At 33.5% G+C, this 144,179-nt stretch overlaps 1 protein-coding gene across 1 annotated transcript; it reads left to right on the top strand.

Annotated features, from left to right (window-relative positions):
* Positions 1 to 27,514: 27,514 nt before the first annotated feature.
* On the top strand, positions 27,515 to 138,848 carry BMP5 (bone morphogenetic protein 5). Its single transcript, XM_033103610.1, has 7 exons — positions 27,515 to 28,731; positions 83,424 to 83,616; positions 101,027 to 101,175; positions 122,579 to 122,773; positions 133,584 to 133,660; positions 134,953 to 135,063; positions 138,610 to 138,848. Exons 1-7 carry the CDS (start codon positions 28,242 to 28,244, stop codon positions 138,757 to 138,759), a joined length of 1,365 nt encoding a protein of 454 aa, XP_032959501.1. The 5' UTR covers positions 27,515 to 28,241; the 3' UTR covers positions 138,760 to 138,848.
* The last annotated feature ends 5,331 nt before the right edge of the window (positions 138,849 to 144,179 follow it).

Below are 144,179 nucleotides of genomic sequence, written 5' to 3'. Positions count from 1 at the left end.
ATAGCTATGGTATGTAACCTAGCTATAGGGAAAATTCTTTCTGTCCACCTTTATGGCATGTACACTGATAGTATTCAGAATTTTAGTGAAACAGTCATTTACTTTTGCTTGCCAGTAGTTCCCTCTCTCCCCTCCCTGGGATTAAGAGAGAAATTTGTAGGGATAGAGAAGGGAAGCTTTATCCAAATCACTCAATCTTCTAATAATGAAGATGTTGTTATTGGGCCAATCTTGTATGCCTGCCCTTGTTTCCCTTTGATTAAAGTCTTTCCCACAGTTTATTGTCTTCATGCAAATACATTACTTGTGCCTACGTCACCTGCCCTGGACTTGTCTAAATCCTAAAACAAGAACAATTTATACATAGCTGGACTTCCTGCAACATAAGAATGAACAGGCAAGGAGTCATAGGACTTCAGAGAAGAAAAAAGGAAACCTTTGTCTAAGAAGATTTTTATAAATTAATGTTTGAGCTGATATTTGGAGAATTGAGGAGAAGATATGGCCAGATATGCAGAGTTAAGAAATTTCAAGTTGTAAACAAACAAACAAAAAATCCAGTTTACAAGGCAAATTTTAAACATAAAGGATTTAACATGGGGAACTAACGCTTACAAAATGTATGGAAGGGGTAGAGGAGAGGGCCCTTAGCTGGTCCTCCAGGGAAATCTCTCGGAGCATCATAGAACTGACTCACCAGCGTCTTCTTATGCTTCAGTGATGATTGCTGTGGGCACCACGAAGCAAGCATCCAGGGATGAGAAAGCTGTAACTGCTGCTGCCAGAGTAGACTCGGGGCACTCAGATGCCTGGACCGGGAACAGTGAAATGATTTGCAAGAATATCTCCCATCCTTACAACTTTGCTTTCCAGGAGAGAAATTGGCCTCTGGTTCAGTTTTCCCATTCTAAATATTGTGCAAGTACATGTAATTGGTGCTGTCAAATTTGTATTCAGGTGAACCGTAGGTGAGATATTTCAGAAAAATTTACATCACAAAACTTGGACAACAAAAACACATCAGAGCTCCTTCTCTCCCACCCCGGAGAACTGGTTTTTAAACATTAGCACGTAACTGGTACGTTGACTCAATCCACAGTCCTGCCATTGTTTGCACAGCTTAGGTAACATGTAAATAAGAATACAAATAAGATTAGAGTTATATAAGATAACATTAGAATTAATATGAAAGATTTGATGTTGACCAATACAAAGCTATTTCTTTTGTTATTATTATTTTTTTGTAAATGTCCTCACAAATGAACGCACAGGACTTTGTAACACCACTCTGACATCACATACTGATAAACTAGAGTGAAAAATTAAAGTAATAGCTGGTACTGTGAGCCTACTTATATCAATAAACTTATTTATATATCCCTGTTCAAGAATACCACAATTGTTAAAATACCGTCGATATTATCTGTGTCCAGACTCAGTTTTATAGTTTGAAACTGTCTATAAAATAAAGATATTGTGTAGATGTAGTATGATATAAAGACTAATTGTTTCCTACCATTCAAACATCATAGATATTATCATGCTCAATTGGAATTAAAAATACAACTAATGGCTGAGGCAGTTCTTTTGCATAAGTATAAACATTTTCAGTTTATATCACAATGAAAATTATTCTAATATTAGTCTTTTAAAAAGATGTATGTAGGTTAGGAGAAAAGATTTCAATAAGCCCTTAACTTTTTCTTTATAACAAGTTAATAGTACTTAGATCCATTTTGATTCAAACCAAATTAATCTTTTTTTTTTCTTTTAAATTTCAAAATGTCCCTATGTGCTATATGGGTATAAATAGAAGAAAAATCAAACTGCTTACTTTTTGTAAAATCAAAGTTAGACCTTGTGTGGGAAGACATTCTACCCTCTCTTAAACTGCATTTGAGGACATTAAGGAGATAGAAATGTTAAGAAGAGTGGAATTAACTATGTCTTATGTAGCGGTAATTACAGAAGCAGTTCTGATTATGTGGGCTTTAGATATTTATTGAGCACTCCAAAGGAGTCTGACATTATACTAGATTCTAGAACTACACAGATGAAAATATCACACAATTTTGAGGCAATTACAGTTGCCCTTTTGTATTCTTTGGGTCTGAAGATGACTGACAAAACTGCTGAAAACCGAGGTTCCCTCAGGAAGGGACAGCTTCTATGGATTATGTTGGGAGATGATTGAATAAAAGGAAAAATGGCTAACTAATCAAATAAAGATCTGAGGCTTTCTTAAGTCTAAAGGAGAGAACTATAGATGTCCGTTGTCAACTATAGAATCAGCCTAAATGACAGGAGTGTACGCAGCCTGTGTATATGGTCTTCCTGCTGGATACAGAGTGGTAGGGAGACCCTGTGAGAAGGGACTTACCCCTGGAAGACTTTATAACAGAAAATAGAATGAGCCCTATGAGAGAGGATTCTGTAGCCTAAGACTATATTTGGCTTCGGGGAGTTACTTCCCTTGTCACCAGTGAAGGCAGGGAGACTTGCCTGTCAACTATTAATATATATTTGCTTGGCTCCCTTTTGTTATCATCATGCCAAATGGGAGAGATCAAGCTTGTTTAGATGGGCTGATTTCCCAAATTTTCTGACTAAGAACTGTAGCCAAGAGAGGACTGATACCCCTAAAAATAACAAATTCTTGGTGACATTGGCCTTTTTTGATGATAGAATTACAAGAATAAGCAAAATAGACCATTGTCAGTGACATGAAATCCCTGTAAAGTTAATTTTACTTTTCCCTGCTTTTAAAACATTTCATTAAAAATCTATTTGAAGGACTTTCAGAGAAAATGATTACCTGAACACTAACTTTTAGCTTCCCCGTTTACATTCTAATTGAAATGACAAAATAACTAGTGGCAAATTTACAGCAATATTTTCCTAGTTGCCAGCATTAGTTCTGGGTTTTGTCCACATTATCACTAGTAGGTTTTGTCTATTATTTTGTCCACATTACCACTACAGATAATTGATTATGTAAAGTCTGTGCTTAAAAAAAAAATCGTCATTTTCTACTCCTGACATATTAAACATTCTTGTTTTTTTAATTAAAATGTATTGGTGTGACAATGGTCAACAAAACTACATAGGTTTCAAGTATACAATCCTATAATACATCGTCTCTATATATTGCATTATGTGTTCACCACTCAGAGTCAGTTCTCCTTCCACCACCATATATTGGACCCCCTTTACCCTCTTCTACCATCCTCCTTTTCCCCTCCCCCTGTGGTAACTACTCAACTGTTGTCTGTGTCTATGAGATTGTGTTTCTTTATTTGTTTGTCTTGTTCCTTTGTTGCCTTCATTTTTATATCCCACATATGACTGTATGGACCTTAAGATCATCTGCATTTTGGCTCCACCCCAATTTCCTGGCTTTCTTTTCCTTTGCACTTAAAAACACACCCAGTAATTTAGCTTCTCCAAGTGCCTAGGGCCAAAAAAGTGAATTCTCTTGTCATCTACTTTTGTGCAAGTGCCGGGAACTCCTTCCCATATGTTCTTTACCTTCTCAAATTCTTATTGATAACTTTGTGATAGGCAGGAAAACTAGTCTGCAAATTCTGTTGTGGCAATTCATTTATCTAATGCCTAAGTAGATATCCTGGTTCTCTTCCCTGTCCCAATTCTAGCTCAAGCACAAGGTTGAAATGAGTGACCTTTTCAGCTAAAAGAAGACTATTCTGTAATAAAGGATAAGGTCTTTCTTGAGGACTCAGATCAAGTATTTCCATGTCTGAAATAGTTACAAGTTCACCATTCCATCCCTTGGCCCCATGTGCATTTCTGCCCTGACCCATGTATTTTCCGCCCACTTGTGTCAATGCTAATAATGAACAGGTAACATCATTTGATTGTATGGCTCATAGATTCCATCCCTACATTTTGGTCTGGTGAGGATTCCTTCTGTGCATTTTAGGGACAATTAAAATGAGGGAAATAATTTTCAAAGTGTAATTAATGGCAAAGAAATAGACAAGTTCCTGGAGGAGGCAGAGACAAAGATTTTAAGTAAAGAAACAGAAGTAGCATCATCCCACTCTCTCTCTCTTTTTATTCTTCTGGTAATCAGACACTAAGAAGATTATTAATACTATATTAGTGTTTTAACAATTATTGGTGTGGTATTGGCCTCATTTTTCACACATGAATAAAATACCACTCAGAAAGTGTTCTCCTGAAAATTCCACCTCCCTTCTCCCCTGCAAAAAAAAAAAAAAGAAAGAAAAAAAGGCAGAACAGAAAAATTTAGAGTATCTAGATGTACCTGCTTCCGCATATTGGCCATTACCTTTCAAGCCTGGGTTGTACCCAGGGTCATTGCCCTTCATTACATTAGTCCATGAAGACTAACTGAGCCCATGCCTGGAAGTTTTCTAAGTGAGAAAAAAATAAATAGCTGTTTTGCATTTGTAAAATGATTAATTTTTTAAAGAAATTATTTCTAAATAATTTGTGGGAAATAATCTATTTTCAAATTTCATTTGGCGTAAGATTAACTAAATAAGAGCTCCTCTTCCTTGAGTTTCTTAATAAATTACTTTAAAAATTAGCTCTCTTTAGATACTTTGCTATAATAGTTCCTTATTACTTCGTCCTTTCAGCAGTAATAATTTTCTTCTGGGTAAAATGTTTCAATTTTATTTTATTTATCATGATTCCTTTTAAATTAGACTTAATTTTTCCTAAAGTCATTAATTTTTTTCTTTCTCCCTCTCTTTTGCTGGCTTTTCTGCCAATAGATACTTTGAGAGTAGTGTCAAGATATGGTTCTTTTGCTTTTGTCTTTTGGTTTTCCTTTTCTTTAAACATCACTTAATAAGACCATAAAGATTTTTATCTTAAATACTGTTTATTTTGGTTTATGCGCTTTTAAAAGCTTAATCTTTTTTTTTTTGCAGTTTTAATTTTTACCTTTTTTAAAATTTAAATGTATTGGGGTGACAGTGGTTAGTAAAATTCCACAGGTTTCAAGTGTATAATACACCACCTATATATTGCATTGTGTGCTCACCTTCCAGAGTCAGTTCTTCCATCATTATATATTTGACTCACTTTACCTTCATCTGCCATCCATCCTCCCCCGCCTTACCCTCTGGGAACAACTGAACTGTTTTCTGTGTCTATGAGTTTTTGTTTGTTTGTCTTGTTCATTTGTTGCTTTCAGTTTTATATCCCACATATGAGTGAAGTCATATGGTTCTCTATTTTTTCTGTCTGACTTATTTTGCTTAGCATGATAATCTCAAGATCTCAAGATCCATGTTGTCACAAAAATGGCACTATTTCATCTTTTCTTATGGCTAAGTAATATTCCATTGTGTATATATACCACATCTTCTTTATCCAATCATCTATCAAATGACATTTGTTTGTTTCCACGTATTCCACCATAAATAATGCTGCAGTGAACATTGGGGTACATATGTCTTTACAAATAAGAGTTTTCAGATTCTTGGGATAATACCCAGCAGAGGGATTGCTTGGATGTATGGTAATTCTATTCCTAATTTTTTGAGGAGCCTCCATACTGTTTCCCATAGTGGCTGCACCAATTTACAATCCCATCAACAGTGTATGAGGGTTCCTTTTTCTCCACAACCTCTCCAACACTTGTTATTACTTGTCTTGTTGATAATAGCCATTCTAATACATGAGAGGTGGTATCTCATTGTGGTGGGATAAGTCCCATGCAAAAGAATGAAACTAAACTGTTGTTACCATATACCAAAATCAACTGAAAATGGATCAAAGACCTAAACGAAAGACCTGAAATAATAAATTGCATAGAAGAAAGCATAGGTACTAAACTTATGGACCTTGGGGTCAAGAAGGATTTTATGAATTTTACCTCAAAGGCAAGGGAAGTGAAAGCAAAAATAAATGAATGGAACTATATCGACTAAAATCTTCCACACAGAAAAAGAAACCATCAACAAAACAAAAAGGCAACCCACCTAATGGGAGAAGGTATTCGCAAACAACACTTTCAATAAAGGGCTAATATCCACAATATATAAAGAACTCATACAACTAACAACAACAAAAAAAACAATCCAATTAAAAAAATGGGCGGAGAATCTGAACAGACACTTCTCCCAAGAAGACATAAAAATGGCCAACAGATGCATGAAAAGATGCTCAACTTCACTAGCTATTAGGGAAATGCAAAGAAATAAAAGTAGAATCTTAATATCTTTTGACAGAACATTAAATACAAGTTAGGCTGCTATCTAGTTGGGAAATGAGACTGTATCATTCTCTGCTGTCATGGGCTTCCTGACAAATTCTGAATTATTACTTGGTTTATAAGCTCTCTCTGCCATCAAAATCTCTATTTGGCTTTTCTGATCTAATAGACACTTGTTTCTAAGTCTCTTCACAAACCCGACCCAGCCTGGGCCCCTTCTCCAACTGCCCTCCTCCTCATTATCTCTTTGGAACTTGACCTCTTTCTCTGAATAAATGAGTCACGTTTATTTAAACCTTACCTTTCAACTCTTTTCTTTTTCTTTTCTTTTTTCTTTTGCCTATGTTTGGGGCCTCTAGAAATCTGAGCCTGGGGAAAAGAAAAACAAATACTCTGAACTTTCCTTCCTCGGAGGGCCTTGGCTCTTACCCTTTCTGCATCTCTGCAGCAGACAAAAAGCCTCCATATCCATTTCACATAGATCCTTCTCCCTAGAGCTCTTTTATTCCCAAGTAAAGCGAAGAATTTATAGTCATCTGGTGAATTCCAACATAGTAATTCAATTTTTTAAATAGAAATGGTACTGCTTAGTATTTTGGCTAGGCTTATCTTATTCATCAATAATATAAATTATATTAATAAAAATGACCAGTATCAACTGATTGTTTTTTATGTGCCTAGCGCTGAGTTAAAGAGTTTACAGACATACTTATATAAGAGATCTAGATTTATCCAATAACAACCTCCCCTTCATTTTAGTCAATATTGTATTTTATGAACCATACAAACAGTCAATAAAGCATGTTTGGGATTGTGGTCCTTGGATCAGAGATCTGGGTTCAATTTTGTGTCTGCCAAGTAGTACATGTATGATCTTGTATAAGTTATTAAACATAGTTTTATACCACAGATTTTTTTTGAAAATGTACATGTCATTAATTTTAAAATTAATTTTAAAATTTAAAATTGTTGAATGTATAAATTTCAAAACCAAAACCATATCTGTCATTAATATCTGACAAACCATATTTGTCATTAATCTAAAAAATGATAAAATCTAATGCATAGAGTTATTGTGAGGCACAAATAAGAATTATATATGCAAAAAACTTAGCTTAGTGCTTAATACATGCCCCGAGTTAATAAAGTGTAGCCGTCTCTGCCTACTCCTGCAGTTATGAAGCTGCTAGCTTCCTGGGGCCAGGGATCTGCCATGATTTCATTCTTATGGATCACAATATTTTATAACAATTTCTAGAATTCAACTAGCTAGGATAGAAATAATATAAATTCATAATAAAATGAAAAATGATAATTTAGATATATAGTGAATTTTAAAATAACTCTTAAATTTTTATACTTTATGACTTTATTTCCCAAATAAAACCACTATTTGTCCAGATAAAATCCTGTTCTCTAGGAAATAAGTGGATAATCATGGCCCTGATTCTCTCCTTTCACATTAAATTTAAATAGCAAAAGCACTCAGGATGGGATGTAACTATTGGCTAGTCCCACTGCTTACATTGTCAGAACACAATAGAAGAAGGGAGTTACCAGCTTAGAAAGTTTTGAGAAAAATAGCCTAGAAGAGTACAATGTGTGATGATTTATAGTGATATTAGGCAACCCTAATCTGCCAAAAAACAGATAACGAAGCAGTTCTATTTCTTTTTGTCTTTCTATATCTAATTATCAATGGCAGGTCCAAACACCTAAGCACTGAATTTGAATTTGCAGCCTGCTTTACATCTTTTTCTATATTTTTCCATGCAGCACACCCAAGCTGGATCCCTTGTTCCTCTATAAAGATAGTATACAGGTTGATGCTTTTGAAACTTTGTTCCATGATGCACTGTGTTAGGATTTACTCCTCTCCTGCCCTACCTCAGTTCTCCTCTATGAACGTTCTACCCATCTTTCAAAATTTTGATCAGGGTTTACAATCTTTTCTTTTCCATTCTCCTGAGAAGTCTTGAGTTTTATAGTTCTGTAGTAGTTAGAACTGCAACTCTAATATGGCATTTATTTGAGTCTGCCTTTTCTTATGATTTTTTTTAAACAGAAAATCTGAGTGGTGTATAACTTTTAAAGACACTGAATCATTCATTATTTTTTCCACAAAGAAAACAATTGCATGTGTTGAATATATTTTCCTACCTCAGTCTTCCTATGGATATCAAATGCTATCCATAGTGGTAATGATGATAGTGGTAATAGTAATAGAGGTATTTGAGCGCCTTAGTTGCTGACTAGTAAATGATTTTTGTCTCAGTCTTTTGCACCTGCACTTTTTTTGACTCTTTCTGCACTAACACTGCTGAAATCACATATTTATTGCTGTTATTGAACATCTACTATATAAGGCTCTGTGAGAGCTAAGCGATACACAAGAATATTCTCTATCTACAAGCTGTTTACTGTTTCACAAGGGAGTTAAACATTCAACTACAGCACACAGTGTGTAAAAAGTGTGACAGGAGCTGTCAAAACCAAGACTGTCAGATTCCCCAGGAAAAGAGTGATATCTTATACTTGAGGAGATGTAAGCAAATATCATTGTTCAGATGACATCCAAACTGAGTCTGAGATGGAGAGTGGAATTTGGTTAAGTGGAGAAAGTGGAGAGGATATCTGCAGGCAGAGAGAATGACATGAAAAATGGTATAGTTCAGAGAAAATGGAGTTTAACTGTTTGAGCTGAGTAACAATTGTGAGATTTTCTTCCCTTTGTAAACAAAAAGTAATCTTTGCTTTACTTGATAAGTGATAAAAAAAAAGTACTGAAAAATGTTGTGAAAGGGTGTGATATGATCAAAGCAATACTTTCATAAGATAATGTAAAACTGGTGTATGAGGTGCCTTAAGGAAGATTTAAAAAGATACCATATTTCAAGGGAGTGGTGATAGGAGTATGAAAGTATGAAATAAACAATCGAGGCAAATGTGAAAACTGCTACCCAGAGAGAACTCATAGCATTTAGCAAATGATTTTGCTGTTGGTAATGTAGAGAATGAAGAGAAGATTATAACTAGAGATCTGAGACTAATAAAAGTTGATTTTCAATTCTAAATGCAACCGACTCTCTAAACATTTTTTAATCCTAATTTTACATTTAGTAGCAACTTCTCTCTCCTCTTCCTTTTACTTTTCAGACTTTTTGTACAATTGTTGTCTTCATTTATAATTTCCATTATTTTACTTTCTATAGACTTCAAAATTTATGGAATCTTCATTTATTGTTTCCCTCAAGACCACCTCACCAAAATTTTTTAGGTGAAGGTCTTTTATAATCTCTCTGTGGCTTAATACTTGTATGAGAGATAATTTCTATTTCTTATCTTCCTTGACTTCACTGAATTATTTGAGAACGGCGTTTAATCCACCCTTTTGAACTCTCTACTAAGTTGGCTTCTGTGACACTACTATCTCTTCATTTCTTTTCCTACACATATGGATCTTTAAAGAGCAATACTTTCTTGTTTCATATATATTCACGTTTCCTAACCTTGTATTTTCAGCCAATATATTATTATTATTCTATAGTTGTAGTCGCATGGTTTCAACCATCATTTCTAATTTTTTTGGACAAGTTTTTATTGAGCATCTATCTTTGCCAAGCATTGTGTTGATGCCCCAAATCTTTATCTCTAGCTCAGCTCTTTCTCCTGAGCTCCACATCCCAGAAGTCCATCTGCCTGCTTGTGTTAATCTCCTGATCATCTCCCAACCCCTGGAAAGATAGCATGCTCCATTTTGACCCCTGCTTTTCTTTCTCTATCTTTTTTTCTTAGTGAATGGTGATATCACTCATCCAGTTGACCAAATTACAATCTCAGGAGCCCTGCCTGGCTCTGCAATTAAATAGATGACAGCATGGACAGATACCACTGGTCATAGACCAGATGCCGGCCTTTCAGAATTAAATAACCCATAAAGAGAAAGGGGAGCAGAAAGAAGGAAATTTTTAAGTAGACAAATTTTAAATTAGAAGTAACCATTTTTGCATAAAATTGACTAAAGTGCAATAATAGAGATTACAATTTAATATGAAATGAATTACAGAAAAAGAATGTTAACTTTTGCCCACTTGAGTTTATGGCTCAAAGTCATAACTTAAATTTGTTCAATTCCAATAAACTTCTAAACATTTTTCAGAGTTTCCTCATAACGTTTAGGATAAGTTTCCGAAACTATATTACATGAGATCCAAAACGCTTTACAATCTGGGTTGCTTCCCTAGCCAGCCTTCTTCCTGGACACAACCATCCTTGCATCCTGCTGTTGAATACACATACTTTTCCTGACCTCTAGGACTCTATATTTGCCTAGAATATACCTTCACCAGTGTTCATTTGGTTAATTTCCATTAATTAACTCATAAACAAGTTGCAGAATATCTAACTATGTGGCTAGCATTATCTAGAACTAAAGTCCCAGATATGAAAAAGCAAAAATCCCTGCTTTCAAGAAACTCGTTAGCTTTTGAATTACAGCACAAGAAAAAGTATTTATAGAGAGGGCATTGATAGAGATATATAAGTGTTGTCCCTGGAATTGAGAGGAAGATCTTGGGAGCCTTATTTGAAGAGGAAAACATATGAGAGCAGCCCATGGTATTTTTCCAAGTTTCAATAATTAAGAAGTGTTTTCTACATATACAAAGGGAAGGAGAATCAGTGCCATATAATTTAAGAGAATAAAAAGTTTCACAGTGAAATGATAGGTCAACATTTTAAAATATTGTACCTGCACTGTTAAATACTGGTAGACTAGATCAGAAATGTCAAGAATGGAGAAAATTCATTTTATAGTAAAATTAGGATGTCAGAGTTAATATGTAAGAAAACAGTTTCAGCTAAGTGGTGAGGACAAAATTATGACTAATAGCTGCGAAATGCATAATAATAAAATGGGGGAAGCTTGGATAGGTGAGAGATTGAATAATAATGATTATTTGCCAATAATGATTGCCAGGTAAAACAAAGTTTGTATTATATTCAGACAAATGTATCGTCAGATGACTGACAATGGCAGATGATAGAAAATGTTAAAAAGGGGTGAGTGGTAGTGGGTAATCTTGGGCAAAGTAGGATGGTATGGAATAACTGCAATGTAAGGGATTGGAGAGATTGAAAAAGAAAATAGATGGGGATACAGAATCATTTTGAGGTAGAAAGGGAATTAAGTTAAGTTTGTTAAAAGACCTCAATAAATTATGGCATCAGCTGAAGATGAGTAAAGTCAGTACAGAATGAGGGTAGGAGGTTGATGACTAGACTTGCTTGGAGGAGTCACTGTGAAGATATTAAGTCCAGAGCCACCAATGTAGTAACAGTAACAAATGACTTGTGGTGCAGTGATGAGGGCCCGGCTGATACAGCACGACTCTGTGGATAGCAGTAGAGAAGGCAGTCAGTGGACATAACTTGAGGAAATAGATTCGTTATAGGAGAATGTTACACATTTAAGGAGATGTGAAATTCAGAGGCCTCCTTATCAAGCGATCATTGGGACTATGTTGAGTAAGTCAACAGTGAGTGAATAGATTTTGAAATAGGGTGTCGAGATCAAAGGTAGATAAAGGAATAAAAACAAGTTAGTAGCTATGAGAGTAACAGTAAAAAACACATCATAACAGGCAATTGTTAGTGAAAAGAGAGTACCTTTCTTATTTGGTGAGTATTTGTCCACATTTTCACTCCCCAGTTGGCCCATATAAAACTCTGATCATTATTCTCTTTGATTCCCAGACTTTTAGAGTTTATAAGCCAATCAAATTTCAAACTTTACTGATATAAATTTGTCAGCTTTAAATTTTTTTATGTATTTTTGACAATTAAGGACAATAAAAGAAAGAATTGCCACCTGCTATAACTATAAAACACTAACATAAAATATATTTTAATATAAAAAAGCAGAAAAGGCAGTCTCAGAATAAAAATTCTTTCCCAAGAAAGCACAGCCTGCAATTATATTAATGGCTGAGCTTAAATTTATATAAATATGCATGTGCATTGATCTATCCATCTATTGATCTATCAATCTTTACTGGGCTATCATTATTACTCTAACTTAGTTTTTGCTAATTCTGTCATGAAAGCTTTGTCATGGACTAGTAAAGACTGATAACTAGCACTTGAGTCCTGAGGAAGTGAGATTTCATCTGAAATCTGAATAAATAGGCATAGCTTAGGTGTGTAGGTATAGTCCAGAAGAGTATTCCAGGTAGAAGGAACAGCAATATACAAGCTCAAGAGCAAGAGTGAGTGTGTTAAGTTTGAGAAACTGAAAGAAGGTGAGAGTGACTGAAAGGTGGAAGCTGGCATAAGATGAAGATGCAGAAACAAGGTGGAAAGGGTTTGGGGGGAGTCAGAGGTGGAAGGCAAAATGGTCAATTGTTTCCTCTCATTGACCCCTCATTTCCGCCAACACTAGCTACCTTTTCTGACCACTCTGGAATTTGAATGGTGAGAAGGTAGGTTGTACTTGGTTGAATACTGTCCTCAAAAATTAATGTCTACCCAGAACCTCAGAATGCCTCTTTATTAGGAAATAGGGTCCTTGTAGATGGAGTTATAGTTAAGGTGAGGTCATACTGGCTTAGGGTGGGCTCTATGTCCAATAAAATTGGTGTCCTTATTAGAAAAGGAGATGCAGACAGACAAACACACAGGAGAAGGCCCTGAGAAGAAGGAGGGCCAATATTAACGTGAAACATTTATAGCCAAGGCATACCAAGGATTGCTGGCAAACACCAGAAAATAGAAAAGACAAAGAAGAATCCTGACCCTAGAGCCTTCAGAGAGAGCAGGGCCCTGCTGACAGCTTCATTTCAGACGTCTAGCCTCCAGAACTGTGTTCTGTGTGCTGTTAGAAACCACCCAGTTAATGGTGATTTGTTATGGCAGCCTTAGGGGACTAATACAGGGAGGTAAAAGCAGACGATTATTTATTTGCATGTTTTCATGTGCTTGCTTCGTATTTTCCAGGCCTGCAGATATCCAACATGGACCCTTTTCTTTTGTAAACTACTTATGTGGATTACTCAGATTCACTGCTGCCCTCTATCACCAGTGACCTCTCATCTATTATTTTGTTGTAGGTGATGCTTTCATTTGTAGTTTATAGCTTACGTTGGCTCTAGAAATCCGGGGTGGGGGTCGAAGGGCTTTTAACTTCTCTCTGTTGTAGCCAGTTCATTCTTTAGGTAGTCTTCATGGACTAAGCCCTAACATATCTAACTCACCAAACTGACACTCCCCCATCTGTGGCCTGAACCAGGTCTATGGGAAACTCTCAAGTATCTTTTGCTTTATTGAATTCCGGAAATACAGGCCCATCTCAACTCAGCTATAACCCCTTGCCTCATCATCAGAGCCATTAGCCCAAGGTTTCCTGGTTTCTTTAATATTTTCTAGGGGGGAGTAAAACAGCATCCATTGCAGCTCCCAGCTTTAAGGTGCACATGTCAAGTTCTCTAAGGGGACTCACTGAAACCTTTGTCATTAAGTTTGATGTTAGAGGCAAAGCCTCCCCAAACTCCTTCCCCTGAAAACAAGGAGGGACTCACAGCACATCAGCAGTATTCTCTACTTTTGACTTCTTTTTACTCTTGAGGTAAAGGACTTATAGTTTGTATAACTGCTTTTTTTTTTTTATACATCTCCTTTGAACATTTTTATGTTTGTCTAGCACTTCTCTTTGATGTCCGATATCTGCCATTTTAGGGTGTTGGTTAAAGCTTTCTTTCACCTTATCATCTTTCTACCTGGAATCAGTCATTTAATATTTGCTTCTTCCTTAAATGATTACTTCTGTGAGAACAGAGACACTTTTTTTTTCTTGAACAAATGTATTTCCAGTACCAATCCAAATGCCTAATTTATGGTAAGCCAATAAATAAAATATTTATTGAATGAATGAAATTACAGAAGAAACATATTTCCCTGGTACTAAATTTTAAATTTCACATGATGCTTTAAAAGGGATATATTTAAAAATGGATAATGTTCTCAACATCAATAACATAGAAGATCTAAGGTAATATAGCTTATTTTACACCTTACCCTTAGATCAAATTTTCTCAAGGAAAGTCTGGATGACATGTCCATTAGGTTGTCTTTTCTTCATAGTTTGTTTCCTAGCCAAGTTTTTTAAAAGAAGAAATGGATTTTTATATTTATTTTCTTTAATGACTAAAAAATTTTGATATCTGTAAAGTTGGTTGGTGGCAGATCCATAATATTTAACAACTAGACTATCTGGTGATATTCTTGAACATTTCATTATAATGTAAGATGCTGATACCAATAATTATCCTAGATTAAAGAATGTCTTACTCACGTAGGAAACTCTTCATTGATCCATAACAAATAACCCCTAAACTTAGAAGCTTAAAACAAGAAACATTTATTATTTCATATTTTCTGTGGGTCAAGAATTTGACCCACAGAAAATAGACGCTTGTGACTCAAGATCGCCCAGGCGACTGCAGTTAAGCTATTGGTTGTGGTTGTGGTTTCATCTGATGGTTTGATGGGGTGGATGGTGGGAGAGATTTGCTTGCAAGTTCACCCATGCGGCTGTGGACAGAACTCAGAAGATCTGCTTCCAAGTTCACTTATGTGGTTGCTCATTGGCCTCAGGTCCTCACCGTGTGGGCCTCTCCAGAGGCTGTCTGAATGTCCTGACAGCAGGACAGCTGGTGATTGAAAAGAGAGAGCCAGAGAGTGAAAAAGTGAGAGTAGCTGAGAGGGAAGCTAGAGTCTTTTAATGCCCTAAATTGAAATTAACATCCCATTACTTCTGTATTCTGTTGGAATACTGACCCTAGCTTGTTGAAGTGATGCTATGTTTGTTGAATGGGTTTATGACTAGATTTCTTCATTTCTAGGCTTGGAGTTCCCACTGGTATCCTGAATGGCAGTATAGTACCATGCAGGCTTTCTTTTTAATTTTTAAAAGAGAATTTTACATTTTCCACTTAGATTCTCAGGCCACATCAAATATCCTTGTTACTCCCCCAGACTTTCCCAGGTATGGTGATTTTATCCCTCTCCTCTGTCACTCAGGAGTCACGTCTTCATTTTCCTAGCTTTCTACAGGAATCTCAGGTTTACATAGAACCTCATATGTGTCCAAGGTCATGTTCATATTACAAATGGACATTTAATCTGCAGCCCCTAGAAATGAGACTTTACCTGAGTCTGATAACCCCTTGAACACCTACAGTGTCACCTTACAGATTTCTGGTTTTACATTTCTTCTTTGTTGCTGGCACCCAGGAATTTCTCTTTCTTTCCTTTAAGTTCATTTATATATTTTTCTTATTTAATTTTGATTATGTATTATTTACTGTCTCTCTACTTTTATAGCTAGAGGAGCTCTTCATCAGTACAGGTGGCCAGGTTGCGGGATCTGGACTGAAAATAAAAATATATATAATTGAATGTTCAATTAGTTCCTGTACTTACCTTGGTTATTAATGCTTATCTACTCTCCCAGATTTGCTTTTCCTTATTTTGATTTCTCCCTTAGACAACCTCATAGTTTCAGATTCTGCTCTAACTGAAATCTCTGTCTGCATTGAGTCCTTCAGTTACCCTCACACACCAATTAGTCTCTATATGTGCCTAGGTACCTACTGTATCATTTCTTTTGCCCTACAATTTAAAACTGTATACGTAAAACACGTATGAGGTGAGAAGGCATAAATCCTTCTAGCTGAAAGAAATGCAATTAGTGCTTTGGGGAATTTGAATGTGTCATTGCAAAATCCTGTTCTGGAGGGTAGTGGTGTGGTTTGGTATGAAGAGAAGGAATAGAAATGCTTATGACAGAGCTGAAGGATATAAAAGTCCCTTTGTGTTTTTCATTACTAGGTCATTACTTGCCATTCTTTACAAAATAAACAGGAAGAATTGTTTCCAGGTTCTAAAGTTCAGAGTTTTAGGACAAACTTGCAAAATGGTTACTAAAATACTTAAATAAAGGACTACAACTGAGAAACAAAAATTTAAAAATAGGTATTTTTGTACCAACAGAGATAGGGTTCCTGTTTCTAAAAACTGAAAGTATGTTTAAACATTTTCATTCAAAAAGGCTACAGTTAACTTCTGCAGCTTTGTAATTTATATAACCAAAAGGTGGCAGTGTTCCATTTGGTTTCCTTTGGAACCTCATTTTCTAGAAGTACATTTTCAGATGTATTCTGCCTCTAATTTACTTTTAAAACAAATATTAAGCAATATTACTATTATCACATGTGCCAAGAGATAATTATGATTGGAAAAAAAATTGACAATAGGAGCTTTTATATAGAATGCTTTGATCTGATCAGCCAAAAAAATAGACATTTTCAAAATCAGCATATCGGTGTTTCACATCTGAGATACTTTATTTGTTATTAGATGATCTCTTTGGTATTCTACTCTGTCTTGAATATTGATTGAGTCATTTTATAACACTATGCAAGCAGTGATTTATTTTCAGGTCTAACTAGTTAAATGAGGAAAACAATTTGGCTTTTGTGTTCATAGCAGACAATATATTTTCATCAGCATGATTAAAGGTTTTCTTCAAGAAGCAAATAATAAATATTTAGGTTCATTGATGAGTAGGTTGAAAATATACGCAAATATAATAAGCTATTAGTATTATAATGAAAGCAACTAAAATAAATAATTGAAAAGGATTTCAATCTCAAATCTTAAATCTGTTCCAAAATCCTAAACGAAAGCTTACTTGAGGCAAAAAAATGTCTTTTACAAGTATATCCTGGCAAGAATTGGCCTAACAGTCAATTATTATAAACAAAGTCCAGGTTTCTTAATTAAAATACAAAATACTGGCTCTCCTACTTAGCCTGAAATAAGTTATGTCTTAAGGAGACTGCAATTATGGTGGCGCCTTCTAATACCACTGATGGTCAGAGCCTGTCAGTGTTTGTATAAAACCCTATTTTTTTTTTTTTTTCTAGAGCTTTGCAACAGTGCTGTGGATTGTTTCTTCGTTAGCTAAGGCTTGGCATCAAAATTCTAAAACAGAAGTTTAGGAATTTTGTTTTGAGTTTGGTCTGAACACCAAAAGACTTTCATTTTTATTCTCATAAATGTGGAAAAAAGTAAACTCTTCCATTTATTATGGTTACATATTTGGACTTGGGAATTTTATCTCTGTCCACCTACTATATATAAATGTTATAATTGGCTATATTTGGCAAAAAATACCAAATACAAATTAATGAACCATTCATAGCATGGGGGAGAAAAAAAAACCTCTAAAGAAAGCCTTTATATATTTGAACGACAGTTATTTATAGTTGGTGAACCAAAATTAGTTTTTATAACTGATTTTATCAAAATGAATAAAACTTATTTTTCAGTTATCTCTGTTAGTGGCAAAGTCTTTTTAAATGCCTTTACTCATTCTTTCAAGATCCTTTACCACCTAACCTAAGAAAAATTGATAGCACAGAACAGGTTTGATGAGATTTAATTTCATCTTTCTAATTTTTTGCCTCCCAGTTGAAAACACGCAAATGACAGTGAAATGACCTATACTTGGTCAATGACAGGAAGAGAAAGAGTAAAAGACATAAACTGATTTTTACATTTTGGGCTCAGACTATGATTGTTTACTTCTGTGTGGTATTTCTCAAGGTATTTATATAATTTGAAAAAGTGAAACTGAGTCTTTTCAGTTCAAGAAAACTGTTGAAAGCACATATTTCTATATTCCGTTTTATTGTAGTTCATCTAGTGTACTTGGCTAGGTCACCTTGGCATAAGAAAATGTCCTTCAGGAGACAAGCATTTCGACTTTTTGTGTGTTAAATTGCAAGATGCATTTTGTTGAGCTGTGTTATCGATGTCATAGCAGTTTATGTGGACCAGTCACAATCATGACGTACATATCTTAGATTAAGATGCTATATTAGTAAAGTAATAAGATGTGTCAATACTTATTAATGTTTGTTTGATAGTTGCTATTGTTTAGCTACAGGTAGCTGCTTAGTAGATATTTTGAAACAAATGAACAAGCATTCATTCTATTGGGCATCTGTGTGCCAAACACCATGCTAGGCATGAGGATATAGTGATATATAAGAAGAAGGTCCTGTCCTCTAGGAGTTGGTCATCAACGAGTGAATGCTAATGTCCCTGACATTTATTATTTATTATATGCCAGTCACTGTGCTAAGTCTTTTTACATTTATTAGCTCATTTAATTCTCATAAAACCTTATGTGGTAGGAACTGTTATTGTACCCATTTTACTGATCAGGAAACTAAGGCCAAGCATGTTTACACAGCTATGAAATAGTGGAGCCAGGATTCAAATGCAGTCTGCTTCCTGGGTCTAGATCTTAACCACTGTTTTATCTTGCCTTTCCCATTATAACAAGACACAAATTCTTTCCCAAAATGTGCTGGTTAAAGACCAGTCCTAGGATGTGTTTTGCAAAACAGCTATCAGCTCCTTAAAGAAATGACTTGATGGTAAAATTTGTTTGAAGAATGCTGTACTATCCCCTTCATTACCACCACCATTAAAATATATTTGTTTATTCTAAATGTACACTCATATGCTAAATGCTTGGGGCCCTCTCTCTGGAAAAGCATGAAAATTGTTTGGTACAACTCTCAATGAAAGTATTCTGAATAATAAATGTGACAAATGCTGTTATAATGATTGCTTTGCACTTATAAAAGAATATTCACATACTGTGTTACTTAAGGATCATAGTAATCCTCTAAAATAAATATTGTTAATATCCCATTTTTTTAATGTGAAGAAACTGAGGAAAAGGTGTTAAGTGACCTTTGTTGTGTGTAACAAAGTAGGCAGTATCAGAACTGCTATTTTAATTCTTCTAATACAAAAACCAACGCTGGAAATTGTGTAGTGTAAATGGCTCAGTTTTGGAAACCCACATTTTGCAGGCTTGCTTCTGTTTTGGACAATGCTTGTTCTCAGCTCTTGGTCATGTTTCTTCCTTGAGTCAAAGCTGAGCCAGCTGTCTCTTCTTCCTCTCTATTCACTCACCAAGTTTAGAAGTGACTACTTCCTTAATACTAATGGAAAACCGTGGAGTAGATGTGCATTTTACATTTCACCCTTGTGCAATAGAGGAGCAGTTCCTTAATCAAAACTTCTTTCTCCTTCTCCTTCTCCTCCTTCTCCTTCTCCTCCTTCTCCTCCTCGTTCTCCTCCTCCTCCTCCTCCTCCTCCTCCTCCTCCTCTTCCTCCTCCTCCTCCTTCTCCTTCTCTTTCTTCCTCTTCCTCTTCTTCTTTTTGCCCACAGCACTGGGATAACATAGGAACAGATTTGAGATGGACTGATAAAAGAAGGAGGGGGATATTATCTACCAAGGAGAGTTGCTTTATGTCCTTCAGGATGTTAAGAGATTGTGCATAAAGATAATAATATAAAGTCCCAGGGTTTGTCTAACTTTGTCTATCTGTAGACATAACAATCTTTTGGGGAACAATCTTTTCATAGTAATACTTAAGTGTTATTTTCTCCATCAAATGATTAAACAGGAATACAAATATTGCATCTCAGTTTATGAGTGTGCACCAACCAATGGAAAAGCTTACAAGAATCTAAATTCTACTGGGCCACATGCCCATGACAATGAATTGTGAAACACATTGACTATTATGGAGTGTTTTCTCAAGCACTCTCTCTTTAATGTGTTCAACAATCCATGGTGAAGTTTTCTTTTTTTCCCATGTCACTTATGAAGAAACTTGGAATCAGAAGAGTGACTCCTTCCTTTTACTCTCTAGATGTATGATTTCAAAGTGACTTTGCCAAGGTCATTCAGACAGTAAGCGGCCAAAACAAGATAGAAATCTAGCTTCCTGGCTGACGTTCTCTGAACACTGGTTAAGTGGTAAGATGTAGTCAGTGGCTATTGGAAAATTTAAGCATCCAGATAGCATTTGGATATTTGCAAAGAAAATACTACATGTATTCTAGGGCAATGAGTGTTAAGCTCATGCCCTGTAGTTATTAATTTTATCCTTCTAAATAATTCTTATCCCAGTGTATATGATGATTCAGTACTTCAGTTTGGAAGAGAGATCATGCCAGCATATTCTTTGGCTTATAATTATAGAACCAAGCACCCATTAGCATCTGTAGATTTCGAATAGAGAAAGCTCAGATTGTTGAACTGCTCCAGAATTTCATGGAAATAACTTTTGCCACCCAGAGTGTGCTTGAAAGCTTGACTAGTTGTGAATGTTGGCATTTAAGCCACTCTGTTTAAGAGACATTATCCGATTTTCTTTGTCTAATGATAATTAATGAGTCTTTCTCATGGATTTAAGAAGCATGTTTGAAAATATATGTGAGTTGTATATCTACATTTGATGAATTTCTGGATTACATTAGAAATTATGGACATTTTGGCTTCATTTTTCTCCTTAAAAATGGTTGGAAAGTAACATACAATTGATAAGCATTATATCTAGAGAAATTTCCAGGACAAGTCTTAAAAGACATTTAAAAGACAGGATTGAATGATATTGTATATTGGACTAGAGTCTCCTCTTAAGAGAAATGTGTCTGATGTCAGAATATAAAGCTATTGAGAGTAAGAAGTTAATGCTTTGGACTCAAACATAATGATTTTTTATGCTAGGTTTGGCATGACATCAGGATTTAATTTCAGTAGCTATTCAGATTATTTTATTGTATTTTCACTGTAAGGCTTTACATCTCTTTAAGAACTTATTTTAAGAACTTATTTTAAGAAGTTGTGAATATTTCAAAAGGATTTATATCTGCATCTGAAAATACTGGCCTAGAGTTGGGTTGATAGGCTACAATATTTGCATTCTTTTCTACAGAAGCAGCTTAAGAGTACAATGCACTTATCAGATGGGAAGAATATTATTATACTGCAATTTGATGTTATCATTGCCTTGCTAAGGAACATGCAGTTATAAAAAATACACTTCTGGAAAGAAAACGAAAGGACCTCAGATTAGGAAGGAGGAGGGTAGGATTACCCCGCAGGAGGAGAGGGGTGGTGAAAGGTGAGAGATAAAGAAAACAGTTACACACTTGAAAGAGAATTCTAGATAAGAAAACTAGAAGGGATAAGGCTTTTAAAACTGGAGACACCTAGATAAAGAGTTTATTGTAAAATGGAGGAATAGGAGATACCAAAAGAGTGCAAGGTATAGGAAGAGAAAATCAATAGCTTTTAAATATAGTAAGTAACTGAGAAATGAAGATGAAAAGGACATCCAGTGCAAGATGGAACTTCAAAAATACACATGCACATTTGAGGAATGTGTGCGTGCACGCACACGTGTCTAAAAACCAGGAAGCTAGGAAAATTTCAGAGCTGAACATATCGAGTAAAGGCATGAAGGGTACCTGTTATGTGAGTTTAGATGACTATTTTTTAAAGTGAATTTTAAAGATTCATGTAACAGAGCAAGCCTTGTGATTCACATTATATTATAATCCAAGAAAGAATTGCAAATGAGAGCAAAGAGGCCTGTTGAATAAACAGATGCCGTTTTGAGTGATATATTCTTATTCATTCTCTGTGATACGAAAGCATTTTGTTTATTTAAAAAACTGCATTCAAATAATATCTTAAAAAATCGTTCTAGAAACAACTGTCCTCTAAATTTGGGATGAGTGGGTATTGCCTGTTTTATTTCTTGCTATAGTAGGTGCTGAATAAGCTGTAGTTAGTATACAAGTGGGTGCGAAAGTTTTCTGGGTGCAAGCATTGCATATTTGTTTAAATAACAATTTACTACATAGTATGAATCTTAGCAGCAATCAAGGGAAAAATATCAAAGGTCTTGTTCTAATTTAGAAACTATGATACTGAAATATACTCTTATAACATGTATGTGGTTTAGATGTTGTCAAGACGATTTGTGAGGTGTTCTTTGGCTACATAGTGTCAGTATTTAGAAATACTGATGCCTGGGCTCTTTACCAACAGTTATGATTTAATTGGTCTTTGGTGTGGCCTAGTTATTAGTATTTCTTAAAAGTGCTCTTTGTTCCCCATCTGTGATTATAATGTGCAACCTGGTTTGAGAAGCTTTGTGTTAGTGGGATATTCCATGCTGGTAATTCGAATACACCAAAGAAAAGCTGGAAGTGCTTCCTTTAAGTGTAAAGGTGAGTACAAGAAGATATTTTGAGAGAAACCACATTCACATAACTTTTATTGCTGTTTATTGTTATAATTATTCTATGTTATTATTAGTTATTATCTTACTGTGCCTAATTTATAAATTAAACTTTATAATAGGTACGTATGCATAGGAAAAAAACATAGCATCTACAGGGTTGGGACTATGGTGGTTTCAGGAACCTACTGGGGGTCTTGGAATGTATCCCTGTAGAGAAGAGGGGACTAGTGTATACTTGCTTGAGTCTTAGCTGATGTGGTGCTAATTGCTGATATTTGTTAAACAAAGAGTGGTCCCTTTCAGGACTTCTTGCATTGCAATGGGGGCCATAACAACAGCACCAACAACACAAAATAAAAACAAATAAACCATTACAACTCAAAGAACTGAAGTATTAATTGACAGGAACAGAAGTGGCTCTTTTAGGTCAAAGGCCACTTGAATTCAGTAGGCAATCAATTAATCAGTTCTCCCTGTAATGACAGACCAAGGTATTTTACAAGTGCTAATATGATTCATTACCAACGCTTTTCCTTCTGCTTCATTACAATTATCTAGTATTGACCAAAGTTAGCACTTTGATTCATAATTGTGGGATGCAGTATGTGAGAGGCAAGTTTACTTACGAAAGGCAAGTGGAGTAATGAGCCAACCCATTAAGAGAAACAGCAATTTGTCCATTAGTGTGCCTAATGAATACTTATAGCTATGTTTCCAGAGAGTACTTCCCTTAAAAAAGGAATCTCTCGAATATTGTTCATCTTTGTCAAGAAAATAGGTGGCTCAACAAGTATTAATTGAGTTGCTAATATGTACTGTTGGACACTAGTGAACAAAATAAACTCAGCCCCTACTTTCATGCAGCTTGCCTACGTGATAACCTCTCAAGGATATAAAAGTAGAAATGTCTCAATCATAATCACACTTAAATAATTTGATCCCCTTAAATCAATTCAAATGATAATACCATATGATTATAAACTCTGTAATGATAAGAACATCGTTTGAATGTTTTTGTTGTTGTATTTAAAGCATATAGAACACAGTAGGCAGGCATTCAGTAAATATTTGTTAAATGAATATATCCAAATGCTGGGTTGTTGTGAATGAGCTTTTGAAATTAAAAATTACTGTACAGTTGAAAGTATTTTTTCATAGTTAACTACATAATGACCAACTACTTATTTAAAATATTCTGTCAATTTGGATGATGCATAAAACATCTGCCCTAATAATTTGATTGACCAAATGTTCTGGGGTCAGTTAACTGGAGTCTATTTGTCAAATACAATCTTTAGGCCAATATTTTATTAACAGGGTTTGATTTTTAATGATGACACATTCATTTATTCTCCCTTTAGTATTAGGAGTTAGTACCTAGGAGAATACCGACTCTCTTGAAATAATATAAAACAATCTTAGTAACATACAGTAATACAAAACATATTGAAAAATTCTTTGTTCACTTAAAAATATTCAATAATGTCATCATCTATTAAAAACAATACGAAACATTTTCAAAAGTTTTTGGTGACTGTATTTTATCATTCATTTCCAAGTTTTCCTTAACTATTAATCGGATAGACAAAGAGTGCAGACTGTCCCTGATTACAATCCTTTTCACGTTACAGCAGGCAAATCTAAGTCAGATGGTGGTGGTGTAGCACCACTCTGCTTCCCTTTGGACCACTGCTATGCAAACCATATTCTCTGTTTACATGTGCTATGTTTGGGGCTCATTAAAAAAAGAGTGAAGTAAAGGCAATTTAATATCATAGACGCTGCTCTGTTCTGCACTTGTGCATGTATTCAGCAAAAAGATTCTAGAAGGGGATTTTCCCCTTACTGCCAGCCTCTTCACTCTCCTAAGTGGCCTCCTTCCCACCCTTTTCCCTTACTCCTCCAACATAATCTAAGATGGCTTTTGCTTAAGAATTTTATGATCATATTCAAACAATTTTGGGTTGTTTTCCAAACTTGAGAGATAATTTAGGATTACAGATACCATTTATATTGGATATTTTGTCTTTTATATGACTGCAGTCATATCGTTCAATTAGAAACTTTTGTTTCGTGGAGAAACCAACACAACAGAAGACAAAGAATGAAAGAAAGAAAGAAATGCAAAGAAAGAGAGAGAGAGAGAGAGAGAGAGAGAGAGAGAGAGAGAGAGAGAGAGAGAGAGAGAGAAAGAAAAGACAGTTCTAGAATAAAACAGATTTACAAATGCTGAAACTTTATATTGAGCAAGTTTCAAAAGAAACATTTGCAACCTTGTAAGGCTGGGGAAAAACGAAATCAATCTATTGGACATAGTCAGTTTACACACTCAAGGACTAAAATGTGTCAGATTTTGGTGAGGGAAAGAAACTGAAGAGAAAGAATGACAGTGGAGAAATACTTCTTAAGTGGATTCAGTTGTCTCTGTTCCCCACCAGAAGGTCACTTATATTAGTATATACCTCAGGCAAATAGTACATTATGAGAGGTGGATTTTATAAAGCTCCCGCTTCTTGAAATGTACTTCCATTTAGAAACAATTCTTGATGCCTTGGATGTTTCTCCTGTCCTAAGTTTTTCTTTCTCAGCATGTATTTATTCAGTATGTTTCATGACTTATATAGCTTTTAAGTACATGCTCAGAAGTTTGGAAGGTTTATACAGTGCAGTTGCAAAATACTTTATCTTTCAAATTACTCTCACGTACTTAGATACAGATCTATCTGGGAATCCAAACGATGTGGTAAAACACATTTACTTTTAATTGAATATGAATCTGACTTCGTTTGGTGGTTAGCATTTCCTCTTTATTCCTGGCAGGTTTTTGTCTTCTTTATTTTCTTTCTCTCGTTGCACATGTTGATCCTTTTGAAAAATTAATGTTTGCCAAATCTAGTCTGAGTTGGAAGGAAAGATAGGGGGCGGGTGGGTGGATACTAAAAATTCTGACCTAGAATATTAACAACTGATTCGCAGTATAGATGTATGCTATGTGCCTGGTTAAGCAATTAAGTTACAATTACACTGATTGATATTATAAATCACGATTTAAGAAAATGAGTTTTTGAGACTTGTGACACCTAGACTCATTTTTATTTTTTTCTTGTATCTTAAGGAAAAATAAAAAACAGCACACGTAGAAAGTAATAAGAGTTGTTGCTTCTTCTAGGGTGGCCAGTTTTTACTTGTATCTCTATGCTGTGCTCTAGAGACATAAAGCAAATTTATAACCTTGATAATTTATTTTAAAATATAGAGGAAAACTGTCGCATACTTTATCTGGGTATGTTTTATAAAGGCAGAGGAGAAGTTTTGCCTCAAAGTGCTTGATTTGCACCAATGACCAAAACAAAAAGAAAATATTCAATTGGTTTAGATATAAACAGTTTCAAGAATTTAGTGTTTTACAAATGAGAAACAAAAACTCATAGACACAGACAATAGTTTAGTGGTTACCAGAGGGTAAAGGGGGTGGGGGGGTGGTAGATGAGGGTAAAGGGGATCAAATATATGGTGAAGGAAGGAGAACTGACTCTGGGTGGTGAACACACAATGGGATTAATAGATGATGTAATACAGAATTGTACACCTGAAATCTATGTAATTTTACTAACAATTTGTCACCCCAATAAATTAAAAAATGTATATATATAAATATATATAAAGAAAAAAAAGAATAATGCAAAAAAGAATTTAGTGCTTTAAACCATTTTTTTTGAAACCGTATTATTTTACTTACTTCCAACCTATACTTCTCCTATTCATATGATATCAATTTTATAGAGGTAATCCATGTATGTCAGTATTTGGGTCTGCTACTGTGGCATTTTACATGACTATTAGTAAAGAATTTTTAGTAAGGCAAATATTTTACAGCATCATCATATTTTAGTGCTGTGAGTTTGTGTAAGAAAAAATGACACATAGAGTAAGTTTCCGCAAGCTCTTATACTGAAGACTTGTGAGAAATATGGCTTTGCTTTAGACACTCACAAGAAATATTTTAAAAGAAATTTAACAAGAAACCAGGCACTTTCTAGGCAGGGTAAAGGAAAAACATTAAAATTTCATAATAGTTCTAGAATTTGCTTGATAAATCTACACTGGTATCAGAACACCATTCCAGACAATGAGAGTACTGTGAGTCCTAAGGTTAAGTGAGAGCTTGTAAGAAAATTATAGCTGCACAAAAACATTGTAGACTTCCAAATTTTAAAGGCATTAAATATTAAGGATAAACACGTACTTTGCTCATTTCCTCGGATTAAGTATGGTATTTTAGAAAGGTGTGCACTTTCCCCATTATACCCATCAAATTTTAAAAAGGCAAGTTTCAATCTGCATGTAGTCAGAAGAATATTTGACTTATGTTTATTTGCATGTGTAATACAAATCAAAGGACTGAGTACAATTGATGGGAAGTATCTAATTTGTAACTCTGCATTTCAACTAAAACGACTTGAAAGTTAAGAATCATTAGAATATATCTTAGGGTGTTTGTACTGACTTGCATTTCAACTGTACTGACTTAATAAGAGAAATATGAATATATTTCTCTGCTTAAAACTTTTATATTTAAAGACCATTAAAGCCGGGCTATCTAATCACCATAACTGAATTATTATAACTACTGCTTTGAGAGCTAGAGTGTATTTACTGGTGATTAATTCTCTGGTGTGTTTTATTCTAAAAAGATCTGGCTGTTATTAAGAAATAACAAATTAATCACAATTTACAACTCTTTCATTTTTTAAGAAGTAAACTTTAATAACTTATAAAAATCAGAAATAACCTCAAATATAGAACTGAGACATATCATGCTAATTTATCCACAGCCTGAGATTTAATATAGAAGTGTATTAAATATGTATTATTAAAAGAAAGATCTAAAAGAGACTATATAAAATTGATGGCAAATTTTTCAGTCTGCTTGAAAACTAGCTTTCCGCCCCCCCTAGAATTTATATGCCCCATTCATCACTGTGCTATGTGAGATGCATGACTATAAAATTGCGAAAATGGAGGCTTTTCTGGTAGCAAAAGGGTTAAGTTCTTTTTGCTTTACCAGTTTCAAATTACAATGAGAAGCCTCTTCTTTCCCAGCAGGGTTGTGCTTACATTACTCTTTAGATCTCCCTTGAAGAGGGCTGGTATATTTGTGCCTGCTGGAGGTGGAATTAACAGTAAGAAGGAGAAAGGGATTGAATGGACTTACAGGAAGGTTTTCAAGTAAATACAGGGAAACACATTTACTTGAATAGTACAACCTTGAGTCTTATTTTACACTAAGACGACACAAAAGATGTTAAAGTTATCACCAAGCTGCCGGACAAATATATATTCCAACACCAAGGTGCAGATCAGCATAGATCTGTGATTCAGAAATCAGGATTTGTCTTGGAAAGAGCTCAAGGGTTGAGAAGAACTCAAGAGCAAATGAAGATAACTTTGGGACTTACAGTTTATCAGAAGATCAACTTTCGTTAATTCAAATACCAAAGGCCTGATTGTCATAAATTCATATAGGAATGCCTAGGTCATCTGATCAAATAATATTAGCCGTCTTCTGCTACATCAATGCAGCAAAAACTCTTGACAACTGTGGATAATTGGAAATCTGAGTTTCAGCTTTCTTAGAAATAACTACTCTTGACATATTCCAAATATTTAAAATAGTGCAGGAAAATCAGTGAGGATGTTGTGTTCAGAAATGTCACTGTCATGAAGAATAGGTAAATTTGTTTTTTTCCGCTACTGGGAAATTGTACCTCCTAGAAACTTTTTTTTTTTTTTTTTTTTTTAAGAGGACAAGAAGGACTAAAAATACCAACTTTGCTTTTGGACAAAAATGCATCTGACTGTATTTTTACTTAGGGGTATTGTGGGTTTCCTCTGGAGCTGCTTGGTTCTACTGGGTTATGCAAAAGGAGGTTTGGGAGACAATCATGTTCACTCCAGTTTTATTTATAGAAGACTACGGAACCACGAAAGACGGGAAATACAGAGGGAAATTCTCTCTATCTTGGGTTTGCCTCACAGACCCAGACCCTTTTCACCTGGAAAGCAAGCTTCCTCTGCACCTCTCTTTATGCTGGACCTGTACAATGCTATGGCCAATGAAGAAAACCCTGAAGAGTCTGAGTACTCAGTGAGGGCATCCCTGGCAGGAGAGACCAGAGGAGCAAGAAAGGGATACCCAGCCTCTCCCAATGGGTATCCTCGTCGCATACAGTTATCTCGAACGACTCCCCTGACCACCCAGAGTCCTCCTCTAGCCAGCCTACATGATACCAACTTTCTGAATGATGCTGACATGGTCATGAGCTTTGTCAATTTAGGTATGTTGTTCGTTTATTTGTTAATCTATGTTATTTCAAAGTGGAAGTTTTACTAATGGTAAAGTAGCTGCCTGGTAGGTGGTCATGTTTATATAAAGTCATTTTCTATGACTCTCCTCTCCAGCTTCTGTTTCCTTTCTTTCATTGAGGCAATATAAGATTTTGCCTTAGGCAACAAACTCATATATATATATGAGGTTAATATATATATATGTATTTATTTCTTTAGTTTTAATATACAAAGCTAAAATTAAACATTTAGAGTTAGGGTAGAGTTGGGACTTTTCAGATCTTTTTAAAGTTTCAGACTTGCTTAATATATAAATGTGTGAATAAACAGGCAATAATCTAAAAAAAAAAGGAGACTTTCTGAGGATAGCCATGCTCTGGGCAAAATAATACTAATACTAATACTAATAAAAAGCATTTACAGATGGAAAAGTAAAAGTGACATTCTGAACCATTTTTGGATTAGTAATTTAGAAAACATGTAAGTATATATTTGTAGGCTACTTAAAAGCTCTCATTCAGGGGAGGTAACTACTGTGAAAATATTGATGTGAAATTAACTAAGATCAAATAGTAGTGTAAAAGATCATTATCAAATAGCTTCAGGGAGAGATTCTGAAATTGTCTGAAAAATATTTTAGAAAAGAGGTTTCAATCTAACATTTTTTAACTCTAATGATAAAATAAACCTATTTGATTTTTTTCAGAAGCAAGAGAAATGTAAATCGGTAGCCTTTACCTATACACAACTTTTCTTTTTATTTAAGATAAAAAATTAATTGAAATTCTTGAATTAGAAACAGTATTACAGAATATTTTTTAAAAATTTGGTTTTAGTTAGTGCTTGTACTTTCATGGTAGTTTTAAAATATTGAAAATATCAAATGGTATATTAAGGCCTTATACTCGTATTTCATCTTGTAGTAATCTTAAAGAGTTTACCAATTTAAAATAGTTATTCTAAACAAGTGCTGTAACTTTCTTTAAATGTTTTAATGGAGACCAAAGGTGAAAATTTACTCTCTTCAGACATTCAAAATAATAAAATAGAATATATTTATTTTTAAAGACTATAAATGTTATCAACAAATTTAATCAACTTTAAAGAATTGAGAGCTTTTTAATGTAAGAACTTTTAAAACTTTGCCTTATCCATGTAATCTGCTTTGACTTAAAATTGACATATTTGATTATACACTTGATTAAAAACTTCCTCATATAATATTTCAAAAATACTCTTTGAGAAGTCAGATAGCAGCAAATTCTAATAACACATGATGCTTGTATGATATATGTTGCTTAATGTGCTCTGCTCACTTGCTCTCAGCAGTCATAGCATGAAGGATAAGGTGCTTAATAAATCATATGTTTCATGTTACTAGAGACAAAGCTCTCATTATTAAGTTTTAGTAAGTCATCATGGGTTGCCTTAATCAGGTGTTGTGGATACTTTTTCTTCGACTTATAATTAACAGATTTCATTTGGAACCTTCAAGCATTAAAATATAGCTTAATTCTAAATTAGTTTGATTGCTTATTTTTACTTTGTAGTTATTTCTAAAGCATTATTCAATAATTTAAATTAATTTCAATGTTTTAATAGAAAGTTTCAATCTAATATGACTTGCATATTCACAAAATAAATCACTGAAAAAATCAGTTCAGGTCATCTCAAATCTGACACGGAAGAATGTGTTATATTAAGTATTTTTAAACACAATAGATCAGCTATGAACCTGTCCTAATAGTAAATTTTAATATATCTGAATATTGTGATTACTCACAAGTGTACTTGTTTTTTTAGAAAGGAATTAAGTATGATTTTGAACCATCTGAATGTATACCATCACATTTTATAAATCTACATAGAATAACAAAACCAAAAACAATAATAAACAGTTTTATTCAGTGACTTCTACAACCATTTTTATCATTTAAAAATGCTTGTGTTTTTAAATCAATGAAATTTTGGTTATATTGTTTGGATTATAATAATAAACTAGTTTATTAACTACACCATAAAATGCAATTATTCATTTTAATCCAGAGAAACAATATTGGATTTAAACTTCAGAACATTTTTATTTATTTATTTTTATCATGCTTGAACTGCTGAGCAGTGATTTATCTTCAACAATAAGCCATATTGTTTTTTTTTAATTTAATAATTCCAAACTAATGTCTCACATGAAATTACTGATAAACTGATTCTGATACTAAGTGAGTTTCTCCTAGTAGTCTCTGTGGAAAACTGAACCACAATTTTATTTTATTATGCTTAGCCCATGCCTTCTAATATGTCCCAAACTTGCAACCTGTCATTACTTAGTAAAAAGCTTTAACTTTGTATTTCTTCTATAATAAAATTGGTCAAAGCATACTTAGAAGAGGAAATAGAATAACACCATTATTAGTTACACTAAGAATATCAGAGTGTCTTAATGTAACATTTATTAACAAATATTATTTGGAACTTGTTTCATGGTCTTAGACTCAATAATTTTATTTTATTTTTTTAGTATTATATATACACGTATCATTTTGTGTATATATATATATATACGTGTATATATATATATATATATATATATATATATATATATATATATATAGTGGGAACTAAGGGCAAATGATCAAATTAGCAATAGGTAAGGGATTTGTATTGAGGAAGTCACCTGGATATTTAAATATGTTGAAAGAATCAGTTGACCTTTCCCATAATTAGATGAATTATATAAAAAGGATCTAGTAGCATCCTTTTTATTAATGCTTGTATATGTCATTTTCAAGTCAAATAATGAATTTTCTACAATTATCTTGTCATTCAGAAAGATTTTTTTTCAACATAAGTTTTGCTCATCGAAAGCAATTAAACTTAAATCAAACTCTGAATCATATTTAACAAAGTATCCATTTTTGAAAATTTAGATGAGATTAATTTTGTGTTCATAAATGAGAAATAGATTAGAATTTAGTAAAAGAAAAAATAAAATGTAAATCAATTTTGTTAAGGTCAATATAAACAACTAACTATTATTTGACCTTAATTTATTTTAGTGATTTGTTCACTTTAAAGAAACAAATATCAATTATTAATTGTGTGAAGAGAAACTTTCCACTCTACTGTATTTATTATTCTTAGGCCAACTTTTGTCAGTCTCATAGTATTTAGCTTTTACAGGTTGACTTCTCTGTTTTGTCTCAAAAACTTGAATATCAGTGGAATTTTTCTTAGTCAATACCACATTATTTTGTTAGTAACAAAAGTGTCTTTCTGGTAAATTTTTTTTTTTTATCATCTCTTCTTTAAAAACAGTAAGTGTTAGTTTATATATCAAATAAATATGAAAATGAAAGGACTGGGTAATTTACTTGTAATATTTAAGTACATCGCCTGTTTACATAATAATAAACATGTACATTTCTAAGATCTTTTAGTTAAAAACCAATATTGGATTACTTAGTGATAGGCTAATTAAAATGACATATTGTAGATATTTTAGAGGAACTTGCAAAAAAAAAAACAGTAAACATAGGAAATTTACTTTTATATTATTCTTAGTCTACATATATTTCTCTGTTAAAGGCAAACTTTGGGTTTATTAATGGATTTTGACTCACTGGTCAGTTGGCTTGGATTAAATACTTCTTAGATATATTTCAAGAATATATATTAATTCTCAAGCATAAAAGTAGATAAATGTTGAATTTTTTCATTTTGTAACAACATTTAACATGTTAAGATATGAAACAGAAAAACATGCTTTCAAAACTTTAAATTAAACCCTTCTCCTTTTACTTCCTCAAATCATTAAACTCTCTTGGAACTGAAAGAATAAAAATGCTTATGTACTCAGTTGAAAGATTTGAAAGACATCATTGATATTTATTGTTGTTTTTGGCTGACTCAAGTGCCCAATGGAGAGGAATTTATATACAGATCTACCTAAAGATGCCTATCTATGTAGTCTCTCTAACAGGGTTATTAACACTTGTGTAACATAAACACATCTGTAAACACATGCAAGATTTTTTTTTTTGACAAATGAGGAATGGGATGAGAGGAAAGATGATGTAAAGCCATTATAGTACATATTCATAGACTATGTCTGAAATCACAAACACTAAAATGAATTTTTAAAAAATTCTCTAAAACTCTTAATATTTGAAGAGAAAATAAGTTTCTGTGGGTAGAGAATTTTTTCTCTCTTCTACAACCCTTTGCATTCATAAATGTGACCACAGGGATTCTTATTTTCCTTTAAAGCTATTTTATTGTCCAATGATAGGCACAGCTGCAGAGACAGTTATCATCATAGTCTAATTAAAAGATTTTTGCATTTTTCAATGGTCACTCACAAATAACCAGTTTTAAAAGTTCAATAAGAAGTAACAGCTGGAAATAAGAAGGTAGGATAACATCCTCTGGAAAGGCCTGGGACTGTCTCACAGACCACCTCCTGTTCCTTGCCTTTCATTCTTCCATTTTTTAAAAAATATCACCTCCCTCTTTCTTCCCCCTCCTTTCTCTTCCCCTCCCTCTTCCCCGCCCTTTTTTTTTTTTTTTTTTTTTTTTTTTTTGCCTTTCCTCTTTAGTTCTGTGGTCTCTCTAGCCCCAGGCTTTCTTGGCACCCTTCTTCTTACTGCCCCCACCCTTCCTGGAGTCTGCCTTTGGTCCTAGTTTCTTCATAGCTGGAGGCTTAGATTAGCTGAAAATCAATTAGTTACAGCTTGATCATTTAGGTACAGTCTCCTGTTTTCTCTTTAGCTGAGAAGGAAAAGGTTATGATGTGCCAATTACAGCCTCAGCCCATCAGGAGAAAAGCTCCCCAGGGCATCAGAACTGCTCTGGCTGTCGCCAACCCCTGTAATTGTTACTCCACCATCCCATTCTTCTTTGCCTCCTCACCTCTCCCTTAGGATCCCACTGACAGAATTTAATTGTCTTTGCCTTTAGAATTTTATGACATAATTAAAATTTAAAAGGGAGACATTTAAGGGAAAGTAAAAAACAAGAAAAGGAAAAAAAAATGCAACATGAACAAAAATAACGCTCATCAAAAATTGAATTCTCTTTTACTTTATAAAACTTTTTTTAGATTATTTTTATTTAATACTCATGTCACTCATGTTCTGTGAAGAAATTTCCTTTTTTAAGTTGAGAAAACATGATGAGAGAGGATAAAGAGATCAACAGCAACAACTGGAGGCATGGAACAATGAGGACGAGACAGAGAAAGAAATAAAATCTTTTTAAAAACCCCTTGAAAGGAAGAAAATGAACGCGATGAGTCATAAGAGGCTAGTGTTTGGGTGTGCAGGTGGACGATGTGTTGGGAAATCCTCAGTCTACCTCATACTGACACAGCAGCTAATTCAACTCCCCAACCACATCAGCTCCAGGGGAAAACCCTTTCATCCTTCCACACTAAAATACCAAAGTGGGGAAAAGGGAGGGGGGCCCTCAGTGTGTGTGTGTGTGTGTACAAGGAGCGTACAGATGGGCTCCTCACATTTACAGTCATAAATAATGTAGTAGCTCAGCTTGAAAAAAAACCACAGGTTAAAGGAAGAGGCTTCCCTGACGCACAGACAGGGGCTGAGATCAGAGAAGCCACTGGAAGGGTTGGCTTGAAACAATGAATCCCTTGTTCTAAGTAATGTTTATGAGAGCTTCTTTGCACCTTAAGTTCATTTTTTATTGGCTAGGTTGTGGGGTTTCCCCATTTGCTCATCTCTTAAAATAATACCCTTGGCTGAGATGTCCTTTAAAACATACCAGTCAGCCTTGACAACAGGCTTATGTATTTGGGGGGGAAAGGAGATCTGTTGTGATTTTGATGTCAGATTGGAATGCTTAAGATTCCGTTATGATCGTAACGTTATGACCGTAAGATAAAAATAATAGTGGGAGTATTCACCTGCCCTTTTTGGAGATGTTTACAAGAATCCACATAACCAAATAGTAACCCCTGATTTGTATGTCTTGTCTAAACGGTTGTGGTAAATCATAATCTAAAAAGGTAGAAACATAATCTACTAAAGTGTAGCATATTTAAAACGAGGGAAAAAATCATTTGTAGATTACTAGGAAAGATCTTCAGTGATTTGGGGAGAAAAAACAACCAACGTTAATAACCAAAGAAAGTGCATATCCTCTACTTGGAAGGCAGTGAAATAAATAAATATTACATAAAATTTAGAAAGCAAGACTTGTCTGATGTTGAATACTTTGGTATAGAACTTAAATTAGGGTAGTTGCTATTTTATAATTTCAAATACGATGAAGATTCCTGTCTTATAAAGATCCCTGTTTTTATAATGTGTATCCTTTCATTTTTCTTTTCATAAACAGTGGAGTATTAATAATGCTTGCATTAGAAGAAACAGCTGTGTAGTTTAAAAACGAATGCATCTCATTAGATTATCTCTTAGGTATTGTTTATTTACCTTCTTTCTGGAAGTAAATAACAGCTTTTTTTTCTTCTTATTGTTTAACAACTTTCTTGGAGTTGTTAGGAATACAGAAAATAGTTTTATAATGTCAGGGTTAATAGATATAAATCTCATTTATATTTTACTCAAGACCATGAAACATGTCAAAATGAAAAGATTTATTAACATGTACAAACCCCTTCAGCTATTCTTATGCTATCATGATATGAGGAATTCAATATTATTCGTTGTGCACAGATTTTTCTGTCCCTATTGTATCTGTGATTCGCATTCCTATGTAGGAGCCAGATTATTTTCAGAATCTTACGTTAATGTCATAGTACTGTTCCAATGGCTCTAAGTTTAATTGTAAATTAAACCTAATTGCTTTCTTTTCTGTGCTTCCAGCTCAGAAACAGAGTAGTGTAGAAGAAGCGAGAATGCCTGAATCGGAATCCCATATTCTATACTTTCTAGCAGTGTGAATTCTGGCAAGTTACTTAACATTCTCTCTGTGACTCTGGTTCCTTATCTAAAAAGTGCCCATGATAGTAACACCTTTCTCATCACAAGGATTAAATAAGTTAATATGCATACAATTTTAAGAACAATACTGGCACAGAGTGAGACCTCAATAAATGACTGTGATTGTTATTAGAGTTGCATTTGTGTCCAACATCTGTACCATATTTGCAGGAGTGGCTAAATAATTTTTGAAGCACCATATGAAATGAAAGTGTGGGGCCCCTGTTCAGAACTTATCAAGAATTCTAAGATGATGGCCGCAGAGTATTAGACCAAGTATGGGGCTGTTCTGAATGCACAGGTCACAGGCCAGTGAAGCCAGCTCTGTAGAGTTGATTACGTGTTGTGACGGCAGGAACCATACCCTATTCATTCATTTTTATCCCCAGTGGTGTATTAGGGTCCCAGGAGGAAAGCTAGCATGTGTACAATGTATCATTTGAAGAGGGTTTAACTAATGTTGTCATATGTAAAAGGTTGTGGGCAGGGCTTTTGGGCAAAATGGGATAGTGTCACGCCTGGAATAGCAGGAGGAGCCCTCCCTGACTGCTCATGGGAAAGGGGCAGACAAAGGTACCATAAAAGTCAGGGGACAGCTTTATGACAAAGGTACCCTGACAGGAACTGTGGCCTTTCTAAGATGCCATGCAGCCAACCCCTAGATACTCAAAAGGGAGGGAGACTGAGGAATAAACACCTACACCATATTTTTTCTGCCATGTTTCCCATTGGCTGATCATCACTGAAAGCGAAGTGAATGTTGGGTGTTATGTCAACAAGAGTGCTAGAATCACTTCAATATCAGTACAAGTTTCTCATGTATATCTTAACCTTTGTTCTCTTTAATTTAGAAAATTTAAGAGCTAATCAGGTTAGTGTGAGAGTTAATTACTTCACAAGTAGGGGAAATAAAGTAGGAAAAACAGGCATGACATGCTTAAAAAATTCTTAAATTGTACGGGATATATTAAATTTCATGGGATATATTAAAATTATTTTAGAGCACACTGAACTTTAAAAAGAGAACAAAACAAAACAAAACAAAAACAACAGGGGACCTTTAAAAAAAAGAAAACGAAAAAAAATCCCAGGGAGAAGTAGCACTCTCAGGTTATAATACAAACAATAGAGGGCAATTGCTAATCCAAAAACTCAATATAGAAAGCACGAGAATATATGCAAATATGTAGAAGAAATATGAAAAGCAATATATATATATACTATATATACTCTATATAGTATGCATATTTACATTTATGTATAATAGATATATATTTATATTATATACATGAATATATATGTATATATATATATAAAGATTATATATATATATTTTAATCTTTAGGCCTGTTTATTCTCAATCCTTGTCATTCCTCCTGAAATGACCCAAGACTGTGTGTTAAAGCTCTTGGAACTCTGAGTGGAATCATATGCTATTCTCCACAGTTAATGTTGCAGGCAGAAATAATGTTAGGATGAGGTAAATTAAGATTATTATCTTTGTTCTTGCTACCTTTCCTGTCCTCTGGCAGAGTTCCTGTGACTCACAGAGGCAGAATTTAGTGGACGGGCAGGTATGTCTGCTATTTAGTTCTCATAAATAACCGAACACTAAGCCTTCAGGCCAGAGCCATACCCCTGCCCTTTAATCACAGAAAAGCTTTGAATAGAACAGCTCCTTTCCAGGATACTCTATGTTCCCTTTCAAAGCCACTAAGGATGGTAGTTTTAACCTGATTTTCCTTCTATAATTATCAAAAGCAGAGGAAGAGAGAGTTCAGCTTGGAAATTGTATAGACTTTTCTACAAATAACCTTGATGCAAACAATGAAGATTTGTTTAGTGGGGAAGTGAAGGTCATCTATTAAATAAGCTTTATGTTTTCTTTGCTCAGAGTGAGGAGGAACTTTTTTTTTTATTGTAATTGACATACAACATTATCTTAATTTTAGGTATACAACATAGTGATTCAATATTTTTGTACATTTCAAAGTAATCACCACAATATGCCTAGTTACCATTTGTCACTAAACAAAGTTATTACAATATTATTGACTATATTCCCTATTCTGTACACTATATCTCTGTGACTTATTTATTTTATAAACGGAAGTTTGTACCTCTTAATCCTCTTTATCTATCTCGCCTGTCTCCCACTCTCCTTCCTTCTGGCAACCATAAGTTTGTTCTTTGTATCTATGAGTCTGTTTTTGTATTGTATGTTTATTTTGTGTTTTAGACTCCACATATAAGTGAAATCATGCTGTATTTATCTTTCTCTGTCTGAGTTATTTTACTTATTTCACTTAGCATAATACCCTCTAGGTTCTTCCATGTTGTTGTAAATGGCAAGATTTCATTCTTTTTTATGGCTGAATAATATTTCATTACATCAAAACACTACAAAATGATATCTGCACCATTATGTTCACTGCAGAATTATTTACAATGGCCAGTTATGGAAGTAACCTAAGTGTCCATCGATGGATGACCATATTTCCTTTATCCATCCATTTATCGATGGACACTTAGGTTGCTTGCATATCATGGCCATTGTAAATAATACAGCAATGAACATAGTGGTGTAGATATCATTTTGAACTAAGTTTTTATTTTTTTTTCTGATAAATACCCAGAAGTGCAATTTCTGTTTTTAAGTTTTTGAGGGATTTTTATACTGTTTCCTATACCATGTTTCCCCAAAAATAAGACCTAGCCGGACCGTCAGCTCTAATGCGTCTTTTGGAACACAAATTAATGTAAGCCCCAGTCTTATTTTAATATAAGACTGGGTCTTTAATATAATATAATATAATATAATGTAATATAATATAATATAATATAATATAATATAATATAATATAATATAATATAATACTGGGTCTTATATTAATTTTTGCTCCAAAAGACGCATTAGAGCTGACGGTCCGGCCAGGTCTTATTTTCGGGGAAATATGGCAGTGACTGCACTAACTTACACTTCAACCAACAGTGCAGTTGGGTTCCCTTTCTCCACATTCTAACCAGCACTTGCTATTTGTTGTCTTTTTGATAGTAGCCATTCTGACAGGTGGGAGGTGGTATCTCCTTGAGGTTTTGATTTGCATTTTCTTGATGATTACTGCTGTAGAGCATCTTTTTCCAGTGCCTACTGATCAGCTGTATGTCTTTTTTAAAAACAAATGTCTATTCAGGTCTGCTCCCCATTTTTCAATCAGATATTTTTTTGATATTGAGTTACTTGAGTTCTTTATATATTTTGGATAGCTACTCGTTATCGGATATATCATTTGCAAATATCTTCTCCCATTTAGTAGGTTGCCTTTTCATTTTGTTGATGATTTCCTGCACTGTGCAAAAGCTTTTTAATTTGATGTAGCCTCATTTGTTTGTTTTTGTTTTTGTTGCCCTTGCCTTGGGAGCTATATCAAAAAAAAAATAAAAAATGATTGCTGAGACTGATGACCAAGAGTTTACTGCAAATGTTTTTTCCTAGGAGATTTATGATTTTGGGTCTTGTATTTAAGTCTTTGATCCATTAAGAGTTTATTTTTGTATATGGTATAGGAAAGTTGTTCAGTTTTATTCTTTTGCATGTAGCTGTCCAGTGTTCCCAGCACCATTTAATCAAGAGACTGTCTTTTCCTCATTGTATAATTTTGCTTCCTGTGTCATAGATTTATTGACCATATAAGCACAGGTTTATTTCTGGTCTTTTTATCCTGTTCATTGATCTATGTGTTTTGTGCCAGTACCATACTGTTTGGATTACTAGGACTTTGTAGTATATTTTGAAATCAGGTAATATGATACCTTGAGCTTTGTTCTTCTTTATCAAAATTGCTTTGGCTATAAATGGTCTTTTGGATTCTGTACATATTTTAGGATTATTTGTTCTAGTTCTGTGAAAAATACCATTGGGAATTTGATAGGGATTGCGTTGAATTTGTAGATTGCTTTGAGTAGTATGGACAGGCTACCATAATCAACAATGAAAAGCTGAAAGCTTTTTCCCTAAGATCAGGAATATGATAAGGATGCATATTCTTGCCACTTTTATTCAACATAGCATTGGAAGTCCTAGCCAGAGCAATTATGCAACAAAACAAATTGACTAGACATAAGTAAAACTGTCACTATTTTCAGATGACATGACACTGTATATAGCAAACCCTAAAGATTTGACCAAAAAAAAATTATTAGAACTAATAAAGGAATTCAATAAAGTTGCAGGATACATACAATTAATATACAAAAATCTGTTGCTTTATGTATACTATTAATGAACCATCAGAAAGAGAAATTAAGAAAACAATTACATTTACGATTGCATCAACAATAAAAACAATAAAATATTTAGGAATAAGTTTAACCAAGGAGGTAAAAGATCTGTACATTGAAAACTATAAGAGGGGGAATTATTGGTTCTTTAACTACCTCAGTAAGGTTTAAGTGTAAGGGCTTTGGTGTCATACTGGTTTGAATACCAGCTTTGAATTAATAGCTGCATAGTCTACAGAAAATTATTTCACTTCTTTGACACTATTTCCTTATCTGTAGTGGAGATCATAATACAGGTTGTAGTTAAGACTTAATAAAGTAAGGTTATAAGCCTTTGAGTCTACAAGAGAAATGTACTCACTTACTGTATTCCTGTGCTTCTATAACTACTTCTACCAGAGTAGAATCTATGAAGTTCTAATTTTAGAGGAGATCTACACTCAGTCCACCAGACTTTATAAAATAAATGCCTTGCTGAGATTGTGTGACATTACACATATGACTTTTTCTTTATCTAAAAGAAACGAACCCTTGAATTTCATTGACTCTGTCTTCCAGTTGGATTGTTGATAGACTATATTTCCTCCTTAGGGTGTCCTGGAATAGGTCATTCTATAACAGAACTTTCAGGCAACTGTGGGGCTTCTCTTTGAACACCCAAAGGCAACATTTTCTGTGATGTGCTGCTGAAAGGTGCTTTTCATATTACCTTTGGTCAGATTCCTAGAACTAACCCATGGTTTTACTTTAGTTCCAGATATTACCAATTTCATTTCCTTGCTTGTTATGGAGAAGGGAAACTGATTGCAGGCCAAAGTAATAATATACAATTAGAAAATATTTGGTCATGAAGACATGGGCACTCTCTAAAAGATCCTTTGAATGAAGGGGAAAAAAACGTTGAAGAGTTTTCATGCTTATTTTCTTAAGGCAACTTGTTTTTTTAGTTTTAATTTTTTTAAAAAGTTGATTCATGATGAAAATGGTGGAAAAAAACTCCTGAACTCTAAATAGGAAAGCCACTTTGCTCAAATAATCATTCAATTAGGGAGATTTTTTTATTGTACGTAACTCAAATCATGTTTAAATTTATGATTTTCTAATTTGTTGCTATTCTCATTACTATTTGTATTATTATCATAATTTTGTTTCTATTTAATAACATTCAACCTTAAGTATTTTGACTTTCCTAGACTATTTTCTTGAGTTAGGAATTTTTTTCTTTTTTTCGGATGACAGATCTTTTAGTTAATTTACTTGAATTGCTTCCTCTTGTAATATTATGAAACAGGATGAGAATTATAGGTTTGATCCAAAAAGTCACACAAAAGGCTATACATGCATTGTGGATATCTTCTGTTTACAGTATCCATATTGTAAGGTAATTACATTGACTTTTTTTTTTTTTTTTTAATTTATTGGGGTGACAATTGTTGACTTTTGATATTTTATAATATATTGAGTAGGAAAATATGGATTTATTTGTATTTAAAAATTTTATAACATGCTTAAAGCTAAGTCATTAAGATGTTCTTTGCTAAATTTTAATTGTGGTAAAGTTCTTAAAATATGGATTCTAACTACCTATATTGATAGATTCAAATCAGCATCTAAGATTTTTCTCTTTCATACTGCCATGTCAAAACAGTTATTTTTCTACAGTTACTTACTTAGAGGGAGATTTGTCAGAATTAAGTAGAACAGCTATTTTTGTGTGTGTATGTGATACATTTAAAGTATATGACATTGTCAGGTATTTATAATTTTAAATTATAGTGTAATTGTAGCTGTAGTAATCAAAGCAGCAATAAACCTATAAATATAATTCCTGTGCCAGGAACTGGACTAAATGATTTGCATGCGTTATTTCAATTAATTTGCATTTCAGTTGTATTTTCCGATTCCCATTTTATTGATGTAAAGATTGAGGCTTATCAGACGTTAAGTAACTTACCAAAGTCACCCAACTGGTAAATGGCAGAATCAATGCTGAAAACATGATCTCTCTAGCTATAGATTTTTTTTTTTTTTTTTTTGTTTCTTTGTCACACTACTTTTTAGCTTGGTAACCCACTTTTGAAAAATATAAAGTGCAACTTTTAACAACTTTAATAATATTAATTAATTCTATTTGAGAGTATCTTTATGTACATTATGTGTTTTCATCTACATTACCGCAGTGTATAGCATTCAAGGAAGTAGTTATAATTCCACAATATACATCTGTGGAACCTGGAAGTCTGAAAGGTTATTCATTCACTCACTTGACAAATATAAGCTGATTACCTACTATTGGGTCAGGCACTGTGAGAAAGACTGTGTCTATTTTACTGCCAACATTATAGGGTAAGAAGAGCCAGGTGTAGGCCCAGAATCCCTGATTCTTATGCCAGGGTTTTTGTGTCCAATATCACATACTTTACAGAAATCACACAAAAATTCCAGTACTAAGTAAAATTAAAAGTATTAACAAACATTATATAAAAGAATTTGTTCTTTTGTTGTTTACATAACCAAGAAGAATTAACTTCCTGTGTATAGAGAAAATATTGTTCAAACTCAATTCCTTTAAAAAAAAAAAAAAAAAAAGCCTGTAACCAGTAAACAGAATCTAAGGAAGACTTTTAGTCCAAAAGACGTAGAGCAAAGTTAGTACCAAGCTTCAGCAAAGCTTAGGGGCTCTGTTGGAAACCTGCTTGAGTACCTGTAAGATCTCACTAATAGGGAGGCTCCAGTGGTTTTTAAAGGAAATATCTTAAAAAGTTTACATTGTACACTGGATGCTTCCTGCACATTCCAGAGCATAAGTGTGGCTGAAACACTCATTATTTATTTGTGTTGTACTCAGGAAATAAGGGTAGAAGTTCATACAATTTTTCAAAATGAAGTTGTTTGATCTGTCTAAATCTTGACCCCTGACCCTATCTTACTTCTTCTATTGTGTGCTAACAAGGTTGTGTTCAGTATTTACTTTGTTACTGTACACACTGAATGTGATATGTGGATCCAAGTTGTAATAAGAGTCAGTGGAGACACATTTTATAACGTGGAAAATAACAGAGAATTCCAAGACTTTGTATAAAGACCTCTTTGATACATTGCTTTGAATCTACTCAGGATATTAGGCATTAGGCAATTATTACTTCAAGTTGAGTTTTGAGAAAAATTGACCAGTATTTTACAACTGCTTTACTTTTTACCAATAACCTGCTGTGATTGTGAAATGAATATTGCAGCAAAATGTGGACCCTAACTCTCCTGGTCCACCATCACAGTTATTGGTGTTAACCTATCAGTTCATAGAGGCAAAACACCAGATCATCAAAGTAAAATAATCAAAGTAGAAAAAGAATTTAAGACTTGTAAAGATTTCTGTACCGGAAATTCACTATCTTCCATAGCTAGTATGTATTCAGTGTTCATGAAGGGCAAAAGAGTGTACTAATAGCATTTCAAGCCCTTAATTAAGAATTAATTAACTTAATTAATTCTCACAAAGTGACCCTACTTTGCAGATGAGGAAAGTGAGACCCAGAGATGTTAGGTCATTTGTTCCAAGTCCTACATTTTGTAAGAGGAGGAACTGGATTCAGAGTCCAGGCTATTTACTGCTGTGCTGTGATGTCTTTGTAAATGCTATGGAAGGGCTTATTGTTGGGATATTCATTGTTTGGACTCTATAAAATTCTGTATATTCTTCTAACATTTCATGTATTGGATTTGGAATAGTTTCACTTCTTTAGTGATGCTTTATAGTTTAGGGGAAAATCTCTACTAATCAGTTGACAAAGGGTTTTATCGCTGGAATTAGGCTTTACAGGCCTTCTTCTGAACTGAGATGCTGTGGCTTTTTAAACGAGGCAAATACAATACTCACAAGGGAAAGAAGCACTTTGCAGACACCACAGTTCCAGACCTTCGTGCCGTGCAACCTGACTGGTCAGTAATGAGGAATGGGACCGTGATCTGTGTTGATTCTGCCTTAAAAGTCTTGGCATGAACAGGAGTCACATTTGGCAAAACAGAAAAGAGGCAGAATATCAAAGATGCAAACAGTAAAAGGCATCAAAAGCAGTGGCTGGAGATTGGAACAAACTAATAGTGATTTTGTTTGGATATGGGAAAACTACCAGCTTGCTGGCCATTACAGAAAGCCACACAAGCAGGGCTGCCCTGCAGTTAAATATGAGTGCTTTGCCCCAGCTTTTCTGACCCAGGTCTGGATTCCTCAGGAGATCTCATGAGAAACCTACTAAAGTGGAAGTTTGGGCTACAGGACCATCTACAACCTACAAGTTTGGAAATTCCTGCTGCTGCACATAGAGATTCTGGCAGATAGCCTCTGCTTCATCCTGCTAGTGATGGTTGAAATCTCCTCTGTGTCCTATATAACATTGAACACTCCACGTTTAATACACATCTCTTGATTTGTAGCAGCTACGGCCCTAATCTCTTGCATGTGTAAAGTGAGTTCTTTCCACATAGCTCACTCATTGCCCCTATACCACACAAAAACTAAACATATTATTTCTGCTCCTCAGGTATCTTATAAATGAAAGGCTAAGGCCTTGGGATAATTACTTTTCTTTTCCCTGAAAAGAAAACATTTCCGGGACTACAACACTTCTCAAAGCAAAATGCTAAAGTACATGAGGACAATTCAGTCTCAACTCCCCTCTGCTATCTAAACCAAGCAAGGGGAATCAAAGAGGTGTTGTAAAATTAGGTATTGTTGTTGATATATTAACGTTTATCTAACCGCCTGAGGACTAATCTCTGCTTTGCAAAGCAAGCCAAGATGTAGCTGCAGAGTAAAGATGAGCACTTAGGATGTCACCTGCTGCTTTTAAAAAATTCTATTTTCTTTCTCTCTCCTCTTCCCTTTAGATAACCACTCCTACACCGTCTACCTAAAGGTCAAGTGTAAAGTAAAGAGAAGTATAAACAATCTCAATACCTGATTCCTAACTATTTAGATGGAGATGTATTTAGGAAGTCAGATGATAAAATTATTGTTTATGGGTAGGTCAAAAATCATATTTAATTTTAATTCAACTAACTTCATTGACCTATACTAACTAAAGCTCTTGCTAAATCATAATTATTTAAATCTCTCAGGCACAGTCAATCATTTACTCTTTTTAATAATAATTCTTTGTCAGTGTTTCCCTAAGTATATTTAATTGAAAGCATTTCTACGTCATTTTAAGAGGTGTTATCTGAAATTTTGTAGTCAAATAAATTTGAACTCTGCAGAGGAAAATAATTAAATAGGTTTCAATATTTCCAAGACAAGACTTCTCAATGTCTTTATTATGCAGATGGGCATTGTGAATCTCTGCAAGGAGGAATGGATTACACAGTTTCACATGCACGTTGGTCTCTGGAACTCTCCTAACAGAGCACCACGGGTGCCTTGTGTTACAGGGAACTCACTCTGAGAATCACTCTTCCATGTGGACATACTGTTTTGTAAAAGCCATTTCAGAAATATGGCAAGCAGAGCATAATCTAATAAGCAGAACGTGACCTAATTTGTTGACACTGTGGTCATTTTATATCCAAATTTAAAGAAACGCAGGAAAAAAAGTTTTAATTCCACTATCTAGAACCAACCATTGTTGATATTCATATATATCATATATTTATATATACGCTATATGTATTATATATCTGTTTTCTTCCATACTTTTTAAGTGTATCTTTTTCATAGAGTTTAGCAATGTTTATGCGATGTTATATACTCAGATTATTCTTGACTTTTTGGTATATTATTTTTCTCATTTATTCATTTGCTTATGAGAACTTTTTTTTTGAATTTAGAATACACTTTTTATTATTAACTTTATTGGAGTGACATTGGTTAGTAAAATTATATAGGTTTCAAGTGTACAATTCTATAATACATCATTTATATATTGTATTGTGTATTTACCGCTCAGAATCAGTTCTCCTCCAATCATCACATATTTGATCCTGTTTTCCCTCTTCTTCCCCCACCCCCCACTTACCCTCTGGTAACCAGCACATTTTTAATGAAAATAATATTTCAGCCATATAATTCTTTGTTTACATAAACATTCTTTTAATGTTAGGCGTGCAGTTTTTCCAGTTTTTACTATCATATACTCTGTTGCAATGGATATCTTCATACATAAGTGTTTGTAAACATTTCTGACAATTTCTGTAATTTCCTTAGAATCTGTTCTTAGAAAAAGAATTATTACAACAAAAGTTATGATTGTTTTTCAAAACTCCTGAAAAATATTGCTAAACTGTTTTTCAGTAAATTTGTTTTAATTTCTACTTGCACCAACAGTAAATGCTAGTGTTATTTTTTTCAGAATGAAATATAAATTAAATATGAATATTTATATTTTTGCAAATCTAAAATGTATCTATTTTAACATTTGTGTTTCTTCTGAGATTGACATGTTATACATCTACTGGCCACTTATATTATGCTCTTTGGGAAGTTCTATGTTGATATTTTTGTTCATTTTTCTATTTGCTTATAAATTCCTCCTTGACTACATATTTAATAATTACTCACTTTTATCTTTTTCCATTTTGATTCTTAGATTTCTTATTTTTTTAACAGTCATGAGAAAACACTTCCAGATATTCAAGAGTTTGGAAAATATACTACTCACTTTCCATTTTAGCAATAAATTCTCAAAGATGTACTATAACTGATTGCTGGGATAGAAATTAAGAATGGGGAATTTGTAGTCTTCAAGAGGGCAGTTTGGGAATAAAACCAGCTGACCAAATGGATTTGGTCTAAATAACCTTATGCCCAGATAATCTTCCATAATTTGATTATAAAGCATTCATTTACACATAACCTAAGAACAATTGGGATATCAGAGATGTAAAAGTATCTCAAATACTATACTAGTTAGGTGGCATTTTGGGATTGGAGGGAGGGAATACTAAGTAAATGCACGTATTATTTTTAGTTGACTAGCAATTGCCAACCTTTACCCATGAATTACATACTTTCTAGCTTAGTGTCACATTTGGTATTTTGAGTCTAAGCCTTTCTTCACAGAATTCCAAGATGTTTTGGAATCACTTTTTGTCATCAGCTGTTACTTAAAAGACCATTGTGATGTGGAGTATTAACAACTCACTTTTATCACATTGATCTCTTTAGCATCTTCTAAGTTAATAGCTACATCTGAGGTTATAAAAGTGTGCCAAGGTATGACTGTATTTTTGTTTTGGCTAAATCTGGTCTCTAAATCTTGATTTTTCCTCATGTATGTTCATCATCGTATCAACCCCTCTTACCTTGGAAATGTTTTCAATCCTACATAATAATTTTTTGAGTGTCAATACTATGTCATAGGGTAGTTTTATAAAAAGACACTTAAGTAAAAGTTAGAAGTCCATATTTGAATACAATAGTGTGTGCTAACTGCACAATTAGCTCAACTGAAGTAACAATCAAAACATTAGATTGATTCTGAATCAAGACATAAGGTATATTAGGACAATACAGACTAGGGTGTAATAGGACAAGCAGAAGAACGCAGGGGTCAGCATTTTACATTAGTAAGTCTAAGATTCGAAGGAAAATGAATGACATGGAACAGAACAAGTCACAATTATCATGAACTACATAAAACTTGAAAAAGTCCAGCATTGCCAACTCTTTATATGGAAAGTAATACATCAAAATTGAAAACAATAATTGTTACAAATGTAAGTAAAAATTGTTAAAAATAAAATTGTAGTATGAAACCTTATCATTCATTAAAACTGCATAATAGAACACACACACACAAATGTGAAGTGATGTTCTTGAGTAATACAATTAATACAGTTGAACTAAATGATAGATCTCAAGGATCAACTTTTAATTATATTGACATGTATCAAAATCATGCATAGAATATGCTTTTCCTGAGGTTCCATGAAATGTTTAAATACTAATCAGATGATATATAAATTTTAAAATCTATAAAAGTTATGGATAGTCAATAACACATAAAACCATGTTCAGCATCATCAGTCATTAGGGTAATGCTACCACTATACCACATAAAAATGGCTAAAATGGAAAAAGAAAAAAAACACAGAAACTAATAATACCATTGCTAACACGGATTTGGAGCTCTTATAAATTGCTGATTGGAATGCAAAATGATACAGCCACTTTGAAAAAATCTTGGCAATTTCTTATAATATTACACATATACTTGCCATCGTGACCCAGAAATCTCACTTCTAGGTATTTAGGGAAATGAAATCTTATGTTCACACAAAAACCTGCATGTGAATGTTTATAGAAGCTCTACTAATAATTGCCCCAAAGTAGAAAGAACTAAATGTCCTTTAGTGGATGAATGGTTAAACAAAGTAGTACATCTATTCAGTGAAATTCCCAATAATAAAAAGGAGAGACCTACTGATACCTACTGATAGGTAGATAAATAGATAGACCTACTGATAGGTAGATAAACCTAAAAATACATTTTTCTAAAGAAAATATTAAAATCAAAAGGCTACATATTGTATGATTTCATTTCTATGAATTTCTGTGGAAAGCAAAACTGTAGAGATTGGAACAGATGAGTGTTTGCCAGGGATTAAAGATAGGGAAGGGACTGATGACAAAGGAGCTGCAGGACAGTGATGGGACTATTCTGTATCTTGACTGAGGTGGTGAACTCTTCATTTGTCGGAAGCCATGAAACTAATCGCAGGTTTTATTGGTAAACGTATATCAGAAAGAGGCAGACCTTTTATATGCCACATTTTTAATTAAATATTTAGAAAATAAAGAATAATTATCATTTCTCAAATAAACCTCTTGACCTAAGGGAGAAATTAAATGGTTAAGAAATAAGATTTAGAAAATACCAGAGATGAAAATTTATCAAAACACAAGAGGAGTTGCCAAAGCAATTTCTATGTGAAATTTAAGAAAAGTGAAATAGCACTTTTCTTAAAAGAAAAAAAATGGAAATGTGTGCAGAGTAATAAAATAGGCATTTTATTCATTATGCCCTATTAAATCCTGAAAAGACGACATACAGAAATAAAAACAAAATTTACAGAATTAGAAAACAAACTGTACAATTAATTCATCTAAGAGCTATTAATTTGGAAGTGCAAGTAATCAACAAGCTTCTGGCAAACATTATCAAAATAGAAAGAAAATAAATAAATAAAAAGAGAAATGATACATAATTATAAATATAGACTTAATACTTTACAGATTTCATAACTATATGCTAATATGTTAAGAATATTAATGAATGGGCTTAGAAATGAGAAACATAAGTAAACAAATGTTATTAAAAATTTGATCAAAACATTGTTTCAGAGATTTGGAGATTTGTCATTTTTGGGTAGGAGTGAAAAAAATTTCAAAAATAGAAAAGCAAACTGGTCCAGAATTTTAGCAAACTGGTCCAGAATGCTGAAAAATGGTTACATAGTAATTTTTAATAAATTAGCAAGCTTGGATAGGAAAATATGAAAGAGGGAGAGATCTTCTTTAAGTGGCAGAAATCTTAATTAAAATTACTTTCAAATAAAAATGAAGAATTCTGTGGCAAAATCTTAATTAAACTACTTGCAAATTATAATTGAGTAATTTTAAATAGTCAGTCAGTCATCTTTACCATTGAGTTTCAATCTAGAAATAAAAGGATAATTTAGAATCGGGGAATCTATTAATATCAATTAAATAATCTATATATTCTTAATTGATATCTTACCTAGAATACTAGACACTCAGAGTAGATCACTTTAACACCTCGCTCCTCTGTGACACGTCGTTTTCAATAATAATCATAAAATGAATTTAATAAGTCCACAAAGAAAACAGAGCAAAATGTTCTATGGAAATATATATATATGTATGTGTGTATATGGCGCCAAAAATACACAGTTTAAGAAAGGAAAAATGTATTAAAATTGTAATGCTTAATATATACCGATAAAAAACGATGAATACAAGTCACATTTGACTTCTACAATTACAAGAGGTGCTCAAAGTGGTTACCATCAGCGCCCAGACAATTCTGATTATGGCAAGCTACTGCTTGAGCAGCTTTGACCAAAGTGTCTACTTATATACATTTTTTTGGCACCCCCTGTATTATGGCACACACATATATATGTGTGTATGTCAATAAAATAAAAACTACAGTATAATAAGAAAGGTACTGGATCAACACTTATAAGTTGCATAATGCAACTTTGAAATAAAGGAAAATAAAACTACTGACCAATATCAGCATATTGTTCAAATATATAAGAAATAATATTAGAATTTCTGTTTTCAACACTTCTGCAAATTTGTCAATGATTTTACTATATATTTATGTTCAGTAGCAGTATAGCTATGTTTGTCAATCTGTCTTCACTCCTACTTGATCAAAGACTAATTTTTATAAGATTTAAAATTTTTGTAAGTTTATAAGTCCATGAAAGAAGTTCCTTTCATGTACAGTGATAGATATACAAGTAGTTAAGGAAAGTGTTAAATATAATGATTTTTTTTGAAATTCATAAAAATCTCTTTTCACCATTCCAGAAATTGCAATACTGTCTGCCTATGTTTCTTCGGATGGCTTCTAATGGCTTTCAGTAGTTTTCATATTTGAAAATTTTCTGCTAAAATATCCTCACCTGAAAATTTATAACAAAATTCTGTTACATTTAGTAAAAATTTCTGAAGTTCATAATTGGTTTAGAATTGTTCAAACTTGCTTTGGGTGCTAATTGTGTCTCCAAGTCATATGGTACAGCATATTCCTGCATTAAAGTAGATTTGGTATAAATAATGATAGCACAGTGATGGTAAAGAAAAAATACAGCTGTACTTAAAGTTTTTACTCACCCATGTGCATTGGGATTGACTATGTAACCAGCAGTTGTCTATATTAACTTCCCTGTAATACAATGTTTGGTAAAGAATAAATAATAAAAATGTGCTAATTTGAAGCTTACATACATAATATGAAAATACAACAGTAACAAAAGCAATTTTTTGAGCTTTGATCAACACAAAATTTTTTCCCAGAAGGAGTACTTTATCACTGACACTGTTCTGAATTGTTGAGGGATGGTGATAATAAAAAGCAGAATGACTTTATAGTTGGTGTTATAATTGTCCTTAATGAATCCCTTTCTTTCCTGGACCTGACGTGAATTGCCCAAACTGCCTGCTCTTGGTACACCAATAATCTTGATAGAAAATTAACGGCATATGGTAAAATTTAGTTCCGGACCTTGTTAGAGAGAGAAGGAGAGGGAGGAGGAAGAGAGAGAGGGAGAAGGGGAGAGGGAGAGTGTGGGAAAGAGAGAGAGGCCTGGAGAGGCACAATAAAATGTGCAAAGTCACATCATTAATGAGTGAAGATGATGAGATTAGAACTGATTCTATTAACCACCATGCCAAACGTCCTCCAGATATATGTTTAGTAGATGCTTAATAAATATTTGAAGACAGAATTTAAGACAACAAATATATAACTTATATGGCAGTGATCCTGTCAAATAAGCATTACTGTGAGTGGTTTTATTTGAAACGAGCATGATCTGATCACTGTGTGTAGAAAAGAGGGGTGGTGGAAAGTATGTGCACAGGATAAGGCTTAGGCTGGATAAGGTTTACACTGGATAGAGTTTGGGACAGTGGAGCTCTGTGGGGTAGTATAATGGCTTGAGTAGTGTGGGGATAAAGGGCATGTACGTGTAATAGAGGCCAAGCACACCTGGTTAAGGATTTACAAGGAACAATGAATGTTAAACATGCACATAAAATCAATACTATATATATATATATATATATATATACACACACACACACACACACACATATATATGTGTATATATATACATATATATGTAAATATATATGTATATATATATGTAAAATATATGTAAAAATACATATTCATGTCAGGTGAAAATAACTTTTATATACTGCTTTCCATTTACCAGGCACATTGTAAGCAATTTATGTCTATTATCTCTTTTAATCCTCAACAACAAAGTTCTTATGTTAATAGTATTATTAATCCCCATTTACAGATAAATAAAGTAAAATATAGAAAAATTAAGTAATTGGTCAAGGTTGTACAACTAGTAAATGGCAACTGGGATTTGAATTGAGGTCGTCCAAGAAAAAGTGATATGTTAGAGATAAACTTGAAGTTTTGCTCTAAGTCAGAAACAAGAAGAAAAATACAGCACGGACATGACAGATTTTGACAGTAACCATGTGTGTTGTGAAAGACTCCAAAATGTTATTTGACCCTAAGTTGAAGAGAAAACAAATTGATAGGCCCACCAATAAATGTAATGCAAATTTGGACTTTGTTAATAGAGTAGATCATCAAGAGTAGAGTGAAGATGTCTTATTGTAATTGTTGGTCAGATAAATCTAGGATTGTTTTCATTAATTTCTGGTCCCACGACTTAAAAGACATGTAGACAAAAATTCAGTAAGTACGTGGGAGGTAAATATAGGTTGTGAAGGTGTTCTAAATCATTTAATTAGTTCAGGAGCACTTGAAGAAAATCTAAAATCTTCCATCACACAAGGTAAAATCCAAATTCCTTATTCTGTCCTACAAGGCCCTAAGTAATCTAGTTTCTGGCTAGCTCTTCTACATTTTTTTCTTAACTCTTCCTGCAGCTGACTCTATCTGCTCATCTTCTTGTTGTTGAAACAAGATCAAACACCATCCTGCCCCAGGGCCTTTGCCCCTGCCATCCATATTTCCTAAATGTTCTTCCCAATATATGTATGTGACTCACTCTCACTTTTTAAAAAAATTAGTCTATTGGGGTGATATTGGTTAGTAAAATTGTATAGGTTTCAAGTGTACAATTCTGTAATACTTCATCTATATATTACATTGTGTTTTCACCACCCAGAATAACTTCTCCTTCCATCACCATATATTTGACCCCCTTTACCATCTTCTACCACTCCTCTCACCTTTACTCTCTGGTAACAACTAAACTGTTGTCTGTGTCTGTGAGTTTTTGTTTGTCTTGTTCATTTGTTATTTTCAGTTTTATATCCCACATATGAGTGAAGTCTTATGGTTCTCGACTTTTTCTGACTTATTTCACTTAGTATGATAATCTCAAGATCCATCCATGTTGTCACTTTCTTAGCCCTTCCTCAACTGTCTTTTCTAAAATAGCAACCATGTTACTCTCTGTCTTTTTAGCCTGATATGAATGTATGAATACACATATGAATGTGTATGTATGTACATACATAAGATGCTTCTTATTGCCACCTGACATTATCTGTTTATCATTTCTTAGTCGTGGTCATTGTAGTTTTCACCAGTAGAATATAAATTCCATGAGTACAGGGACATTGTTAGTTTTGTTCTTTGTTCTACACCCAAACCCCAGAACTGTGTCTGGCACGTAGTTCACTCACAATAAATATTAGGTTGGTGCAAAAGTAATTGAGGTTTTTGCAATTATTTTTAACTCTTTTTAAACCACAATTATTTTGCACCAGCCTAATATTTACTGAAGGACTAAAATGGCTGACCCTTGAGCCTGGAGAAGGGAAAAACGCAGTCAGGCTAATCATTATCCTCAAATACTGAATTGCTTTTGCTTAGTGTTTAGACGTAATCTGAAATAACGCTAAATTATTGGTAATCACATTTGAGCTCAGGATGCGGAAGGATTTTGTAACAGTCCCAGCTGTCCAAAGATGAAGTGCACTGTTACAGGTAGTGTTTATTCCCTGTTATCAAAGATATTCAAGCAGCGTTCACATCATTATTCAGTTAAGATTAGAGGGGATCACACTCAGACTAGATATACTTTAGAGCTGATTTACCCATGCACTCTTTTAAGGCTAAAAAGAAGAGAAAAGTAACTTCTGCAGCATGTTTTGTCCCATTTGAAGCCTGGCTCAGATTTAGGATCATAACATGAACTGACAGACATTAGAGATTTTACGGAAAATCAGGTTGAAAACTAGGAAATGATGTCCCCTCACCCCCCATGCAGAGAAGCCATCCATTTACTCTGTAGCCATCCACAGACCACAGAGTAAAGTCCCAGCTCCTCAGTTATCAAAAATATTTATGAAGCTCCAACTACGTACCAGGCACTATTTCCAACCCTGGGGTTACAGCAGAAAATGAGATAAACAGGGTCTTTGTTCTCATTGTGATGCTATCCATCATCTGGGAGCTAGACTTTCATATATGTGTAGAGCTGTACATATGTATGGATTGATTTATAAATAGTGTGAATATGTTGAATTATGAGCAGTGAACCAATCAGCTAAGCTCTGTGTGTTATTGCTAAATGACAAAGATAGAGAATAAAATGTAGTGACAGGGATGCAGTGTTTTCTTTATTTACAAAGTTGCATTCTTTTGGCCTTTGAATGATTATACCAAAGTGATGGCAATTAGTCAGCCAGAAACCAGGAGTCAGCTGATTTTTTGCAGGATTATTTATTCCTACATTAGGGTGGTCTTCCAGGAAACGGAACAACAAACAGAACATTTTACAAGCAGTGTTAGAGAAATATACACACAGAAGCATTCTGGTTGAAAGAAGAAACTTTTGGCCTCACATGGGGAAGTGTACATATAACAGGCTACACCAGCAGTTTTGACTAAGAAAAGTAAATAGCAGTTTTTAAAAATTTGTTTTTAAAAACAACGACTTAAGAGTCAAACTCCATGTGTTAGTATCATTTATCCTTCTAAGATAAATTAACTGCAATAGAATTAAAAGCACGCTTTACAGAGACTGTAAATGATTTTATGAAAACGATAGGAGTAAAAGTCCTCCTTGAAAGTTTGGAGTGCAGTTTTTGTTTTTCACAATACTGAGGTATAACACTGATATTTTGTAAGTGGGATGCTAGACACCATATAGTAATGGGCATTCTACACAATGAAGAATTTTCTGCTTGTACAAATTTCCAATATCCTGTTGAACTTTCACGTAAGTGAAAAATCAAAACTTAAATTCTAAAGTATTTAATGTAAAAATAGAAAATATTTTTATCGACATCGATTTCTCCATTAATGTATCTATCTTGCAAGTCAAAGTATGATTATAGTTTTTTTATTTTGTCTGGGATTTTAAGAAACACCATTTTTCCATTTTTGTAAATAATCTAACTGATGGCTATGCAACTGTATCAGCCTACATTTGAGGCTATTACATTCCTGGTGATGTAAAATTCTGACTATTTCTACTGTACCTATGAATTACTTTACAATATTGATTTTATATTGATGTTTTGGAAATTATGAGAGTAGGTAGGATACATTATCTAAGAATTTTATTTCATGATAGAAAAGGACGCATTATAAAGCATTTAGCATGAAAGAAAGCATTGGGTCTACCTGGGCTGAGAATGAAAGGAAAGATGAGAAGAGCATTCATAGATTTATCTTGTGTCTGGTATAGATGACTAAAGGATCTCTGGTGTATTTTTAAAATGCATTGACTTTACTTTGAATCCCAGTTCCACTGCATTCTAGCTATGCAAACTTATGTGAGTAAATCTCTTGGAACCTCAGATTCCACATCTATAAAATAGGAACTGTAATTCCCACTGTATGAGATAATGGAATTATGAGTATACAATTCTTGGGACAGGTCTGATCCACAGTTAGCCTTTGGTGGTTACTTCTCTCTTTCTGCCTTACAACAGCGATTTCGTCTTGATATTACCTTTTAACTCTAAATATTTACTGTTCTGAAATGAAAATCATGAAAAATATAATCTACCTATACATAATTGTGAAATATGAGCTAATGCTTAATGTAATATAAAGGAAGAATAAAAGGAAGGTTTTTTTTAAATATTATGTATTTAAAGATATAAAGACTTGGATCTTACTTCAGTAGGTGAAACAAAAAAATAGTTGCTCATACGTACTAGGAATGAAAACATTTAAATTTAAGAGATGTGAGGTCAGAAGTCATTCCATAAAAAAACACACCAAAAAAAAAAAAAAACCACATTGAAATGAAAGAGCAGACATTCAGGGAAATAGAAACAGGTAAAATTAGTGTTAAGATAAGTTAGAAGGAACTGGGCCATTTACACATGTTAAGAGAAGGAAGATAGCAATAAGTGTGTGGATAAAATGCAAGTTTAATTGAGGACAGGATATACGTCCTCCCATCCCCCCAAATGATCAACTATTGAAGTGGAGAAACTGAGGGACTATTATAGTTTCTCAAATGAAGGTGTAAATGATGCTATCACGAGCCCTAAATGTTGCCATCTTTTCTAAACTACTTTGGGCAGAATTTCTCTCTAATATGTAACGAGGACCATCGCAAAAAACTACCATATGTTTTCAGTAACAGTAAGTAAAATATTAACAAAAGGACAGTTATCCAATTAGTACTGGTATATTCCTTTCCATTTTATTTACTGTTAGCAGATGGAATTTAAAATATACATTGATTAGAGCATAGAGTAGAAAGTCTATAGGTCCATAATTTCAAGACAATACCTTTATTCCACTTAAACTTCCCTCTCCATGTTGAATTTTACTTTTATTACTGGTATTTTGGAGTAAATTCTTGTAAAAACCCTTTAGTATTATTATGTGCTGAAGAATGTCCAATTTATATTTATGTAGGTTTAGTCTGGTGGCCATTTAGTCTGGTACCGTGGGGTCCAAGACAATTCTTTCCTGTGAGGGATTCTCTCTTCCTGTTAAATATCAACACTCTGTAAATTCCCAAACACTCTCTCAGGACAGCATTGTTTCCTTTGGGTTTTTCTGTACCTTTGAACATCGGGGGGTGGGGAATAGGGTCAGGATAAAGAGGACATTGGATTTGGTGTCTTTCTTCTCTAAATACTTTGTTCTATAAAAATATGAGAATGAGGAGTTAAAATAGCTGCCGAATGGTGCAGTAGATGTCTTCCAAGAAGACTGACATGGGGAAATTTCATAAATTTGATAAAGCCACAGGGTTCATAGCATAATTGCCAAATCACTGAGAGACAGAGCACCCGAGCTTTTCTCCCTATATGACGAAACCAATACTAATTTCTCTGTGTTTCTCTGAAAGAATTCTTGCTGTGGTTTTATGGTAGTTCAACATCACATTTTAATCCAGATAAGTCTATTGCCTATTTAAGTAATGTTAAAGTAACAGTACAGTCATCCTCTGTATTAGGGGATGAGAGCATTAGTTCCAGGACCCCTCACCCCCGTAATACCAAAATCCACAGATTCAGATGTTCAGGTCCCTTAGTAGTATTTGCATATAATCTACACACATCCTTCTTTATACTTTAAATCATCTCTAGATTACTTATAAAACCGAATATAATGCAAATGCTATGTGAATAGTGCTTATCCTGTATTGTTTAGGGAATAATGGCAAGGAAAAAAAAGTCTCTACCTGTTCAGTACAGACACAATCATCCTAGGCCTAACTCCGTAATACGTGTCAGCAACAAAGGAACATTTTCTCAGAATATTTTCCATCCCTGGTTTGTTGAATGTGTGACTAGGAGGGCCCACTATACATTATTGCTATCACCCATAGACCTGTATAGTAAATAAAAAACATCTTAAAGCTGGTAGGAGACACTCATCTTTATGGTAAATGAAGTGTTACACATTCACACATTCCATGGAAATCCCTCTACCTTCTGATTGTATCACTACAGCAAATCATTCAGACGGTAATATTGTTTCAAGAGTTGCTCCACAGTTCTATTTTAGGTTTCAGGTGAATTTGCCACAGTGATTTTAGTTACTTGCAGATGTCAAGTAATTTGTATGGTAAAATCATACCTTGGAATAATTCATAAAGTTCCATGTTTATTTTTTATTGTCTCAACATATCTGATTTGTTGTGAAAGTCGAGTTTCTGGGCAAAATATAAATCTCCTTATAAATGTCCATTGAAGTAAATATGACAGTTCTGTTTCCTATTATGTGCATGTGCAGTGTAAAGACATTAGCCATGAAATTTGGTGAATGTCCTCTAGGGATTTTGCATTTTAGTATGTTTCAAATAACTCGTAGAATAGCATTTGTTTATGATTTTTCATGTGTATAGGAAATAATAAATACAACTGACCATCATGTACATGGTGAAGTAAACTGAAGCTATATGATATATGCAAGGTGTCATTTTTTTTGCTTTTGAAAAGAACTTAAAATGAATCGAATGTGTCAAAGTCAATATTTCAAAGTGTAGATTTTTAGCTAAACATCTAAAAATATTTAGATGTTTTTTAGAAAATATTTTGGTAGGTGTTAAACAGCATTATTACTTTTTCCTTGAATAAGTTTTATGTCTTGAATATTTCAGTTGGTATGAAAACATAAGTATTTCTCTGTGTAGTTTCAAAATTACTTATATCAAGAGTTAAACTGTACATTTACTAATTTTAAGGGCAAGAAAACAAATTTTCAATAGATTATGTAATTTATAAAATTATGAATAAAAAGTGTTGGTATCCCATTTATTGAATACCCATTGAATTTTAAAGATCTTCTATAAGTCTGAAGTTTGGGAAACAATGTAATCTGCTAATTTTTAAAACTCAAAAGATAACTCTCTAAGAAAAGTACATTATAAAAAGAAAATTCCTTCTAGTTTAAATACATAACATTAAAAATGAGTTCACAAATATGCATAATCTGTTATAACTATAAAACTATAAGTTGAATAAGTTTATGATACTGTATTTTCCCTCTTCTGATAGTTTTTAATTTTTTAAAAAAGTTTGCAGCCTTTAGATTGATGTCACAAGAAAGATAACCTGACAATATTATTATTCAGTTATCTAAATCAAAATTAGAGTAATGAAGCATGATGACATGATGACAGCAGCAGTTAAAATAATTGAAAAATTACAAGTGGACCATCTCCAAACTCTGCTTTCTATCCCTTTACTGAATACAATATTTTAGTGGGGGAATGGCTTAATTGAGAATATAGAATAATCAACTCCTAGGCTCTTGCAGTGTTCTTATACATAATTTGCTGCTTTATCCAAAGGGTGGTGGGTCAAAACTCATAATCTGAATTTTAAAGTAATACAGAGAATTTGTTTCTTTGCAGGATGTTAAGGATATTATTCAGGGCAGGATATTAAGAGTAGCAATTTTAGAGTCAGGCACACCTCCATTTGAATCTTGGCTCAGGCAGTACTGGAAAGCTTGTTAATTTATTCCACATCCATTTATTAAGTGAATTATATGTGTCAAAGATTGCATTGGTTTTGATAGTTTTTCATATTAGTTATTTTTCTCTCTGAATAGCAGATTAATTTACTGTACAGTGTGAAAAATCCTCCATTTTATTAAATAAAATAATTATATAAATCCTCACCTCAAAACTAATGCTTAATTTTTCTTATTAATACAAATAAAAAATTCCACCCAAGTAGAAACTAAACTATTATTTATTTTTGTTTTACAGTTATTAAAATTAAAATAATAAAACCTGAAAAAGAAATGTTATATAACAAATTTGTCAGTTACATATCCAAATATCTTTAGATAGCAACTTGACTTATTATAAACCCTTTTATCAAAACAGTTGATTAGGTTTTCACTATATCTAAATGATTGTGCTTGTAGAAGAAACTTCTAGTTCTTTAAAAGATAGAGGAAGTCTAATCAATGTGGAATCCAGGGCCATTATGTTAGAGTAATGCAGAAAAAAATGTAACTGAATTTGGGGGAAAAAAAACAAAAACAAACTACATCGAGCATGATCAAATGGTTAAGGCAGTATGCAAGGTTTTCAAGTTTTTGCTCCAAATATCAATTATAGAGATGTACACTTATGCTTTAGTTGGCTATATTTCTCGACCTCAGAAATATATTAATTTATATAATTTATAAAATGCTTAAATATTTAAAGGAAATATTTTTTAAATATTATACTTTTACCAAGCAATCTAATAAACGAGCCAGTCTGTTTTAAAAGCTAATCAGATATCAGTAAGTCTAAAATTATATTTCCTAACTGGGGAGACTTAGAAAATAAAAAAGTGTTTTTGCATGGTGGAATGTAGCCATGCAAATTACATTTTTTATTTGATCAGCCTATGGGAAAAAAAATTCAGAAAAGTATTACTTTATTTTTTTTTTTTGGCTTTACAGTTTTTATAAGAATCGGTATCAATGGCCAAGGAATAGATTTAATGATGTTTACTTTTAGGAGACCATATGTGGCACAGGCAAAGAATTAGCTTCTTTGCAGTCTCATAGCAAATAAGTAGGCAGATGGATGAGGGAAAATAATTCTTTAAAGTTGATCTACATTATTTTAGCTCAAATATTTAAAAAAATATATAAATAATATTTTTTCTTCTGACCATGGCAGACTAACTGACCTTAGACTTGTATATTTAATGTTAAAAAACCAAAATAAAACCAAACAAAATAGCCTATGAAACTGGGGAAAATATATGAGGCAACGTTTTTAGGCATTGAAGAGTAGCGGAGGTTTATAATCTTCAGTGGGAGGTGAGACCCATAATTGCCCAGATTTTCTTTGTGGAGGCATTTTTTAAGGCCATGATGCAAGAAGGTAGAGCCTGAGCTGAGAACAGCAGCCACTCAGCTGAAGATGTAGTGATTAAAGTCTGGGGCTGGTGAAGCAGTTGGTATTTTCATGGAAGGGTACTGCAGATGAAGGAGCTATGTGGAGGCACTAAGCTCCCCTTCAAAACTTGGTCACGGGTTGGGGTCTGCATGTGCAGGTTGGGATTGAGAGGACTAGCAAAGAGCAGGTGCTATATAAGAATGACTATTGAACCAAGGACCAAGTCATGGGGAACATGGGAGATATGGCTCCCACCCGAATGGAGAGACCTAGATGACTGAGAGGATGATTAGGTCCTCAGAAGGCCATACCTTTGGTGTAAGGATACCTAGGGTAGGGATGATAATCTAGAATAGAAGACAAAGTAAAATAGATCTACTCTAAGATTTTAATTATATTATAATGAAGCCTAACAGCATTACGAGAACTCATCAGAAATTTAATTGTCTATCAACAAAACTCAACAGCTTTGAAAGAACAAAAATATACAGACTCTCTGCAATATATGATCCACAATGATGGCTAAAATAATGATGCAGTTTAGATGAAAAAAAGTGGAGATGTTTCAAAGAAAGTCAACCTGCATTCTAAGAAATGCCAGAAAAAAATCTTTAGGATCAGACAAATGATATCAGTATTGTAGAGAACATCTACCCAAACTCTACAGTTAATATTATACTGGGAGGTGAAATGTTGAGTAGTTTCTCTCTCAGATAAGAAATAAGGTAAACATATATATGCTTACCATGTCTTTTTAACACCATATTGGAGTTCTTAGCCAGTAAAATAAGCTAGGAGAAATAAAATGCATAAAGATCAAGAGAAGTAAGACATCCTTTATTTGAAGACAACATGTACATGTACACAATCCTTTTAAAAGTTCTACATAATCACTAACAGAAAAATGAGTGGATTTAGCAAAGTCACTGTTACAAAGGCAATGTAAATTAGTAATAATATTTTTACATCCTGGCATCAAACAAATGGAAAATAAAATTTTAAAACACTATTTACTATAGCATCAAAAGTAAATTTAATAAAATATATTTAATACCTCTGTACTAAAAGCTATAAAACATAGCTGGAATAAATTAAAGAGATTTAAACAAATGGAGGGATAGATTGACTTCATGGATTAAAAAGCTCAACGTTGTTAAGATGACAATCTTCCCTAACTTGATTTATGCATTCAATGCCATGACAATTGATATACCAGTGTTTTTTTGTTTGTTTGTTTGTTTTTAATCTAAATTGACAACCTGCTTTTAAAATGTGTTTGGAGATGCAAGAGACCTAGAATAGCCAAAATAATCTTGGAAAAGGAAGAACAAAAATGGAAGATTTGTACTATTAATGTCAGGATTTAGTACAAAGTTACAATGGTCAAGACAATGTGTTGTTGGAGTACAGATAGAGCAATGGAACAGTATAGAAAGTGCTGAAATAAACCCACAAAATTACACTCAAATAATTTTTGACAAAGTTGCCAAGAAGAACAGAAAATTCAACGGAAAAAGATAATCTTCTCAACAAATGGTGCTGAAGCAACTGAATAAACATGTAGAAAAAAATGAACCTCAACTTCTACATCACACTATACACATATTAATTGATCATTAGAGATGGATTATAGAATTAAATGAAAAATTTTAAATTATAATGCTAAAAGCCAAAAATAGGACAATATCTTCATGACTGAAAGGTCTAAGTAACTTCCCCCCTGATAGTTGGATTTCATCAAATGAAAAAGTTCTGTTCATAACACACCATTAAGAACATGCAAAGTTATTTACAGTAGTCAAGACATAGAAACAACCTAAGTGTCTTTTGACGGATGACAAGATAAAGAAGATGTGGTACATACATGCAATGGAATACTATTCAGCCATGAAAAAGATGAAATACTGCCATTTACGACAACAAAGATGGATCTTGAGAATATTATGCTAAGTGCAATAAATCAGACAGAAAATGAAAAGAACTAGATGATATCACTCAAAAGTGGGATATGAAACAACAACAAACAAGCAAAACAAACAAGCAAACAAAACTCACAGACACAGACAACAGAATGGTGGTTACCAGAGGGGAAGAAGGGCTGGGGGAGGATGGAAAGGGCAAAAAGGGCTCAAATATATGATAACAGAAGGAGACTAGGCTTCAGGTGGTGGGCATACAATAGATATACAGATGTGATGTCATGTTATATAAAGATGTACCCTTGAAATATACATAAGGTTATTGTTAACCAATGTCACACCAATAAATTTAATAAAAATAAAATGCAAAGGAGAGTTATACCCTAGATCAAACATTATCAGTATACATATTCAACCAGAGACTTACATCTGAAATGCATATAGCATTCCTATAAGCAATTAATAATAAGACAAACAATTCAATAGTATATGGACAAAAAGATTGAACAGGTACTTCACAAAGAAATAATGGCAAAAAACATATGAAAATATTTGTGAAGACAGTATATATTAAACATTATAAAAATGTATGTGAGAGGCAAAAATATGACAAGGTATTTAATATCATTAGTCATTAAGGAAATGTAAATTAAAGTTATGCTGACTAGAATAGCAAAATTTACAAAGGAGGGTAGTATTCAGTGCTGCTGAAGATGCAGAACATCCAGAACTCTCATCCATTGGTAGTGGGAGTGCAAAATGGTACATCTACTTTGGAACACTTTGGGGCAGTTTTTCAGAAAACTAAAAATAAATGTACTCTATAACCCAGCAATTGTGCTCCTAGGTATTTACTCAAAAGATTTAAAAAATCTATGTTCACAAAAATATTTTTGCTGGAATATTTATATGAGCTTTATTCACTATATCCCCAAATTTGAAATGACCCAAATGTCCATCAATAGATTTATCTACTCTAGATATATTATGGTTTATTTACAAAATAGAATAAGCATTTAGCATATTTAGAGAATGAACATCAATAGATACAAAAACATAAATTAATCTCCAAACTATTTTTTTGAGTCAAAGAAGCCAGAAATTCAAGAGCAAGAAAAATTAAGCTTTTAAGATACAAATAAGAATAGTTGTTTATGGTGTTTGGGATTGACTAGAAAGAGACATGATGGGACTTTCTGAGGTGACGCAAATTATATCTTGATTTGGATTTTGGTTATATGAGTATATTCATTTGTACAAATTAATCAAATTTTGTGTTGTACATTTAAGATCTCTGCGTATCACTGTATATCAATTTTATCTCATTTAAGAAAAAGTTTCATTAAAATCAGAATAAGTGAATTTCAGCAATTAACTCCACATTTTTTACATGAATGTGAAACTAACCCACTAATAAAATGCTTTGATACAGACAAAGTATAGAAGAACATATTTCCTTTCTGTGGCAACTGAGACTGTACAAGAGCATAGTACAAAGTGAGGACACAGTTCCAATATGTACAAATTTCAGTTAACGTAGTACCGTGCCAAGTGAGCCTGTGTGTGTGTGTGTGTGAGAGAGAGAGAGAGAGAGAGAGAGAGAGAGAGAGAGAGAGAGAGAGAGAGAGAGAGAGAGAGAGAGAGGATTTTGGGGATGTGGATAGTCTATATTAGCTTCTAGTAGGTTGTTGTATTACTATATTCTGAGTTGGCTGGAATATCAGCAACCTTTACCCAATATGCCTTCTAGACCCCTGCCTGTTTCTTGGCCCCTGACAACATCTCAATGGATTATGAAGCTTTTGGAAGCTACTTAGGAAACTGCCACAACAAAGAAAAAAGTAAAGGCACCTCTTACACAGCATGTGATACTCAAGGTGTCCTAAAAGTCATTTAGGAGCTAGAATAGACAGGAAACTGAACATGTGTCAGTGACCACGTATCAAAATGAAATAGTCTCTCCATGGTTAATATTTTTGTTTTAGAAACATTTAAAACAGTCTAATTTAGAAAATAAGTTAAAAAATAAAATGAAATAATAATTATTAAAGGATCCCTAATGAACAGATTGCATTGGGAAAATTAGTCAAATTTCATTCCCATAAATACCATGGTATTAATATCTACTAGAAAAGAATCCTAACACTTCATCTATTAATGATTTTTTTCAACATAGTTCAATAAAATAGCACTCTGAGATTCGCTCTTTCTGTTTGTATACTCATATATGTACCTGTTTGTTAAAACTTTTTTTGAGTTGTGTTAGATTACAAAATGCTATTAAAGAAGAGATGCAGAACATACTTCTCTTTATAAAGTTCCACAGCAAGAGCACCATGAAAATACGTGATTCTACAGGTGTTTCTGTGGGGTAATAATAACAGAGAAGTATTTTTTTAGAAGATATAAATAACCTGGAGAAGGTATAGATCTGGAGTGGTATATAATGAGACAGCTTGAAAAGACTGGATTAATTTAGCCCAAAGTAAACTATCTCTCATCTGTCTGTCTATGTATGTATGTATGTATGTATGTATGTATGTATGTATGTATCTATCTATCTATCTATCTAAGTTATTTATATTTTCTAAGATAAAAGGATTCTATTAAAACTTGTTTTAGTTATACAATTTTCAGCAGTTCTACCCATACTTTCAATACCAAATCAAACACAGTGAATAGCATTATGTCTTACTAATTTGAAGAACTTTGCTTATAATTAATTTATTATTTTATTAATTTATTATCCACAATATTTCTTCCGAGTTTAATTTTTATATCCTTCAAGTTCAATAATAGAAATGTTTTTAAATATAGTATTTAATAAAAATGCATCTTAATTCTTTGTGTGGTATGCTTTAAATGCTCAATAAACACCACCTTTAATTATAAAAATTGTTCATTCTCTGAGTTTTAGATATTTTAATTAAGTTCACAAGTGTGTTAATTTGTTGTGTTTTTTTTTTGGAGGGAATTGAGCAGTCTACACTTAAATAAATATTGAGATAGTGTTATGATTCCTTTTAATATTTAAGAAAGTACAAATTTAGTACTTGTTAAATCGGGTTTTTTAGAAGAATTTTTTTAATCATCATTAAATTTACTGGGGTGACATGGTTTGTAAAATCATATAGGTTTCAAATGTACAATTTTATAATATATCATCTACTGCATTGTATTGCATTATATGTTCACTACCTAGAGTCAGTTCGTCTATCACCATATATTTGCATTCTACCATGCCCTCCCCTCTTACTCTCTGGTAAGGACTAAACTGTTGTCTGTTTCTATGAGTTTCTGTTTGTTTGTTTGGTTGGTTGATTGTCTTGTTCATTTGTCTCTTTCAGTTTTGTATGCCACTTAAAAAACATTAAAAACAACAGTGGTGTATAATATATGCATATTCTTTAGTTCTAGACTAATGTTGTTTAACTTTAAATTCATCTCTCGTTTTGATTTTAAATATGAATTGAAAACTGTAACATTTTCCCCCAAATACAGAGGGTGTCAAAAAATGTATACACATTTTAAGAAAAGCAAAAACTGTATTAAAATTGTAATACTCAATATATACCGATAGCAAAAGATGAATGCAAGTTATGTGTATGCATTTTGTTGGCACCCCTGGTAGTTTTTGACAGAAAATTCCTTTCTTAGTCCCTTGCCACTGAAGTGTTTTTTAAGTGTTGCAGATCTGCTCTGTCTGTTGATTTTTCTCTTGAACACAATAAGCACAATAATTGGCATCCTAGGAAAAAAAAAATGGGTTACTGGAAATTGGACAGAATCCAAGATTGGACAGAGGGAGAAGGAAAACTATATACCCATAAGCCTCGAGCAATGTAATTTAGTCGTAAGCACGAAAGTAATGTCTATGGTATGTTTTTTGCTCCCTTTTCCCCGACAACTTTAAACTACGCATCTTGTACAGATAAATGCTGTAAATACAAATTAAATTAGATTTGCAAGTTGAGTTTATTTTCACGACTGTATGTAGTGCAAAAGGTAAAACATCATTGCTTAATCAAGTCAAAATTTTTCTGCACATGTACATTTTAAATCAAACAGATGATCCCTGCTCAGTTAGGAAATTTTATCTCATCCATGTGATGGCACTTACTTTTGTAAGCTTTTTATGGAATCTGGGGTTTTCTTATCTTTTCATTTTGGTGTGTGTGTGTGGGGGCATTTGGGACAGGGTCTTGGTTCTCATACAATTATTTTTTTTAGATTGTATATTAAATATAAAGTGAATGTTTTCCTGTAAATGAGGTTGTGTCAAAAGACTAAATAGGACTTCTACTCACAAGAAAGTCTTCTCAAACTAACCACACTCAGAATTTTATCCCATTTGTTTGGTATATTCTAAGTACATATGGGATCTCCTTCTGAAATCTCATCTGTGCTGTCAACTTAAATGTGTTCTTCTATTTAAAAAAAAAAATCAATGCGGCTATATAAGCTATGAGTTTCACTATTTTTTGGAGGGGTGTATTCCCCATGCCTCCTAATCTGGTATCTGCCACATGCAAAAATTCAATAAAATGATAGTTGATTGAATTTTTATAGCTATAATCGAAATGAATGGATATAAACCTGAATAAAGAGACATGGACCAGCCTAGAGCAACTTTTCTTTTGAGACAATTCAGAATCCTAAAAAAAATAAAGACACCCTTCTATGTCATAGATAAGAGGAAAGTGATGTTAAACACATAAGTATGTAGTTTGACTTTCAATCTAATGCAGATAAAAATAACATTTATTGACTTCTCAGAATATAGCTAGGAGTGAATGAAAAGTAGGATTCAAGGACCGGAGATCAAATATATGGTGATTAAAAGAGAACTGACTCTGGGTGGTGAACACACAATGTGAGATATAGAGGATGTATTACAGAATTGTACACCTGAAACCTATGTAACTTTACTAACCACCGTCCCTCCAATAAACTTTACTATTAAAAAAAGCACAGAAGAAAGAAAGTGCATTTTCTTGAAATCTAAATTAAAGTGGCTTTAAGTGAACAGAGAATTTCATATTTCAATAAGCAAGATATTAATCACAGAGGGAAAACGTGTTCTGTTTTAATTAAGAGTGATTTCATGCTGCTTTCCATGATCTTTATTTCTTCCAGAATCAAACGATGTCAGATCGTAACTAGACAGTTGCCTGCAGGAAGATAACATTTGGTTCTCTACCTCTCCTCTTCCTTCTGTTCTCCAATCTTTTTTGCCTAAAATGGTGGCTGAATAATACACATTCAATAAATCTTGCTAAATATGTCTCTCTTCTCTCACTAAATACATATTGTATTAAATGAGATTATGTGCATTTAGCATAGGCTTATTAATGTTAGTAGTTACAATTTTTGTAATAATAATCATTATTACTATCATTACTGGCACTCTGACTATTAGAAGGCTTGTAACTATCTATCTAAAGTTCATAAATTCATTAGGATTCCATGATTTAATATGGACTATCCTGTATGATTTTGAGTAAAAAGGGAGACACTAAGGCTTCTAATTTCTATTCCATCATTAATATACTTAATGACAGGAATTTTGCTATATCCTTCTGAGGTTGCTGTCCTGTCTACATGTTCTTCATCATCCCTAGCTTGAATTTATCAGATAATGGATATTAATAAGCTTTACCAACCCTTACTCACTCAGATGCATTTAGTTTCTCTTCCAAAGGCATTCCCTTATCCACTTCCATCAACACTACCTGCTCTGTTTTATTTAATGATTATTTGCATGGCTATTTTCAGCTTAAACTGGTTTCCTTCAAAAGCATAAAGAAGAAAACTAGTTATAAGTGGAAATACGCTTTGAGATGACTTTTGTTTTCACTGTGTGTTAAGTGCAATGTAGAGCAGACTGCTTAGCGATGTTCTCAAGCTTTCAGGGTTACCCTTGTTGCCTTTGTGATCGCACATTAAAGGGTGAGAAAATAAAACAGAGCTTCAAGTGTATTTCCTGTTTCTATACAAGATGAAGTCTTGGTGTACTTCGGTGTGATTGTAGGGATAATAGTTGCATTTTGCAGCATCTGAACAATCCTGTACTGTGATCAGTGCCTCAGGATTATTGAAAATGCTCCCTAGTGTTAGATATCCCAAACCACTATATAATTTTTTTTTTTTAATGAAGGAAAGGTGTACAAAGAAAAAGTGAGAAACTTTTCTCTTTTTGGAATAAGAATGAATACGGAGGCAGAGCATAAAGATTACAGTTCAGAAAGAAATTCAGTAGGCATATGGCAAGTTTCCTAAGAGGCACTGATGTGGTCAGAACTAGATTTAAAACCATGCTCCATGGATTTCTATATAAATCAGGTTGTCTAAGTTATTTTTTCTCTACCTTAATTACGTACTTTATATTTAATCGGATGTATTTCATATATGAGTAAACATAAAACCAATTATTATTAAAACCAATAGGAAGCACAAAGCTGGATATTCAAGTCAAAGTTTTTAGGTGCATGCTTCCAGATGATGAGCTGACCATACCTACTGAATACAATACTTATTTGACAGTTTTTAAAGGCTCCTTTCTAGAGTGTCCTGGGGGACTTGGCAGGGCTGTAGTGAAACAGGGTAAGATAGCTTTTCTTTAATCTGAGCTTCTAGGCTCTTCATGGTCAACAGCAAGCTCTGAGGAGTATGTCAAAACTGTTGGAAGCAATGAGTATTTTCAGATGACTCAAGTGCAGGGCTTTGAGGAAAGAGCAGGAACTTCATAAACATGTCAGGTTCAAATGATGACAGAGGGAAAGAGATCTTTGTGATATTAGCTTTAACAAGTCTTTCTATTGAGTCAGACTGCGCCAGTAATGGACTGTCTGCCTTTTATGCCTGGAGTGCAGCTGTCATCCTGAGATTTCCCGTCATAATCATTCTGGGAATTATTTTTGTTTCTCTTGTGTCAAACATTCTCTTTCTTATAGCCCTGGTTTCACCTTCTTTCTGACTTGCTTGTTTTGGTGGAGCAAATTCTTCAGGAAATTCCTAAGAAATGTTTTTTGGGGATCAAATTTTTGACACCATCCATTTGGCCGTATCCTTACTATACCTTCATAGTTGGTGGATAATTCCATTACATATGGAATTCTAGGATGGAAATAACTTTTCATCATGATTTTGAAGGCACTGTCACCTTGTCTTCTGGATTGCAGTATTGTTTAAGTCTAAATCCATTTTGATTCCTGATTTGTATTTGATTTGTATTTTTTCCCTGGAAGCTTGTAGAATATTCTCTTTGTCCACAAAGCAGACACTATCAAACATGAAACCTTGACACTTAGGATCGGTGAACTGAATTATTTCTTTGGTGACTCCCCTCCCCCTTTCATTTTTCTGCTCTCTCTTTATGGAAACGTTATTATTAGGGCTAATTCGGAACTAATCCTTTTTCTTCCCTTTTCTCTTTCTGTCTCCCTTCCTTCTTTCCGTCCTTCCTTTTCTCCTTCCTCCCTTTCTTCCCCTCTCTCTTTCTTTCTCATTCTTTATCTCCTATTTTCCAAAGTAGAGTAATTTCCTTTGACTAATTACTCTCATTTTTGAAAATTTGTTCAATTTAATCTTTCAAATTAACATTGATTTTAAGTTTTGTTTCCCAGAGATATTTTAACATTGAATATTGTTTTTTATAGCATCTTTTTCTTGTTTCATATGTGCAAAAGCTTTTTTTAGCTTTCAAAGGACATTGTAGTAGTTTTTTATTTATTTTTAATTTTTTGAGTTCCTTCAAGTTTCTTTTCTAAAAAGCACTTTTATCTCTATTTTTCAAGGTAGAGAATTTTCTTAGATATCTGCTAATCTTTGCTTATCTGCTTTTATTTAACAGTGAAAGATTAAAAAGCTAATTAAAAGCCTTTAGCATATGAGTGGAACTTGTCAGTATCATTTTCTCTATAAGATATTCTTGCTTTACCATTTAATCTTTCTATTTGGAATAGTCAGATTTCAATGGGAGGACACTTGCATTCTCTTGTCTGGAAGGTATGGGCCTGGTTCTCAATATCCTGGGAACCAAGTGGGGAATGAGGCCTGGGAACTCAGCATTTAGTATGTATAAGTTTGTCTAGTTCCTCTGATTTTAGAATATTACCACACTCTCAATGGTGCCTGGTGATGCCACCATTTTCCCTCTCCAGAAAACTTCAAACTTCTGCTCATGTGGGGCGGAAGTCACTTAGCAGCACAGATGTGGAGGGTAATCTAAGAATTCATCTGCTTCTTAAAAATCTAATACTCAAACATCCTTACTTTAACTGTACATTCATACCTGCTCTTTATACTCACTTCTAGACGTACTGGACATCCTGACCATTTTGAGGTGGTCTACATAAGTTTTGTACTCAGCTTTTCCTATTGCTGTATTCAGGCTCTTTATGTAATAGTACATATGGGTTAGTTGGATGTATAGTTAAATATCATTAAGAACAACTCCATCTTTTAGCAGCAAAAGCATTAGAAGACAGTCTATCTGATAATTAATATAAAATTGCATTGGCTACTCAGGAAGTGAATAAATTGGCATCTAAAATGAGATTGTTTTATCTGGATCTCAGAAGACTTATTATTATTACAGGTATGTATCTTAAGAAACTTGGAGGATTTGTGTAGTTTGAACTCAAAACTAGATACTGCTCAATGATTCTTAGCTAAATTTTACTCTGAATTTTGTGGTTGACCTAAAATCCCAATACAAAGGAAAAGCCCAGGAGTGTGAAACCAGATCAACCAAAATATGAGACTGTTCATATGAATACTCTGTGTCCTGAAACCACGGAGGATCCCTTGACTGTAATTACAATGTGGTCTCAGTCACTAAATGTGGGTGATCTTATGATTTCTTAATTGATTCTGGCACCTGTTACATCTTTTTAAAATCTAGCACATGTTCTGAAGTCAGTCTCCAATTATAGAAAACATCCTTTTATACAATGTATTGATTCATCTAGCTCACAATTTTAATAATGTGGAATAAAATAATGTTAAGCAAGTCGTGTATTACGTATTCCAGTTTCTATCTATAAACATACAGACTAATGAAACATACTTTGGCTTTCAAGGATGATGTTAGAAAAACATACCAAATAAAAATAGTTATAATAATTTTTTTCAAACTGAAAAGAAACTAACAAAAACAAAACATTTATGAAGAGAGCAACTATTTTCAATATTTTAGGTAGATTAAAAAATTATGGACAGGTTACCAAAGATTCTGTTATCCTATTACATATACGTTTTGTAGAGGAATAAAATTCTCAAGCGTTTTATATAAACAGAGAAAAATCAATGAGAATATAGAAATTATTATGTTGTATTCTAAAAATGCAAAATATTATCTTCTGCAACACATGAGTCATTCTGCAAATTATTTTAAGTACAATTCTATCAATAACCATAAAACGAGAGCTATGTTTTTTATTTTTTATTAACTTTTTCTTCGTCATCAAGAGTAATATATCCATTTAAGAGTAATAAAGATTCTATTAGTCTAGCATGTGTTTTTAAGTACGAGTATAGCTAGCACAAACTGAAAATAAATATATGACATTACAATTCTGTCCAAGTTATCGCATTACCCGTATTTATTGAATTCCTTTCAAAGAAGAAAGGAAAAAATTATATATATGTCCTTAAGAATACTACTATTTTGTCATGTGGGCAGGATTCATTTAAGAATAAATTGTTGATGAGTTCTGCTTTTGGCTAAGTTGGATTAACAAGCTCTGCGTTTATTCTCCCTTCTAAAAAAAAAACAAACAAAAAAAAAACCCAAACCAATCCAAAACAAAACGAAAAAGAACCAAGAACCAACACCAGACTTCTATTCTTTCATTCATTCATTCCACATATATATTAAACATCTATTGTAATCAGAGATTGAGTTAGGAGCTGTGTACAGTTATGAGACAAGTAAAAGTGCTACTGTTGTCAAGGTTAAACTCTAGTGGGGGAGGCAGACAGCAAATAAGCACATTTTACAAAACAAACTTAGCCCACCCGTGGCCACTTGCACGTTGCACGTTTGTTTGCCTAAGCAAAACAGATAAATCAGCTGCCCTAATATTGTTATAGAATACATATGAAATGTATTCTTATATGTCGTTTTATTCCTGTTTTTAAAAATCTATACAACCAAGGAATTGTGTCTCTAATAACGTTACACATCTTTAAGTATAATCACATTTCTCTGTGACCTCCTTGCATGTACCAAACTTCACGGATGCAACCCATTTGGTGGAAAAAAAAAATTGTAGTTTGCTTTTGTTTCAAAATGACAGCTTGAACCATAGATTGAACTTGAGTGAACTCTGTAAAAGTTACACTAATTTAAAATTGAAAGCAGTAAATTTGAGAAGGACATTTTATTTGTTCAGCTAGAAAAATCCTCATATCTTTTATATTACGCAAACGCTGCCTTAAACCCCCTTCATGTTTTTCCTCCATAGAGACATTCTGAACAAATTTAACATAATGTCAAGTTTTCTAGTTGTTCTTTCTTTCCATTACATATAATTATTATTCTTTTTCTGGATAAAATGTCCCTAAATTCTGCACAGTGAGCATTGACTACATTAAAAACGTACTATGAAAAACCAAATCTTTCTTTAGTACATAAGTAAAAATATGCAAACCCTAAATACTTAGGGTGAGTGGCTTTGACAAAGAGATTATCTCTAAATTATAACCAAAGGAAGTGAGAATGGATTTCAGGCTTGGGGAACAGCTATTAAGGGGATAATAATAGACTTTTGATGTCTGTCTTTTCACAGTAGCACAATAGCTAATTCCTGTGACTCCTGACCTTTTAGTGTCTCCCAACCAAGTATTGGCATTAATCTTCTGCTTATCTGTCACCCACCACATTTGATAGTCCCAGGCTCTGTTTTCAATTATCAGTCATTAGAGAAGTCAGGGAGCAATTTCAGAAGAAAACTCACAAAACCTTTGACCTGTTTTTGTCAGAGAACCACAAATATTCACTGTGGATAAACTATATTTTCATTGTACTCTTGATGTAAGGGAAGGTTCTTTGCTGTGTATCGATTTACTGTAACCTCTGTCACCTTCATGTGGTTAAGATGGGTGTTTTTGTTGTTGTTGTTCATTTGTTTTAACTTATCGAGCAGAAGAATTCACAAGGTCATTCAGTGAAATCTGGTGAGATTAGTGGACCTCTAGCTGCCAACATCTATAAAACCCAGAGATATTTCCACTAAAGGAAACCTGAGAAATAAATATTTACCAAAAGGTCATTATCAGACAGTTCTGTTTTTACACTGACTTCTTTTGGGCAAACAAACTTTCACAAATATTTGTACAAAATATGATTAATATCCATTATTTATATACTAATTATATTTACTCGTTAAATAATCATTTATATTATAGAAAATTAATTAATCACATATCTTTTGTATTTATTCTGAGCTAATTTTTAAAGTTTAATATTCAACACACAAAAGTTGAATATTTGTTTTAAATTTCAGTTAATAATTTCCTACATAAAATGCCTATAATGAAACGATAATAAAATGTTTTCTATACGTCAGGATGCATTGTGACCTTCGGGGATAAATATACCTAAGTGACTTCAGACTCATTTAAAGAGGAGTTGTGTCAGAGCCAGCAAATCTGACTGGAGTGATGGACAATATATAAATGTCAAAATATGTGTTCCTGTGTTCTCCACCGTACACAAGTGAAATATCTAAACAAGGCATCGAGTAAATACAATTGTTATCTATTTATCCACTATTGTAGGAGAAAAAAACTGAAGTTTTTAAAACTTCATTATAACAATTTTTTTAAAAAGCAACAAGATTAATCTCCTTTATCAACAATCCCAAATTTCAGATAAAGATATTGACATTTTGATAATCAAAATGTCTGTGATTTAGGCCAGAGTAGCAATTTTGTAGAATTAAACTTTTATTGACCATTTACCATACAAAAAGTGCTGCATGGGGGTATGTGCTGAAAGGAAAGATGAGAAACAAAACAAAAAGAAAACATGCGTATTTCTCTGTAAGGTATCTTACTTATGGAGGAAATATAAGGTGACATAATAATTATAATGCAAGTGGAAAGTGATTAATATGACAGCTACTGTTTTTGGAGAACTTGCTATGTTCCAGGCACTATGCTAATATTCTCTCTCATACATATCATTTAATCTTTACAATGCACTATTGAGTAGGCCTTATTATCTACCTCCACTTTAGAGATGGATAAATGACAGCGATAATGGGTAAATTTCATAATTTCACACTCTTTGATAAGTTAGGAAACTAAGATTAGATCCAAGTTTTTCTCATTTCAAATCTGGGACTCTTAACTATGGTATATATCATCTCTATTATTAAAAGGGAGGCACAGAAAAAGTGCTATTGGGTTCCCAGCTGGAGAAATTAATTTGGATACAAATTTTCAGAGTTGTCTTTGTAGGATCAGAACTGGAAATTTTAAAATTTCTTTTTATTAAATTTATTGGGGTGATGTTTATTAGTGAAATTATATAGGTTTCAAGTGTACAGTTCTATAATATATCATCCATATATTGCATTGTGTGTTCACCACCCAGAGTCAGGAAATTTTAACTGGAGGTAAGGTTTGGATCTCTGAAAAGGGGAAAAACATTTTAGTTAGAGGGAAGGGTGAACAAAACTATAAAGTTAGGAAAGGAAGATGATTATTGAGGAATCATTAATTCATTCAACTTTCTTTCAAAAATAAGTGTTTACTATGTGCTTGCCTGTGGTAGGTGATGCTGATTAAAAAAAAAAAAAATCCTGTCATTAATTACTAGGATGTAGAATGCATCGATGGGATGACAATACTAGAAAATATTGATCAAGTCCCAGGAAACTCATACTATTTCTCATATCCCACCACTGACCCCCTAGATCCCATAATGTGCAATTACAATAAACTATTATTCACTACTTTGGCCATAAGCTTTCACATTTCTTTCCATCCAAACGAATGCTTTTCTCTACCTGGAAGCTCAAAATGATCTTCTCTTAAAGCCTTCTGCACAATGTTTTGTTTTTCCTTTGTTATTTTGCCTTACATTAAACATATCCTCCATAAGCCTCACCACACTTACACATACCTGTACTTTTCCATGTGTGTTTCTTATCATGAGCCACTGTTGCTTTGCTTCTTATATCTCCTTAACTATTAGGGTTTAGACCAGAGTAGTTAACCTATAAATATTTCAGGGTGGAATAAATGTAGAAGTATAACAGTGGCTAGTTTTAAGGTGATCAAGATTAATATATAAGTAAAGTGATAAAGAGAAAAGCAGTCCCCTGACAGCCTGGAGATGGACTAGACCAGTCAATTAGACCTTGGAGTTGCTAGGAGGTGGCCCAGCACTCACAGTTCTCCTGTGGAATATAAATAATTACACAGAACACAGGCATTGGACAAGACTACTCGGTGACCATCAGGGAGGAAGTTAAAAATAGGTCCACTTCACAAACATACCTGAGCACAGATTAAAAACAGGAACATTCTTCAAATCTCGTTCAAATGATCATTTCCTGGGTAATATTAGTGACTTTTCCTTCTTTGCCAATTACCAGCTTTATTCTACTTCTCTTCTTCCCACTTTCTGGAAAAAGTTATTAAAATACCAATTGATAAAATTACCTCTGCTTCCTGAGGGCACCCGGTTCCAGAGCAAAACCCTGCCACTGAATCTTTGCCTAAATCACTTTATATAATCCCAGTGAATCCCTTCTAACACGGTTTTACCCAGGCTCCCTATGGCATCTGTCCAACGACATGTGTTGAAACAAGTCAATAAATTAATCTGTGTTCATCTATAGGTGTGTTTCCGGTGCTCTATTGTCCAGGGCATTGACACAAGGTAGATAGAGAAATTGAACACTAAGGAAGAGAAAAGTTGCTAAGCATGATCACAGGAAATTGGGAGCAAGGCTCAAGTGGAAACATTGGCTTTGGAATGAGAAAGGAAAACTTTTGCCCTGAGACAGAAGTAGCAGTGATTACTAGTTGAAATTCTGGTGCGCTGAACATTAAATTTGGAGTCATAAGACCTAGATACTATTCCTGGCCTTGTAGTTAACTCACTTTGTGACACTGAGAAAGTTATGTTTTTTACCTGTACTGTGGAGAAGATAGTAGAGGCTCTATCTTATTGTATCAGATAAGGGAGAAGAAACAAAAAATTGAAATATATTAATTTTATGAAATGAATTAATTTATTGTTATTGCTTTTTAACTTAATTGTTGAATATGTCAATTTGCATATTAATGGTCGATATGTATAGCTGTTATCATTGTATTATTCTAAGTAACCACTGAGGGCTAAGTGCTGGGTCCATCCAATCTAAGAAGGCCAGGTAGACCATAAGGCATCTACATCCCAATTCCAAAGCTTTTTATACAAGATTTAATTTTTGTGTGTGTGTCCCTAAATTGCTTATATTTTTAAAAGCAAAAAAAAAAAAAAAGGATCATTAAATTTTGTAAATTTCAAATTATAGTCACTATATTCTACATTGATTCAGGAAATTAATTTGTTTACAATATTTAAGTAATTTAACCATCTCACCTTCTTTTTGAGATTTCCTTCTTTATAAAACTGTATTCATGAAGTATTTTTAAGTAAGACTGTTTTAACTACACAACATTTTAAATTCAATTGAAATTGTTCTTTGAAACAAAACATTCAGGGGGACAAGTTTCTCTCCTCCAGATCACACATTGCTGTGGTGTTAAGAGGCTCTTAGGGTTTCTGGAATCTGAAGTTTACCACACTCTCTGGGATGGTTATCCATTCAAAGAAACATGTATGTGCATTCACTTACCAATGAATAGGACTTTATAGGACCAAGTTTACGTTTCTCAGTGGACTAGTAGGTGAAGGATGTCTTGTGAAGTGACACATATTAGTTGTCACATGATATCTTTGCTTTTTTTTCTTTTACTTTAAAATGCTACAAAGATAAGTAATAATTCTATGAGTAATCCCTTAATGATTTTTTGCACTCAGCAACAAACAATAATGTGCATTCTTTCAACAGCTGGCTAGGCTCCTGGGAGAATGCTATCTTTGCCTTGCAGCTACTGATTCTATTTGTGTCTTCCAAATTACAGCCCTTGTGTGGGAGGTTAAGACTGATTGCCCATGAATGCATCTCCTTAAAAATGCAGATAAATCACTAAATAGATAAAGCTGCAATGGTCTGTTAATTACTTCCACTCTTCAGATGTTGTGGACATGAAAATATTTAGACGTGATATTTCTATCCAATTTCTATTAATGGTAAAGTCATTCACAGAGGTGTTTGTTTGGAAAAAAGAGAGACCGCAATCAGTCATTAACTTATGTTAAGTTATATCTCAACAATAAAAGGTTTCAGAGTATGTCTTTAACCACAAGAAGCTTAATCTTTGTAGAACTTTGGCAATTTAGAGCACTTAGAATGCAGTCCAATGCTTATATAAACGCAATCCTGTTTCTTTTCACTATCAGCCCATTAATCATGGAATGTGAATCTTTTGATTCATATTTTATCTCTTGTATGCTTTGATGTTGCCACTTTTTGAAACCAAAATGTAATAATAAATTAATGCTCTGGTTCTGTCCGTGTAGGTGAGCTTTCAGTTTTTGTAGGTAGTTTACACAGATGGAAAATTTTAGAATACATAAAAACCTGCTGCCTAGAAGAAGAAGGAAGTATATTCACCATAATCATTATGATTGTGTTTTGAGTAGTGAGCTGTATAAATATTGTTGAATATTGGATGGTTTATTTTCAGCAAGATTGGGTGTATATATGTGGAGTAAAGCAACTCTTTTTAATTTTTGTAGAGAGCTCTGTTGACAACCATCAGCTCAAATAAATAAGCAAACAAAAGTTGATGGACTTATTTCATTTTAATGGTGATATTCATTAGCTTACATTAAACAATCTTCAAAACAAGCACGCATTATAAATTGCAATGGGAGAAGAGCGTGTGGCATTAATTAGAATGTATGTGTGACTGTTTGGCAAAATATAGCCTGTCGATCTTCTCAATTATATAAGCAGATATGAAAATAGTCTAGGCAAGTCATTGTGTTCTGTTTTAACATATAATTTTCATAGGTGAATTGATACAGGATATGTATTGTAAATCGAGTTTTATTTGTTCCTAAACTCTCTTTTCCACTTCACATGAGGGAAATTGTATCTTATGGTATGGGATTAAAGAATTGGTCTCCCCACTAGAGAAAAGTTTTAACCTCCTGATCTTAGTATGTTTTAACACTTTGTCATTCTATCTCCTTGACAAGTCTGGGTGTACTTGAATGAGCTAACCCTCCATTTTTTTGTTTTGTTTTATTTTATTTGTTTTTCTTTGTTTTGTTCAGTAATTAAGAGTCTTTTCTACCACCAAATAGGAATGTAATTATGGTTTTTGTGGAGTCTTGCATATTTTAATCTAGCAATTTCATTAGGAATAATAAAGTTTTTCTTTTTTTAGGAAACTCATGGTATTTAGTTGATGTAACATGTAAATTAAAGTGAATTGAAAGGAACAAGTATTTAATATAATACAAATTTTAAAAACCCAAGAATAGTATACTTTAAAATTTTTTTGTCTTCTTGTTTACTTGTTTGTCTTTTAATCTTCCCAAGCCATTTACAATTGCAATGGGTTATAGTGCACTGCAATATATGGAGAAAAGGAATGTTTAATATTGACCAAAATTATCACAGTGTAAACAAGGCATGGATATCTCCTATGAAAAGCTTACATTTAGGGAATGTAAAATGTGTGTGTATATTCTTTTTCATCTGTTTCAAGAATGTTGATTCTGGTAGTGGATCTGATGGGTAAAAGTTTGGAATATGAAGGGATCCAGCTGGTGAGTTACAATTATTTTAAAATATGGTTGTAGTAAAAGGATGGCTTGCATACTAGTATAGATATTATATAATAATTCAAGTTATGGATATAGTCACTTATTTATTCATGAGAAATTTTCTTAGATAAGAAATGGAATCAATATTAAATAAATGAATATAATACAACACTTGCTAAGGTAAAGACTGGAAGGAATGAGTTTTAGAAGAATGAACAGAGTCCAGAAAGTATGGCGTCCTCTATAGAGTAGCAGCATCATAAAGGAGAATGAAAGTATTCAAAGAAGATAAAGTTTCCTCAGTGATAATTAGATTTTAAAAAAAACACTGAATCCAGGAAAAACAAACCACAGTGTTGTGAAGTCGAGGGCTTGGAAATTGAAATCTTGATCCTGGGATGAAATCAGTTCTCTCCTAATTATACATTGTGGTTTCTTGGGTAAGTTATAGAAATATATGGGCATAAGTAAAGTTGTGTAGATTAAACCAAGTATGTGCCAAGTAAATGAGAGTTAAATAAATTATCAAATCTTCAGTTAATGGGAATGCAGCAAGATGATGCTGAGTAAAAGAATGGAACCTGATTTTGATCCATTTATACAGTTCTTCATTCAGCAAATATTTGTTAGAAGACATCTTCGGATTAGGCCTTGTGTTAGATGCGAATTATATATTGTTGTTCAAACCCTTGATTCTCCAGCCTGTTCACCTCTTTGTTTGTGTATTGCTGAGAGACATTGTTTAAATATACGAACAATGAACCAGTCTCTATATACAGAACAGTAGGATGCCATTATGTAGGTGATATGGGCATTGGACAAAGATTTATAATGAGCTTTAGAAGACAGGCATCTGTTACTTCCTAGCTGTCATCACCCAATTTCTCATTCTTAAGCCAGGGATATTAATATTTGATCCTCTGTAGCATGACTCTTTGTGGTAACTGAGATTACCTTGTGAATATTTGTAAGCACCATTAGAAGTGCAAGGCTATATAAATATAAGTTTTATTCCATTATTCCAACATGTCCCATGTAATTCACTAGTGAGATTATAATTCAAAGCAGGAGGATATAGGATTTTGACTTACTGGACAAATCTGCACTGCAACCTTATTCTGTGTGGTATATTTAATATAAATTTTTATTAAACTTTTAAAAATTTGCCCCCTTTAGGGGTTAGGTTAAATAGCCTGGATTAGAAAACTGAAATTCTATAATAACAGCTGAAATTCTAGCTTTCCACTTTATTACACTAACATCTCACAGGGGATTCTGGAACAGTAGATGACTTTACATAATATGAATTCAAAACTCATCTGCATTATCCAGGTGCATGCTTTAGATTGGCTCTTAACACACTCATGACTCATCCCTTATTTCTAGGACTAGAGTTTTTTATGGTCTAAGTTTCAAATATAAAATTGATTGTTCATGAAAAATTGAATGATGATTGTTGTCACTTCAAATTTTGAATGTTGACTTTCAGAATAGAGAAAATATACTTCTGAATGGCTGGTTGGTGTATATATCATAAAGTATGGAAGTCCTTAAGCAGAGTCTGGGACAGTGCCATCTAGTCAAACATACAGACATTTCTGCAGCAAAGCAATAAATATTCATAAAATGTGGAATAAATAGAGACTTTAAATAACCTCAAATCAGTTAATTTCCAGGTTTTCTGCCAAATGAACTTGAAGCCAAACTTTTAGTTTTCAGAGCTTTTTGGAATTTGAACTTGTGAATATGAGATTTTCGGTCTTTATTAAAGCATAAATACTTCATAAATTACGACAAAGTAATAGTTCATAAGCAGAAGCAGCATATTTGGCACTTTAGAACCGTGCTTGGTGGCATCAAATACTTGGGTTCAAACTTTTTGGCAGGGTATTTATTCTCTATGCTGTCTCAGTTTCTTCATCTTAAAAATGAACATAATAATAGAGCCTACCTCATAGGTTGTTATGAAGTGTAATATGTTAATATTAATAAAATGCTTAGAACAGTGCTTGGCATGTAATAAGTGCTATTTAAAGCTGTTTCATAATGCTTCATATGAAACATGATTGTTTCATAATGTCATCTACTTTATTTAAATTAAGATCAGAAAAGAACAAGCTTACATAGAATTAAATTTAGTTCTCTGTAAACAAAAGTTATGGCTAGTTTTAATATTCATACATGCACTTTCAGTTATGAGATACCCAGTTTCTAGGTATTTTCTAACGATATACTTTCCCTCTCCTATGGTTCAGTCAAGAGAAAGAAAAATGCACAGGAAGGAGACATGTTCACAGCAGCGTCCACTATTATCAGCAGAAGTTTACACAGAGAAGAGGTTTAAATTATGGACCAAAATAGGATCCTAAAAATGAGGTTATGTTTCTTATTGAGGGAAAAGTGGATTAATGATCTCCTTGGGAATGGACCTCACTTAGGACCAAGATAATGGTATTTTAAGAAAACAGAACTTCATGAGTTATGGGAGGTGATGTTTGTCTGAGCCAGACAGCCCGAGAGCGCCATCCTTGCCCAGTTCCACAGAACAAAATGCCTGCAGGTGTAGGTTACATTTTTCTCTTTGCCGGCTTAGGTATCTGAGGTAGAGGGTGAGGATGAGCTCTTTGCTCTCTAAAACCTCCTACTCCTCTGGGGAAAGTAAACCAGAGATTGTTTGGAATGATGAAGACAAAGAATTGTGGGTTCCTTTGTCAAGAGCTTTCTCTTAGACGTGGAACCCATCTGTCGCTGGAACAGCCTTGGCTCTCACAGTCACTCCTGGAAGGTCATGACCCTCTTCTCTCTTCCTGAATCTTAACCCTTTCTCTAGTTTAAGATCCCAAGTTTCATATATTTATGGCAGTGTTGACGTAATTTCAATTAAGAGGTATTTTGTATCTTAACCCAATTTTTGAACCTGGTGAATACAACTTTATACATTTTTTTTATCCTTTTGTAACAAAATTTTATCAGTGAAATGTGTCACTGGGAACATTTAAAATTATTATAGACTATTGTTTGAGATATCACTGTATGAGATATTTGCATACAGTGTTTTGCAGTGGACTGTCCTATATTATCCCAGATATCTGAGATTTTAAGAAACACAATGATACTGAGAAAGTTAACTCCAAATAATATTACATTACTAAAAATGAGCCCTTTGAATAGATTGTTCTTTAAGAAAGTTTTTGGCACCCAATAGATACAGACAGTATCAAATAACAAGCTATATTACAAAGCCAGATTCATAATATGCTGGACACCTACTGCCCTGAATTCTTCAACATTCCTTAATATTCCCAAGAGGAAAAGTTCTCTGACTTTATTTGATAAGAAGGTTCCTGAAGAGTGTAAATGTGTTCCCCTTTAAATTCTGAGTAAGAACAGACAGAAGTCTTTGGGAGGCTTTATGCTGTACCACAAACAAAGAGTTTGCACTAAACAATCCATAAGTATTAATGAAAGTGCATTAAAAAAAATCATTTGCTGAAAGGAGAAGAAAAACTCTTCTGGGGAAGACATTATAGAAATGATCTCTATTCTGAAAATGAACTTGTTTTATTTACTTGACTTCTAAAATGTCGTAAACACAGTCCTTATGTGCCTGCAATTCCTGAGTCTTCCTTCCTATTTTCCTCCCTTGGCTGTGCTAAATCTCACCACTGACTTCATCTGGAGCTCTGGAGGTTTCTGTAACATATTCCTAATTTCTGTATGAACCCTTCCGTGTTTTGGTACTTGATACATACTGGTAATCACTTTACAACCTTCACTTTGAAAAAAAAAAAAGCATTTTGGATAGCCTTTCCATTTAGCCTGCAGGAATTTATATAAAACCACACGTTATATTGCTTTTGAACTAACGGCAGTTGGTTTGTGGGATTTCCTTCAACTAGATACAGGTATGGGTGAGTCTGTGGTTTTAGTGTTTTCCCAGTTTTATAATCTGCTTGTTTGTTTTAACCTTCAAAGCTGGATAATTTATCATCAATTTCCATATTTTATAAAGAAGTAACTTTTTTATCTCTTTTTTTCAGTTGAAAGGGACAAGGATTTTTCTCATCAGCGAAGGCATTACAAAGAATTCCGGTTTGATCTTACTCAAATTCCTCATGGAGAAGCAGTGACAGCAGCTGAATTCCGGATATACAAGGACCGGAGCAACAATCGATTTGAAAATGAAACGATTAAGATTAGCATATATCAGATCATCAAGGAATACACAAATAGGTATGGACTTTATATCTAACTGATTCTAGCAAACAAATGATAATTGTAGTAAAATCCATTGATAGCCCATGTGATCTGTCAAATCATGTTTTCTTTGGGTGCAATGAAAGTCAAGGCCAGGTACAGACACATTAATGGTAACTCATCTGAAAAGTGCGTTCTACATTCCACAGCTTTTCCCTACTCCTGACACCAATCTGTGTGCTACATTGATTGATGCTTCCCCATATGTGTTTTCCAGGCATCTTGTCTCATTTTATAAATGAGAAAACTTCCATTTTATTCTGCACACACGAAATTTGTAATTAAGATGATTTAAATCACTTGATGTTTTGTTGGAGAAGAGCGGCTTTGTTTTTCACTGGTATAAGTGTAAATTGTATGTGTTAGGTGTATTTTGATGTAAGAAGTATTTGCAACAGGTTCTACAGTTAATCTGTGCATCTTCTGCTTCTAAGATGCTTAATTCAAAATGGTCCAAAAGTGGACAATCTGAAATACTAAATGTATGAAAACCTCACCTGATAATTACTGCAAATGAACTATCAAATAAAAGAGTAAAAAAGGAAGCTTAGCAGTGTTTTATTATCTTTCACCCAATAAATATATCATTTGTGTAACACCTTTTACAGGTGATTTTGACTTTCTTTGGAGAGCTCTTAACATTTTTTTTTTTAACTCTTATTGAAATGTTACATTGAGATGAAATCCATTTCTGGTAGCTTCCATTCATTAGATCAAGGTCTTCCCTCTGGTGAAATACTATGTCTTACTTTGATGAGACAAATATATAAAGACAACTATCCTGTCTCCTCTAAGGGCCCTCCCTTTCTCTTCTTGTTGAATATTTCTAGTTCTTGATGTTTAGATTTGTCTTGGTTCTAGAGTGCCAGAGTTTCCCAGTGAATGTTCCATGGATCACTAGTCCCTCACAATATTCAGTGAAGCAAAAAAATAAATAAGTGAAATGTCTGAGGTCAAATGCGTTTGAAAAGGCTACCTGTTGGACTCTAGGAAATTCATAAAGCATATCAGAATATTAGAGACTTGGAAAGGCTGGTCTTTCTCGAAATTATTCGACCACACAATCTTTCCTTTGGGTGTGTAATACTTAATATCCTATGAAACACTAGTTTAACAGGACATAATTTAATAAATACTGGTCTATATACATTGTTATTTTAAGAAAGTAATCCCAAGGCAGAAAGTTCTGTGTTACTTTCTCAGCTCTAACCCTTACTAGCTATTTGTCTGTGGGTGAGTTTTTGTTTTGTTTTGTTTTGTTTTGTTTTGTTTTTTTAAATCTCAATTCAGTGGTTCCATTTATAAAATGGGGGTACTACCTTGTTCTTCTCAGAGACAAGGCCTGGCATATTACAGTTCACTGCTTTTAATACTGAATAATATCTTAAACGATATCTTTCAGAATTAAATGACTAGAACTGAAAATACTACTTTTAAATATTTTTCTATGTCTGTTCTCACATGTGGATTGTGAGATTCTTTAAAAAAGGATAACGTCTTAAGTAATTTTATTTATTTTTTTATCCCCAGCACTAAGAATTTGTTTGGTATGATTGAAAGTTTTGAAACCGTCATTACCTATGACTAGTGTACTACTTCCATTAATATATTCTAAAATGCTTGAATTATCTTTATTTTTTGTCATTTCCATTATATTTTTATCCATGTTGAATTTGTACATGGTTATATAATATCACAAGTACTTTTTTTTTACAAAAACTGTTGATATACTATGTCTCTATCCTCTGCAATATATTTATTGATTTTTTTTAATGTATAGACTTTTGTGTTGATCACAATTAAAGGTCCTAACTTTTATTTAGGTCCCTTTTTCTATCTTCTCAGGATATTTTTTAAAATTCATTGAACTAGCTACCCTTTTGAGCTTTCTTTCACCTCTATTTTCTAAGTGTGTGAATTGTATAATTTAAGACATGATAACAACGATGAAAATAAAGGACTAATAGAAGAGTCTATGCATGATAATTTGTACATTTATGTCTGAATGAATCCATGCTGATTTTTATTAATAATGCATTATGGACTATTTATGGGTATTGATGCTTAGCTTATCATATTTCATAATTTTGGAAAATTTCATTTCTCTTAAAAATAGAACATCTATCTTGAAAATTTGGTATTTCTCTAAATATACTGATTTTAAAAATATTACTCTCAATATTTCTGTAACTATATCTATATGCTCTTTTAATATTCTTGTATATAATCTGGCTAAGCCTTTACTTATTTTAACACAGTTTAAGTCTACTCTAAGATCTAGGATTTCACTGGTATGTTCTCTAAATCTTTGAAAAATGATTTGTAAAATCTAAAGTACACATATATCTTTGATTAATATTATCTTGCTTTGCCATTCCAAACTCTAGGATGGCATAGATTGGATACTTTCCTATCCAATTTACTGAATATTATTTTGAAAAATTCAATTCAGTAAATTCAGTACAGTATTAATTCAAGTCTACCAAGTTCACATTTTTGAACATTTGCTGTTAAGTACTGTGACTAAATTATTATTTTCTTCCTGTAGGGCTATGCTATACCTATTGTCATCTGTGGTATTTGTTTTTGCTAATGTTCATGGGCTTTTTCCTTCAATTATATTTTCAATCTCTGAAACATACAAACTCACATTTGAACTTCACATTTGAATTTTACATATCACTGATCTGGTGAGAGATCTCTGGAAAAATGCCTTTCTTGTCTTTGAAATAGGCATTAATTCATTGCCAGGCATTCACTAATCTGCAGTGTAAGCAAATGCAAGCCTGTGCCCTATCATTGTCTACAGGTCTAGGATTCACTTTTTCAACTCCACATTCTACTTCAAAGACAGATATTTAAGGGACAGAAACTATAGCAACAGCATATAGGCCTCAGAATATTTCAAGTTTCTACATAGAATTCAAATGTCACCATAGAATATAGTGATGTATAACTATAAAAGCACGGACTTCGGAATTCCCACATGGGGAAATTTATGTACATCTTGGAGTCTCAGTTTATAATTCTGAAAAGTATAAAAACAAAACTAAGTATTTCAGAACAATAAACAATATTTCGGATCATTTGGGTGACACTAGGGCTTATCACAGTGCAAAGACGATAGCTGATACTTAAACACATTGGTCAATATATATTCATATAGCTTAACAGGAGCATCTATTCCACTAGGGTTTAGAGGATTGTATACATAGGGTAACCATAAGTAGGTGGTTATTAAAATAACAGTAGCTACCGTTTGATGACATCTACTTTTATGTAAATATGAAGTAAGCAAAATGATGCTAGATGCTTTTACTTAATAAAAAATTATCTGGTCCTCAATTCATACAAAAGGAATTGGTATGTTTTTAAGGCTAATAATGAGATGAACACCACCCAACTTACAGCAAAACCATTGGAGCTATCTGTGAACTCCTTGAAAACATAAGTTTTGGATAAGGAGTCGAACTCTTCTTTAAAATACAGTTGAAGAGGTGTGGGATTGGAGTTGCTTATTTACTATTTAGTTTACAGAAATACCAGAGATGTAGAAATATTAGATAAAGTTTCATGTATAAATAATAATCACAATATTTCTGTTTATAATTGCATAAATGAGAACATTTGAATTTCAAATAGAAAAGTTACACCCCGTTTCCTGGAAACTGGAAATGCTATATTTTATATAGCAAATAGAAGTTGTGTTTTAAAAATATTTAGGTACCTTGGAAAGTGCAAATATTATAATGTTAATTGACAAAAAGCAGGAAACCTAATTATATACATTATTGTATTAATTTTAAATAATTTCATGGTGACAATAGATTGGAAGGAAACATCAAATGCTTATTATAGGCTTGTGGGTAATTTTGAGTTTTAATTCTTCCCCCTTTCTGTACTTTCTAAATTTTTATAATGAACATTATTTTTATAATCAGAAACAAGCATAATTGTAATTGAAAGAGAGAAAAGATAATGAAACAACTTTATGTTGCACATTTCTTTACAAAATAACATTTCTACTTCTCTAGGTAGAGAGGGGCAAAAATCAAAAGAAAGAAAAACAAACCCCAGGATATAAAAATAAATTGTTCTTGTTTTTTCTTAAGATATGGAAAACATTTTTTCCCCACAGAAAATGAAGATAAAAAATATTTTTTTTTAATTTTCTTTATTCTATAGAAAAATTTCCTGCCAGTTGGAAATCTTGACTTTAATTCTTGAAAGTGAGGAGAAATAGATAAAAAATTCTTCAGTTCTATATCATGTGATCGCAGTTAAAACTAAAAGAATTTTAATTTGAAAAAGTAATTTTAAAATCCAATTATTATTATTTATTTAGTGCTGATTATCTGTGGTTTTATATATTTCTTAAATCAAGAATTAAAATGGAAGAAGAAGAAGAAATTGTAACTCTGGCCGTTTTGAAAGCAAGAGTCACCTTTTTAAAATGTCTATCTTTAAACTTATGGATTTTATCTACTTAGTATTTTGAATTAAACTCTGAAACAATTGAAATTTCAGTGCAGACTATACTCTTTAATGCAGTACATTTCACAATGCATACGTGTGTGTGTATTTTTTCCTTGCAGTCATTTAGACTGTTGGTTTAGATATGTTTTATATTTAAGACATTGTCTGATCTATTAACCATCTAGTCTATGAATTCTTTGATAGTGTTATGTAATCAAATAAGAAAAAGAGAGACCCATTATGTCATCTCTTTTCACATTTATTTATCTTAGTGAGGCTGAAAACTCTTAAAATTATATATTTTATTCCTACCATCTCCCACCTCCCCCATTTATCCCTACTCATATTTAAATGTGTGCAATTTAAAGGACTGGTCTGATATTTATCCAAATCTTTATTTTTCTTGGTCAAAAGTTAACACACTTTGCATCATTTCACTTATTTAATCTTTTCATAAAGGCTGACAGCCCCAAATTCTGTATAGAAGGCATTGCTCTTCAGTCACACCTCATATATCTGGCGTTATTGGGAAATGAGGTTTCCACATGATTGAATTTTCCAGATAATTCAGCTGAGTTCGGCATGCTTTTGCTGCACGCCTACCATGTGGCAAGCACAGGGGACATAGGCCTAGTAAATAAGATCTCAAAAGCTCATAGCCTGAGGGCTGGGGGCTACGGTGGACCTGCCTCTCACAGACTTTCATAACTATAATACAATGTGCTAAGCACTATGATGTAAGTCTGCACTAAGTGTTGTGGAAACACAAATGAAGGGAAAATTAATTCTTCATGTGGGAGGGTGAGGCACCTTAGGGGAAGCCACTGAGATGGATTCACTCTTAAGTTGGGTCTTTCAAGATGAGTAAGAGAGAGAGGCATATCCTAGTAGAAATATTCCTAAGCGGTAAAATGTTTAAACGTATAAAAAAATTAAACAATGCAAATAAAATTATCGATGCCAGTAATACTACTACTAAGAATAGCAGCCAGCATTTATCCATTTAACGGGCACTCACCATGTGTCTGGCACTGTGCTAAGTGCTTTACTTGAATTAATTTTTTCACAAATATATGTATTTATATATTCCCCAAAGAAAATCTGCTATGTATAATTCAACCTTTTCCTAATGTTCTGCTATGAATATAAATTTCTGTACTCCATTGTAAAAACATTTTAAGCTAGCCTGCTCGATGTCATTAGCCACCTTCACTACTTGGATATATTTAGTTAAGCTGTCATCATTCCAGTTCACAGTCAGCTTCATATTTACATCATCTCCCGCCTCCTGCTTCCCTAAGATTTGTGATTCTTCTGTGGACATACTTCAGAATGTACATTGACAATTTCTACTCAGGAAGATTTCATGGGTTCTTGAGAGCAGTGTAGCAGAGCGAGACCCTCGGAGGGTCGATGACGTTTTCTCTAAGTATACAGGACAGCACACAAGCACAGCTTGTGCTGGGGACAGGCTGTATTTCAGTGGTTTTCAACTGGGGTGATTTGGCCCCCAGGAGACACTTAGCAACGTCTGCAGACATTTTCGGTTGTCACAATTGGTGAGGTTTAGGGAGTGCTATTGGCATCCAGCTGGTAGAAATGTTTAAGGAATGGAGGATGCTACTCAGTCTTCTGCTATGGACAGGACAGGTCCTCCATCCAATAACAATAAAGTATGATCTGATCTAAGATGGTCTTAATGCTGAGGTAGACAAGTCCTGTTCTTTTAAAATTATAAACCTAAAAGATGGGAATGATTTGTGCCATAAGTTAAGTTTTCTTTGACTATTTTATATAGTCATAAAAGGGTTGCATGGAGGAGCTGTTAGGAACTTGCATAGGCTACATTGCTCATTCATTAGGGGGCCTTAAATGTGGCTGGACTATCTATATAATAGTCTCCCTTCTTTGTTTCTTGTTGAATGAAGAAACCTCCTGTGTGTATCTGTATATATATCCAGTAGACATGTGTCGTTCTCTTTGCAGGGGAAAAATATGGGATGATGTAATGCCAGGAAACCTGTTAAACATTAACAATATCTTGGCAATTAAAAAAAAAATCTGCTCAGAAAAAAGTGATTGAATTTTCATAGTGGGAATTCAACTTGTTTTTCCATTTTCGTCATGCCTTGTCATTCAATTCTATCTAACATTACCATTTTACCAATTTGCATCTGTACCTTTTAAATATAAATACAGCATTGACTCAGATATTTTGAATATTGATGCTCTGTGAGATTTATGTAATTTTGTTTTTTCACATTTGTTTTGGGAGAAAAAATAATTACTGTTTCAAAATATCAATCAGCTTAACAGAGTCATATCCTAATACTTTTAAGTAAAACTGCTCATGAGAGAAAATTTGACATTATAATCTCCATATAATATCATTTATTAATTTGTGGTTCCTTGTTAATGTGTTCTATGCTAGAGCTATAATCAGGTGAGTTAAATGGCTTGGTGGTATTTATGTCAAATACCCGGAGAGAGATGTATGCATTCTCTTTGGGTGGCCATCATTACATTTTACTAGATTTAATGAGCTGTTCAAAGACATAAGTAGAAATATTGGGAATAGTGGAGATGTCAGTGTGGACTGTACAGCTCATTCCTAATGGAAATGGAGGAGTATTGCAACTTTTTCTCTAAAATGTATCTGTATTATATTCCACATAATTTCCCAAAGTTTTTCTGGGCCAGGCTTATAGAATGGTTTTTCTCTGGTTAACTGTTTCTTCTCTCTCTCTCTCCCTGTCTCTCTCTCTCCATATATATACAGATATGAATGCATGCATATAATTGAAACTATGTGAAGAATATTTCTGTTTCATTATCTTTTACTGTTTATTATATAAATAATTTTACTTCCATTTGATAAATTTTCAACTTAATATTTTTTTTTGTCTAATCAAATTTAGAGACAAAGTTTCATTATGGATCATATATATTAATAAAAGTTACTAAAGTTAAGGAAAATGAATGAATTCCAATATCAAAAATTTATAAGTATAGATTATTAAAGACCTTTAGCAGTAATAATTGCCTGAATCAGTTCTGACCCTAATTAAGCCATCAAGCATAATGTATAAAACTTAGTATATACACACTCCCATGCCATAAGTGCATTTTGGTAAGAAAATTGCAATGATAGTAATTTACAGAGCATTTTAATTTGTGTATCTGCTTATCCCTGCAATAGATTTATGAGGTAGATATTATTTTAATCTTCATTTAAAGAAGAACCAGATGCTCAGAAAGGTGACTTGAAGGGTATAATTATTTTTCCTAATACCAAGGAAAGGCTAAGTACAGCAAGTCATTGCTGAAACTAAACAGATACCAATTCCAACTATAACTATGATTCTTTGCTTTATAAAGATACACTTAGAATGAGGCTCTTCTAGAATCCATAAATCCTATACCTTCTGCTCAAGCAATATGATTCCAATGAGAAGTGTTTAGAAACAAGCAAGAGAATTTATTTGCCACAAGTTTGTGATACAGTATCCTTGATAAAACAGATTTCAGCAAAAGATGAATGGGGATTCCGTTGAAGTACTCATCAATACATGTTAGTTCACCCAATTCCCCTTGCTAAGAAGAGATTTCATTTATAAAGACGTTTAATATGTTAACTCCAAGGATAGTGTGATAGAGAGGTAAATACGCATATGTTTATTTTGGAAGATTTTCAGTGTTGACAATACACATTTCCTCTGTATTGAAACAGTGTAAGATGTTCTGTCTTCTAAATATGAATTGAAGTGTGTCCTATAAATATCCTCATGTTTTTTTGCACTAACTAAAAATCCTTCAACTTGATTCTGTTTTTTCCTACTGCCCCAAATTCATAGTATTTCTCTTCTCTTTGCTTTAAATCCTTCACTTTCTTCTTTGCATTCACCCCACAATCCATTGCAATTTGATTTCCGTAACTCCACGCTACTGATCATCCACCAACACCCTCCCTGCTACAGAATTTTACGGACAATTTTAGTTTTCCTTATTATTTTCAATATTTGATATTGCTGGCCACATTCTGTTTAATGTGTGAAATATCCCAACTAGAGCAGTGTATTAGTTTCCTAGGGCTGCTGTAACGAGTTACCAAACACTTGGATGGCTTAATACAACAGAAATGTATTCTGTTGCAGTTCTGGAGGCTCAAAGTCCAAATCAAGGTGTTGGTTAGAACATACACCCTCCAACCCTCTGGGAGAGAATCCTTTCTTGCATCTTTCATCTTCTGGTAGCCACAGATGTTCCCTGGCTTGTGTCAACATAATTCCCATCTTGGCTTTTTCTTCAGATGGCTGTCTTTCCCCTGTATTTCTATCTCTGTGTCTCTTCTCCTTATAAGGATAGCAGTCCTGTTGGATTAGAGCTCACCCTAAAGACCTTGTCTTAACTTGATTACATCTGCATAGAGTCTATTTCCAAATAAGGTGACATTCACAGGTGATGTGGATTAGGACTTCAACATATCTCATTTGGGGGACACAATTCAGTGCATACCTAGGAGTCTGTCAGTTTGTGTTTGATAAGAAAAATAGAGCCAGGATGAGTGAAAAGGAATAAGGGATTTATTACAATGATTTGACTTTCGGCAATTGTGGGATCCAGTTAAACAGTTTAAGTAAGGCTGCTGCTTTTGCATCTAGCGATGGTGTTGAACTTTGCAGCATAGGCTGCTGAGGAAAATAAAAAAATGGATGTGGAGTAAGAGAGAACAAGGAGAACTAAAACCCGTGAGGATAAGCTGGAACCCCAAGGACAAATTGGAACCCAGGTCCATCTCTCAGAGCTTCCAACTTCAGCGATGCGGGTGACCTGCAGGGTAAGCTGGTGCAGTGCACTGTGTGCTCCGTATACTCCTTGCTCAGCATGTGGGGAAGCTGAAGGAGATGATCTGACAGGAGGAATCTTGTGCCAGGGTTTGGACAAGGTGATGGAATTGAGATCAGTGGAAGCTGGAAGAGCTGCAGGCCAAGCTGTTCCCCAGAACAAAGTAAACCAGCAGATCAGCAACAGTGGATAGGAACAGAAGGATAGGAACCTGGCACTTCAGCAATCTTGCAAGCATAAACTTGGCCGCTGCTTCACTTCTCCTGCACACATTTCTTGTGCAGCTAACCTTAACACAGAACTAAACAGAAAAGAGAACTATTGCATTTTTGGTGTCAGTTTAGCTAATTTGACAAAGCATAAAGCTACAGCAGTCCACCTTTGTCAACTTGGTACAAACATATACCTTTTATAACTGTTCAATACATTCCAAAAAATATAATAGTAAAATAATGATTCTGCCCTTTTATCTATTTCAGGATGTTGCTCATTCCTTTTCTAAGTCATATTCTTCTTTAATATCCTGTAACTTCAATACTGAAATATGAGGTTAGCTACTATCAAAACTACTTATATTAGATGGTAGGCAGATGGGAAAAGGAAGGAAAAAAATTGTGTGTGTGTGTGTGTGTATGTGTGTGTGTGTGTGTGTGTATACATACATTAATATCAAAATAAGGAAAAAATACTCATAACTATTTCTATCCTCATTTCTGTAACTGGTCACATGGTTGTAGCTGGTATTTATAACTTCCTTATTACACTATGCAATGCATATTCTCTTTGTTTTCTGCAAGGACCATGGCTGGTCATTGTCCCTAGTGAGGTAAACCGAACATTCATTCTTGACATATCTGGGCTATTATCAGCATGCCTGTATTGAGCTTAGTTTTTCATTAACTTTTTTTTTTAATTAAAGTTTATTGGGGTGACAATTGTTAGTAAAGTTACATAGTTTCAGGTATACAATTCTGTAATACATCATCTATTCATTGACTTCTATCATATGACATGACAGTGGTAAGAGGTGTTCCAGGTGATCTCTTATATTTCACACATACTCCTCTTTTCCCATATTGTGGTAGTACCAACCTAGTTTCATCTTGATATTTATAATCAATTGTCACACATGGTGTAGTAGTCCTTTATTAGTTTGTTGATTCACTGACACATGAAGAGCTCAAAGTGACCACAGGGATGTCTCCATCTTGAATTAGTGAAACCATTTTTAAGGCCACTAGGGGCAGCATTCCACTACTGGGAACTCACAGCGCTGGACCAACAGAGTCCCATAGCTTGGGGCCCAGAAGCAAAATTTTGCTATAATTGGATCAAGTAGAGTGAGTTAGAGGAGCCATTCCTGTTTCCACCCCTTGATTTCCAGACCCATGAGAGATATGACTATGAAAGTAACAGCCCTATATTGGTTGCAGAGTTATCCCATAAAGCTTCCTTATGGGAAGCACATTAATCCATTTGTACAAGATTTTGACAACTAAGTGTTGGCATAACTGAGTCTAGCAAAGGTCATTCCACTGTCCTATCAAACTAGCAGCTGCAAAGTGATGGGAAACGTGGTAAGACCGGTGAAATTCCATGAGCATGAGCCCATTCTACAATTTGTTGTTATGTGAGTTCCTTTATCAGAAGTAATATAGTGTGGAATTCCATGACAGTGCATCACAAATTTTGTAAGTTCATGGATAGTGATTTTGGCAGAAATTTCATGAGCACAGAAGGAAAACTCATATCTAGAGCACCTATTCCAGTGAGAACAAAGTACTGCCCTTCCATGATGTAAGTGGTTCAATATAATCAATCAAACAAAAGGGAGCTGTCTAATTCTTCTGGGGAAAATGCTTTACGGAATTGGAGGGATTTGACTGTATGCAATTATGGAAAGTAGTTAAATAGTCTTTGTAAGGTTGTTGCTTTGATGCTGGGCCTAAGGTACTCAGGGCATACAGTCAGGAAGGAAAGGTGAATGTGTTTGGGAAAACAAGGACAAAGCAGAACCTGTTAAGGGTAATCTGGAACCCATGGAGACAAAGTGAAACCTATCTCCAAGTCTCCAACATCAATGATGCACTGATTTCCTAGCTACCAAATCCTTGCTCATAGATGTGCCCACATGCCTGGTCCCGGATAAGCAGATTCCATGAGATCTGCAGGAGCTGCAGGCCCAGCTGCTACCCACCATCAGTAAGGTGAACTAGCAGATCTTGATGGTACACCCAAACTGCAATAACACTTGGACATATAGAAGTCTTCCAAGCATAAATATGGCCACTGCTTTACTTCCACTTTCCAAATTTTATCCAAATTTCATTGTGTCCAACCCTAATCCAAAAACATAAACAGTAGTTGCAGCTTTGTTAAATTGATATAGTGTAAAAAACTATCACAAGAGTCAAGAAATGTTAAGTTTAATGAGTAAATAAATGAATGGATGGATGGATAGATTTGTGAAATGTCCTGGGTCACTTCTTGGCTCAGTTTTTACCCATCTCATTTGAGGCTAGTGGCTCAGCTCAACTTTTTAGTATTCTAATCCAAAAACCAATGATCTCTCATGATAAGGAGAGCAGTTAAAGTATAGTTTGGGACTAAAGGGAGCTGCCATGGTATAAGAGAAAGTGTTCTGAAAATGGAATATGGAAACCTGGGTTCTGGTCCTCCAACTGGCTAGGTGACCATGGGAAATAATTTGATTTCTCTTTAAATTTTCTCATCAGTAAAATAACAATTTGGCAAAGTGATTTATATCCCCCTGAGTTCTAGTATTCTTTGATTTATTTTGATCATTTTCAGAGGAAGAATCCCAGACTAGCTGATTTCACATCAGATATTATTGGTTAATTTTTTTATTTTAGTCTTGTAATGAGAGCATTTCTTTTATTTGTTAGTTCAGCTATATATACAGAAGAGAAAGTTCACATTTCAAACACCCAAAACTACATACATACTGTGCTACTAGGTATGCTTGCATACCATATATGCCTTAGTATAAGGAGAACACATAATCTTGATATGATCATATAAAAATGATATCTGCTTTACCCAAGTAAAAGATAAATGAAATTAAAGGAGGAAATTGAATATAAATATATGTATATATACTTGGATTCATTTATAGACATAGATATATAATGAATAAAACAGTCATAGTTAAATAGTAAAATAATATAGTTAATTAATATAATTATGTATACATATTTTAATCCTGTTCTGTTTATAAAATATTAATATAGTCATATTCTCTGTTTCACTTTCAAAATATGTATGTGAAATTTTTCTTCAAACTTTTCATATGCATGCTTGACATTGTAAATCGCTGTAGCCATATTTTGAATCATCAGTCACAGTATTATACAGTACATCAGTTTTAGGTCCATCTATATTGTCTGAAAAACGGCATATTTGAATTTGTGTATGACGCTGTCATTGGAAATACTATCTTTTCAAAAGCACTAGTACCCATGTCTTTTTTGTTTGATTTTAGGCTTTTTTAGGTAGATAAATGTTATATCTTCAATGGAACTTCTGACTCTGTTTATAGAAGTACTTTTTAAAGAGTGACTTACAAAAAAACTGATAGTTCAATTTTTGAGACAACATTCCCAGAAATGATTACTAAATATCCTTGTGTCTTCTTTTTCTCCATCTCTTTATCTTCTCTTCCCCCTCACCATTTCTGTACCTTCTTTTATCCCTCTCCTCATTTTTCCTTTTTTTGGTAACCAATTCTATCAGCTAACATCTATAAGCATCCAAAAACAACATTGATTGAGGGCATTGGAAGGTAATGTGCCTCCTCCAAATAATTGTTTCCCAAACTTCACAGGTCAAAATTAATCAGTTTAGAGTTCTCTGTATTATGAAAGACCATATAAAGATTCAACTGTAATATACCTCTCATCAAGATAGATATTCAGGTTATATTATATTTGGTCTTCACAAAACCTTTTATGGCAGGGATTATCATATGATTTTTTTATCCATGGGGAAACAAACTAATTGTTCAACCTCTGTCTGATCCTTAAATCCTTGTTTATTTCATCACAATATGCTGATATTTACATAAAGATGATTTAATTTGTTTTAGCTCTTTCATTGTCATATTCTTAGATATGTAGCCTCAATTTTCCTAGTCTTCCACTCTGTATTTTCAGATGAGTTGTGAGAATGTTGATAACTCAAATTTTGCTGAAATTTGTCTCCTGCTGCTCAGTCCTTAGTGAAGTACCCACCTTTCTGGTATTTTGAAACTCCCAAGGCACTTATGTGAAACTCTTTCCTCTCTCTAGAAAATAAAAATACCCTTGCAAATTAGTATTTACAAGCCCACCAATTTCCCATGACTAGACATGTTTAAACCTCTGGTCATGATGAAATTAAAGTCTGCTCAAATATATTTTTACTCTATTATATATCCGACCAGATACATATTATTTTTCACCTTTGAGTAACTATGTTTAATATATCTATATATTTCATATCCAGTAAGTCCATCTGTATACCACAAATCCTTTATCTCTTAAATAAGACTCTGTATTTAACAACTGCATGATAACTTCATTCAATGCATAAGAAATTATTATGATGATCTGTGTCACAGTCAAATGTTCAAATTCTACCTGAAAAAGAAAGCTACAAATTTTAGTAAATATGAATAATTATCAATATAAATTTATTTTCACATATTTGTTTTCGAAATATTTCAATGTTGAGAATTGCTATAATGTCAATAAACACAGAATATTCACATTGAGGTTTACTCCTGCCTTTTAAAAAAAATATTTTTAAATAGTGTTATGGGTTGAATTGTGCTCCCCTCTTTCCCCCAACTCATATGTTGAAGTCCTAGCCTCCAACACTTCAAAATGTGACCTTATTTGGAGATGAGGTCTTTAAAGAGGTAATTAAGGTAAAATGAGGTCATTAGGGTGGGCACTAGTCCAATAGGACTGGGGTCCTTATAAAAAGGGAAAATTTAGACACAGACACAGACACAGAGAAGCAAGATGATATGAAGACACACAGAGAAGGTGACCAACTACAAGCCGAGGAGAGAGGCCTGGAACAGGTCCTACCCTCACAGCCCTCAAAACAACCAACGTTGCCGACACCTTGATTTTAGACACCTAGCCTTCAGATTGAAACAACACATTTCTGCTTTTTAAACCACCTAGTGTATGGTACTTGTTAAGGCAGCCTTCGGAAACTAATGAAATACCATTCTGAAATATTTGCTTACATGCATCCATGTAAATGGACTTTTTTTCCATTGACTAGAATGCAGACTTTAATTTTAGTTTCATTATTATAACTGCACAAAATTTAAAGAAATTATATTATGGATTCATTTCTGCTATAAATGCACATATTTTTCTACATATGTTTTCTTCCTACTACATTCCTTTTAAATGTATTAATATTTAACAAAATGTTATTACTTACTGTAAAATTTATTTTAAAATGCCAGGTAAAAATGTTAAGACAGGGCAACTTTAACAACCTTATTTTATGTTGTTCATAGGAAATATTTAATACTTTCTACTATTTCTTGTGAGATAAGTGCTATTCTTTAGTGGAGTAATTTTATACTTCAAAAGACATTACATCTAACTTTCTATAGCACAGATGGGGATTTATTTTTAACAAGCTGTTATAAAACTTGCTACGGGAGAGAAAATTACAGAATTACTACCATTGAACTTATGAATTGGTTCTCCCAAAACATATTCTCTTGTCTGTAGGTAATGTAGGAGGCCTTATATAAAACAGGAGAAATTAAAGAATAGATGTTATCAAAAATAAAATTTAAAAAGTAAAAAAAAATAAAATAGCTTTGCTTAAGAATAAGAAACCATGGAGCTTATGAAAGCAATTGTACCTTTACAACTTTTCAGAGTTGAACCAGAAATAAACAAATTTTTCAAACTATACTATTTGCCTTAATTTACCTTCTAATGAACTGGGATTTGCATCCCTGAAATTCATATATTCAGGGCTTGCTTGAATTCTTTGGCTGTTGCTTTTTCTAAATATATCTATTAAATATAGAGCCATTTCCCTCATAGACATACTCGAAAATTGTGGGACTTGAACATAGATAGGTAGGGGAATTTTTTTTTTTCCTGAAAAAATAGAACAATTGAAAAAATATCACTTTAATAGCTGCCTAAAGATATTTGTGAATTAGTTGAAACTGCTGTCAAAATTTACCTCTTTGTTCTTTTTGTTTGTTTTTGTTTTTCAAAGTTTTACTTATATCATGCCAAGGGATATTATTTTAAACTTTGCAGGGTTTATTAGAATATTTTTACTATATTTCAAATGAAAGCATGTTTGAAAGCAGGGTAGCACTTTAGTATTTCCCAAGATAGAGGATGACTCCTTTTGTTTTTAGAAGCTAATGAAATGATTAAGTTAATTCCAAGATTATATTCTTAAAGATATTTACTAAATATCTCAAAATTTTAAGGATAACCTTTTCTTGGATCCTGTTTATTTGGTGGATTTTCCAATTTAGGAGGAAAAGGGAGAGTTTGATGACATTCCATCATACTGTGAATATAATTGGTTCTTCAAATTCAAGTGGGAGCAAATTGAAACTTTTCGTTGCTTTGTAATATGCTTGTCCTATGTCTTTGGCATCTCAAACTGAGTCACATATTGGATCTAAGAAAGTGTCTGCAACCCGTGAAGGAGAATGAAAGTTGTATCATTTAGAGCAGGTTAGCTGAACAATTTAATTGATCATAATACATTTATTTTACCTTTTCTAGATTAATGGAAGAATGGCATAAATCAAATTGAAATAAAGAAATGAAGATGTAATTTCTAAAATATTGCTTGAGAATCTTCACTTCTGTTAAAAATAGTTCAATTTTCAATTATAGAGCATTTTTCTAAAGGAATAATACATGTGCATGATTTGATTTTATTCAAAATTTCACCTTTGTGTTTTGTAAGCCACATTTGAAGTGACTTCTATGATGCAGATAGATGGCAAATGTAGTAGAAACCTATCTAACATAGCTTATGACACAGTTCGGATTTCCCCATATAAATAATGTGCCGTTAAACAGATTCAGCGCAGTATGAAAGATCATAAAAACACATAATAGTGTATTTCTGTTCTACTTTGAAGGAGTTCCGATGTTTCACCATTAAACCAACACTCGATTTCTCCGATGTTAAAGAGCTGTTGTGAAGATTAAATGTCCAAAATATGTAACGTTTAACTCAGAGGCTTCCTATAGTAAGAAAATAATAAATAAAATAATTCATTATAACTCAACAAATATTCATACATTTGTAAATTTACCATAATACGAAAATTAAAATTAGTAAATGCTAATAACAGTAACATTGTGGAGATTTTCCTAAAACACACAAGTTCATCTTCATAGCTATTATGAATGTTAAAGCAAGTCAGGGTAGATTTTTGGCTCAGTTGATGGGATTTACCCCTTAATCCACTAGTGCAGTCTGTGACCCTGTCTTGGACCTTTGGTATCCATAAAATAATTTATAATAAAATGGAAAATGAAACTAAAAATGAAAACTATAAAACAAAATGGAAAAATATGTAATAAAATTAAAAAACAAAACAAATGGTGAACTATCTCGGTGCTCCATCCCTTTGAGAATCCATAGTCATCCAAACTGGAGAAGCTACTTTCACTTCTGTCTGTATGCAGTTTAATCTTTGTCAGTGAACTTCCCAGGAAGGGCTACTCACAGATTGTGGTTATGGGGACACTGATTATTAGGGACCGAATCAAGCCCATGAAGTCAGTGGGTAAAGGGCAATGAGGAGCAGGAAAATGAAAATTACTTTCAGATATTCCTAATCGGCACCAGGTTTGGGTTAGGAGTCTAGCATTAAATAAGTTCTGTATCTTATTACTCATCACTAGAGTCACTTGTTTCCCTTGTTCTTTAATTAACTCCTGTTATTTTAAAGAGTGCTTTTGTAATGTTTTCACTTAAGTGTAGGAAATGATGATCTTTGTTCCAACCTTTAACTTTTTTTTGTTGGTCTTTTTCTTCTCAGGGATGCAGATCTGTTCTTGTTAGACACAAGAAAGGCCCAAGCTTTAGATGTGGGTTGGCTTGTCTTTGACATCACTGTGACCAGCAATCATTGGGTGATTAATCCACAGAACAATTTGGGCTTACAGCTCTGTGCAGAAACAGGAGATGGTAAGCACTGAATTGCATGTATTTGTTGTGGTGCTTGTTTTACACATTGAGAGTTTCAGCTTTTTGTGAAATTTCACCAATATATACTTTATACTTATGATGTGCAAGAACATATTCCATAGGATAGGGCACTATTTTAGTTAATCGGTTTATGAATGCATTTTATTGTCAAGCTCTATGGTGGGACTGGAGAGGTAAAGAAGAAGTAGGTACTATTCCTACTCTCAAGGAACTTTTAGTCTTTTATTGAAGACCTATACAAACAAGCAGAAATACTGTGATATAATAATACCAAAAGAAAACTATATACTGAAAGCTATGGATCTATGTCTCGATTGTGGTGATGGTTACAAAACTATATAATTTGTAAACGTGAATAGAACAATACATGAAATAAGAATAAATATTGCCATATGCAAATTATATCTTAAAACCTGACTAAAAATAGCAAAGAAATATATGTTTTAAAAGGTTCTAGGGAAACAGACAAGAGAGCTATTAATGATACAAGGGGGAGGCGAGAATGGTGAGGGAAGAAAAGAGTGATGAAAAATGCAGAAAATAACATCAGGTTAGGTCTTAACATATTGTAATGTTTGGTGGAAGATAAACAGCTCCAAAATCACCTGAGGAAAAGTTCTGTAGGAAATCTTCATTTCTAAGAAGCTCTAAAAGATATTTTTATGCTCTCAAGTATTCATTGAGCAACTGTATGCTGTGTGCTTGGCTAAGTGGCAGAGATAAAATGGTGAACAAATACAGAGTTGGCTTCACGAGGCTCGCAGTTGAGACTTCATGAGGTATCAGGTAGTAATCACATTCATGTCACCACATACTGAGAAGAGTTTGATGGATTTATGAGTATTGAAAAGTAAGTGAATACTATTCTGCAATAAGAAAAGATGAAATAGTGCCATTTGTGACAACATAGATGTTGAGATTATTATGCTAAGCGAAGTAAGTCAGACAGAAAAAGACAAGAACCATATGACTTCACTGATATGTGGGATATAAAACTGAATGCAACAAAGGAACAGGACAAACAAATAAAGAAACGAAAACTCATAGGCTTAGACAATAGTTTAGTGGTTACCGGAGGGTAAGAGAGCAGGGAGGGTTGTAGGTGAGGATAAAAGAGATCAAATATATGGTGATGGAAGGAGAACTGACTCTGGGTGGTGAACACACAATGTGATATATAGATGATGTATTACAGAATTGTACACTTGAAACCTATATATAACTTTACTAACCATTGTCACCCCAAAAAACTAATAAACAAAAAAAAGAAAAGAAAAATGAGTGAATTCAAGCTACAATGTTGAATATCAAGAAAATATGATTAGGGAAAAAGTTGGGGGGGGTAGCTATTTCAGAAAAATGGAAATGAGTTCACAAACTGTGGTGAGAGGGATTTTGGTACATTGGACCAGGAGTTCAGGAAAGCCAAAGCGAATTTATTCAGAGCCTTTTCTGCCTGTGATCGCTGAAAGAGTTCAAAAATTTTAAATTCAACATAGATGTTCAGGCTATTTAAAATTTTATTTGTCATGGTAGGAGGATAAAACACAATTTATTTAATGACTTGTTAGCTTGATTAGTAATTTTTAAATATTTAGAAGTGTACCAAGTGGACCTACATGGAGCTCTTGCCCCACACCATGCAAATGTTAGGGTCTGGCCTATGGAGGGTGGTTTTTAAAGGGATGATAATTAGAGATCATGCCTTATTACGTTTTACTGCCTTTAGTTATTCACATGATCAGGCAATAGAAACATTGGTCCTAGAATCTGTCTCACTCATTTCTCCTTGCTTTGCTTAATGAACTACAGTTAAGCATATATTGTGTCTGTCTTGGATGTCGTACACAGGGGTTCATTACTGTAAGCAATAGGACTTCATGGTGGCATTGGTTTATCTATAAGCATTTTCACAAACTAAGAATAGAATAATACTATAACCAATGTTGTGACTCCAATGATTTTTGTATATGGGATGAGGCTGACAGCCACAAATTAAGTCTATTCCAGAGTTAGTCTAGTGAAGGTTTCATGTGCCTCAGATCTTGAGCTAGAAAAAAAAAAAAGTGTTTTTACTGAGTGTTATAGACAAGTTTCAGACATTTCCCCCCAAAATTCAGACTTTTCCATATATTTTAATTATAATACTGAACTTTTTATAAACAATTCAAATATTTTGAATTATAGGTTATTTTTTCAATTATGACTTTGAGAATAGAATTCAGGATTTTCAGAGTGCAAGCATTATAAATGTAGACTGAGAAAAACACATATTTAAATAATCTTCCAAGAATTCTTACAATGTTAAACTACTGTATATTTACAGTCAGAAACGTAACTGGGAAATCGGCACTGTAGGGGTAAGCCAGTCATTTCTTGCCTGGTATGCGGCCGAAACAAAAAAGATTAAATTAATAGTATGTGCTTCTCTCAATCTTCTCCTTGGGGATATGCTTGAAATGTCTAACTAAACAACTCAAGAGATCTGTGAAATATGATCAGCCTGCCTCCTTTTAATTCCCTCCCTCGCAACCACCCCACTTGAAAATTCTGAAATTTATCTTTTGTTTGTTCACTCCTTTTCTTATATTGGTTCTTTTCCCTTTACTCTCTATATAATTTAGCTACTATCTGCTTTCAATTTATCTTTTTCTCTGAGAGAACTACATTATATTTTGAGTTCACCTTGATTTATTTATCTTCTCTTATAAGGGTAATTTTACTTTAAATTACCGTTGTATTATTTATGGTAATTTTTTAGACACGAAAATAAACTAATATTTCACTCTTTTCAAAAGTTTTCAAATTCTTTATTTAAGAATTAGGTTTGAAATATACAGAATTTTGTTGCTCTTTTTGATATTGTATAATATGATAATATTAAAATAGTTACATATGCTAGGCAAGCTGGCTTTTTGCATTTAAGCAAAACAGATTTTAACTAGAGGTAGAGCATATATGAACTTAGGAAAGCAAGTGACCCTTCCAGTACCTTCATTTTATTAACTGCAACCTCTTGATGAATATACAGGTGATATTTCTCTATAAATATGGTTAACCATATGCTTCCACTTATTACTGTTCCATTCATTAAATACTGTTGATGTTCTCAACATGATATTGCTTTAGACAGAGCAGACAAACCATCTTTTATTTGCAGTAATGGATTCTGAATATGTTTAATTCTTTGCAATAGGATGATACTCAGGAAAGTCTGCCTTCAAATTCATTTGTTGACTATTTTTCATTTATTTACTTGTTAGACATAAAATTATTGAGTGCCTGTACATGCAAGAGAAAATGTTAAACAGAATATAACCTGGGAGAGAGACAAATGTAGTCAATTTTAGAAAGAATAAAGTACCCTAAATGCTAAGAATTGTGATACAATCAAGACACTATAAGAAAACAGAAGAGAGATAGTTAACTCCAAATGGGACACAGACAAGCAGACCATGGTTCAAGTGGCTTTTAAGGTAGTTCATCTGGGTAAGATTTCAAGAAATGGAGATAAGGAGGGAGGGAGTTGTAATGGTTTATGGAATGGTCATGAGGACAGGAGGAGAGTTCATTCCTGGATGAGTAAACAATGTGAGTAAATGCATAGAATGGGAAAATGGTATGATATAGTCTGGAAAAAAATCAGCAGTCCATTGTTGGCTAGAATAACTTTCATGTGAAAAATATGATTCTAGATGCTATTAGGAAAGTGATTTGGAGACAAATCATAGAAGGAACATGAAATTTAACATGTATATTCTTGTAGGGTGATCACACTTCATAAAAGATCTAGACTTGTTGCTTTAATCAATCACAGCAACACCATCATAATTACATGTTGGAATGAATATCAGTTTCATGAGGTCATGGGATGTGTCTTTCTCATTCACAATTATACCCTTGGTGTTTGGTACAATGCAGGTTGTAGGTATGAAAAACATGTCTCGAATAATCATTGAATGAGTTTGTGATTTAAAAGGCTCTTTTAGACCACCTGACACTGAACATGTTACTCTGAAGAGGATATTCCAAACTGTAAATTTGGGATGATTATTAACCAAACCAGTTTGGTGTGATATAGGTTTATAGTACCACAAACCACAGTGCAGTAGTTAAAATAGTTTCAATCATAAGGTAAGTAGAAAGTCAGTGATGAATATTATTAAATTTTGTTTATCCTGCTTCTGCAAAGAAAAAATAGCAGAGGGCTAAATATATTTTGAAAATAAAAAGACTGCTGAAATTAAAAGTAGCATTACGATTCCTCAGAGGACCTGTGGAAAATAACTCAGTTTGTGAAATATTGTTTTTAGAAATATGACAAATGAACTGCCATGGATTTGGCAGGAGAGTTTAAGAATATTCTTTTTTTTTTATGGAGAATAGATTATTCTCTGAGCTTCACATGTTTGTTTCAGTAAACTAAAGCAAACATATAAGCAAGTAAACAAACAAACAAAATCACTGCTTTTTAATGGACAACCTAGATTCCAGACAAGTGGTTGTATCCAATTGTGCAAAACCAGTTTCAGAGTTCTCAGACACTCTTCCATGGCTATTAATAACCTCTATGATAACATATGTACTCTTTTTTTTTAAATAGCAAATAGGTAGGTGTAGGTCTGTCTTATAATTTATTGTAAAATTTTCAGTTCCCTAAATTATAAAGATTATTAATTATCTGACTTATTAAATCTTTACTAAAATTGCAATTAAATTTATGGTAATTATTATCCTTTATACATATATGCACAGAGTTTATTACACAGATAGCATTTTAATCTAGCTTTTAAGACTTAGGGTTTTCACCCCAAACGTTATAATTTTCTATTGTTTGATGGTTTGAAACTTCCAAGTAAATTAATTCTTTTTTCAGACTTAGGTTTATAGAATACTTTAGAGATGGAAAAACAATGATAGAATTTTTGGGATCATTAGAATGTCTTTTTAAAAACCCTATGTTTTCAGACGTTTTAGGTTTGGCAAAACTTAGAATGAATTTTGCCAGTGACTTTTTTCCTCTCTATTCAAACCCACTTATACGTCAAGGAAAATTCAATCCGTATGTTTCTGATTCATTTGTATTCAAGTCATCAAAATGTTGTTTTGTCAAAGTATTGTTTAATGTCCAAGAAACATTATAAGGTTCTTTTAAAAATAAGATTCTAAAATCCATTTTTCTTCAAAAAACAAAATTGCGGCCTATTTTTCAAGCATATTAAGGTAAAAATTCAGATTTAAAGTCATAGATCTCAAAGTTTCACTAAATTTTGTAGCCAAATCAAGAAAAAAAATGATTTCAGAGGTATAGTTATCAAATTAAATTCCAAATAACTGATGCTTAAATATAAGTTAAATAAATGTGTAATCATTGCTACAGATAACAGAATTTAAAGTTTTGATACCTAATTTAAACAAGGAGGATAATTAAATAGAAGAGATTGCTCCACTCTGGAAATGTAAATTCGAAGAAGAAATCACGAGGGAAGGTAGATTCAAATCTTGGCTATGACAAAATATTTCATATTGTAGCCATAACATCAATAAAGTGAGTGTAATAGTGATTACCTTGCAAGGACAGTGTGAGGCTGTATTAGATGATAGTGTCTGGAACCTACTTGGACAGAAATACAGATCTTTGTGTTGAGACTTTTCACTTACTCCAGGTGGCACTCCTTTAACTTAGGATAGATTCTTTTATTGTGGAGGGTTTACAGATGTTTTAAGGGAATTTTAGATAAATTCACAAGTGGTAGTCCACCAGAGAAAGGTAAGATTATTGAGGTAAGTTCTTAAACTTTGAGATGGTTATATTATTAGGCTCATGTCTAATAAGTTTGGTTGATAAAATGATTAATTGGTAGGAAACTACAAAATATATTTTTATCTAGGTTATGAAGCCAATAGAAATGAACGCCCGGAGATATATGTCATGATCAATTGATTGTTTATATTGGTTGGGTATTCATAGATACCGGAGTATATCAAGTTATTATTATTTACTATGGTACTTTTCTTGAGGCCCAACCATTTTATTATTAGAAAAATACCACATAGTTTTTTTGTGAATAACTAATTGCATAATGAATGTAAGGAAAACAAGCTTTTTGTCACTTGGTAGAGTTATAGACGGGGATAATTAATTAAAGCCTGCCCTATATTACCATCAGGAAAATCTTAGAACCCAGAGATGCCTCAATGTAAACTACTAGTATTTGACTAGTAAACCCATTAGCAAGACTTACACATCAATATGGCTTCTTACAAAGATCACAGAATTACAAGCACTATTTTAATGCTCATAGAACACATGATTAAATAAATATGGATAGTCTTTGCTAAAGAGTAGGGCCCAATAGTTCCTAATACATGTTGTGCTGATATTTATACAAAACGGCATAAAACTCCCAGTATATAAATGACATTTCCTGTAAAGAATTACAAAACTGAAGATACCTTATGAGTTGATTGGAAGAACATTAGAGAAGACCTTGAAAGTCAAGGAAACAAACCACTGTAATTGTTTCATTCTTCTCAGATTATAGCCCATGTTGGTCAGCAGCTGTATATCCCAGACATTGTAAAGGGGTAAATTTATAGCTCTTTTTCTGCTTATTAGCATGTAAGAGATTTCTTGATTCCATTTTTAGAAGATATCTATATCTATATCTATATCTATATACATATATCTTATATATGTATATAGATATAGATATAGATATATCTTATATATGTATATAAGATATATATTTATCTTATATATATATAGCTATATATATAGATATCTATATATACCTATATATATAGATATGATATATATAGATATATATCAGAGCTTTTCTAAAGGCTCCAACTATTTAAATCTTATTTTCACCAATATTTTTTTGTGCAAATTTAAAAAAATATTCTTTTAAACTGTATTACCCAGGGTTTTGCCATGTTCTCTACTCTTCAACTTGTGAGGTTTTTTGTTCATTCCTGGAAATTGATAACTGCTACAGCTACATTAACAATAAGGAATGCGATTCGCCATGTTTCTACAACTGTGACATGGTTTTTATTCCTATTGTTCCTTACTACATACAGAGTAATTTAACATACTAATAAAAATTTTCTTCAAAATTGCAATATCTTTTGATATCTCCTAAATGTGCTATGATAAAAACATCAAATTTTTCAAACATTCCATGAAATCTTTTGATTTATAGAATATATATTTCTAATTAAAATTATATTCTGATATCTAAAGTCCTTATATATATTAAGCAAATGTACAACTTACTAACTTGATATTCTTTTGTCTTTGTTAATGTGAACTTCTTTGTGTAAGATTGTTCTTCAAGTACTATCTCCTTAAATTTGATAAGTCCTGGAAGCTATTTTTAAATGAAAGTATCTGGTTAAATAAATTTGTTGTGTTATCCTTAGGATCCCTAAGACACTCTTTTTTACCTCAGGGGAAAAATTTCCAAATTAAGCCCCTGTGTCGTCAGATGACTATCTGTGTCAAGGGTCAGATGATCTATGTGGCTGGTTAATCTGAATATCAGCTGACATAGTGCGAATAAGTAGCGGAAGAAATTCAGAGATCAAGGGTGATATTTTTCTTTTTGTCTTGCTGTTTTGACTATAGTTTCTCATTATTATTTATCTAAGTCCAGAAAGGTGAATTATGTCCACTTATCAGAGGATCTTTTAAAGACTTTGAGATTTGATAATATTTTACTCCCTTATCTGAACTTTATCTTATAAAGCAATTAAGTCATTTTTGTTCATAAAAAGCATCTGACTCCCTTTTGCTGAATTTATGGTGATGACAATTGATTTCAAATAAATAAATTACAGAGTCTCTAGCCATGAAACTGCAAGAATCACATATCTTGCTAAATGTTCTGGAAGGAAAAAAGGAAGATATACTCCTACAATTTTTCTAGGTGAATATTAGTAGAAATGAAGTAGTTCTGTATGTACTGTTTAATGTTAGAGCACACTTGCTTAACTTTTGGATGAGTATTTAAGAATAAATTAGGAGGACAGGGTTTTGCCATGTTCTCTACTCTTCAACTTGTGAGGTTTTTTGTTCATTCCTGGAAATTGAAGAATATTTATCTTCAAACACTTAAATGAATAAAATAAATAAGTGAAATGGGGTTATTTTCTCATAGCCCAGAAATTAAATCAATGTGCAAAAAGACAAATTTAAAGACAAGAAAAAAGTGCCTAACAAATGGAAATTAATGGCTATAGAATTGTGAAAGAATAAGCTATTTGTGACCGGAAGAATTCACCATTTGTTTGCTTTTTGTCTAGGGATTATTATATTGCATGAGATAATTTGTCGAATCATTACGATATATAAGCATATATTTACACTTTAAGCTTATACATATGTAAATATTATATTCAGAGAGGGTACCATGAATAGAAATGCATCATTTTAAAGGAGCCTGATATTAAATAGTTACATTCAAACCAAAACTCAAGATATGTAAAATCAGAGATGGAGAAGCTGGTAATGAGGCAATATATCCCATGACCTTTCTTTCTTTCGGAGTAAGTATGCGTGTGTGTGTGTGTGTGTGTGTGTGTGTGTGTGTGTGTGTAGAGGGGGAATATACAGGTAGAAACACATTTGCAAGTAACATGTGAAGGATCAGATATAATTTCATAGTTAAATATCTATTTTTTTGGTTTTTAAAAATAATTTATTAAATTTATTGGAGTGACATTGGTTAGTAAAATTTATATAGGTTTCAAATATACAATTCTGTAATATACCATCTATATACATATTCCATTGTGTGTTCACCACCTAGAGTCAGTTCTCGTTTTATCACCATATATTTTGACACCCTTTACCCTCTTCTACCATCTCCCCTCCTCTCTTACCCTCTGGTAACCACTAAATTGTTGTCTGTGTCTATGATGTTTTTGTTGTTGTTGTTTGTTTGCTTGTCTTGTTCATTTGTTGCTTTCAATTTTATATCCCACATATGAACAAAGTCATATGGTTCTCTACTTTTTCTGTCTGACTTATTTTGCTTAGGATAATAATCTCAAGATCCATCCATGTTGTCGCAAATGGCACTGTTTCATCTTTTCTTACGGCAGAGTAGTATTCCATTGTGTGTATATACCACATCTTCTTTATCCAATCATCTATCCTTGAAGGACAATTTGGTTGTTTCCATGTCTTGGCCACGTAAATAAAGCTGCAATGAACAGTGGAGTACATGTATCTTTACAGATAAATGTTTTCTGATTTTTTGGATAGATACCCAGAAGAGGTACTGCTGGGTTGTATGATAATTCTATTTTTAGTTTTTTGAGGAATCTCTGTACTGTTTTCCATAGTGTCTGTATTAATTTACGTTCCCACCAGCAGTATTAAGTTTTCTAAAGCACTCTTCTTAGAGCATTTAATAGGGTTATATTCCCTTTTACTTTAAGTGCCACAGAAAGTTTTTCAGTGTCATAACAAAGCAAAACTTAGTCTAAATGTTTCCAGAGAATATTAGAGTGGCTTCTGTTTCATATTTCTATAAATTTTCAAAAGCATTTAAAACATAAATGAATCTATGTCAATGTATTAGTTTCTAAAAATCTTTTTTTTTTTTTTTTTAATAAATCAATCCATGAAGAGAGAGATTTAAAATATAGCTAAGAGAAACAACTGTATTGGTCATTTTATGTGAATGATTCAGAAAACTTGAGAAGAATTCCTGTATTTTTATGGTAACAATGACTTGATTTCTACTTAAAATAAATGACATAGATTTCCCTTGGGATTTGAAATCAGTATTTGTTAATTTTCCAAACCCATATAAGCTGTGACCTATGGATTTTTTTTAACTCATATAATGTCTTAAAGCACATCAAAGAACATAAATATTCCTGTATGCTTTAGATTTTTGCTATTGCCCACTGCATAAAAATGAACAAAATTATCAATATGTCTTTCATGGCTAGAGTAATTAAACATAAATATTGGAGCACTGTTAGATTTCTACTTTGTTCAATGCAACATCCTCTTAATTCTATTAATCATATAAGATTTTCATAAACTAAGTGTAGTTTTTCAAACTCATGTATTTTCAAACTTGCTCTATTTATCAAAATTTATTTTCTGTTTATATAAAAATCTATTATTTTTGCAGTACTTTTTACCAGCATCATTTATCCTTCCATGCTAAAATTTCATTTTTATAGTTCTTCATGATTAATCCAGGTTTTACTACCTAGATACATCTTACTTTATGTTATATAATATTCAAACCATGTATTTACTGTGACAGTCAATCAAAATTATATTAATAACTAACAAAAAACAACATTTCCTGAAAGCTTACTAAATACCAGGCATTTTGCTAAGCTCTTTAAGTGGGATGTCTACTTTATTTTCGCTATTATTATCCGACTTTGTCCATGAGTACACGTGGCCTTAGAAAGTTTAAGAATCTTGACCGTGAATCTAAAAATTATTTGTTTTCAGAGCCAACTCTTATATACTATGACTCTCACACATTACATGATATTTTTATAAATTCGAAACTGAGAAAAATAAATTTTTATAATTTCCAAATAAAACAATGCTATTAATAATGATTGTCATGGAATAAAATTGAATTTTATGTTGGATCTGTTCGGAATTACCTTTTTTATATTTTCTGTATGGAATTTAATCGTGATCAGGCCCTCAAAAGGTAATAGCATTTTTATCATATTTTTGTATTCTAAATCTAACTACAGTACTTCAATAGTTATTTTAGCCTCGTACACAATTATAGTTAATTCGATAAATTCATAAATTAAAAAAAAGACTTCTCTTCTGCTGATGATTGATTTCAACTTGTAATTAAATTTGGCCAAATTTAATTTTTTAGTTTTAATTTGATAATGAACTTCCCCCTTCCTTTGTGCCCTGTGTTGTGCACTAATGTATTTTGATAGATTGTCCTCCCTTTGTTTTCTCTCCTTCTCTGCCTTCCTTTCACTTAATCCTTACTCCTCATCATTGGATTCTCATATTTACCTCCCCCAGCCACTCTTAAGTTCCAACTGGTGCTCAAGTTTGGAGTTTAAACCAAGGTGCAGAAAACTCATCCTGAGGCTAGTCAAGCATGCAATCCCACCCCCAAATTAATAGCTTATTATATTGCAAAAAGTCAGTATGAAATCAGCCCTTTCTTTCATCATACCATGTCTTCTCCTATTATCAAAGTTGACAGTGAGTTGGTGTTGTTCCAATCTTAAAGCGGTCTTGGACTACCTAAATTGTGTTTTGAGAAGCAAAAAATGAAAAGAAAAATCTCTGGCAATGAAATACATTTTTAATTTGTTAGTGTCCTTGGCTTTCCCCCGCCCCCCTCCCATAAGCAGAGTTTAATTGGGAGAAGCGTAACTACTTTTCTAAAAACCTTTGAAAACATATTTTGAACAAAATGGTTTGCATCTAATTTACAGATTGCTTAGTTCTGTTGAAAATGAAGAACTATGATTCTGATTCCTTTTTAAATATCTATATCTGTATTATACTTTTCTCTAGTCAGAACTCTGTAATGGGCCTCTTATAGCCCATGTTAATCTTGTAGAATAATTTGTAGTGAAAAAATAATTTTCCCTTATAAACAAATGTTGATAGAATATATTCAGTAATAAATTGAAAACCTTGAATTTGCTGTTTTAGCATATCTATTATATACACAGTGTTTTAAAGCTAGGTTTTAAAGGCAATTTTCTGTGTTTTAATTTATAGTATGTTCATATTTAAATGAGACCTGTATGGTAAACATAATTTGCTTATCCAAATTTTAGCATCACAATTCAAAAACATACATGAAAAAGAGTTTTGAAATCAATGAGTTAAAGTAAGCAGAGACAAACAGGAGTTAGTCTTGCTTCATTATCTGGTGAAAGATGTATTTTACCATTTTTCAGGTTTCCCTTAATGAAAATGCAATGAAAGTGTTTGGCTACATCTGTATTTCTGTTTTTGATTTTCCCTAATTCAGAACAGTAACCATGGAGCACCAATCTTGCCCAACAAATGCCAATGTCAGGAACATATTCCAGTTTCTGTTGTTTGTTATATTCCTTATTCTAGACTCCAACCCGGGTTTAACTAATGATCTGAGGAGTAAATATTTTCATGGTAATATCGATATAGGGCCATGAAGAATATGAGATTCTCCTTATTCGCAACATACACTAATGTTAACTCTATCTTTCCCATTGTTCTTTCCACTACAAATTTAATTTATTCTGGAACATATTTCTTAAAGTCATATCGCAAAAATACAGCAGTCCTTGTTTTGCATCATGAGCAGAGTGCACATCGGAAGAAGAGAGAACCTTTAGTCAGTGTAAGGTGTGAGGAGTCACTGTGGTTCTGTGTGGCTGGTGGAAGCTCTGTGTGGCTGGTGGAAACTTTGGCAGAGCTGGGGGAAGCTCCCAGGGGATAAAGGAAACCCAAAACGGAAACAAAAGCATCCAATGACCTATGCCAATAGCATGTACTGCAAGTGGTGATCAAAATTTGAAATTAGAGGGGAAATATTTTGATAGGTAAATGGCATATCCCAACTCCTTAAAATGCATACTAATTTCTCTGTATTGTGGCAAGTTTCCATTTGAGTGGAATAGAAACTGGGGAAACCACCAGCCCTTTCATTGCTGGCAAGGAGTGCTGCGTGCTTATCTTCCCACTTACTGAGGGAAGTCCAATCTTGAACTTAACAAACGAAGCGGCTGTAACATAGTTCTTGACAGACATAGTGTGTCTGTCACTGACAGACCTGTGAGATGGATGGTTTTCCTCCAGTTTTCCTATGGTGAAAAGCAGAGACCCAAGGCGAGCATCAGCCTAAACAATTCCTAAGAAAAGGGAACACTATGTACTTAAAGGAATAGCATACTACTTGAGGGTTGACTGGCTGAGTTAAATATCTGACCCTTTTTTGAGCCTTATTTTATTAATTTTTGAAATGTAACCATTGTTTTGTTATGAGCAGTAACTAAGATGATGTATGTAAATCAACTGGTAAGATACCTAGCTTCAATTAACGGCAGCTGCTGCTTCTCTTTCAACTCAGGGATATTGAATTTGCTAACCTTCTCAATTCGCAATTTCTCTGATCCTTTTAAAGGGCATGTTTGTTACTACTTTTGGGTACCAGCTATATTTATATGTGGAAATAGTCACATGATTTCTCTCTGAAGTAATGCAACTGATAGAAATATGAAAGTTCTACTTATGCTATAAGATCAGATGATGCTGATGACCCAGGTTGACCAAAAGTAAACATTCTTGAAATCCAGCTATTATTTGTAATGTAGACAGCTCAGAAGGATGCTTTTGTTTGGGGTGCCAACGTGAAATTATGGTAGTGTGAGATCTGGTCCTTATGTGGGACTGACAAGTTTACAGTCTTGCCATAGACAAAGACATGAGAAATTGGTGAAGAAAAATTCTGCTTCTCTTCAGTCAGAAGAATATTTTGTGACCCCCAACCTTCATGTGTATAAGAGAGAATTAAGTCCCAAATGTCTTACTTCTTTTTTATTTTGGCAAAAGTAAACACTTACGATGGCATACACTGGGGGTGCCAAAAAATGTATACACATGACTTGTATTCATCTTTTTGCTATTGGTATACTCGTATCTTGAGTATTACAGTTTTAATACAGTTTTTTCCTTACTTAAAATATGCATACTTTTTTTTGGGGCATCCTCTGTATATTAGGTATCTTAGTATCAGTTCTTCACTGCATATTTTGAAAAATACCCTTTACTTTTTTCATTCCTTCTCTTTACTAGGTATCAAGATAATGTATTTGTCTTCCATTTTGGTGGTATTGAACTATTTTAAAGATTCTAGAAGTGGCTTGTGATTATTTCACAGGTTCATGTATCAAATTGAAAGAAAAGGTCAAACATTTAATGAACCATGCTTTTCTGTATGATAAAAATTCTTTTGAATAATATATCATATAAGCTGGTAGAAAAGAATGTTTCCTTTAGACACTCATAAATTTCCCAATTAACTGCATTAAGTTCATTTCAAAGACCAATTTCCCCTACTATAGATAAAATGCAGTGTATGAAATTAAATTAATTTCACTGCTACAAAACAATCTAAAATGAGTTTGAAGTCTAAAAGTTTTTCTTCATTGATATCTTAATACATAGAAAGAGTTTCTAAAGACCTTTTCGTTGATTTCTGCTGAAACTTTGCTTCATAATAGTTTTATTTAAATCTCCTATAATTTAAATGAAAGATGTGTGTGTGTGTTTGTGTGTGTGTGTGTATGTACAGTTTTTTATTTTAAAAAGTCACATAGTAACTGGAAAAGAGACTAAAAATAATTCACTCTCCCCATGTTTTTGTGAAAAGAATGTTTCTGCTTTCTTAAAATAAATGACTGTAAGACCAACTGCTAACCAGTCTTTTGGGGGCATGTGACAGATGATGTCTGTAAAGCTTGTAGAGCCTCAGGGGAACGACGCTATATATAAAGAGAAGAGCTATTAAAAAGTAAGTGCCTATGTGAAGGTAAACTGCAATTCTCAGTTTCAGATTCATATTTCCACTATCTGAAAATAGGGTCCATATAAAAAGCAGTTGTTGGGCTTGTCATGCCTGAGAGAATACACCTCCTCATTTCAGACTGGTGTCCCACAGAAGGTGACTAATCATTTTCCATCACTTCGGTCCCCCCCTCAGTGCAGCAAAACATTTGAGCATTCTGGACAACTTCCACAACTAGGCACACACTTCTGCCCTTGTTCCTTTATGATTCTCAGCCTTTCTTTCCTCAGGCCCTTCCTCCTGGCGTCCCATGAGCTTCAGTTCTCAACTGTTTGCGATTTTCCCCCATCAAGCCTTCCGTCATCATGCCGGTGTTTCTGATCAAATATCCACTTTTCTAAATCCTACTACTTTCTCAAACTAGACGGAATTACAGCCCCTTTTGCAAAATTTTTAGAAATAATTTCAATTTATTTTAAATCTCTTCCTCCTTTGAAATTCTCTAACCCTCCCACACACCCAATCGCAGAGGAAAATGGATTCCTTCTACTGCCATATTACCAGGAATTGTAACCACATTTCTTATCTGCAGATAACTCTCAACTCACATTTCATGTCAATTCGTCAGGATATGGTTTCCAATTGCCCTCTGTGGATTTCATACCTCCCGTATGTATTTTTCTCCTTTAACATCAGCCATAGAATCCTATCCTTATTCACATATATTATTACATTTGTTCCTTCCTTCGTTTTTGATGCTTTTTCATACAGAATATAGAATTGTAAATATATAATATTTAATGTAACATAAATTGCTAATTTTTAATTTATTGTTTGAAATGTCAGTCTAAAGCAGAGAATGGGAACCTGTAGAAAAGGCATTGCATGAGGAGCCTGGTTGGTTAAATAGAACCCCAGAAATAGTATAAAGAATCACACAAAAATCTTAACTATCTTGTAGTCTAAAGTTCGAAAATATTTTTTTTTGAAATACCACTTAACTGTGAGCTTCCAGTATCACTGAACTAGTTTAATATACCAGCCTTTCTTTGTTTTTGAGTTTATAAGGTAATGTAAACCATCAAAAAATAAGAAAATTCTGAACACACATGTAAAATTCTGTTTGTGATACTTCAAATACATGTTCTTATATCTGGCAATAGGTCTGTGCTTTTACTATCAAACTAGAAACTATGCAAAATGTTCAAATTATAACAGAGTTGAAATTCAGAGCTATACTGCAATGTGCTTAATTTAAGATTATACAGAGTTACAGTGCATATGGAATTTAAGCAGACAAAATTGTATCTTCTCCACATTCCTTAAAATCTGATATAAAAATGATTTAATCTATATGCTGGGTAGAGAATTCTGCACATTTTAAATCATCTGCTTCTAAAAAGGGTAAATTTCCAATACAATTTAGAGTCATAGAAGCTATAATTGAAGAGCATCAGAATCCAATTTAATCATACATTGAAAATAACAAAGATGAGGAAGATATTTGAATGAGAAGCGATGCATTGATTTGTTTTCTATAGTCCATCAAGGATGCTGCAAGAGAGTTTTGAAATGAAGGAAAGGTAATTTGTGCACAAGTTCTATCACAGGTGTTTTGGGTTAAGCAGTCAATTACTGTGGGTTTATAGGAGAGAAAAAAACTGGAATTTATGCTAACATCTTACAGTGATATCAACGTTTAGACTCTGATAAATCCTCAAATGAATGTTTTCAAACTGTGTATTCTGGAGGGAAACTAAATGCTCCTATTTGGAACCACTTATCCTTGTAACATCAACATGTGTCTGAAGAGCTGTTTTATGTCAGAATCTCCTTTAATAACCCTGTTTTTAAAGAAATAAACATTTTGAAAGTCACATTTTCCAAAAAGAATGGTCTGAAATACAAAACCAGTGAGTTTGGAATGGATCTGTGGTTTGCCAGCTTACCTGACTATGATTCTAAATTTGAAATGGTTGTGTCCTTAGTCAGATGTGTATACCAGACCCTGACCCCAGTGCTTATACCAAGTCGTAAGGGTCAGAAGAGCAGATCTGGAAGTCTTGAATCTCCAGCTTCAATTATGACAATATTTAGTAGGTATGAGCCCCATACCTACTTGATTGCTGTGCGAAGAGAATAATTTTTTCTCTTTTAGAAGACATCATCCTAGCCCCATCTTGATTCACTCTGTGGTTAACACAACTGAGAAATTATATTACTGTATATTGGCTGCCCAAATTGTTTCTTTTCCCTCGGTACCTGTACAATCATTTTGAGAGAAAATAAGATGGCTAACATATGAATAGTTCTAAAAATTTTTTTCATGCAGATTTAATGGGTATTCATTTTGTAAATGCTAAAGACAAATACCTCTGCCAATACCAAAGTCTGAACTCCCATTTTTGTTCTTATTACCCCTTTCATTTTATAATCCAAGGGTTCTATGACACACAAACCTGGGATAATTGGGCACAAACAATGTTTCTTTGGGTCTAGTTGCCGTCAGTAACATCACTGGAATGCTGGTATATCCTTCAAAGAACCTTCCCTATCTCCTCTGCCCTCCCGTTTGTGTGGGAGCCCCCAAGTGTATTTAAGCTTGAACAACTCCCAACAGCCAAATTCTTCTCCTTCTCTTGTGATCACCCTATACATTTACTAGATTACATCTCTTTCTTCTTCCTAGTATACAACATTAGGGCATGGATATGCTGCAAGGGAAGTGTCCTCTTTGTCTAAGAGCAATTTCATCCCAACACCACACTGTCTGTTGCTTTGGTACATTTGTTGGTGCACTTTAAAATTCCCAGTGCCATCAGATTCCTGATTTGCTCACCTTTAAGCTGCTACCTCTCTGAAGCTCATGCTGACACTGATCCTGATGCTGGTACAGGAGATAATCTTGGACCTACATTTCATTGTTGCCGTCCTGTACCAATAGGGAGCTGCTTGGCGGCCTCTCTTCTGATGTAGGGAGAACCTTTTCCCACCACTTGTTAACCAAACTCCAAAGTAGTGATACCTTTCCCACCCAGTATTTTACAGGGACTTAAAGTAAAAATTTCTATTAGATTTTCTTGAATTCCCTTTGTTCTTTAGGAGTTAGTCATGCAATCTTATTGGAGCTGTGCCAGAAGGTACTCCGAGTTACAGACTCAAGATCACTGCTTCCTTATACACACTAGGACATTGTTCCGAATAAGTGAGTTAGGGATTCACCTTTTCCTTAGGACGAGTTCTTTCCCATGAGGTCACTCCGTCCTCATTCAAATACATGCCTGGTGAATTACGCCCGCCAATGTTCTAGCTATGCTTACACATATCCAAATCCTAAGATGACTAAGCTTGGGCTCAAGCTAATGTCTTTACCACCCTTTTAATGTAATATTTTTTATTACCCCTCCCCATTTTTATTTTCACTGTATGGCCAATGCTTAATCTTTATTATTATCTATCTATCATTCCACATATTTTTAACTGGAAATCAAAACTAAGAATTAGCTTTGAAAAGTAAATCCACAGTGCTACACACCTACATATAGTCTTTTAAAAATCAAAATGTGTTAGGTAGGCTTCTTTATTTATATATTTCCAATGTCTAAATCATACTGTGCATTTAATAATAAAATTCAACATGTTCAAATACATTTTATGAAAGATTCACTATTTTCAATATATATGTAATAGAGTCTGGTTTCCCATTAGCACTTCTAACAAAAACAACTGTTCAGCCATTCACAAGGTTTAGTCTACATAATCAATGTAGGTATATTGTGTCTGAAGGAGTAGGTCAAATAGTTAATGCTTCTATAGTGTAGCTCAAGACCAAGAGTAACTGAGCAAGCATTAACTTATGGAATCTTAATAGTCACCTCATTGCTGAAGTAAAAAGGAAACCAAGAGGAAACTTAATAATATCAAAAGTTATTTTAAAGGGAGTTCACATTGGTTTGAAGGGTACTTTGCTTCACACACAATATCCACCTTTGTAAAGCCCAAGAAACCCATATTTGTAACATACACACATCTTTACAGTTTTCAGAACATAAATCTTTAGAGCAGTATTATTTCTCTACAGATAAAAATTAAAATATTGAAAGTCTTTAAAATAATAATAAAAGAAACCCTCTTGCAAACCAAAGGAAACTTGGAACTTTGTGTTAAGTGCTTATTTAACTATAAAAGGCTCTGTGTGTGTTGTAATGAATGGAAAACCGATTTTACTATATTCCATTTGTGAACATCTTGCAGCAACCTATTCCAGTATTAGAAAGATCATATATTAAAAATGATTTCTTCAGTCATCAATGTACACAAGTAAAAATTTAGTTCCTGTTAAATTAACACTTCATTAAAAAATCAAAATAAAAGCTCGACAAATACTTTTTATGTTGCACTCCAAGACAGGAAAAAAAACCCCAAAAAATCTGAAGAACAGATTGCCAGTTATTCTATTCCGTAACAGTTAAGTTTCTCAGTTCTTTCTTTTTTTCTTCTTCTTCTTTTGCTGAGCTCTCTGTCACTGGAAACATCTTAAACCAATTTCAAGTGCTACACCTGAATAAACATGTTGTAAAAGTGTTTATGTATTGAAGTGGGTCAGTTCAAGGTATGGTATTTGGCTGGAACTTCTAATTTCTCTTTTTACAGCAAGAGGGCTGCCAGAAGGAGGAAGTCTGAGCTGAATTAATACATTTGTTACAGTGGAAGTAGAATGGAAACTGCTCTGACCACAAATCAAACTGCCTCTTTCACTTATGCCAGTGATAGAGTTTTTCTAAGAAATATAGACTCTGGCATAAAGCCACTGTAAGTTTGCATTTAAAAGAAAAACCTATATGCTTATTTGTTTAAGGTTTACTGCTTTGATTATTTGTAAGTCTTTCTTTGGACTGAGTGTAGTGGCATTTGTGAGGCGGATGGCCATTTTAATACTTGTAGGAACTGAACAAGTTTTCCCAATATGTTGTAGAACAATTGTTGAGGACCCCGACGCTGCCTGGATTGGTGCACACTTTTTTTTAAACCAGTACCTCCACATTTAAAGGACCTCTGTGTCTGTCCCAACAGCTGTACAGCCTCACATGACACACTCTCATTTTCTGACGGTAGAAGGTCTCTGCACAATACAAGTATACACAAAAGTGTTTATGCTGCCAAAATAAATTTTGTTAAGAGCAAGAGTTTATTTGCTAAAATGCCATTGATGCCATTTCAGGGACTTGTTTTCCTTTGCTTCTTCTAAGGTGGGTCAGGTCTTATAATGGATTGAGGTTGCTCCACAGTCTTTGCTGAATAAATATTTTAAGAAAACATGCACAACTCTCATGGGGCAAGGCAGAGTCAATCACGCACATAATTCAGACCACATAGATTACTGTTCAAAGACTAGTAATTTTTGTATCTAGAGGGGAAATTTTGCATGGATTTTGAGTTTCTCAAAGAAATTTACAATTTAAGGTTAGTTCATCCTCTCTGGGTGATTTTCATGGAAGTAGATATCGGCCAATGGTTTGCTTTATATATATTATATTAATAAATATCATTATATATTAATATTATATATAATATTTTCAGTGATAATTATTTTAAACTAGAAGAGTATATACCAAGAGTGAATTGTAAAAAGTAGAAAATAGTAATACGTAACCTGTAGTGTATTTGTGGATTCAAATTAACTAACACATGGAAATTAGTAAAATGCCTAGCACGTACATAGTGAGTGCTCCAAGCATATCTGACATTATAATTAGAAGTATTATTATTACTACCCCAATGGGAGAGGTACTTTATCAACACCTAGTCTCTAGGACACCCTGATATCTAAGCTACTCCTGTATAGGCCCTTCTTCTCTGATATAGCCACACCATTGGCCCAGAAACATCTGGGATGCAGGCTGGTTTAGAGACTAAAGTCAGACTCCAAACTCACATGGCATTTTTCTCCTTTCTGAAAATCTACGGTTTGGTTTGCATCTTCTGGAACCCTTTCAGTAAATATTCCTCAGCCGGGGAAGAATTCTGAAATTTTCATGTTTACATCAAATTATTTAGAGAGAAATTATTCTTGAGAAAAAAAAAAATCAGAGCTTAAACGAAAACTCTATCTCCAGCAGGAGCTTCTAGAATGACCTGTGAAGAGCATGAAGTAGGGCACAGCTTTGTCAGTTTTGCTGAGTACAGGCCAGAGTTGAAAGGTATGGGGAGGGAGGCTATCAGCACTAATTAATATTTGAAAGATTCGAAATAAACTGGAGAAAGTAGAAACATCCAGCCAGCCATTCAGCTTTTATCACTTAGTGGGAAATTATAGGGAATTTAAAGCAGAAGAGCTCATAGCTAATATTTTTTAAATTGTTATATCATATGGACATTTCCAGGCTGACCTGGAAATTTCCAACCTTCCCATTTGTAGTACTGCTGAGAAGTTAGTGGAGGCAGCCCCAGGGTGTTCTGTGGTAGAAGAATGATGCAAATGGAAAAACCAAGCATGGAGGCGCGGTTCTAGAAGAGGGTAAACGGGGTCTAATATATGGTGATGGAAAGGGAACTGACTCTGGGTGGTGAACACACAATGTGAGATATAGATAATGTATTACAGAATTTTACACCTGAAATCTATGTAACTTTACTAACAATTGTCACCCCAATACACTTAAAGAAAAACGAAGCATGGATACTTGTCTGTAATAGTAAACTCTCAATGTTTATAAGACTCTTTGGCCTACTAAGAAAACATTCTGGTAATGCTTTAAAACGTTTTCCTTTTTCAAAGGACCCTCAGAATTCATTCACGTTAGGGAAGCTTTCTCTCTTTTTTATAAACCAAGTGCTTGTATGTTCTGTTCTAGGACGCAGTATCAACGTCAAGTCGGCTGGTCTTGTGGGAAGACATGGGCCTCAGTCAAAACAACCGTTCATGGTGGCTTTCTTCAAGGCTAGTGAGGTGCTTCTTCGATCTGTGAGAGCAGCCAACAAAAGGAAAAATCAAAACCGCCATAAATCCAGCTCTCATCAGGAGTCCTCCAGAATGTCCAGTGTTGGAGGTAAGATAACCACAGCAACAGTTGTGCACAGAGAGTTACGGGGTCACAGGTTCCAAATCAAGTAGCGACAATAAATTTACCCTCTGGATATCCCTTTATTTGGTTTATTAAATCATCCAGCAATGTTTCTAGCATCCCCAGAATGTTTCATCAGTGAATCACTCAGTAATTCATTTTAAATAAGTACGGCTTGCCTTCATATGTTGAAAGATTCAGTTCAAATTAAAATCAAGCTGGCAGTAATAAAATTATGAAATGGCTCCATCAACAAAGTCTAGCCAAAGTTGAACTGCACAACTGTTGAGCTGACTTCCCCAGGGCCTCTCAAATATGGATGGGTAACCAGGTAAATTTAACATAAAAATATTTCTTTAGTCCTTAAAACAATACCAGGGAGCTTAATTTTTGTGAACCAGGCAGCTTAATTTTTTTTCTGACAATGGAAGCAGGAATTAAGATAGTTAAGATAATATTTATATTGCCATTAATTATTTGGAGGGCTATTATCCAGATAATCTGTTTTAAGTGTGTGTGTGTGTGTGTGTGTGTGTGTGTGTACACACAGACATACATATAAAATCTAACAATATTAAAAATGCACAACTGATCCCAATGAACTTGCAATTTAATCCATTAATTGGTAGAAAGGAAATAAAAGTACAGTTGATATGTGAATTTGATGTGACTTAATTATATTATGTATGCCAGTAACTACCTTGTTTAGTCCAGGCTGCAAATAGATTTTCATAAGCTGTTTTTAGATGAAAATGATGGCTATTTTATTCTAAGAAATTATCTTTACCTCTAAAAAATAAGTCTATTTGGAGGGGAAAATTTACCCTAGAACATTCCAATTCAGTGTAACATGCTTGTTCATTTGTAAAATATGTATTCTTCTATGTTAATAGCCACCACATGCTGAGTACTTGCAAGGCACAATAGATGAGCTGGTGAATAAAACAGGCATAATCCCTGAATATTGTTTTTCAGCAAATTAGAATGCTTGACTCTTCCAAAGAAATACATTCAGGGTTTGCCATTGTTCCTGAAATCTTCATGTTCTTTCCCAAATCACTTGAAACTGACAAATCATAATGCATTTTTTATTACTCAAACATGTGTGAGTGTTAGATAAGAATGATTATAAATAAGACAGAAAACACATAACTGTTTTATTTATATTTTTGTACCTGGGACTCTCAACAAAAATACTAAATGGAGTTCACTGGAAACTTCCTAAAGTATGAGCACCAGGAGAATCATGTTAGAAAGAAATCTATTTGGTGTATTTAGCAACAGAAGCAGGGGGAAGATTTCCATATGGGATTACATTATACTGAATTACATGTATGTACAGAGGGATGTTTTAAAATAATTTTCCAACAAATAAGTTTAACCACCTTTTTCACTTGAAAGTAAAACATGATAGTAGTGCCTTATTGCAAAGCCATTTTATAGAGATCTTCACAAGATATTTAGTTTGGCAAAAATTGTAATTGGTTAATATGAAAGATGGAGAAAAATAACTTTCTAAGACCTTTTCTTCCTTGTAAATACTAGCCTGTCAAAGTTGTATATTTTTCTTTTCATGTAGAATGGTTCTGAAATTGGTTGAAATGTTTTTAATTTAATGTAGCAGACTGTGTTAAGTAAAAGGTTTGTTAAACCTTGAATAGAATAGTAAATAGTTTTTGAGGAAATTACAAAGGGAAAAGCATAAGTTGCATACTTATTAGAGCTCATAACGACTCTGGTAGAGGTGTTCCAGAGACTGAGATCATCAAAGTCCTTTTCCCTATTGGTGAACTCTATTTATCTTCTCTTCCTGACCACAAGTAACAAATGTACTTCTATGACAAGAGATGAATAAAACATATGGAACAGAAATCACATAACTTTTCACCAGTTTCCTAACACCATTTAGAGTACAAAATTATTCTAATATAGACCAATATTTTCTTTCTAAAAAGTTTGTCATTGGCAGCCATTTCTGTGAAATATGTCATAGATAGTTTTGGAGCGTGTTCATATTTTGATAATAAGAAGGAAGAAAGTAGCTGGTTTGTGTCTATGAAACTTAACCTTTTAATAGGTAGGAATCAAGCCTACGGGAAAAAGTCTCATAGAATTTGGACTAAAAGACACGGGTTTAAGGAAAGGGAATGCTAATATCAACACAAAATTTAATACTTAGGAGACTTGAAATGCCAGTGAAATTTAAAAATTATCCAAATGTCAATAATAAATACTGTAATAGCTCTAGGCTTTAAATGCTGTATGAAGACTCCATGGCCAAGAAAGGAGGATGGGGAGAATTGTATTCCATGTTTACCTGATTGCTTTTTTTTTTTTTTTTTTTTTGCAAATCATATTATCAAATGTTGAAAGTGTTGATCAGTGCAGGAGAATTAAAACCCAGGTCATTAATGATGCCTTTACTCCATTTGTTTCCTATTTCAAACATTCTTGCGTTCCGATTTATTCTATGGGAGAACTTGGAATGGTGTCTAGCATAAAACAGGAAACCTCAAAATACTTGTTTAATAAATGAATGTGTTGACTGTATGGGAAAAACTAACTTCCTCTTTTAGGTAAATATACATAGAACCACTGCTCCCAGATTTTTTGCAGATGCTGTCCTTCTTTGCTCCTCTTTAGTTTTTTGCCTAGGAGGTTGAGCAGACATGTGGTGATATTGCCTATTTTGCAAAGATGCAGTTCCAGTGGCTATTTATTTGAATTTGGGAGTGGGGGAATAAAATGGAGGCAATAGCTAAATTTTTTTTAAGTTTAGTCACTCTTTATGATGTAAAGGTACTGGGTTGATGAAATTTTAAAGAACCTACTGAGAACAAGGTACTCTTCTAAGGACTATATCAGTGCTGCAAAGACTAGAGCATTTATGTATTACATGGTGTGTTCACCACCCAGAGTCAGTTCTCCTTCCGTGTATAGATGATATACTATTTGTACCCTTGAAACTTATATAATGTTGCTAACCAATGTCCCCCCAATAAATTTAATAAAGAATAAAAAAGAATAGAGCATTAAGAATTTGGAAGAACTGAATGGGCAAATAGTAAGTCCTGGTTCACTGCAGAACTGCTTAGAAAGATTTGAAGGTCAATTATTTTTAGCCCTGCCTGAAACCATGTGATTTTTTTTAGGAAAAGTTTTTTAAAAGGTCATTAAAATGAAATCATTCTGCACTTATTGTCAACTCTGATAGGCACTATCTCTTGCCTAATGGATACAATGTAAAGTAACACCTCTTGGACAAACAAATTAATCTAAACCAGGAAAAAACAATCAGTTGAAATTATTTGTTTAGAATGTTTTATATTATGTAGTGAATATACACTTTCATTATTTAAAAATAATCAAATCATAAATAAGGTTAAAGTTCATCCTTGATAGCCTAATCCTTTTGTAGATAGGTACGCTGATACTGATATTAACAGGGTCCATGTACTTCCAAATTTTTTCTTCCATATATGTTTCTCTTTTGGAGAATATATTTTCGTTATGTGTTTTTATCTACATGAATGATATTTTTAAATGTATTTTTCCAGACTGTTTTTTAGAACAGTTTTAGGTTCACAACAAAAATGAGAGGAAGGTACAGATTTCCCAAGTGCTTCTTGCACTCATTCATGCATAGCCTCCCCCATTTTCAATATCACTCACCAGAGGAGTACACATGTTACCAAAGATGAACCTACATTGATTCATTATGATCACCCAAAGTCTGTAGTTTACCTTAGGTGTTGAACATTCTGTGGGTTTAGACAAATGTGTAATGACATATATCCATTATTATAATATCTTATGGAGTATTTTCACTGCCCTAAAAATTCTCTGTCCTCTGCCTATTCATCCCTCCCTCCCCCAGCAACCACCTATATTTTTATTGGCTTCATAGTTTTGCCTTTCTCAGAATATAATATAGTCGGTTTCATGCATTTTTAAACGATATGTCTCAGCCATCTTTCAAATTAGTGACTTCATTCTTTCAAATTGTTGTACTATATTCAACAGTACTTGCATAAGATTTATTTAATCGTGTCACTCTTAAAAGAAATTTTTATTGTTTCTAAATTGGGGCTCTCACAATCAATGCCATAATCCCTCAAGGCTGCACATATAAGAAAGTTTCTAATCCTCATGGTTTCTACAGTAGTTAACACTAAAAGCTGATATCTGTACCCTGAGTCATGCAAAATTTTGGAAATCCATCCTAAAACCAGAATTATTTTGGTGCATGTAATATCTAGCTCACTCACTCACTCACTCACTCACTCTATCTATCTATCTATCTATCTATCTATCTATCCATCCAGCTATCATTAATCGTCTACCTATACACTCATCTGTCAATCATCTATCATTCTATCATTTAATTGTGGGTCCACTACTTACTAGTTGTAAAATCTTGGATAAGATGTGTCACTTCTCTCTGCCTCTGTTTCTTCACCGATGAAGTGGCGATGTTAATAGTACCTGCCTCATCAGGTAAGATTACATGGGTTGTGAGGAGTAAAAGAGTTAATATATGGAAAGAACTGAGAACAGCGGCACATTCGTATTATAGTTTTAGCCATTATAATTGTTTTTAAAATGACTTCATATGGTGTGGCTTTTCAGAACTGGTACATAAAGAATTCAGACTCTTACATCAGAGAAAAATAAGAAATTCTCTCTCTCTCTCTCTCTCTCTCTCTCTCTCTCTCTCTCTCTTTCTCTCTCTCTTTCTTTCTAATAAGTGTCCATATCTGTGGTGACTTATAGGGATTACTTGGCCTTACAGACTCAGAAGCAAGAGGGATTTTAGAATCTTTAACTAATTTGACCAGTCTGAGTAATTAATTATGTAATATTAAAAAGTTGTCGATATAGATTAATGCATTGTGTCTGTTATCATCTCTGTCTAAAGAGAGTCCACAGAAAGAATATAACTGGGCTTGATTTATTATAAAATAACATTTATTCAATATTAAATAAACACCCATTATGTGACAAGCACAATATTAACTACATGTTGATAAAAGATGGATTGCCTAAGGACCTTGCTTCTTAAAAAGCACTCCCATACACAATGGGAAAGACATGCATGTCAGTAATTACTGAGAGGTCAATTCTATTAGAGGAGATATAAGGTAATGTGAGAGTAGTAAATATAGAGAACATAAGCAGCGCCTAGGCATAGCACAGAGACTTTATCAGGGACTTACATGAGAAAGAATAGACATTTTTCAGAAATGGAGGTGTGGATGAAGCCATTTCAGACTGATGTGCCCAATTACAGAGCAAAGTACCAGTGTCAAATGGCTTGGTATGCAAGTATTCTCATGTGAAACGAGTGTGATATCAGCTAGAAAATTTTGCAGGGACCACATCACGAAGAGTAGCTATGTGATGGTAAAGAGCTATGGTGTTTGCAGACATTCAATTAGAAAAAAGAGGATCAGAATAAGATATGCATTTAAAAAATTTAAACTTGGCATCAAAGTGAAGATGGAACGCCAAAGAAAGAAACTGAAAGCCCAAATATGATTAGAATAATAGTTGAACACCCCAAACAATAAAGATTATAGATTGGAGAGAGTGGCAATGGAAGTCAACGCATGTGGGATCAGGCCAGCCGGGGTTGGATGAAACATGATTCTGGAGATGGGAGTTTAAAAAATAAGTGGAAAGTGTAGGAAAAGATATAGCTTTGAGCCCAGATGATTGGATGAAGCATAGGACTTGGCAGTGCCATAGAAAACAAAGAGAGAAAAACATCAAGGATAGAGCCTCCAGTGGCACCATCAACATTTCAAGTGTAGACTAAGGAGAGAAAGCACTTCCATGAAAGAGACAAAAGACATAGTCAGAAATGTAAGAGAGCAGGGATAAAGTGTTATACTAGGAAAATATTATCAGAAGAAGATGTTGAGGAAGTAGGAGGTAACCCATAGTGCAAAGGACTTCCAACAACTTAACTGGTTAGTGTAGAAATGGGTCAGTTTGTTGGAACTTTGTGGATTAACTTAACAAAAGATATGAGAGAGAAAGAAAGAAAATCAAGAAACTAAACTAAATTTTCTGGCTTCTGCCACTTAGATGACTCGGTGATCCTGTTAATCAAAATAGTAAGCATCAAAGGAGTGTGAGGTCAGAAGTAAAAATAGTGAGTTGGAGGTGCCCGGGAAACTTACATTTAGAGATGTCTGGCAGGCAGTTTGAAACTCAGTTTTGTGAACAGGTTTTTACGTCAACAAGCTCTAAGGTGGGAATGTTACTTGGATGATCCACATAAATGCTTTGCTAGCAGAGTTAAGCAAACACACCAAATACTTATTCTTTTGTGGGGTCTGTTTTGCATCACACATTCATACAGAGACAAACAGTTATCCCTTCACAAATAAATAACTCTAATTCCTACCGGGTTTTGCATAAATGCAAGTGTGGAGTTCACTGATGTGGAAGAAGATGATTAAACTAAAGTAGCAATAACATTTTAAAAATCCCTCATCTTTGGAGGGAATTGTTATTGTTTTGGGTTTATCATGACTTTCTCTACCCCCAAAGACCAAATCAAGATTTACATTATTGAATAGTCTGTAGCACCATTTCTGCTTCTTTAGCTCTTGTACCTTCATTCCTTTGTCACGTCCATTGTCTGTAAATCACTTAAAATCCTCATACTGTAGGTACTGATTTCCTGTATGTCCTTTTCCTTTTGGGAATTAAGCATGGGAATGCTAATATCTTCTCTTTTACTTTGAAACACAGCATCTCAGCATATTTGGCTTGTTTAAGCTGTTGATGTGCTTAAATATTAAATTCTTTTTTGATGAACACACACTGCAATATAAAGATGATGTATTATAGAAATATATACTTGAAACCTATATAAGTCTACTAACCAACGTCACCCCAATAAATTTAATAAAGATTAAATATATATGAAAAAAATTCTATTTTGCATATATTTCTTTACTTTTATAGATTTATCTATATTTCATTCCTTGAAGAAGCTAATGCTAGATTTTAACGAAAAAGAAACCCATATTAGTATGTAGAGTGTTTTGGACTTGATTTTCTTTTGTTCCCTTCAGAGTGAGGCTACCCTATGTTTATTTATTTGGTTGTTTTGTGAGGGACTAGTGGACAGACCACTGAAGACCCATATAGATCTCAGAATTTATTTTAGCCACATTTAACCTCCATATACTTTATTATTATTATATTATTTTGGTAACATTTTTCGTAAGACAAAATAATTAAAAAAAAAATCAAACTAAGAAAAAAAACGGAATTTGCAGTCTTTTCAGAAATTGACCATACAGAATTGGCATATTTTACAATACTTTCAACATATTGGTACTGGTTTCCAAATAGTATTACTATTAAGAAACAAAAAGAGAGAAATGTTGTATTTGTGATACCTACAATGTGGGTGAGAAATGTTAGCAAACTTTTCTAGTGTTAGCTGTTGTCACCAGAACGTTTTGGTAATTTCTGGCATGACTCTTCATTTGTGGGCAGGTTCATCAACAGTAGCATTATGTCCATTACATTTTAATATCTGAATTTCTGCCAATCAATATTTTTTAAAGATATAAATTTAATTTTCCCGCCCTTCCTCCCACAGTTTATTCAGCCAACCATTTATAGAAAACCTAACTTCAGACTTTGCTGGTTTGGGTATAACATTTACTTTACTCAGTATCCATTAATTTTTATTTCTGACAGAATAAGCATATGGTCCTAGTGCTCTATGAAATCAGACTCTTGGAACCAAATTCTGTTATAAATTTCATTGCTCGTTACCTTTATGTGATGTTACATTATATACATCACTTAGCTCGCATGAAAATCTGCATAGATGGAACAGGTATATTTTGACTTTTAAGTTTTACTTTCCTTTTTTATAAACAAGGAATTAAAATAACCATATACATAGTGTATGGCTTTTCACATATACTTGTGTGTGTTATTGCCTACAATGTCTTTATTCATGTTCAGTGTTTTAAATTAAGACAAGGAGAAAAGAATAAATATTCCCCTTATTGTCTAACGCAGAAGTTGGCAAAGTAAGGCCTGAGAGCCAAATTCAGCCCATTGCTTCTTTTCGTTTGGCTCAATTGCTGAGAATGTGTTTTTGTATTTTTAAATGCTTGAAAAGACTCAAAAGAAGAATAATATTTGTTTCATTTAAAAATCATATAAAATTCAAATTTCAGTATCCGTAAATAAAGTTTTATTGAATATAACCACATTCATTTATTTACATAGTGTCTATGGCTGCTTTAATGCTATAGTGGCAAAGTTGAATTGTTACAAGGGAGCCCCATAGCCTAAAATATTTACTATCTGTCTTTTCAAAGAAAAAATTTCTTGACCCCTGGTCTAATGCATAGCTTTTAAAATTCTTTTAAAATTCTAATTTTAAAATTCTTTTTAAAATTCTAAACATTAAGGAGTTTATTCGATCAAATTAACACCATAATCAATTTTTCCTTTTCCCTTAAAATGATACAGGGAACTTATCCATTTCATATTATTGCACTTCGTGTTACAGTATGCTTGTCCACTGCATAAACAAAGTTAGCCTGTGCTATTCTGATAAAGGGATAAGTTTACCCAAAGAATAAGAGTGCTGAGTTTCAGATATATTCTCCTTTCTCCATCTTCTGTCATTATTAGCACATTTGTTTCAATGAAGGCAATTGCACAGTAGGAATAACTCTGATCTAGAAGGAAAAATGTGTGTGAGGTCAAGATGTAGTCATTTATTATTTTCTAGACTTACATTAAATAAATAGTTATTTGAAGTAACGGAAAGGCAGATGATGGGGCCCACTAAGACAGGCTCCTTGGATCTCTGATGTGTCTACATTTTCATTAGAGGTTGAGGATAATTAATCTGGAAGGTGACACCTTAAGATAGACTGTCCTGCATAATAAACTGCTACATTGATTTTCCGGAGAGGACTGTCAGAGTGAATGTAACATTTATTTCTAGAAGAAAAACTTCTTTGAAAATAAATTATTTTGCTGACTTCCTTACCCTCAATGTTTCCCTCTTTCATGTTTTGTATTGGAAATAATCAAAATGGATTAGCTTTTAAAATATTAGTATAAAGTGTGAAAAAAACTTCAAATAAGATGATATAGATATATTTTCTTTAAAGTTCTGTGTTTCTTTGGTGTTTTATATTAGTCCAGACTCAAGATTGGGGCTCTCTCTTTATTCATACATCTTTTAAACAATTATAAAAGGTTATGGGCTTTTCAGTTATAGTCCAAAATATGTAATGGAAATAATGTATTTCCTTTGCTTCAAATCATTTGTAGAGAACCTCACAAGTTCATTCATTAATGCCTCAAATATTTATTGAGTACCTACTGTGTGCCACGCACTCTTCCTGACACTTGATATGTATCTGTGAAGCAAACAGAACTAAAGTTTTTACCTTTGTGGAGTTGAATTATAATTCAATTAGAATTGAACAGAGGAAACAGACAAGGAGGAAACAGACAAGAGCCAATGTACATAATGAATGAGTAAATGGCATAGCATTGTAATAATGATAAATTAAATGGAAAAAAATCATAGCAAAGGGAGGGAGAACAGGAATTTGGGGTGAGAGTAGCAATCTTAGATAGAGTAGTCAGTGAAGAGTTGAACAAGCTATAGGTATTAGATATATAGATATTATATAGATATCCAAGGGAAGAGCAGTTCAGGGAGAAGGAATAGTGAGAGTAAAAGCCCTAAGGTGGGAGAAAGTTGACCTGTGTGAGAAATAGCAACGAGATGTCATTGCCAGAGTGGAGTGAAAGAGAGGAAGAGTAGTAGGAAATGAGTCAGGGAGGTAATGGAGCCGAATCATGTGAGGATATCTCATTCTCATGGATATGGAACTTTTTTCTGGGGAGTGATACAATTCAATTGACTTATAAAAAAGTCCACTTGGATGCTTTGTTGCAGGGGAGCCAGGGCAGAAACAGGGACAATATTAATGAGGATATTGCAATAACTCAGGCGAGAATTAATGGAGGCCTTGATGAGGACCAGTCATGAAGGCGGTGAGAGGGTGGGCGGAATTTGGACATATATGAAGGTAAAATGTGTGGGATGTTTTAAAAGATTGGATGTGGGAGTGAGAAAAAAAAATAAGAGTATGTTTTGACTCCAAATTATTTGTTTGTTGATTTTTTATAAAAAAATTTTTTATAAAACTAGGAAGCTGCCATCAGTCAAGAACGGAGAAGTCTACAGGTGAAACAGGTTTTGGGAGGATGATCAAGAGGTCAGCTTTGGGTATCTTGAGTTTAAAATATTTATAAAAATCAAATCAACTCAGTATGATCCCAGGTGGTACTCTCCTTGTGTATAGCTCATGGAAGATGTTAAAATATATTATATGAATATTTAATATATACAAGTATATATAAATGTATTAAGTGCCATTATAATGTGCACAAATCCATGAATCAGCATTCATTGAGCAGCTAGTATTCAATGAGTGGCGGGTATCAGACTGTGTATCATCATGTGGGTGGGGGGTCTAACAAAATCATTTTTAGAATCCCAAAAGGTAAATGGTATTGTCTATGTTTTATAGAATAAGAAACTCAGGACAAGTGATTTGCCTGAAGTACACATGGTTAGTAAGTTGCTCTAGCTTTAAGATTCAAACTCATGTTTTACAACTTCAAATACAGCCTCTTTTTTTCTCATCAGTTATTTCACAAAAGAAATATTAGTAAACACTATAAGGGGCCATTTGTTTAAAAATCTTATTTTTATCTTCAGATTATAATACAAGCGAGCAAAAACAAGCCTGTAAGAAGCATGAACTCTATGTGAGTTTCCGGGATCTGGGATGGCAGGTAAGAATGATCAGTCAAGTTAGGTGGCTTCTTTCCTATTTTATGATAAATCCTGAGTTACTTGTAATCTTTATCCATAATTCTTCTAATACAGTAACTGATTATTTTGAACGTGACTATTCAGTATATGGATTATCCACATATGGATAATTTTTCCATTATTATTCATCATTGAAACATAACTATTAGATTTTACAGTTAAAAAACAACTATGTTGGGGCAGCCGCATGGCTCAGTTGGTTACAGCGTGAGCTCTTAACAAGGTCGCCAGTTCAATTCCTGCATGGGATGGTGGGCTACGCCCCCATCAACTAAGATTGAAAATGGCGATGGGACTTAGAGCTGAGCTGCGCCCTCCACAACTAGATTGAAGGACAACGACTTGACCTGAAGCTGATGGGCCCTGGAAAAACACCTTATCCCCCAATATTCCCCAATTAAAAAAAAAATAACTATGTTGAAGAAATGTAACCCTATATTTAGAAAATGGAAAAGGTGCTGTTGTTTAAATACCCCACTTTTAATTTTAATGCTAATTTTTCAAATAAATATTAATATTAATTTAGTATTAATTTTTCGAAAGTAATATGAAAAATAAACCTTGTCAAATTCATGATTAAACCTTCAACATGAATCATTAAATAATTTTACATTTGGGCTAAGTTTTACCTGTTTGGGAAAAAAATGAGGGCAACCATGACATGTGCCAATTTTTTAGCTTCCTAAAAGTTTTCATGAACAGTTTTCAGGAATTTGCTCCAATACATTTCTTCTAACAAGACTAAAGTTAATGCATGAATGAAAAGAAAAATAGCACAAAGAATAAATGTTAAAGGTTTAGGAGGTTGTCAAGCTTCTAAAACTAGGAATGAGTTATTAAGAAGTAAGGAGGTTTATCTGAAGTTTATTCATTTTTTTTTTTCCTGGTACTCTTGAACTTTTCCAAGTTCATCATTTCCTGTTTAAACAATATTTAGAACGCTATTTCATTATTATGATTTTATTCACTAATGCATGGATTAATGCATACTATGAATATCGTACATAACAACCTCTTGGGAGAAATTACAGAGGACAATTTCTTATGAAAATATTTATACTTTTGTTGTAGACTTAAACTTAAAAATAAATTAAGGGCTTCGGGGAGGCTATCCTATTAGAGCAATTGTTGGCCCAAGAAGAGAAAGAAACCTAACCAGATTAAATATATTTAAGTATTTTTAAAATTTATTTTTTGGTGATATTACCTTTCTTCTTCTTCTTCTTCTTCTTTTTTTGTGTGTGCATTTTAGGACTGGATTATAGCACCAGAAGGATATGCTGCATTTTACTGTGATGGAGAATGTTCTTTCCCACTCAATGCCCATATGAATGCCACCAACCATGCCATAGTTCAAACTCTGGTATGCTCTGTTTTTGTAGGATTGGAAATGGTTTATGATGCATGAATCATATAAAGTTATTTTAAAGGAAAACATAGTATCAAGGCATTATCTTCTCTTCTCAAACTCCTTTGGTATTTTTCAGAGCCCAAGTAACAAATTACGGGTACAGTCAGGAAATTCAGGCTGGTTTAAGAAATAATTCTGATTCCAGAATGGGGAAAGATTCATCTAGGAACATTATAGTAATCACACAATGTGGTCATTCTATCCTGATTTCTTCACTACGCGGGTTTCCAGCAGCTATTTCTAATCTAGCAATTCATTAGTAATCGTCGCAAAATCATTGAAAAATAACTGTACTGCATTTCATCTGAGGGCTTACTCTAATGATTTAAGAATGTTCCATAACACATTGTGACATTATGAAAGCTCTTCAATGTAGAACATAAGTAGAAGACTCATTTCTATTTATCGATACCTTTTTTTTCATAATCTTTATGATGGAAATTAATCTTCATGTTTTCCCGTCCACACTCAAGAATTTAGAAGTGATTTATTGTGTAATAACCTAGGCTTATTTTTGTGAAAACAATAATTAAATGTTGATTTCATGGTCTCTAAATGGTTGTACTGTATTTAATGAGCTCATGAAACCTCTTGAGAGTCTGATGTACCTGCCATAGTGTGTGCCTTATTGATGTGAGAGAGGGACAAACTCTGGAAGAGTAAGCGAGAGGCTCCTAGAAGGTGCAATGGATTATGTGATATGGTTCCAAATTAATATTTGGGATAATATGAAAATGTTAATGATATGTAATTAGGAGAGAAGGAAGAGAACACATTATTTTAGACTCTAGACTTAATAATGGGAATGGAGTTATTTGGTAGATGGCAGTAAGAGAACAGTACCTATTAGAGAAAAAAAAAGAAAGAAAAATCTGTCTTTGCAAGCAAGGCTTGTTTATGACCAAAAAAAGAAAAAAAAGAAAAACGAAAAAGAAAGAGTAACTATTAGAATTTGTGAGGAGCTGAATCTTCAGAAGGTTACATATGTTTTCACAACTGATTTAAAGCTGATGGAAAGAGTATCTGTTTCCTTCTGAGTAAGGAATAATATATATCTATATTTATATCTATATCTCTCTCTCCATGTATATATATGGAGGGAGGGAGGGAGGGAGGGAGGGAGAGAGAGAGAGAGAGAGAGAGAGAGAGAGAGAGAGAGAGAGAGAGAGATTAAATTCTTGAATGACTGGTTTTGCCGGCATCCTTACTGACTTCATAGGTATCTCAGAATAACTAGCACCAAACAAACATCTATGACAACCAGAGCACGGGGCATTGTCAGAAACTTTGGAAATCACCTTGGTGTCAGAGACATGGCGAGATAAAACACATACGTATTTTGAAAGGTAGTCATTTATAAATCTTATTCTTTTTTTGAGTCTTGACCAATGAGATTTCCTATTTCTGTGCCATATACAAAGTATAGAGTAAATTCTTGGGAAAATTTTAAGGTTTGATATGCCCTCATCTTTGCTATCTGTAAAGATAAGTACTTCTTGATACAGGATATCATTACTGGGAGATGGGGAGCCAGTATGCTCTGCAAGGATGGGTGTGCTATATTCCAACTTCCACTGGTAAAAGAAAAACAATCTCTATAAAGTCTAGCCTTCTCTCCTGGCCTATGAGAATTCAGGTTGACAGAATGCTGATCGCATAGAGAGGACTGCTGCTGTCTCATGCTTTGAAGGGACAGCCATGATCACTGTCTTTCTGTAGGGTAAGAGACGAACAGCCACTACTAGCTTATAGAAAAATGCCACTTAATTTCTCAGAAAAGTCTTTGCTTCTTTTTACTGTCATTTCAATGACTCAGAAAATAGACATTTGCTCCCTGAGATATGTATCTAAGGTATCAAACTTTCCTTCAGGCTAAGCAATGCTTGCTTAATTGTTGGAAAAGTTCTGTCAAATACTACCTCTTTCGCTCAATTTTCTTTTTCTTCTATTTTCTTATAAATATGTAATTACTTTCTTACAAATATATAATCAGCTTTTAGACCTGTAGTCTAGAAGGCAGTGTCAAAAATGAACATTTAAAAAAAATCTGACATGCACTTGGAACAAGACCCTGCTCTGCATCACTGTCCTGGCGTGTGGGACATAAGTCATCACACAACTTGAAGCATACATGGGAAATTTGATTTTTTTTTTCCTGGAATTGTGCATGCTCTACATTTGTTCTGTGAAGGACACGAAACAAGAAGACAGGCATGTTTGTTGTTAAAGGAAAGCATGTTTGTGACTAATATGTTTGAGAAACCCTTCAAGAACAATTCCCCTCCCCCTTTTTTTTCCCAGAGTAATTGCTTCGTGAGGCAGCCAAGGCCATTGAAATGGGGTTATCAATCATGTACGTGTGGTTTATGGAAGATAAAACTGATGAGGGACACAAGCGGCATCTGAACATTTTTAGAAACTATCCAACTTTTGGTTTTGTGAGGTCTTAGGAAATTTCAAGTTCATGTCAGATCACCTCATTTTTCCTGCTGTTTCTGTTCACATGCAGGGCTCTTGTATCATTTCAGCCAGGACATTGTGCAGCCAAACTCCAAGAGGCTATATTCAGTTTTTGTAGATCCCTTAGGACTCCTCAATGGGACTTCCCATAAACTCCTCGGGGGGACAGACTATGGTAGGTGGGTGGGAAAGGGGGAACCGTGTTCTGGCTCAGGGCTCAGTTATTGCAAATCATAGGCAGACTGCCAGCCTGATCACAAAGAGAATAAACACTTTACTTCAGCATTTCACTTTCCAGGTACAGTCACCTTTTTAGGTTTTTTGGGGGAGGTGGATATTCAATTTGTGAAATATCTAGATTCTTTACTTCTGATTTAGCTTAGCCTGCTTTTTGGTGCTTGTCTAGGGGAGAAAATGAAAGGATTTTAAACTCTAGTCCATGTGCTAAAAAATTCTGTGGAGAAGAGTTGGAATCATTGCTTTAAAGCAAGTATTGGATTGTAACTGGAGCTTATTTTGCTGTGATTTTTAAGCTTCCTTTACCATGGAAAATGAAGAGTTGGCATAACTTGGATGACTTATTGGTTAATTATCCTTTTTAAAAATAATTCTTAGATCCAAATCTTTCTATAGTCTGACTGTGTGGCTTTATTGATTTGCATTTATAACTTCTGTATTTCTCATGAAGTAAATAGGAGTCTTTTTAACCCACGCAACTCAGTGCTAAGTTGCCATTTCTTTCCCCCAGGAAAATTTCCATTGAATATTCCATAGAGGGGGTTTTCCTTACATTTTTCAAGGCCGAAGCACATAATTAGAACTGATGGTTTGATTCCAGATGTTAATGCTGACTAATACATCCTTCACTAGCAGCCCCCCACACTACCCCACCCACTGAACATAAAGAGCAGAATGGCTGTCAGCTTAAGGGTGCACCTGACTGTGAGGCGTAAAACAAGCATATTATTTTAAAGCTGCAGATAAAGTGTCTACATTATTTCTTAAAGAAACAAAACATTTTTTTTTTTAATTTTCCAGGTTCATCTGATGTTTCCTGACCACGTACCAAAACCTTGTTGTGCTCCAACCAAATTGAACGCCATCTCTGTGCTGTACTTTGATGACAGCTCCAATGTCATTTTGAAAAAATACAGAAATATGGTAGTGCGTTCATGTGGCTGCCACTAATAGTAAATAATAATGGTAATAAGAAAAAGATCTGTATTAAGGTTTATGACTACAATAAAAAGTATACTTTCCGACAAAAGGAGAATTTCGTAAATTAGTCTGGCTCATTTCCTCTCTCTACCTATGTACAATGTCATGTATATAGCCGCTTTTATTTATTTAAAGGTATATATTCTCCTTTGTGGATGCCTTGTCAATCAAATCTATTTTATAGTTCATTACATTATATGACAAATTGCCCGGTCTAACTTTCAGTGGAATAGGCTAAGTCCAATTCAATTCCATTTCAACACTTTTTTCTGAATACAATTTTCTCATATAATTTTCTGAAATTCAACAGAACGCCTTTGACTACTAAATATTGTTGAAGGAAATTGAATGCATTTGGTTCTGTTGTGCCAATGAAAACCATGATAGGATATTTATTTAGAAATAAAACTTAAAAAAAAAAATAGCAACCCAAACAAAAATGCTTGGATAAACACAATTTTTCTTTTCGAGTTTCTGCTTCATTAGATAAAGTGAAATGTTGAACTGGATTTGAATAAATAAACGGTAGGCAGAACATAGAGTCTGCAAGATTGCACATAATTGTTCTAACTGTTTGCTTTAACAGAATTGGTGTAACTGTAGGAGCATGTTCCTTCTTGGCTTGTGGAGTGTAGATTTTGCAAAGCTCAGAGCGTCAGGAATTCTGTGGAGACAGGCTTGAGCCTATGTCCATAACTTTCCAAGTTAACACTAAAAATTGTAGTACAACCTTCTTACCTCAAATAAATCATGTCTGCCTATTATCTAGAACACTACTGCTGCAGGTTTTTTTTTTTTTTTCTGATTTAAAAGTAGTCCAAAATAAAGAAACATTTACATGTGCTCTACTTCCCTCCCCACAGACAAGAGTCAATGCATGCATAAAATATAGCGGAGCAAAGATGCCGACAGAGCCATTTTCTTTAGCTCTCCTTTATAACTGAGTCTGCTGATTGATGTGATGCAAGGGATTTTATTTAGGGTAAAAGCACTGAAACTAAACTGGAGGAAATTACCAAAAATCCCAGAATGGCTTTGACAGAATTGCCATTTCGAAAGAACAGCTGAAATCCATTTTTCATATCTTTGAGACTGAGCTCAATGAAAACCTTATTTTGTAAGGGGATTTTGTAAACCCTCCTCCAAGCACAAATAATTCCAAATGGGAAAGTTCTGTTGTGTGTATGTGCATGTGTGTTCTTCCCTCTGAAATTAATTTATTTTCTTTCTCTGTTTCTCTCTCTGCCTTCTAAGGCTTTTCTTTAACACACATTGATTTCTTGAAGAATGACATTTAGATGGATAACTTGCTATTTATGGTGGCTCCACGGTTAGGCCTATTTATAGTTCATCTAAAAATATTCATAAAGCACCATTTATTAATCACCCTTTTGGATCTTTCAAATAAAACATATAAGAAATAGCTCAAAAAATGTTATGGGTTTGTTTGTAATTCAGGTGTATTGCAATGTTGTTTTAAAATACAGTTTATCTTAAAAAATTGATAATAACTATATTGGGGGTTACATTAAGTAATATATTTTGAATTAATGGTGTACCATTGTAAGAATAAGAAACAGAAGTCTATTATATTATCTTTAAATGTGCTGTTTAAATATATTTCTATATTTTAAAATATATTAAACTTGTGATGCTAGTTTCTATTGTGCTTCTTGATTTGACTCTTTATTTAAGAGGGATACAAAATGTAAGTACGTCATAAATTGAGACTATAAGGATATCAGGTATAAAATGTTTGTGTATTTCATGATTCTTTATGTTGTTTTTGTCAAAACTAATTTTTGTGTTGTTAATAAGTAACTCACTATTAATGGACAAATCAAAAATCCATGAAATAAGTATTTTCTTAATCTGTTTAAACAAAGATATTTTTTAAGTAGCAAAAAAAAAAGAGATTATAATGGGAAAATGCCTCCTTTGTCCTTTGTTCTTTCACTTAAGAAGAAATATTATTGGCATCAATATTTTCACAAATTACACACACACACACACACACACACTCCCAGAGGGTACCAAAAAAAATGTAAACACAGTTTAAGAAAGGAAAACACTGTATTAAAATTAAGCTGATGATGACCATTTTGAGCACTTCTTGTAATTGTAGAAGTCAAATGTGACTTGTATTCATCTTTTGTTATTGGGATATATTAAGTTACAATTTTAATACAGGTTTTTCTTTCTTAAAATGTGTATACATTTTTTTGGCACCCTCTACACACACACACACACACACACACACACACACACACACACACACAGACATACGTCCAGTCACATTATTCTCAAATAAACTATTACTTTAGTTGTACTCAAGCTATTACCAGAAATCAGAATAACTTAGCCTATTTTAATAGGATCCAATCTACTCAGATCTTTTTTGCTAATTATGTATTCACTTGTTTGTTGTGTGTTTGTTTTTAATTTTTCTGCTTTATATGTATTTTTGTTTTGTAACATGGCCCTAATCCTTGTTGAAAATAGAAGGGTATAAAACACTAATATTCAAATTCTTTAAGACTAAAGCAAAAATAAATCACTACATTGAACTAAAGAAATAAGGAAACACAAGAAAGAAAATCCAAAATTAATTTTTTTTCTCAAGTAAAGAACTGTCATTTTATAATCCCTGTATTACCATCATAGAGTCGGAGCCAGAGTCTACTGGCTACTATACAGTCTGGCAAATATCATCTCCCAAGACATTTACAATGAATAATTAGCTCATGCTGCAGTTCCATTCAGGGCAGAAGAACACAAACACAAGTCACTGTCTCATAACCATTCAGTCAAGTGCTCAATCTATCATCCAATTTCCATCTCAGATTACCTCCTTTTCTATATATTCTCTTGGCTTTTTCTTTGGCCTGGAACTTTTAAAGTTAAAAGTGAAGATGCCTTTCCCGATAAAGCATGTACATTGCTAAATATATATCTCTACATCTGTATTTTATCAAGTTAGGTTAAGATCATAATTGAAGAGAAAGTAGGAAAAGTAACAGTCACTGCCAGTATTTACTTTTATTTAGGCAGAAAAGTGACTCTATATCTAAATTTATAACTTAAAAAGAACAAATGTTCTGCAAAAATTATTTCAAAGTCTGTTGTAATATTTGTTAAAGGCTGTGTGAAAGATGGGGATTTTAAGGACAGGAGAAATCAGATTAGATATGGCCTTTAAAAACGACAAAGAAATTTTAGAAATTTCATGCATCTTAACCTTTGCATATTAGTTTCAATTGGATAGCGGCAGCTAACCTCAAATCTAGTTAGCCTCAAGGTCAATGTATATACACAATGGGGAAAGGATGGCACAATAGCCTCAACTTATAGATGGGAAGATGAGAGATGCAACACTACACAAACAGCCTCAAAATTTAACCAGTCTGGAAACAGGACCTAAACTGATTGTGTAATCGGGTCTGAACAATTTTTTTCCTAGTTCACTGTGGTTACTACTACATGGTGAAATAAAATAGAACTTACTTAAAAAGCTAGGCTGTGTTTATTTTCCTGCAAGTACCTATAGAAAAAAGCCCAAATGGGAAAATAATTATCTACCTTGAATCACAAAGAAAATAAGATGTTGTAGATTTTATATCTTTATACTTTCTTGAATGAAACACACACACACATATACATGTTACAAATAAGTATATTTTTATGTGTTTTAAAGAAGAGAGAACCGAAACATAAATGTGAGATATTTTAAATGAATCACTACAACCTCTGGGAAGGGAAAAATATAATACTTAATTTAAACTTTATGGGATGTGTTAAATAGTGGCTTAGATGACACTGATGAGGAATAAAAAATAGTGAGCTGCAAGATACATCTGAAAAAATTATCCAGAAGGGAACATTGAGACATATAAAGTGATGGAAAATCTAAAAGAATTTGAAGTCCATGGGGACCAAAGGGAGTTCTAACATCCACTTAATCAGTATTCTAGAGAATTAGGGACATTTTTGGGCTAACGCTGACCTCTTAATCAAAGCTGACTTCTGAACTTGGAAATCAGTCAGCAGGTAATTACTTCCTTCAAATTGCTAAGAAAAAATAACTATCATTTAGAATTTTGTATCCAGCAAAACTAGTTCAAAAAATTAGGGCAAAATAAAAAACATTCTCAGGAAAATAAAACTGATAGAAAATTTACCATCAACAGCAAAGCCACTGCTGAAGCTTATAGCTCAGGAAGAAAGAAAATGAACCCCAGAATGATGAGCAAGGAAGTGGTAAACATGAGTGTAGACATAAATAATGTCTAGTAATTATTTTAAAAAGCAAAAGAACGTTAAATAGCATTAAATTGGGTTAAATATAGTAAAATACAGTACAACTATAAAATGTAGGAGGGAAGGTAGATGGTTGGAAATCTAGGTTTTGCATTTTACTTGATGACAATGATTAAATTAGATTTAACCTCAGAACACAAAATAGTATGTGTATTTCGTGGGTTGGCAAAGTTTTTCTGTAATGGGCATGATGGTAAATATTTTAGGCTCTGTGTTTCTGTCACAGCGACTCAACTCTGCTACTATAGTGTGAAAGTAGCCATATACAATATGTACAATATGTGTAGCTGTATTTCAATAAAACTTAATTTACAAAAACTGCTATTGGGGGAGGTCAGTGGTTAGCCCATAGGCTGTAGTTTGCTGAACTCTGGTCTAAACCAGTAGAGGGAATAATTGCAATGTGGTAAAATGCAATCAATTCAACAAGATTAAAAAGGGGAAAAGGATTACAGAAACACATCAAAGGGGGAATACTGCTTATGACAATATGATAGAACTAAATCCAGACATTGTTATCTAATATTAAATGTAAATGGACCAAAAAGATCACTGTTGCTGGATTGGATTTAAAATATCTTCATTGACTACCTACATTCTCTTCAAAAGAGGAACACCTAAACTAAAAACATAGGAAGGCTTAAAGTAAAAATGAAGGTAAAATATAGACCAGGACAATACCCACCTTAGGGTAACTGGGTTAATCATATTAATAAAGTGTATTTACACTTTAATACAAAACACTCTTCTAAAGAAATGAGGATCTAAACATATTGCCAGCACTTTTAATCACTATGCTCATTTCTAAGCTTATAGGAAAGACAGTATTATTCCATCTTAGGACTATATAAAGTAAAAATTGATAAAACTGCAAAGATAAATTAAAACTGCACTATTTTCGTAAGAGGTTTTAGCTAACCTTTCTCATTAATTGATAGATGAGAGGAAAAAAAAATCAGAATAAAGCAGCTATGCCCAATTAACAAACACATCGTAATGTACCTGTATAGAACATTGAAGAACATACATTATTTTCCCGCAAACATGGAAAATGTATAAAAACTGATCTTTTC

This window comes from Rhinolophus ferrumequinum, chromosome 3 (genome assembly GCF_004115265.2).
Source record: "Rhinolophus ferrumequinum isolate MPI-CBG mRhiFer1 chromosome 3, mRhiFer1_v1.p, whole genome shotgun sequence".
Taxonomy (NCBI): Eukaryota; Metazoa; Chordata; class Mammalia; order Chiroptera; family Rhinolophidae; genus Rhinolophus; species Rhinolophus ferrumequinum.
The sequence above is the reverse complement of the archived record's forward strand: the minus strand, read 5'-3'. Positions and strand labels throughout refer to the sequence as shown.

Excerpts from the sequence above, each read along its gene's own strand:
- BMP5 (XM_033103610.1), top strand. The coding sequence starts at position 28,242 with ATGCATCTGACTGTATTTTTACTTAGGGGTATTGTGGGTTTCCTCTGG. Across the intron at positions 28,732-83,423 it reads CATGAGCTTTGTCAATTTAG|TTGAAAGGGACAAGGATTTT; the intron begins GTATGTTGTTCG and ends TCTTTTTTTCAG. Across the intron at positions 135,064-138,609 it reads ATGCCATAGTTCAAACTCTG|GTTCATCTGATGTTTCCTGA; the intron begins GTATGCTCTGTT and ends TTAATTTTCCAG.